Source organism: Typha angustifolia, chromosome 5 (assembly GCF_048772165.1).
Source record: "Typha angustifolia cultivar Huaian chromosome 5, ASM4877216v1, whole genome shotgun sequence".
Taxonomy (NCBI): Eukaryota; Viridiplantae; Streptophyta; class Magnoliopsida; order Poales; family Typhaceae; genus Typha; species Typha angustifolia.
The window spans coordinates 4,503,942-4,648,120 of NC_133243.1; the positions used below are offsets into that span (position 1 = coordinate 4,503,942).

A 144,179-nucleotide genomic window follows, 5' to 3' on the forward strand; every position below is an offset into this window, starting at 1 on the left:
TAAGAAGGTAAAGTGATTTTGGATAGAAGTACATAATGATAAAATATATTTATCCCAAATTTAAAATTATGTAGATGGGAGCATTATATGCCCTTAAGATGTATTTGTATATTTCTGCATATTTCAATAGTTATTTATATATTACCATATATTTCATTTAATAGTTATTTTTCGAATGATTTGTTTTAAAATTTTAAAATTTAATAGCTATATGTTATGCATTATGCAAAATAAAGTTTGTTGCATAAATTGATTAAAAAAAAGTTAAAATTAGGTGTTATCATTTAAATGGCTATTCAACGATTATTCGTATACAAATTAGTATTTAGTTATTTGAGAGATTAGAATTTATGAATACTATGGATGCGATATTTTTTTGAGTCGGTTTATTAAAGACTTAACATTCCTGAATCTAAATTTATAAAGATAATTTTCTATTTTATTTATTTATTTATTTATCAAATTTTGATTTGTATATTTAGATTACAAGGAAATATCCTAGAGGAGTCCTTGCTAAAGTTTTATGATTCCATTGATAAAATATCTAAGTTTAATGATACCAAATTATCTATCAACAAAAGAACCCATAGATCACATACTAAATCATAAAAAAAGCATGCCTATTAGATTAGAAAATGAAAACAAACCTGAATCCATTGTTTAATCTTATAGAAATATGATTCTTCTAAGATAATAGGAAGATTTGGGTACTTTATTAACTTCCTCTATGTCCTAGGGACCATGCCCATTGGGTTATTGGGTCACATATGACTTAGGTCTATCATATAACACATATGACTTGGTCTCTACACATAAGGTGGTCCATACTTAATAGGTATAATTTATTAATGACTAATTCATCAAATCAAATAATTAAAAAAATATAATTAGATAGCTTAAGTCCATAATTATTTTAACATCCACTACTATTTTCTCATCATATCATATAAATTTCTAAAATATTAACTAATAATGTTATTTATATATGCTTACTATGCTTGTAAGTCAGTAATTTAAAAGCTTTTTATTGATAAAATAAATATTTTTAAATTTTATCATTAAAGTCAAGATCTATTTTCCTTCAAAACCAATATTTTTTTTTAATTTTTCATATTATATCAAAAATAATAATTATATCTTAGCTAGTTCAAGATCAAACACCTCATTTTCTTATAGCTTTTAACGTTTGAGATATCTAATCTATGACTAAGAAATAATCCCAAGATTTAGACTTAAATCAAACAAAATATTATACTCATGACAGAGAAAATTTGAAAGGGTTAATAATTTCGAAATATTTATATTGAAATAATATTAAATAATTTAAAAATAAAACAGTAAACCTGATCGTGATTTAATCCAACGGCTCCAGTCTCGCTGGATCCCGCATCATGCCACTCTCCTCAGCGGTTCGTCCGATGCCGATCCGACGGTTCTAAAGATGGCCAAATCGCATCATATCAATCCTCTGAGACGGCTACAGCGAGAACGCAAGCGAAACGCGAAGACGCCGAAGAAGGGCGCAGACTGAGATCCCCAGGCTTCCAATCCATGGCGTTGGCTTCTCGCCTCCTGTCCCGATCGCGACAGGTATCTCTCTTGATATCGTAGGCGAAACCCTAGTTTAGTTGTTTAGATCGTCTCTTAGATCTGTTGAGATGAGCAGATCTGCGAGGGCTTCTTTTCACAGGCACTTTACTAGAGAAATGTCGATGGAGTCGGGATTGAAATTTCCGATCTTTATTCCACTTTGATTGAGGAAGCCGATTTTGGAAACCGTCATTTTTTTTTTTCTTTTGGTATTGCTATATATTTGTAGAAAACGGTGAAGTCTGTTGCTTTAGTTTGGAGTTCTTTGTTACGGTTCTGTCGGCCTTCTTATTTGTACTAAAGTTTCATTTTTGGAGTGTAGATTTTTGAGTTTTGTCTAGTTCATAAGCCTTTTCATATGAATCCAATGTAAGGCGTGGGAATGGACTAGTTTTAGAATCACGTCGTATATTTTTGTGACTTCGTGGTTTTTTTTTTAAAAACTTCATGTTACCAGATGTTTGTAGTGATGAAACAATATTACTTGAAGTGATTGGATTGTTCATGGATCAGTCACGTAGCTGTTCGGAATTTTCTTATAAGCTGGTCTTTTTTGTTTTTCGTGCCAAGAGCAGTGTTTAAGTACATTCTTGATGTGGTTTGTGCTTCTCCATCTATTCTGTAGATTTTATTGGAAATCTGCCTTGGCATTTGTGATGTTCTAAGATGGATAATTAATAATTTAGGGACTTTTTGCATAATTGCCACTTAAGATTTTCAAAATATCACAATTCCAACTACATTGTTCAAAGTATCATAATTGCCACCGAAATCATTGTGCTTTTTCAAAAATACCATTTTGTTAGTTAAATCTAACTAATCATGAGTAAAACAAAACTTAGATAATAAAGAACTATTTTGCCATTGTAAAAATTATGAAAAATTTAAACTTTATCTAATATTATACCCAATACCATAGTACCACGAAATATATCTTGTTTTATGTGAGGCAAAAATTGTCGATAAATATCTTACACTTTAAACTTAAAAAAAGGGAGGTGTTTTAGTCATTTATATGTATTTATTAACTTTATTAATAATAAATTGTTAGGAATATTCTATTAAAAATTAACCATAATGACAATTTGTAAAGAGTCAAAAATATTTTAGTGTCAGTTTTGATATTTTAAAGAACGTAGTGGTAATTATGGTATTTTAAAAGTTTTCATGGCAATTATGTGAAATTCCCAATAATCTATAATCGGAAGTTATATTTATCTTTGCTTTGCGTTAATTATATAGAACTTAATGGACTTGAGAAGTGAATGGTTTGCGAACTGTCATTTTCCAGTATTGCCTGTTGGTTCTATTTGTTGTTCAGTTTTGTTTGCTTCATTATCTCAGTTTCTACCATATAACCATATTTTGACTGTGTGCAACCTCCTTTTACTTCTCTCTTATATTTGAACTATTGCAGCTATATGCTGGTCAAGCCATTTTGCAACATGGCCATGCTACTTCAGTTCGCTCCTATGCGAAAGAAGCTGCTCCAACTAATCTACCCCCCCTTAAGGGAGATGGTACATCCTTTTATATACAGCAAAAGTTTTAAATGAATTTTTTCTTGTGGTTTTGACTCTTCTTGATATACATTTAGCAGCAATAATGCTTAGTTCATTTCAATTGTCATTTAAGTTCTTTATGGACTTTAACGCAATTGTGCGGATGATTTTTTATGATCTTCAATATATTGCACTGGAATATGACCATGAGATTAGTTAGAAGGACGCTTAGTTGTTGAATGATGTTGACTCTGTTAACTTCAAAAGAACCATGTGAAACCTGTGGCTGCTTACAATAATTTATTTATTTAGTGATAGTTTTCATCTCCTTTTACTGCTTTTAAAGACTCATGTTATTTCTAGCTTATTTGTTTTCAACTTTTCTTGTGACCTCTCCTCATTTTTTCCCTGTTTATATCAAGTAAAAGCATTAGGAGTTTATCTTGATTCTTTATTTTGTGTCATGATTATGAAGCTTTGCAGACAGAAACCTCAACTCATCTTTTAGTCCATCTACAGGAAATATAATTAATGAAGCAATACCAACTCAAGTCATTTCCAGTTGTAGGCACTTTTTTTGTCTTACCCGTGATTTTGCAGAAAATACAATTTTTAATGCTTATCAAAGATTATTACTGATATGATATTCATGTTTCTGTGAAGATTTTTATCTACTAATAGTAGTCAACGTACAAATTGGGTGATCAATCAAAGATGTTATCCTGTATTTAGTCAGTGTACCATTGGACTACATTTCGATATGTCCTTTTAGTTTTTAATCATAAGTTATCCTTCATGTCTTCACCTTGTATATTCTAGTTCTGACAAACACAATTGTTTTTCTACTGGAAGAGATGTTGAAGAGCATATTCTATGAAGTAAAGAACAAATTTGAGATTGCCCTTGGGGTGCTTAAGAAGGAAAAGATCACAATTGATCCTGATGATCCTGCAGCAATTTCTCAATATGCGAAGGTTATGAAGACTATAAGAGAAAAGTGAGATAATTTTGCTTTTACATTTTAAATTACATACCCTGGAGCCATTAATCTGTTCCTTTTCATGATATCTACTTATCTCTTCTTTGTTCTTTTCAAAATGTCAAAGTATGGACATACTTTTATTCCTGATTATCTATCTGGTGAATCATTGTAGGTAACTAGGTATAGTGATGGTTCCTACTTTCCTTTATGAATTTAATGATCTAATCAGGTGCAATGACAATAAATCACCGGTGTTTCTTTTAGCTACCATTTCTTGAACTCCGTCAACATCTTTTAAAAGCTATTATTTTAATTTAAGCTTTCGGTCTAGTTGTGATTTCTCAATACCTGATAAATGAGGCTTGATCTTGAGCTCATGTGCAAAGCCAAAGGACTGAAAGAGAAAAAGAAATTATATACTTATAAATTATAATAGCTTTTTTGCTTCATCCTATGATGGCTCGGTTTCAAAGTGTTTATTAGCTTGACAAGGTATTTTCTGCAATGTCAAACTCATAACACCCTGTTGGTTGTTTGGTGCCCAATTACCTAGGGGTACTATAGAATGCCCTAGCCAGTTACTCTCTTTTAGAAGAAAAATAGAGGAGTGAAAAAGAAAGTGAAAATTGAAAGGGAAGAAAGAAACATGACCATAAACAGGAGAAATGGAAATTCGGAAGGAGAAATAAGATCCTTTTAACTGGCAAATGTATATGTTATTACTTATGCAGAGGTGCCCACCAAAATCATCTTAATTGTGGAATAACTTAGAATTATTAAGATACTATATTACAAAATATAAATAGGTCATTAATTAGGGGTAGCAATTGGGTATTTGGGTTAGGTTAGCTGAGTTTGGGTCGTGTCATGGTAATGCAAATATGAACATGACCCGTCTATTAAGCGGGTAAAATTTCTAAATACGAATATGACTTATTTATTAAACGGATTACATGGGTCATAAACAAATTATCAAATGATAAATGGGCTTATTTGGGTTATAAATGGGTTTATTTGTGTCATAAATAGATTTTTTATTTGGTGTTATAAATTTGGATGGTAAATTGGTTATGCATATCACAATTGGTTTGTCATGTCATAAATGGGTTGGCAGGTCAGATTATAAATGGGTTAAACATGTTAAAATGGTTAAATTAAATTGGTTGAGGTAATAAACACAAACATGAATTCTTTAATAATTGGTTAGACGGGTCAACCATTTATTATTCAAACCCGATTATATTAAATCTAAACCCATTTAAAACCTTCGGTTTCGTGTCAGGTTAATAGTCGGGTCCAAAATTGCCACCTTATCATTAATGAATTCCTATGAAAAGTGCACGTAGATGCACCTATGTTGCTTTTTCTTAGTATGTTAAGAAGTTGCCCAAGTAGTTGGGCTATGTGCCTTAATGATGGATCAATAGAAAGTTTGATCGAGGAAGCTATGACATGAATAGGTGCATGTCAAATTTCTAGTTATCACCAAGTCACTGTGACTATAGATTTCAATCTGCTTCATTAGTAGAGTGGTTTGGATGGATCTATTGTAGTTCAACTAGAAGGTGAGGTTCATGAAGATGTCACACGTATAATAAGAACATAGTGGTAAAAATTCTAAAATGGTGAAGTTCCTTTAGTGTGTTGCTTAATCATATTAACTTAAGCAAATTGAGAAACTTGTAGAAGGCATATAAGGCCATTCAAGCTTTATGGATTGAGATGCTGAGCAAATAGGAAATGACATATGCAAAAGTTTGATGTCATTGAAATGAAGGTATTCAGATGGATGTTGGGTTATAATCTCATAGAAATATAGGACTGATTGTACCCTGCACTAGTTATATGTAGAAACTGTTGAGGATAAGTTATTTATGAAAAGATTGGGACGGTTGAGAACTTGAGAACTGTCTAGCAAAGATCATAGAAATGCACCAATATAGAGGAATGATTTTATTTGTAAAAGGTTCCTTGAGAGGAGGGCAACATTAGAACTAATCTGGGAGCTATAAAACTCGAATACCTTATATGAGGTGTGCCTTATGCGTTATCTAATGATGGACACTTGGTTAGTGAGCTTTTTAATGAACCTTTGGCACTATGGATTGCTTTTTTGTTGATAGAATGATATGCATTTTTTATCATATATTGTATTGATTGATAATAGATAGCAAATATAATTTTTTATAATTTATTTATTGCCACATATTCTTGCCATATCCATATCCATATCTTTTTTTTTATTTTTTATTTTTTATAAGGATTTACCATATCCCCCCTAATCCTAACATATCCGTATCCCATAGCCATATTTGTGCTTCATTGTGTGGGAGGAAGTAGTGAGAAAGGAAAATAATATCACCTGATTTGCCAGAGAATAAATTGAGCTAACTGGAAGAGAGGATGTGATCAGTGATTAGAAATAGTTGGAACTAGAGGTTTGCTGTTATTGTTCTGTTAGGTCAGAATATCAATTGTATCAGTTCTTAGTTGACCACTATGTCTTTGTAAAAGAGAAATTATATAGGAACTTGGGAATTAGGACATGCTCTTTACTTTAAAGCTACTTTGCTTATGGTGGTGTAGCATGTAGATTGATCATTTTCAAGATATTCATTTTGCTTACTTTACATTGGTCCTGTTATACTGAAAGTGTTTTTGATTTTATGGATTTTATCAGTGTTCAATTATGAGAAATTTAAAATTTTCATGTCTGAGAGATGAAGTTTTAATATGATAATTTGATCTTCATGCAGAGCGGATCTATTTTCAGAGTCTCAGCGAATTAAATATAACATTGAGCAGAGGACTCAAGGCATTCCTGATGCTCGAACATATTTGTTGACACTTCAGGAGATCAGAATCAAGTACCCATGTTTCTTTCTCTCTACTTTGTCTGTTCTAAATATTCTTTATTTCGTTTGTTTTAATTTTTAATCAGTAACTTACTATGGGTGTCGCCTTGTGCTTATATTATCTTGCTTCTGTCCAGTCACATCTGAATTGTCATTTTCGTTGTCATGCTTTTCTTCCTGATAATCTTGTTATATTCCAGTTTGATGAAGCCAGTTAGATATGGTTTTCCTTTCCTGTGATATTGAAAAAGCCTTGTATATGAAATGACTGACTCTTAGCTTATAATGACAAATTTGAGACTTCTTTGTTATGAGAAATTTGAGAGATTGTAGTGTGGTGTAGGCTTATGAGGTGAGGGCTTGCATGAATTAGAAAATAGGCTTCAAGAGGTATCTATCTCTTGTACTAACATTACAGATGTAAGTTACAACTTTTCTTGTGCACTGCTCAGTCAACATGGGATCTAATCAATATTCTCTAGTTGGGATTTAAATGAAAAAATATATATATATATTTTTTTTTGGGAGTAGAAGTCAAATATACGCAAGTGCTGGATGACCCTATGCACAGATAGCAGGAGCATGATCTGTACAAAGTCTGAATCTGTCTTTAGGTTTGGTCCCCATGAATGAGTGTGTTTAGTTGTTTTTCTTGTTTCTTTCTTATTGTGGCAGCTAATAAGGAGGGGCGAAAGTGATTGAATTGGTAAGTATTAAAATATACATTTTTTTAATGTACTGTATAAAGACTTGAATGATGACAAGGTTTATCAAGTATTGAAGTTTTGATGTATCTCATGTAATTTTCAAAATTTTAAAGCTAGATTTGTGGAACACCATTTATTGTTGAGATTAGGAATTGATGCTTATTTTCATAGATGTGGTATTCTACGACATGTGTGTCAGAATATCTCACATATTTGCACATGTCTGAAATAGTTTTCAGTCTAGTTATGGTACTAATCGGTCTTTAGAAGTTGATGCAAAAAGAAAGGATGTCCCAGTACACAGTATTCCTTGGAAGGGTTTAGCATTGATCGATTTTAGTTCTAGGGTGAGTCAGTATATGGCTGAGGTTATGATAGGCATCACCAGTTGTTAGAAGAGTTGCTAGCCACTGTACAGAAGTTAGAAATTTGGTTCCTGGTTTAGATGCTTGAAGCCTTTTGTCAGGAGACTATGATGTTGTATACAATATCCATCACAAACTTTCAGCTAGGTTCTTGGATTCTGATGATATTGTACTTTGGGCCTGTGATAATACAATGGCAGTCATTAGGCAGCATATTATCAGCTATTTGATGCATCTGCATTTTTAGTCCATGATGACCTACTTGAGTTTGCAATGTATGAAAAGCTCAGTCATGGAACTTCCTTATGGGATATGCCTACAAGGCACACTAAGTGAGCACGTTATGCTAAAATGATGCATATACTATAACCTTCTGTCAGACTATCAGTGGTACACAGTCATACTGATATATACATACAGTGGGTAGTCAGTAACTCAGTATTTTAACCTGCAATATAATTAGTTATTAATTCTTCCTTTCTTCCTTTCTAGTATAATTGGGTAATTGCTTTTCTTTCCCAAAAACATAATTAGTTATCAGAATAATTTAGGAGCATAATATTGGTAAGCAGATATTAAGATCATAAGAACTTTTCTTTTATCAGAACCAAGGTTCGTAAGAATTGTTATGCTTCTAGAGTCAAAATCAGAAGATCCTTGAGTTATTTGTTTAGCATTGTTTCCATGTTTTTAGCTTTGTTTCATTTAATTAATGTATTATGGAGTTTGTCCCGTATTATTATGCTTGCTGTATGCTTATTCTGCGACACCAATATTGGAGAGAGAAAGGGAGCAAATCATCATATAATCATTACACCACACTATGGCTCTTAGTAAGAAATTGTTCGTCAAGATTAATTTTTGCTTGAGCCTTCTCTTGTACATCTCTTTTTTTTTCCTCTTCTAGTGTTTGCTTTCTGGTTCATAAGGGAGAAGGATAGTTACTTATTGATGTCACTAACCATAGCTGCCGTTATTGGGAATTTTTATGTATTTGATGAGGGGAGACAAGGAAATATTTGGTTTTAAAAATTGATGGTCTTATTGGTGTTTTCAAATGAAGCTTCTTGTCAGGTATATATATGCCATCTGATTGGGCCTGACAGCATAACAGCGATAAACCAATTTTTTGAACCAAAAATCTATTGTGATTTAGGGGGATGAGAGTCACTTTATCTGTTCGATGACTCTTCATTAATAAGGAAAAGTTTTTTAATAAAAAAAATTAATAAGGAGGGTTTTCTTCATGAATAAACCCCCTAGAGGCTAGGACCAACAACAGGCCTTAGTCTCTTGGAAGAATATGCTGGTACATGATAACTTCCCATTGTTGTCAAAATGTCTCTTATCTCTCTTGATCACCTTGCAGTTGTATTACTTTTTTTTTCTTTTCAATTTTGGTTTTCCAGGAACGGTCTCAGAGATGACCTTGGTGCTGAGTCTATGATGATGGAAGCGCTAGAAAAAGTTGAGAAGGAGATTAAAAAACCTCTTTTGAGGTCTGACAAGAAGAACATGAGTCTTCTCTTAGCTGAGTTTGACAAGATAAACAAAAAGTATGATACAGTGAATGCATATATTTTGTATTATCTACAATAGCTTTACCATGGTCCTACAGTGCCAACAGTAATTTTCTCTTCACAGGTTATTGATTGCATTTTCTTCTCTGCATAGCTTTGATCACAAGTATAAGATATTTGTGCATGATATTATCAGACTCCTGTATTGTCTACAATAGCTTTACCATGGTTCTGCAGTCCAGCAGTAATTTTTCTCTCCTCAGGTTATTGATTGCATTTTCTTCTCTGCATAGCTTTGATCACAGGTATAATATTTTTGTGCATGATAATAAATGGGATGAAAGTCTTAACAAATTCATTTTATAATTCTGGACCATACAGTAGACATATTGTATATTGGCCTTGTGGGCTTAAAATTAAGAACCTTTATGTAAGATCTGAAGGTTTCATGATATTCTTGTTCTAAAGTTGTTGATCAAGACTAGGACTTGAATTTCTTCTCCTCTTAAAAAAAGGGTAATAAGAGTCTAATATTAATGCACATTGTAGAAATCTGATGTCCAAGAGTAGAGGACTAGAAGCAGAGATACACTTGAGAGTTCTCTGCACTGAACAACATCATAGGTTGCTTTAGGTTTAGGCAGATCAATTACTGATACAGTTCTAACATTAGTTCTGAACAGAAAGCTATGCTCCTAAGCACATTGCAAGTATTTGATTTGATTTTGGGATATAATAATCGACATTTTCTAAATACATGTTGATTATTTATCAATTATGTAAGGTAATCCAAAAGATTGTGATTATAAGCATTGGTAGGTAATTCTTGTCATATCTCTTTTTTGGACTGTTATCAGTGACCTTACTGTTCACAATTACATGGCATGATGTGAGATCACTCATATTGCTTCTGTTTTTTGTTCATGGATATTAAATAGGCTTGGGATTCGGAAAGAAGATCTTCCCAAGTATGAGGAAGAGTTGGAACTGAAACTTGCTAAAGCAGACTTGCAGGAGTTAAAGAAAGATGCTGTGGAAGCCATGGAGACCCAGCTGAAAAGGTATGTAATTCTATTTCAGAGGAATCTTTGTGGTTAGAAGGCGATTGAGAAAGGTGATTGTTTAATTACTTGGGGCGTATTGTGCATATGGGGTACAAGTCTTTTGTTGTTGTGGCTTTAATATTGTTCAGGGTGATGTAGTGGTTTCATTTGAACAGATTCTCATGCAGCATGTTTGTACTAATCAGGATTAAAATTTTCTTTCCTTGAACCTCATTTGGCGACTGCTGAAATTTTGATCCTTGTGATACTATTTAATACATCAATATGTTTTGCTTGAAGTTGGGACTAAATGCTTTGCCGTTGTAATATGTTTTTCTTGAACCAGGCTAATATTATGATCCTCTTTACTATTAGGTAGAAGAACTGCATGACAAATAGATAGTCTGTCCTTGTGTAATATCACCTCAGAGTTTCGATTTTCTCATCAGGTTACCTACAGCTGTTGATGCTACTTATTCCTTTATGACTTGAATGTACAGGGAAGAGTTCAAAGACGAGGAGATGGTTGATGTCAAGTCATTGGATATTCGGAACTTCCTGTAGGACTCAATTGTATGGCTACAATAAGGCTTGGTTTGTTATGCCCTTCTCCAGTTTTGAAGCAGTGTGCTGTTAGAAGCAACACTTTGGTGACAAACATCGACAAGCCTTGTTAATTTGTAATAAGCAACAGGATGTGCCTATGACATTGGACACTGAAGTATTTTCTTCCAACCTTAAGCATTGCTGGAAGTTATTCAACTGTTCATGGATGTTTGATGTTCACCGCATTTTTATGATGGACAGTTTGTTTTTCACACAAATGTCCTTATACAGTGGTATGAGTGATAATGTTGCTGCTTATATTGATGATAATGTGGTTTAAAACCTTTTGCAGAGCACTACGCTTCTGTTCCTAAGCATATGCATTCATAGGCTCTGATTGCCTATAATATTTCATGGCCAAACATTCCATTGTGTCAAGTTGGAACTTCATTTTCTAGAGCTGAATACTAATTATAACAATAGCAAGCATCTGATATTTTGCCATCCTTTTGTAGATGGCACTTTATAGAGTTATTGACTGATTGGTCCTTAATTTGGCCTCATATCAGTGTGTTTTATCATTAAGAGAAGATATGGTCATACGAATTAGAGATACAAAAGACACTTTGGCTTCCCTAGGTTTTAGTCAAAATATTAAGCCGTCAAGCTTAAGTACTAAGTTGTTTGAGCCATAGAACTAAATTGTGTCTAAGTTAAGTCAAACCCTTTATTCACCATAAAACTATGGGTGGTATCATTTTTTTGTCATATGAATTCATATATATATATATATATATATATTAGGATCATATCATCAATTGAGATTCATTTCTAGGGTTTGACTATGGTCCTGAGATCTCCTTTTTCCTGTTCTTTGTTGATGAGGATGCATTATTGTTGATGCATCATGCATGACAACCAAATAGAAACTTCTGGATGAGACAATATATCCATCAAAATGATCAAATAAATCAAGGGCCTATTATAGCCCTATTCCTTTGTCACAAAGCTTACCATTTTTTTTGGGTACATACTGTTTACCAAACTATCTATCACTCAGCTAACAGGAACTGCAAATTAGACCCAATCCAATCTGGCCCACCACCCACCTGGCTGCCCCCCCCCCCCCCCCCCCCCCCCCCCCCCACCCCCCCACCCTCCTTCTCAACAACCCTCCACTTATTGGCACCAGATCCTCTGTATCCCTGGCTGCAGAAAGCTGAACACATTTCCCATTCTCACTTGTAGAATAAGTTCAATACTAGTATAATTATACTAACTTTTAATACTTGCATAAGAGAACCTATTCTAGTATAAGCTTTTCATGTGTTTCTTTTATAAATTAGTGTAATGCATAGAGTTACACTCGATGTGGTATAAAATTGAAATGATAGTTTGGCAAATAACTGAATTACTCTTTACGATGAACGAACGGATGAGAGATAAGAGAGTGATTAAAGTGATATTTTTCTTAATATTAAGTAATACATAGTAAATATGAGAATTTTCGATGAAAATGGAGATGAGACTCTAGGTATTATTATGCTAATATTAAGATATAAGATTTTATACCATCTTCCATTAAATCATCAGAGTGGTTTAAGGTATTAGTATTTCTTTTAAACAAACTCTTGGGCAGAATGTAAAAGGGTTAATCAAAGTAAAATAGTCCCTACAGCATCTAAAATTTATTTAATAAATGATATTTTTCAATAAAAAAATTAAAGAGATAATCAACAAAATGAGGCACTTGAGATGTTTTAAATAGTTTAGAGAGTCAATATATAATTATTCCAATATAAATACATAATAATAATAATAATAATAAATTTCCCAAACATTTTACCAGATTAACAAAATTAGCAGCCAAAATGATAGGCTCCTAAGTTACACTGGATGCAGCAAGTTCCTGCAACCAAGGATGTAGAGAATCCTACTTTCCCTACTTATTTCTACATTGACCACAACCCAGGAGAATTATAACCGTCTCTTCCTCCTTATAACCTCCATCTCTCATCTCCTCTTCCAGTCTCCAAAGCAATGGATTGGTACTCTTGGCTCTCCAACTCCGGCCTCGATCCGTCCCTCGTCTACGAGTACTCCCTCCTCTTCTCCCGCAACGAGCTCGAGGAATGCGACGTAGCCCACTTCAACCACGAGTTCCTCCAAAGCATGGGGATCGCCATTGCCAAGCATCGGATCGAGATACTCAAGCTAGCCAAGAAGGAGAATTCCATGTCCCCACGTCGGCTCCTCGCGGTGATCCACAGAACCAGGAGGTTCTTATCCAGGTACCTTAGCTCCTTGATCCAAAGAGACGGCTCGGCTATCGTCGTGCTTCCCAGACCCACGTATCATGGAGGTGGGCATTGGAAGGGGAGTGCCATGTTGAGGAGGAGCAAGAGGCCAGCGCTACTTTTAAAGCACAACAGGCGCATGATCACCGGCGGCGAGCACCGCGGCGGCGAGGAGGTGGGGTGGGACTCCATGTTCAAGAACTTGAAGCCCACTTGAGCGAGTTCATGGAGGAGGAGTGTGGTTTCTTTTGTGTGAAAGGAGGCAGGACTTTCTTTATGGGGTTGCTTTTATTAGTGAAGAGTGGAGTGTAGAAGAAACCCCACCACCACCTTAGGGCAATTGGGTGCTTGCTTTAGACTTTTGATACAATTAACTTTTTGAGAAATTGATTCAAACCACCATCCATTTTTTTACTTTTATTATTATTATTATTATTATTATTATTATTATTATTATTATTATTATTATTATTATTATTATTATTATTATTATTATTATTATTATTATTTATACTCTATCTTATCAAAATTTATCATTCGACTCTGCATCACGAGTTTAATACTTAAAAAATATTGGGTTAATATTCCGTTAATTTCAAAAATAAAAATTTTAATACCTAAATTACCTCTCGTAGGGTGAGAATAGTTTTGGTCTACACTTAAAAGATTAAGTTAAATTTTCAATTAAAACGTTAATATTGAGATGTTAAACCCAAAATCCGGGGTTGAACAATTAATACACAAGGTAGAGTGTAAATAATAATAAAAATAAAATGCAGAGTGTTTTTGGATGAATTTCTCTAATTTTTATTTTTCTAAATATATATATATATATATTTTTCACTTTTGTCTTTCTACTTAATTTTTCTAAATTTATAAAACAAAGGATGAATAGTAGTAATTGAATTTGTTAGTTTAACTGGTTGATTCAAAAACTAGCTAAAATTAAAAGACTTAGAAGGAAGCAACAATGTTATATCATGCATGAGTCCATGACTATGTTTCAATAGAAAAACAGACCAACAAAGTTAATACTAATAAGAGGTTAGATTTGAACTATGAAGTGTGTGTAATAAATTATAAGAGAGATAAGTTATGACTATGTGTGTTTTATTGCTAACAAATTGAAAACAGGCCAATCTAATCCTAATGCCAGAAAAGTAGACAAGTTTCTAAACTATTAAAGCACAAAAAATACTTTGTAAATATTGAGCTAGAACCAACACTCTTTTTGTGGGAGGTGTGATTCATCTCATGGAAAAGGTGACCAACTTCAACTTGGATTTGTAGGATCTTTTCTCCTGAGGAGTTCTAAGATCCACATATGATTTAAGTTTTTTTTTTTTAATTTTTTTATTTATTCTGAGGACTTCTATTCCTACTCCTAATAGGAAAAATGAAGATTTTGATATAACCCATAAGCATGAAGCTTTGAAGATTTACATTTATTTTGCATTTGTAGGATTGTCATGGCCATTACTACTGTAGTATTGGAGTTCTCTAGTATTGTATGATTGCCATTAACAAAGATCTTTACAATTGATATTAGAACAGCAACTAGTGAGAATCTCATTGGTGGAGGTTGTGAAACATCAGCAATGGCAGAATCCACCAGATTAACAACTCTTACTAAGGCTTCTAAGAACAATAGACTTCAGATACATGAGTTGGCTGATCAACTTTAGTTCCAATCCAGTGACACAAATTTGAGGTTAGAAATAGAGCAAACTGCTACTAGGTCTAAGTTTGGAAGGGTCCACTGAAAGATAGCAAACCCATATGCATCTTGGTGGATCGCAGTGGAAGTACCCACAACTTCTTAACCTTGCTACTATAATGACAAGACATTGTACACTAGAGTGTGCTATTCCTCTTCAAGAAGCTGTGGCAAATGGTCAGAAACTCATCAGCTCTTCCAAGTGCTCACAATTAACATGGACTATGCAACGCTACCTTTTTATTGCTGATATGAGGATTATTTAGTTGGGAGGGTGTGACATGGTCTTTGGGGTAAATTGGATAAAGCAATACAACCCCATCGTCTTTGACTTTGTCACCCTCCAACTTAGATTTCAGCGGCGGCATAGACAAGAAGTCATACTCAAAGGTTGTTATCTCTCAACTAGTGGCAACAATAAAAAGATAATAAGGGACTAAACTTTCCAGCATAGAAAAAGTACAACTGTTAGAATTAATAGCATAATTTGATGATATCTTTGCTGAACCTCATGACCTTCATCGAGCTAGATTGCATGACCATTGCATCCACCTCAAGGCAAGGGTGACTCCTCCAAATTAAAGACTTTATCGAATTTCCTTTGCTTAGAAGTCAGAGGTGGAAAAGATTGTTCAAGAACTACTTCATTCAGGAGTAACACAACCCAACCATAATCCCTTCTTTTTGCCTATCCTATTGGTGAAACAGAAAGAAAGAGGCTGGAGGTTTTGTGTAGATTATGGCAAGCTCAATGATTTGATAATAAAAAATAACTACTCAATTCCAGTTTTTGGAGAACTACTCGATGAGCTGCATGGGTCTAAGGTCTTCTCAGAACTTGATCTTAGATTTAGATATCACCAAATCCAAATGAGTTCCTCAGACATTTCAAAGACTGCCTTCCAAATACATAATGGCCATTACGAATTTAAGGTTATGCCGTTTGGACTTTGCAATGCCCCTGCAAGAGGCTGGAGTTGCATTACAAAAAAGTGAAGCAATATGTTGCTATAGATGCTTTATGCCAAATGTCAACTAACACTAGTTCTTGTGCTGTTTTACCCCTAATTACTCCTTCGTTGGAAGAAGTACATAGATCATATGACGAGAAAGGATTTGCTGCAGTCCTTCCTAAGTTGGCCATTACCTCTTTAGTCAGCAGTTTCATTTTATTGCAGGGGATAATCAAATACAAAGGTCGAATCTATTTGGGCTCTACAACTGACATTAGGCTTAAGGTAAACTATAACACCCTCAACCAAAAAAAAAAGAAAAAAAAAGAAAAAAAAAAACGCACGTGCATTAGTTGCGAGAGGTGAGAGAGAAAGGTGTCGGAGTGGAGCCAGACCCCACTCCCACCCCCTTCCCTTTCGCCCTTGTAAAAGCCTAACTCCCCTCGACTCTTCTCTTTCCCCAACCTCTCTCTTCTCTCTCTCTTCTCTATTTTGTGTTGCCGAAGACCTCGATGAGGGCCGTGGATCATCAGAGCACCGGCAGACCAAATTGAGACCCCAATCTGATCCTCAGGTCACCCTCCATCTCCCCTTAAAATTAATTTAATTTTTGCTTAGTAAATCATAGATAAAATCTTAGTTTTACTATTATTATCTTCATTGGAGAAATTTGTTAGCTGATGACTTCGGGTCGACCACCCATTGGTCAGGGAAGTTTTCCCGCATTAATCCCTTGTCGTGGGTACCAAATTTGGGTACCCACGGGGTGCGTGGGAGGCGATGCCATGTCACCTCCCACCATTAGTTTCTCGAGATGCTGTTGGCCACCACCAATGGTGGTGACTCGCTCGTCAGCCTCAGTTGACTCCTCTCTTCATGTGGAAGAGGTGGATACTCAGGGTTGAGGGCTTCGAGCCCTTTTGCACCAAGGTGGGAACTTCCATGGCCACCGGCCATGGAGTTCCTTACTCCTCACCGTCGACCACTACGCATGATGGTTTAACCTTAGCTTCAACCCAAGTTGACCTCGTCGACTTTGGGGAGTCGATGGAGCTTGGCTGTCGACAACGGTGATTGTTGGCAGCAGCTCCATCTCCCTCTCTCGTCTTCTTCCTCAGAGGAAGACAAAGTTGGGTGGGGGTTGGATCAAACCCCCACTAGCTCATGCGGGCTATGGGGCGGGCTCTAGTTATGGGCGTGGGTAGCCCACGCCCGTAGCTAGCGGTGGATTGGGCTCGTGAGCCCAATCCATTCGGACCTTTGTGGGCTACAAGGTGGGTTGCAGCCAATGCTTGTAGCTAGCGATGGATTGGACTCAGCCTAGTCCAGCCAATCTTTATGGGTTGTAATGGTGGACTGAGCTCTTAAGCCCATCTCAACCAATCTTTGGGCAATCTACAGGGTGGGCTGTGGCCTACACCTGTAGCCAACCTATTATTTTTGGCTTAGTGGGCTGTGGGTAGGCCTGCAGCCATTTCCTCAAATACTGATGCAAGGCTGGGCCTTGAGCCCAGCCAACATATGGACCATAGGCTAGCCACTATTAGTCTTTTATTTGTGTTAGCTATCTTTTTGATTATTTTTCTCAATCATTTTATTAACATAAATTTAGGATAATACATAACTAAATTAGGTAGTTAAATTTATTAATCATTCCAATTTTATTATTAATACGTTTGATATTTGTACCTAAGGATAATTCTAATTTTACCGTCAATGACCAATTTTAATTAAATGCAAAATAATATTTAATAGGGAAAAATAAATGCAAGACCAAGTCAAACTTATTCGGACATAGAGAGTCAAGTTAATTTTATAATAAGGAAGTTAATTCTATAAATTTATCTTTCTTATATATTATTTATTTTATAAATTATTAGACTCATTATTGTGCGAGGAGGATCTTAAGATTCAAAAGGATCCGAGATTCAAGATGGAGATTGGTTGGGGCCAAACATGTTCGACTGACATTTATTTCTAGTACATCATATACAAATCACAATTTGAATTGTTACACTAGATTTATAAGATCCTTTTCCATTGAAAGTCTAAAATTGGTTCTCGTTTTCTTTTTGACAATTCTAGATGTTTTTCAAGATATACATCGATGTTTCTCATGACATTAAATCTCAAACCTTTCATTTTTTTTCGTTAATTCATCTCTTATGTTCAAGCCCAAATGATCACACATTTAAATATGTAAGAGCTAACAATGGGACAAATTTTTCTAAAAATCTTGGTGCATTAAAATACTTCCTGGGCATTGCGGTTGCAATCACTTAGTAACATTTTCCTTTCTCAATAGAAATATGTCTTAGACATTCTCAAGGATTTAGGCTTCCTTGGTGCAGCTCCTACAAGTAGCCTAATTGAACTTAATCACAAAATTTATATCAACTCTGGGCTTCCACTAGCTGATCCCTCCCCTTACAGGTGCCTTTCGGCGACCTGATATTCATTGGGGGAGTTGCACTCCGTGTACTTCATTTCATTAAAACTATTGTTGGCACACACTTTTTTTTTCCTCCTCCAGTTCCTTGTCATTACAAGTTTATGCTAGTGTTGATTGGGCTACGTATCCCACAACTAGATGATATACAATTAGCCACTTGGCTTTTATCATAATCTCATTTTTGGGCAGTCCAAGAAATAATGGATTGTATCCTTATCATCTATTGAGAAAGAATATAGATCCATGGCTAAGACAACTTACAAAATTCAATGGTTCAATTTTTTATTTATTGAACTTGGCATTCTTTCGAGGGATTGCTCACCTCAATCAAACAATAATTTATATTTCTTTGAGTCTGATTTTTCATGAGCACACTAATCATATAGAGATGGATTGCCATTTTCATGAGCACATTTGTCATTAAAATGTTTGTTCGCAGTAGTTGTGGCTAGAGGTGGATCTTCAATCACTAGGGGACTTGGCCCAGTCAGCACTAGACTTCAATTATGAGATGATTATTAGTCTTGTATAAAAAATGCCTTGGATTGCTCTATGTCGCTTTAATTTTATTGCACCGGAAAAAAGACTATGGATACTATGTAGCTAATCGGCGCCATTCAATTTATGATTTATCATTCATGGATGTTGATAAGATCCTTCCATTTACAACACCTTAGGATGACATAGCCTTAACGTTAATGGCGAGGTTGAAACAAGGAAAGGCTTACTGCCTCTATCGAAAATCGATTTTATGGTATAGAAGCTTATGACCTCCCCTAGCAAATATCAATTAAACAATTGATCCTTATCGATTACTCAATCAATTAATAGCATCGCAAAAGCCTTGCTCTTAGATAGAATATTGAGGCCCCCGTCCTCGCTCAAGAACAGACAAGAAAGGTCCTATTAGGAGCTTGAGCTAGTCGGCCCGTGTTTAGGCTCAACTCATTTATATACAAGCCGAGCTTGAGTCGAGCTGCTCGTCTATTTTGACAGTCCTACTAGGAGTCTAGGCATATAATTCATCTAAAAACTTTTTACTTAAAAATGAGCTTCACTTCTATTAAAGTGTGAGGATATTATTTAGTCTCACTGCTTGTCAAACACCACTTCTTTCTCAAAGCACTTGAGAGGAGTTGAAACTTCTACCATGCATATCCATGTTGAGAACAAATCAATAAGAGATAATCAAAAGACAAACTTTGACACTTAAACATTGGCATGTCTAGATAGGTTTTTAAGTGAATCTTATTTCTACGATTTTAATGAAATTAATAGGTCATGTATTATCGAATCTGTGATTTTTTTTCTCTATTTAATGAGGGATTTTTTTTCTCACATTAGAAACTCATGTTTTTTATTTTTATTTATTTCCTTCTTAAGTTTGTTTTTGATTTTTTCATATCTATTTGGATCTATCTAAAATGCCTTTTTTTTCCCCTTTATGCCTCTCCAAAATTAATATTTATATTTATATCTCTCAAAAGATATGCATCTCTCAAAAGATATGCATCCTAAACTCTTGTTTCTTTTTTCTCTTCTTGCATAAATGTCTGTTAAAAGATAAAAGTATCCTTATTCTTTTTGCATAATTTCCTTCAAGTCATATGTACTTTTTCAATTTTTGCCTATAAATGGTTCAAATTTTGACTTATATTTGTCAAAAATAACCTAAAATATAAATGTAAAACCCATGAGTTTTGAAGGTAATACATGCAAAAAGAAATTTAAGAGAGTATACATAAAAATAAGAAAATTTTGAGGGGGTATACATGCAAAAGCCCATTTTCCTTTTCAAACTAGGCCCAATCATGCCCAAGTTTGTTCACAGAAGAATAAGATCCTCATATATATATATATATATATATATATATATAAATCAACAAATTAATATGCAGAAAGTAGACATATTCTATATATATAGACAAAGGATAGTATAACTATATAAGGAAAATTAATTACATTAATATCCTATACTAACTAAAACTAACCTAAACTACATCTAATTCATCTGATGTGTTAGTGACTTCCATATATAAGTCACTGAATGGATCGATTTTTAACCCCTGAACAACAACTTATATAGAAATTTTAAATCCTTTGAAAAAATTCACATGTAAGGGAGAAATTTTTATATAAGTTGATAATTAAATTAGCGATTTATATTTGGAAGTTGCTAATTGAGTTAGCAATTTTGTCAAACACATCTCGTCTCATATTTAAATTTTGACATGTACTAGACTATAGGGATTATAGAAGTCTCAATCTGCTAGTAGAATTAGTGTTTGTGAATTGTTTGTGGGTAATATATTTTTTCCACTTTTTCCAGCCATTCCCAATTCTTTCCATTGATCTCAAACATCCCTATCTAGCACTTTGGTGATGTAATTATCACTCAATGACAATCTAATCACTTCCCTTTCTCCTTTCCTTTTCTAGGGTAAAACTACACTTGTCATATTAATTTCAACCAAAAACTAGTAGATGCTGACCAAAATTACAAAGAAAAGAAAGTATACACAAAACTATCTCATATGTAATAATCAAACAACATCCAACCAACTGGATAAAGAAGCAATTAAATCTCACTGAATATCTGGAAGAGTTTAATCTGGAGAGGTTAACATGATAATGCCACAAGAAGCATCAATAGTATGAGAAAAGGATGGATTGAGACCTTTGGGTAGCTGTGGGAAATTGAATAGATTGCAATTGATGCATTGGGTCTTGTTCTTGTAATGACTACTCATAATCCATAGCCTTACCAGGGTCACTATTCTTGCCGGTTGCCATTTCTAAAGCAGCATTAAATGGAGTTAGTGATTTGCCACTGTCTCTCAGTTGGGGAATTAGGCTTTCTAAAAGAGAGGTTTGCTCTAATTGAGAATACTACTTCATCTATTTCTTTGGTCTCCTTGATGGAGTAGGAAGTAATGAAAACTCTTCTAGCTAAATTAGGAGATAAAAGAGATTTCTAAGTTGACTAGAAGAAGGACATGAATTTTGGATACCTATATAAAGAAAAAATAAACTAGCTTTACAAATTTCTAGCATTTTTCCTAGTTAATTATGTATGAGTTGCGCCACAATGTTCGATTAAAGGAGGATGTAGAAAGAGCTAAATTTATTCAAAGTGTTGAAAGTGATGAATAATGCGATGAATAGTAGCAATGAGTAGTATTTAACGATGCTATGAAGGAATGAATAGTATACCGAGGCATGTTCGAACATACTTTGAACATATTTTTACTAAGAGTGTAGATTTAATTGAGACCGGCATGGAATGCTTGTGTTGTACAAAATGAGCGGATGAGCACCGATGGGTTGTCCTATGAAAAGCTTATAGAAGTTGATATATGATAATAGTAAAATACGATAAGAGAGAATTTTCTAGGCGTGTCATGCATGAGTTTCGGTACTGGTTCATACAAGTAGGTGTGCTTCTCATCTGCGATTATTTAGAGTATGTGTACTCTATATCCTGCATTTGTGGTTGTCTTTTGGTTTTTTTTTTCTTGTGAAAAGGTTTTCTATGTATATTTTCTATGCCTGATGTTTCTATGATTATTTTATTCTCTTTTGGTATTTGGCGAGATATGATTATACACAAAGTGAGAGAATTCTTTTAATATTTAATGTTAATGAAAATCCACCTTCAAATACATATGCCCTTCATACGGGTAGAGCTCACATGACCTATTAGTCAATATTTCTACATAGTGTACAAGATAAAAGCTCAAATTTTCACAAATAACTCAAGCAAAAAAAACTAAAAAAATGCCACATGTCATAACATGCCAAAAATACATATCAATATACCCCATCTAATACTAATGCCCGTGTAGAGCCACAATCCATCTAACTCATTTTTCAATGATAAAATAAATAACTAAATTACAAATAATCTTCAGCAGCTCATCCACGAACTCAAGATCATCTATTAATCTATAAGTATTCAACATGATTTCGTACAATATGTCCATCATATTACTAATTATTGCTCACATATATTAATAATAGAAAATATGTTATGCATCACCCTAAGCCATCGATCTTTTAGCTCAGGTTCACATATAACTACAACCATAAATAACATGTAATGCTTACATTGGGAGACACCAATCAAAGAGGAAAGACATCTAGCAATAATATCGCCTACCCATTACTCGACAAATAGCTGACTAGTTGTCTGCCACCATATACTAAGAAGCTCAGTTGTAGGTTCATCATCATCACATGGATTAGCATCACGTCTCAATACTACCCACACATGCCCCCAACTCATCAACACCATGTGAAGCATTGGTCAATATGGGCCACGGAGCATTGCACTCAACACAAACACCCTCACCCTATGCCCATCGGGTACCACTAAGTCCAACAACTTTAATATGTTCCCTATGCGAGGCTAGGTGTTTATACAAATTTGAGCTTGAGCGAGCCTAGATCTAATTAGGCTCATGTTAATATTAATTTTGACCCAAGTTATCTGATCAGGCTTGGCTTTTAACTTAATTTCTAGCGGAGCTTGTGCCTAGCCTAATTCAAGCTTGTGAGCTCAATTCACTTAATTCAAACTCAAGACTTAAATAAGTCCAATTTAAGTCTAATTTGAGATGGTAAGATTAAGCTTGATTTAAATTTAAACTGAATAGAACTTGACTAAAGCTTGAAATTCAAGATTTAACATTTATCAAAATAATACAACTCTAATGCAAAAAATATTATCAATTTATCAAAATAAAAGTAGACATTTATGCTTAGACATTTAAAATTAGATTAAACTAGAGATAGACATAAACCATTAGATTTTGATCGAACGGTCACAAAACTATACATAGAATAAAATAATATCACTTATATAAAATTTGAGCCTTATTGAGCCGAGCTAGTTTGTGATTAGGCTCAATGCGCTTAATTTCAAGCCGAACCTGAATTGAGCTGAGCTCAAGCTACTCAATTAATTTGATAGCCCTACGTACGTGTGACTTCTAAATACCGACTAATGTGAATAGCCACCACACTAGAATACATAATAGCAATTAGGAGTGAAGTAGAATTAGTCAAGGTTTGAACTCCTGATCTTTTGAAAAACTGGCTTAATGACCAAAGAACTTAAAAGATATTATAGGCATATGCAGTGGAGCAGTTAAGTACATGAGTATATCACACCCTAACAATGAACACAATTAATAGGGTCAGCAAAAGTGGACCAACTGCACCAAATGGACCTTATTATATGATCCTCTTGATGTTCCTATTTAGTTGGCTTAAAACCTAAAAAAGACCAAGCTAGCAATGCTTCCAGTCCTTTGTCTTTCTTGGACCCCATGAGGTACCCTACAAGGTCTCCTTTTTGGTCCTTTGAACCTTCCATGTTGGCACAACTTGCATAAACACAATAATTAGACCAATTAATTACATGTGATATCAATATTAATGGGGCCCATGATAAGATTAACTAACCTAAAATGTTTGGAGATCAACTACCAAAAACTACTACTTAATCCACCACCTACACGACCACATGCAACATACCACATGGCATGATAGATCCTTATTAACTCCATGACAGAGATGCATGTTAATTAGGGTTAATTAAGTACTTAATACACTAAGTAATGCACTACATTCATTCCATCTAGCTCCATTTTAAAGATAGTAACCGTTAGTAAAATACTAAATTTATTAGTATTTTATTTAAAAGAGAAAATGCTAATATGTTCGGTGTTTTCGTCTTACATATAAGACTGTGATCTAATCAACATTTTATATATGACAACTAAATATAAAAGAAGGTAAACTTAGTTGAATCTATCAACATTTCATCTAAATAATTCTAAATAAATCGCTGATAAATTCAACATTATATATATATATATATATATGAATAGATGATAAGATTATCATTTATTTTATTAGTTTACATGTATAAATTCCAAACTTATTCTGAGTATTAGTTAGAATGGCTCACCCCAACATATTAAATTCATGCCAAATTTTAATGCTGAAAGGATTAGGTCAGCCCCAAAGTAAGTGTTAACCATATGAATAGTTGGCTTGTCCTAAAGATTCATGAATTACATGAACATATCCCTACTTGGTCTTTGATTATAATCTTCCTTCCCAAATCCTAACCCCAACCCTAACCACCACATTATGATCATAATATTTTAAATATCTAGCAAGATCACAAGGAATCCTATATGGATTGTGACACCTATATGGGCATAAAATATTAGGTAGAGGAGCAAAAGTGGAAGGGCACCTCTTAGATGAGGCTCAAGATAAGGACGCAAAGATGAGACATATTTTAAGACATGAAACATTAGGTTGACAATTTATCATCAATAGAAAGATAGGTACTTCATAGAAAAGATATATATATATATATATATATATTAAATAGATATTGATATAGGCATTGTACTCAATAAAGATCATGGAGATATTCATCCCACAATATCTCCATTATAAGATAGAAGTGCATATTAATATATCACATGAATGATGAGCTTGTGTGATCTCTATTAAATGCAAAGTCTATGTCAATGAGAAGCAACTAACATCCATCTATCTATCAATCTATCTTAATATCTATGGTAGATATGTATGACTTCAGCAAATGCAATAGCATGGCTTCATACATTTCAAACACAAATCATTATCATACAATGATATTTTTTTCCCTGCATATTACCACCTCTAGATTTGGATAGGGTAATTGATCCAAATGGATCAAGCATTTATGCCCCCATGCCTTCCATGAGAGCACACGAGAATCTCCTCATTGCAAAGTAATATACAGTTGAATACAATCACGGAACCAATTAAATTACATATCTAAATTAGAGCATAAGGAACTACAGCAGAAGCATACCAACCTATGACAGAAGGTCACGAGCGGAGCGTGAGAGAAAACTTCCTTGTGAAAGAAATTAAAATAGACTGTGCTTATTTGCGCCTAATTTTCGCTTATTGTGACTTGTGATTTGACTCATTTATAGATTTTTTTTTAGTTTATTTATTTGGGCAGTGGACTTTCTATTAAACTTTTCTTTTGCATATATATATATATATCCTTTCTTAATTTTATATTTACTTGTATGCCTCTCTAAATTTAATATTTACATATATTTTCTTAAAAAAATATGATTTTTTTACATTTGTACCTTAAAACACTTATTTTGTATGGATATCTTTTGGAGTTAACTAATAAAATGTAAGCAATTTAGATATAAAAAGATAAAATTATTCTTATTCTAGTATTTATAATTTTTTTTAGTTAAAAGTATTTTTTAATTTTTTTTATTAAAACTTGACTTAAAAAGTATATATAACTTTGGAGAGGCATATAAGTAAATAAGTTTTTTTGAAGGGTGTACAAGCAAAAAAGTTCTAAAAAATAAAGCATAAATAATCAAATTAAGAATTAAAATATATATCTTATTTCATTTATATGACTTTGCGTGGAAACCAAGCAAACAATGTTTGCCAAATGTAGTAAATATTATTTTCTTCATTTTTTTAAAGTAAAATTTTCTTTTTCTTTTTTCGCATAATTCGTTCGTACATATGGGGCCGCAAATGTACTCCTAAAGGTGAGGGCGTTCCAGAAATTGAAATGAACACGTGGCTTAATTCTAAAGGCTGAAGACTGTGTAATACGTAAGGCTATCTCAGCCGACCAGCCTCCCCGCCCCAGGTCCTGACCATTTCTAAAAGCCTGCTCTAAGTTTAATCAAATCCACCCCAAGCTTCCCCTTATTTACTACTCAACCATCCTCCCTTTCCAAAGTCATCTATAAATAGCACCCCAGAGTTAACATAGGGTTTGCCAAAATAACCACCAAAATATATACCTTCTCTCTCTCTCTCTCTCCCTCCAATGGCAACGTCTTCGAGGCGATCGAGCGCTCCAGTCCTCCCGATCTCAAGCTCCTTTAACTCATCGATCTCTCCAGCGTCCACCTTCTTCTCCTCGTCGTCCACCTTCTCGTCGTCGTCCACCTTCTCTTCGCCGTCCACTTTCTCCTCTTCCTCCGGCGGCTTCTTCCACCGATCTTCCTCCCCCACCCGCGTCAACCTCGTCGGATCCACCCCTTTCGCCTCCTCCATCCGCTTCTCCTCCTCCCCCTCCCGCTCTCTTGCCTTCGCTCCGCCGTCTTCTTCCGCATCGCGATCTCGCAGGACCTGCATGTGTGCCCCCACGACGCACCCCGGATCGTTCCGATGTAGCCTCCACAAGGGTTTCCAAAGCCACAGCGGCCACCAGTCACGCGCGGTGTCCTCGCCATCGTACAGACTCCACGCGAGGAGATCGGCGATGACGAACTCGCTCGTCCGGATCGGGACGGTCGAGGGCGATCTGGTCAAGCGCGCCCTCGCCGCCCTGATCCGCCCTTCCTCTCACCAGCAAAGGCGGCGCTCCAACTTCCATCCGCGGCTGAGCCGCCTCTCCGTCATGTCCAAATCCGACGATCTATAGATCTCTACCGTCCGATCCATAGATCTCGAAGCAGGTAAACTGAACAGAGGAGAAATTTGAATTTGAATTTGAATTTTTTTTTTTCTTCTCTCCGTCTCTTTTTTTGTACCAAAGAGGACGGGGAGTAAGGAGACGGAATCAGATCCGTCGATTTGTACATATATTCTTGTCACAGCCGTTTGATTGGCCATTGAAGGAGCTTTTGAGGATATGAACACAACTGGAACTGGAACAAAGACTTAAATTAACTCATAATTAAAGTAACTAACTAATCTGCCCATCGTTGTAAAAATTGATCCATTTAATCGTAATTTTGCAAGGTTTTAAATGTTTAATGGCGAGTAACGTCTTCTTCCGTGCCGTTACATTTCTCAGTCCCCTCCCCTGTCGTACAGTTTCCGTCATCAAACGCCGTTACCACCGTGCACGTGTTGCCTTGGAGGTAACCCGTTCCGTTTTCTTTAACTTTTATTCAATTGTGTATTTGTTTTAATTTCTTCTTTAATGGCATTATTGTTGCTTTGGTTGTAGGAATGGAGATGGCTTGGAATCCAAGCAACGGAACGACGAGGTGCGCGTTAAAACGGGTAATAAATTAAACAATTCTACTAATTATAATTGAAAGTATTTAATAAATGAGAAAAGATAAAAATATTCTTGGATTCTAGAAAAGGAATCCAGAGGAATATTGACTCTACCACGGAATATGTGGTTCGGACTTTTGACTTCGTCGAACAAAGATGGGTGTTATTCCCACAGTCCGAAACTTCTGCGGGCTGCTCACAGGCAGTCATGCAGCTGGGCAGAACGATATTTTACGATGGTGGCAATTATTTATAATGAAAGTATTTTTAATTAAAATATAATAATAATAATAATAATTTATCAAAGTAATTCTCGAGAAAAGAAAAGGAGATGAACCATAAATCCCCTTTTTCGTGGGAAAGTGTTGGCGAATTTTTAAATCACAAAACAACATTTGGGACATGGGAAAGGAAGCACAAATCATTTTTATATAAAATGATTTTATACTAAAGAAGAAGAAGCAGCATGTGAATCCTAACTTTCTGGGCGTCCTCTTACTAAACGTGGCTGCTGCTTATAATATCGTATTACTTTGCTCTATAAATATGATTATTTAAATTTGTTGGCCAAACTTTTTTTTTATGCACAAAAAAATGTACCGAACCTATTTAAGAGTTTTTTTTGATTAAATAGATGATACTCAAAATTTTATTGTAATTCTAAGTAAAATGATAAACTGTTAACCGTTTAACTGATTCAAAAGTAAAACGTTTATGGTATCAACTTTTTTCTTAAGTAAGATGTTGATACACATAAAATGTTGAACAATTTTTGTTTAAACTATTTACTTACGTAGTAGATCGTAACTTTGTGACCGGTAGTCTATTTTAGAGATACGATGTCATTACGGAGACGAAGGAAATAAATATAATGACTTTGATCAAAGTTTAAATAAAATATGCATAGGTAAAAATATGAAGAAAAAATTTATGATGTTGTAACTTTGTAGCCAGGTTATTAATTTTAGTCATAAAATATATCGTTTCGTAGATATAAAAAATATTTATAAGTTAGAATATGAGTAATTTTTCATAATTACCTGCTCTCAGAATTATAAAAATAAGCTATACCTTCTCTAAATTTTACTTTTAATTTTTTTTCAATTATTCTGAAAGATCACTCATCTGTTCAGCATTTTAACTAATCTTATTAGCATTTTACTTAGAATTATAGAAAAATATACTTGTTGTAATATTAAGTTTGAGATATTATCTATTTAGATAAATAGATTTAAAAAGACAACTAGTTTGCTCAAAAAACTCCTATTTAGATCCAAACGTTTTTCACATAGTAAGCTACTTTTACTCCATACCGGCGTCAGATGATGGGGTCCATAGAGTTGTTGACGAAATTGACTCTTTCAGGTCATAGTAAGCTGATTGCGTCAGCGGTACTCGTAGTGGTAACTTCTAATCATATATGAAGAAAGCATTCAATCATCTGTTTCACCTCTGACCTTCTAAACCTTGCTAAGTATACCAAACTTTGTAGTTAAAAATAACCTACTCAAAGGAAAAAATTTCATTACATATTTTGGTTAACATGCTTAGTTTGGTCAAAAACTCGATTATTTGTGACAGTATAGGTAATAAAATATATTATACAATAATAAGGAGATGAAACGAGACTTTTGGACTTGAATATATATTTCATACCGTTGTGATGTAAGCAAGCTTTGAAGTCTTGCCCAGGTGAAAGGAAAAATATCAGCGAACATTCCTAGCAGAGATAGTAGATACCATGACTAAAAAAATTATTAGATTAACTCTAATTTAAATAATTATTATGAAAAGATTTTAGTGATTCGGATCAATGGTTTGACTTAGTTAATCGCTCAGTAATTCGATTAGCATAGAGAAGTAGATCGACAATGCGATGACTTAAAGTAAGTTTCGATAGCATTTAGTTCGAAATAATTGTTTGACAATATATATAATTTTAAACTTAGACTAACTAAATTACTATATTAATTAAATCTTGGTCGAGCCTAAATAATTATGGATCTAAAAAGGATGACATTTTGTCGAACAGACTCATGAATTATAAATAAAAATGAAAATAGGAAAAGAAAAGATATCAGATAAATTTGTGGTCTTACTAGTTAGTTGGCACGTCTACGTTAAGTAGGAGGTTCCGTGTACCCGCAACTCTTCTTGCCACATCGAATTCATAACCCCTAAGTACACTAAGGCCGTACAATTTTTTTCGATACATCTTGTTTTCAGTTTTTTTTTTTCCTTTTGTCCGTTTTTAATGTTCAAAGAATCCAGAATATCGGAAAAGAGTTTTTTTCTCTCAAATATTGGAGAAGAGTTGAACCCAAATGATCAAAACGGCACAGTTACATTTGAACGCAAATATTATTCAAACTCACATGCCTGAATAAGTTTCACACACACATGCATATTCAACACAATAAAGGCACCATAACCAAGCCTAAATTATTGTGGAATAAAGTACTCTTATGACCGAGGAGATTACACAGTAATTCTAACTAAAAAGACGACTCTTACTAGACTGGGAACACTACTAATGATACTTTGGCAAGTGAAAGATAAGAATGAAGCATTCACATACAAAACAAATTTAACATGAAAAAAATCCTTGTCAACTAAGGATAGAAAAACCGCGTACCTCTTTCATGAGGTAAATCCAACCATTATGAATATTATGGTTACAAAACACTTATCAATAGATTGCAATTACCGCAATCGTCACGATTATGTTTTGCTTGACTCCCCCTCAATACATCACCTTTTGTACTTGGTTCACAACTGTTGGCGTTAACAATCTGATTCCAAAAATCCAATCAAAATAAATTAAATAAACTTACAGATTACAGAATATAAAATTCTGAATAGTCGAGTCTAGTGTTGGACACTATCTCCTTAAGACCAATTCGCCCTCCACTGATTGCTTCTGGAACAGTGGACGTCGGTTTCCCAGGATACAATGACTGTCTTGCATTGGAAAGGAAGCAGCTTTCTAATACCTTGATTAAACCTGAACCGTGCTGTACTCTCTCTGCAGACTCAAATTTAAAGACTCGACTCTAGAAGTAATGAACCAAGTTTCCCATTTCTGATGTTATATCTAATTATGCAGACTGACAACCTATTTATAGAAGTAAACAAGCTTGACAAAAAGATGCAAAATGTCACCGAATGGATGCACCATTTCGGGTCTAAAACTAATTAATAGTTACATTGTGAAGGGATGCATCATTTCGGGTTGAGTTCAACCAACTAACTGATTAACTGTTTATCGAAGGGACACAACACCACTTCGATCCCGAATCAAACCAGAATTGAAATTGGACTTGACCCGTGCATGCGATCTGAACCGAACCGGGCCGGGCGGCACGCGTGTGTGAGTTAAGTTGCATAGTAACCTTTACCCACAAAATAGGTACCCCTTTTGGGGCCCAAAGCCCATAAGAAGTTTGTTATTTATATACCATACTAACATTTCTCAAATATCCAATATGGTACTAAATTTACTTTTCTTTGTTTTCCATTACCATGATACCCACTTTACAGCCAATTTTCATTCACTTCTCTTCATGAATTTGACTAAGTGAATATTTGACAATAAAGTATACTTTGAGCTAAATTAATTCCACCATTAAACCATCATTAATAATGTGTGGGCCCCACTTAAAACTTAGCTAAAAATTTATAAAAATTCATGTCAAATACATGAAATTACCAACAACTTAGTTGACCCTTAAGGTTGTAACTGAGCCTCGGTGACCCTTAAGGTTGTAACTGAGCCTCGGTGACCCTTGAGGCTATCTCAAACATCTTCTTCAATCTTGAACAAAGTTGGTATGAAATGAACCTAATGCCTTCAAAACTTCAATCACCTCCAAGTGCTCACCACTCTTCCTTTTGGTATCAACCCGCTATCCGACCCGACTCGAATCGGATTCGGATAAAAAATTTCTATCCGATTCGGATACAGATAGAATTATTAAAAAAAATTCGGATACGGATTCGGATACAGGTCGGATATATTTTTCGGATTTGGATACGGATATCGGCTATCCATTTATCCGCATATTTTTTTAAATAATTTACAGTTTTTAGTTTGCTTATTTAAATAGTAAATATTAATATTATTACTAATAATACGTTATATATTATTTATAGAGATTAATTTCTCTAATTTTATATATTTGACATACAAAAAAATTATTTGTTGTAAAACTCTTAATAATTTTGTGTTAATTATATTTAAATAAAACATTATAATTATTTTAAATTCAATCAATATCCGTTTAAGATCCGATCCTTTATCCGAAAATTATCCGTACTCGTTTAGTTAGGATATGGTTTTTAAATTTTGCTATCCGTCCAATATTTGTATCCGAATCCAAATCTGAACTAAAAATACTGATCCGGATATGGGTTAAGCACTATCCAATCCGTATCCGATTCGTTTTCACCCCTAGTGGTGCCCTAACCTTTTTCAAGATTTCCTTTTATATCCCTAGAAAGATTGCTTATAGAAAGGCCTAACCACAACCAATAGGAGCAAACTTAATAAAATCGTTCGAATGAAATCTAGATCGTTCGAACGGTTTGTATTCCAGTCAATAGCGTGCCACAAGTTCTGTTTGAACGGTCTTCCAACGTTTGAAGTCTTCAACTAGTTCATTTGTAACACCCCTGCCCAACTTGGGTAGTGCTCGTCCACGATCCACATAGCACGCACGGCGCATGCGACAAAACTGGCGGGGCCCGTCACGTTCAGATACACCCTTGTGCTCACATACTCAATCACAAAATAAATCATGACATCATCAGGTTAAACCTTTTAACTTATCCATATTTAAATCCATATCAACCATACTAGACAACTACATAATCTAGCAAGTCATATCTGGCAGAGCCCACATATGCCATGACAAATTATCAAGATATAACAATTACAACTAATATAATGTTCGACGTGTATTATACAAATCATATTCTAATACAATACAATATAAAAATATACATCAATACAATTCAATATCCAGATAAACTATATAACATCTCATGTCTATAGCTTACCTCATCTTTGCTCTAAAATATCTTCTCAAGATATCTCAAGGCGCTATCATGTACCATATATCTGAGGAGTTAAAAAAGAGATAAAAATTGTTATAAGTTAAAGAATTAGGGAATAGACCTTACACTAAATTAATAATGCCAAATAGAGAGGAAATTATGTACTAAATAATATGAATCAGAAAAAGCATCATGCCATGAATGAGTATATAAATGTATCCTCAATAATATATGAATGTATGGTAGATATCATGTCATAATTGATCCAGGTATATAATTCTCGACAATGTATAAATAAATCTCCATATCATACCATCATCATAACTCTCTCTCAAATATGATATATACGATGCATGCCAATCATGACTATGCTATGATATCAAATGTAACCACATATGATGTATATTGACTACTTGATAATTAGGTATATCAGATGATAATAAAATCCTATGCATTTCTTAACATCTTAGTCATCAATGTCATATCTGAATATCATCATCATACTATACCACTATGCAAAGTCAACATCCGGTACCCAGTTTCATAATCCAGCTCAAAGACTCAAAGTATAACCTACCAACCATTAAGGGTACCTCAATCATATATCATACCCTGCCAACCAATAAGGGGTATCATTATCATTCAAACATGGCTACCCAACTAGTTGATAGAAACCACATGAGAATAACTCACCACATATGCCCTGGTGAATGCCATATTTCCGAATGTCTATTACGCGTACAGACTATTAATCTTGGACGTAAGATCGCAGGATCACGACTATGTCAAGAAATTAATCATCTCTAGGCACGCCCTAACCCTCTCGCCAACTCGGGTATCCTTATACTTTCTACCAACTATCTTATCAATCAGATTTCATGCTTTCCTTCTAAATGACAGATCATATGTATTTTATCTAGTATTATAACAAGTAATGTATATCAAGAATTTAGGTGGTAGAGAAGTCAAAAGAAATATATGATGTGATAAAATCTCCAATGATATATGTATCACATGCATACTCATGTCTAATCTATCACATGCATACTCATACTAGAGATTATCTCGACATATAGTCATAACATTATAGTCATCTCTAATCATCTCTACATATTACCAATATACTCATGATAAAATATGCTCGACTGAAATCATCTTTAGATAAGATCATATAATAATGTTGGAGGTCAAAACATTTATATATATAATTATATAATATATCATAATTTGAAAAAGGCGTCTAGGGGATAAGACTACTCACTATCTGATCAGAAGACCTATTACACGTATCTCACGTCCATCGATCAACCATCACTCATCGCTAATAAAGTCCATGTGGTCTCAAATAAGGAGTTCGGGATTTGAAAATATTTAAGTAGTATGAAGTTAGTCGTTTATCTAATTAGAATTAATTTAAGTAAAATATAAAAGTTTATTAGATTTAGAATCACTTCTTTTATTTTTGATTACATAACTAGATCTATAATATAGATACGATTTAAATACTATAATTATACTAGTATCATAAAACGCTAGTTATAATATAAGGAGAAGAGGCCTATTTATTTTTATATAAAAATATTATATATATATAATTATAAAATAAAATAAAAGGCTAAATAACTATAAATAAGATATAAGCATAGATAGGATCTATTTATAATTAATTTTAAATTTTTTACTCTATCTTGATTAATCAGAAATTATATAGTCTTTACTTAATTATCCAAAATAATAAATAAATAAATTAATAAGACTAGTATCTTATTCTATACACAATAGTATATAATAAATTATTAAAATGACTTAAAATGTATATATTATGAATATTAATATATATCTATAAGTCTCATGATCATAATTAAGGAAACTATTTGTTAATCTAATAAAACATATATATATATATGTTAAGTAATACCAATATTTATATGCAACAATTTACAACATAATTAATCATTAATTATACTAGTTTATTAAGAATAATCATGTTAACGAATTTATGTATATATTAATTAAAATCATTAATGTCTAAATAATCTAGTTATACTAACTAAAAGTAAATACATAGATTAAAAGGAAATAAATAAATAAAATAAAATAATAAAAAACTCCACTACCACAGTGCTAGGCTCGGCCCAGCACCTCAATGCCTCAGGGTGCTAGGTTGAGCCCAGCACCACAGCCCTACGAGCGCTAGGCTGAGCCTAGCACCCAGGCGTTGTAGGCGCTGAGCCGAGCCCAGCACTTAGGCATAACGGGCGCTGTAGCAGGTTGCCCAGGAGAAGAAGAGGAGAGAAAGAAGAAAGAGAAGAAGAAGATGATGAAGAAGAAGAAGAAAAAAAAGAAGAAGATGAAAGAAAGAAGAAGAAGATAAGGGGGAGGGGAGGAGGAGCCAGGTCGGTGGGGAGGGACTCGGCTGCTGCTGGCTAGCCAGCGGTCGGCCTCTTGCTGACAGCTCAGTTCCGGCGAATCCAAGCCAAGGAGGAAGAAAGAGAGAGAGAAAAGAAGAGACATAAGGAAAGAGAAAGCTCATCGGCGTCGCTGGAGGTGGCGGCGGCAAGCTAGCGAGGTTCCAAGTGTGTCGGCGGCCTAAGAGATAGATAGAGAGATTGATAGGGAGGAGAAAATGATAGAAAGAGAGAGAAGAGAGAAAGAGGCGGTGGGGAGGGAGGCCTGCTGTGGCTAGTTGGCTAGGCCTGCGCTGCGTGGCACCCCCATAGCCTGCCACAGCAGGTGAGAAAATTTTCTCCCCTGCTGGGCTTTGCCTTAGGCATGAGGCCAACCACAATATGGCCGGTTGCGTTGTGCCCAAAATACTTTTTTTTTTGGATAGATTGTTACACCGTTCGAACGCCTTCCCATGTTGGATATAGTGAGCTCTTTGGAAAATATCATTCAAACGCTTTTCCAATGTTCGATACAGTGAGCTCTTTGAAAAATCTCGTTTGAACTATTTTTCAATGTTCGATAGGCACTTGTCTCTTCTCGCATATCTCGTTTGAACAGATTAGCATTCCGGGAATCCGATCAAACGCCTTTCCCACACTTATTGAAATAGCACTGCGTAGGAGAATCCGTTCGAACAAATTGATCCCGTTCGAACGGAAAACCTTCTTTTCCTCTACGATGTGCATTTGGTCATTACAATTCAATCTAATAAGTTACAACTCATATGATCTTTGTTTTGTTACATAATTGCCGATTACAAGTGCTAACAAACTCCCCCTTTGGCAATTTTTGTGACAAAATCAAGAATCCCGTTAAACATATTGATTCTAGAGTTACAAACATCCTATTAGACCAAATGCACATAAACAGCTGCAACCACTAAAACAACTATACCAAATGCACTTAAGTGTGGAAGATTTGATAAATAGCAGAATAAGTGTGGACGCAGGGAAATAAGTATTGAATTACAACAGTACAACATAAACTAAAACGTTTTTCATGATGCCAATCATATGGTATATAAGCATCTATAGATATTTAAACCACAATATCAAGCATACCACATAGTCATTAAGCACCACCAAACACAAAAAAAAACATCACATAGTCATTAAGAACACAAATCACACAATCATCAAGCACAGACCCACACATCACGACACTCCCCCTTTTGTCTGAAATTGACAAGAAAGAAAAAACAAACAAACTAAGCTGGCGGAAAGTGCTGCTGTAACATGGCCACAATATCGTTCAACACGGTCTCTTGACGGGCTTGCTCCTCTGCCTGCCTTGTCTGCTTGGCTGAGATATGCTGAAGAGAAGAGGAGAGTTCAGTCAAAGAACCCTAAATGACCCAAAGCTGAGAATATATGGTTGGACTCTCAGGCTCAAAGGAGGGACCACCTGGAGCTTCCTCCTCTTTACCTTCAAACTCCACGGAAGCCTCAGATCATGGACGACGAACCCCCGAAACATGTGAACGACTACGACTCAGTGTGGTCAGGTCCAGTGGACATGGAGAAGAGATGGACAGTTTAGAAGGATCCACAACAACACCCAGTCGGAGACAGATCAGAGATGAACACACAAACGGTAACCCTTTAACTGTCGAACGAGCAAGAATCATTGACACAATGGAGTTGTACAAGTAAGATGTGAGATCAATAAGAACATCAGTCGCTATTGCATGAATAAGGTATGCTTTGTCTTGATCCAATGGAATGGTCTGAGCTTTGGGCTTTATATTGAAGAAACAAATCAAATTCAAAATCTGATAGAAGTTGTTGAGTGAGGCATGCGGGATCATGCTAGAGCTCCAAACAGCATCTAAACCAACAATAGTATGAACAACCAAAGATATGCTAGGAGGAGGGGAGGCGTCAGTATATGGAAACTTTGGGTATTCCACTCTAGGAAGCTAAAACTAAGAGGAGATCAAGACAGGGCTCACAGAAATATCCACCCTTCTAACTCACGACAACACCCGATCTTCACTCACATCGGCATTTGCATAAAATTCTTTGACCAACTCAACAAAAGCAATCCCCTCCATAGCAGCCAACCCCAACTAGGAACGATGACGGAAGACAGAGTCAACTCCTAACTCAATGAAATCAAGTAATCTGACATTTCGCTCTACCAAGACCGGACGTTTAGAAAACCTTTCCAAATGCTTTTTCTCACCCTCTTTTGAAGCAAACCGATTGACCGGAGGTCGAGAACCACTCGAACCAACACCAACACTAGAGGCCTTGTGTTTAGGAACCGCAAATTTTTGTCGAGGCATGGTTCTTACCAAAACACAAAGGCACAAGAGAACAATATTCATCGGAAAGAACATAAAATAAAAACACGAAGCATAAAGAAAGAGGGGGGAAAACGAGAGAGATCAAGAACGCATACCTTATTTTCAAATTAGATCAATATAAGCAAGGAATCTAGGCAATTTGAAGGCACAAGAAGATGGAGAGGTCGAAGAAGAAGAAGAGTAAAGAGGAATGAAGGGGAAATGAACCATTTCGAACGGTTTAAAATAGTTCAACCTAATGTCGTTTGAATGACATCCATACCGTTCGAACAACATAAGTGAAATTCGAAGAGAAGAAAAACCTTGTTTGAACGACAATAAGCGAGACACAAGAGTGTTCGAACGATAATAAACGAGACACAAGGAGTGTTCGAACGGGATAGAATGGAACAGCAATCATTCAAACTGTAACAACCCGTTTGAATGGGAGTGACAAAATTAAGATAGAAAATAATTTTTCAGCACACTTTCCAATATCCAAAACACTCCCACAAGCCAAACCTTCTACCAAAAGCATGCACAAAACCAAAACGAGACGCATTCTTATTAGGGATCTACGACAAGAAGCTCAAAGAAATTTCTATTCAAACCAAAGATGACAAGTTTTCACTAATATAAAACAAACTTGTGATAATAAAGGTATCAAGAGCAGTGAACACATGAAGATGATGTAGTGGAAGGATAAACTGAACTAATGACCAACGAAAATAGCTAAGATAACGTGCACTCATATCCAAAAATTCTTACAAAGTGTCTAGTGATCTCGACACAAGAATTAATGGGGTACGACAAAGGAATGTCTAATTCACACTCGATTCAAACCAGCATTCACCATACACCAAACACATGCGGAGAATTAACTTTGCAATGATGACTTCACTCTTAATGATAGGTAGCCCTTTCCTTAATAACCAAAAAGGTATGCAACACATAGTTCACTGTCAAACTGGACATGTGAGTAAGGTGTGGCTTTCACACTATCATAAGATAGCCATTTTTATCGATCTTTTGCTCCCTCTATATTCTATATGTATATATACAGTTTTTTTTTTTTTTGGGTGAAACAAAAGCAAGTTGGTGAAATGCTTTGTGGTCATCCAATAAGTGAATATGGACATCCTTGGGAGTAACAAGTTACATAGTTAAAGATCAACAACATGAGACTCATAGGAAAATTTAGGAGGAGAGCACAAATAGAAATGGTCAAGATATATATAAATAGGTAGTAAATATCACTCAGTCATCCTAGCAATATGTCAAGAATGCATGATACATCACCACCACACCATATATCAACAATTAGGTTTACAAGAGCTAAACAAGAATATCAATGTTCAATAGATGGATCTAGTTCTCATCATGATAGAAACAACAATTTTTTTTTGTAACAGAACTAACCTAAAACAAGGAAAACACAAAACACAAGAAATACAACAAAGGAAGAAGAAATAAAAAGAAGAACAAAAAAAATCAATAAAAATAAAATAAAGTAAAAATGAAACAACAAAAAAATAGTCCACAAATCAAGAGATCATTTAGAAACAAAACACACCCCTAAGGACGCCCTAAGATATTCAAATCGTTGGGCATCCAAAGGTTTAGTAAATAAGTCACTCAATTGTAGTTCAATTTGTATGTATTCCAAAACGATAATCTTATCCTCAACTAAATCCCGAATGAAGTGATGGCAAATATCAATATGTTTGGTTCGCGAGTGTTGAACAAGATTCCTAGAGATATTGATAGCACTCATGTTATCACAATATAAAATCATGCTAACCTGATCTATCCCATAATCTTTAAGCATTTGCTTCATCCATAAGAGTTGAGTACAACAACTTCCAGCCGCTATATACTTGGTTTTGGTAGTAGACAAAAATATAGAATTTTGTTTCTTATTGTGCTTAGCCACTAGATTGTTTCCAATATAAAAACACCCACCCGAAGTGCTCTTCCTATCATCACATGACCTAGCCCAATTAGCATCAGAGAAACCCAAAATAATAGCACTAGTGTCAGAGGTATACCAAATCCCATGATCAACTATCCCATTAACATATCTAATACGTTTGATAGCTAAAATGTGTGACTCCTTGGGATCGGATTGATACCTAGCACAAACTCCCACACTAAAGGGAATGTTGGGTCGGTTAGCAGTCAAATACAATGGACTTCCTATCATGTTCCCATAGAGAGTAAAATCAACATTTTTTTCTAGAACTATCCTTACAAAGTTTAGTACTATTGCTCATAAGAGTTCTAGCATATTTAGCAGAAGTCAATCTAAATTTATGTACAAGATTTTTAGCATACCCAAATTGAGAGATAAAAAGACCATTGTCAAATTGCCCAATTTGGAGGCTTAGGAAGAACTTCAGTTCACCCATCAAACACATTTCAAATTGACTTTGCATTAATTGAGCAAACTCCTTAGCACCCTTATCAGAAGTAGCCCTAAACACAATGTCATCAACATATATCTAAGCCACCACAAACCTTCCAGAATCATGACTAACGAGAAGGTTTTGTCCACTCCCCCTTGATTGAATCTCGACTCTAACAGAATGTCAACTTGTCATACCATGCTCTAGGAACATGTTTCAGACCAGATAGGGCTTTTTGCAATCTATACACATGGGAGGGAAAATGAGAGTCCTCAAAACCTTTTGGTTGTTCAACATATACTTCTTTGTTTATGGTTCCATTAAAAAGGCACTTTTCACATCCACTTGAAATAATTTAAAATGCATATGACAAGCAAGAGTAAATAGAATGCATATAGATTTAAGTTTAGCAACATGAGCAAAAGTTTTATCAAAATCTATCGCTTCAACTTGAGTGTACCCCTGAGCTATAAGTCTAGCTTTGTTTCTCATTACTACCCCATGTTCATCGGTCTTATTTTTAAAAATCCGTTTCATTCCTATAACATTTACATCTTTAGGCCTAGGAACAAGAGTCCACACATTATTATGCTCAAACTGTTCTCATTCATTATGCATTGCATTCACTCATTCATCATCTAACAAGGCTTCTTTAACATTTTTAGGCTCTACCAATGAAGTGTAACAAAGAAAAGTTACCTCATTTTGAATCTGTCTCCTAGTTTTTATTGATTTCGCCACATTGCCAATTACTTAGGTCAAGGGGTGATGTAATTTTACTCTGACAGATAGCTCCAACTCCCTCTCACTTGGGGTGGTTTGAGACGTGCTTGCTACCGGGGTGTCCATGCCTTGATTTTCAATCTCCGATTCCTCCAAAAGTGCCTTAGTACATGCATGATCAATATCATTTACCAAGTTAGGCACATCCAATGAATTGTCATCAATAACATCATTTATAGATTCCATAATAGTTGATGAGTGCAAATTATAAACACGGTAAGCTCTACTAGTTTCATAATAGCCCAAGAATATACCTTCGTTGCTTCTGGAGTCGAACTTACCCAAGAGTTCACGGTCACGAAGGATGTAGCATTTACTCCCAAAAATTCTAAAATATTTTAAGTTTGGTTTCTTCTTACCTTTCCAAATCTCATAGTCAATTTGTTCCATACTGGGCCTCAAGTAAACACGGTTAATAACATGCACGATAGTATTCATAGCCTCAACCCAAAACTTATGAGATATTTTCTTGGCATGAAGCATGACACGTGCCATCTCTTGAACCACTTGATTTTTCCTCTTTACTATACCATTCTATTTATCCCTTGAGAATTATAAAAACTCATGTACATGTCATTTTCAAACTCTCCACCATGATCTAAACGAATTCTACCTATTTTCATCTCCTTTTCGTTTTGAATTCTTAAGCAAAGAGTTTTGAAATATTCAAAGGTGTCAGAGTTTTCGTGTAGAAAGCTAACCCAAATGAACCTAAAATAGTCATCGACCATAATTATAATCACAAAAATATGTCTAATCTAAATATCTACTCATAAAATTATTTATTTGAAAATAACACCATATAAATATTAATATTTCTAACATTTATTAGTGACTTACTCTTGTTAGTTACGTGGATGAATGTCTTTAGCAGTGACATGAACTAGACTATGCTTTCTATAGTTTAGGAATGTATTAGGTGGTTGACCCTTTATCTACTTCCCTGAATCTATTAATTATACGAATTTGTAACCTTGTCAAACTTGCTCTACAAAAGAGACGTTGTAAAGTTTGAATTAGCCCATTGTTAGAAGAAGCCTTGTGTAATCTTAAGCTCTACATGAATTTGGTCTATGGACTGTCTTTCAAATACAATAAACATGCAGTGATAGTAAAACATGCATGGCAGAACATCTGGCCTACTTTACCGATTAGCCAAAGGAGAAGGGAGATTGAAGAGCCAATTCATTCCTACTTTCGTGAGAAAGTGATCCTATATATGGAAGATCATTCTCCTACTGTATGATAATTGATCTAGGTTTGGGATTTTCTTTTCTACCTTTATTAGCTGATGTTTTCGCAAGATTATCTTATTATCTCGAATCGATAACAGTTCATGTTACACAGTTATCTTGTTACGTAATCCTTATATGAATTCGGCAATTGACTAAATTGGAAACACTTTGTAATATATTTAAGGGTAAATTATAGGTGTTTACCTATATAGAACTCATAAACTAGAAAAAAAAATTCTTCACATAAATTCCTTCCCGAAGAAAAAAGAAGTGGCTACGTGGTTTAGGGGGGCTAAGTATAACTAACTCTATAAGTACTTAAAGAGTTTCATGATAAAATCGGCGAGATTGCATAAAGAATACTTAAACTCTATAGTTAACATGAAGGGTTTTTTCTAATCCATTCGATAACAGAGTGGGTAACATATATAAAGCTTCCAATCGGTTACTATCATGTGGTTTTTAAATACCCGACCAGAAAGTTACTGATTAAGAATCAATTAGAAGCAGCCAATTGATTTCAACTAGGTTGGTTATATCCCAATCTGATTACTAAGTTATTCTAATCCCTTTGATCAACACCATCCACCCATTCAATTAGGCATAGACCCATTCCCTGATATTTAGTTTAATCTCACTCCTTGGTGTGGAACAGAATATTCAAAGCATAATTAAATATATCAATGTAAATAGATGCAGCTTAATGATAATTCTCATATTATAAGTAGTACCAATTGCTTTGGCAACATGAGAATGGGATAGTTTTCTTGGGTTCTAATTCCTGTGGCATCGATTTAATGGGATGCTATTAAGCTTCCACTTCTTTCTAAAGAAAAGAAAAGAAAAAAAGAAGAAGGAACAAGCACTTGGGGAACATTGTATGAAGTTTGATATCCATCCTTCTGAATTATATACATATATTTTTAACAGTGGAGTATGTACTGCATATTGCTAGAACTACACCTTCAGACATCCCTTCAAATTTCCATTTACTTGCTATGTGGACCAAAAGGAAATTAATGACCAATTAATTGCTTTATAATCCAAAGAAAAGAATTCCAAGCATTTTCTCTGCAAAATTTCAGAAGAAAGAAAGAAAGTACTACAGGAAGCTCCTCCTATAATTAGATACAAGGAGGAAACTTCCTTTTGCAAAGAGTGCCTTTGAAGCCAAAGAAAGCACCAAAGAAGACTTAAATTAAAGAAACATTAATTTGGGGCTTTTCTTTGCCTTCAAGATTAAGCAAATCCCAGACAACAAACAAACAAGATAAAAAAAAAAAAAAAGTAGCAATCAAGACCAAGTCTTCAGACACATGAAATATAGTTAGTAATCTACAATTTCTATTCATCCATCAGTCTACATGAAAGTTTTGTGTTATGATCCAACTTGGTTACAGCAACCTAGCTGCTACTCACACATAATCTTCATGAAAACTTCTCGGTAGCTAGCTAGGCAAATAACAAAGCCTACTACCAAAGTTAGCCACATATGAATATGTACATCTAAAGAAAACTATATACCTATCTTGATCATATCAATCCATGGCTACTCCTTGGCAGTTTATTGATCCATCAAACAGAATCTTGATGGCCTTGGCTGGAAATTCCGTCTACGCCGGAGATCGTGGCTCGAGGGGCTAATGATCTGCATGAGAACAGCCCTCACTGACTTCACCTTCTTCCCAGATCCCCTTGGCTCGGCACGGCACGTAGAATTCAGAAGACTCGACGTCGATCTGCTCAAAGTCTTTCTGGCGTTCCGATGCCGACTGCACCTGAATGATCCTGGATGGTTAGTTGGGGAGCAAAGGCAAGTCCTTGCAGAGATGTGAGATTTGGTAGTAGAGGATATGCCATTAGAACCCATTCCTGTGAACTACTGAGTTGGATGCTTTGCCACAAGCTACCTAAGGGGTGACTTATTTATATATATCTCTCTCTCACTGGACGTACCAATATGCCAAGTTGGACCAAGATACTTAATATTGGGGAATTAGACATGTATACAATGATCTTGGCAAGCCGATCGAGATACTTCTATATGAGGTTGATCAGATAGTGTGTGTGTGTGTGTGTATGAGTCACTAGTTTTGCTTTTGTGTTGGCAAGGAAGTATGTGGGAACCTAACTATTTGTCTTTTTTTGTAAAGGATTATTCAATTGAATCTCAATCATCATGTGAAAAGAGAAAGCAAATAGACCTATGAAATGGAATTGGATGTTTAACTCCAGTTAGCAATATATATATATATATAATATTCTTCTTTGAAATAAGATAAGAGGAGATAAAGTTAGATATGTATGGTTTTCTCCTTCTCTGTGGGGCTAGGCTAGTAGCTGAACTGGATGTTTGTCCTTTGGCAATACTTTTTCCTGGAAGGTGGAGACCGGAAGTTATCGAAAGGCATAGCAGGCATGGCCCACTGACTTGGTGCTGAATCCAATACTGGCTGCAACTCGTTACGTTGGACAGCAAACCACTTGTGAAGTTGTGAGTAGGAAAAGAAAACTTCTTTCTGGGTGGTCACAGGAAACCCTAGAGAAGTTGTCAACATCTCTCACCCACCTCTCATCAATCCAAGATCTGGTATACAAACTGTTTGTGATTCATCCCCTCCTCTCCTGTGGAGATAAGATTTGTGTTGTGATTTAGATAAACCTATGCCTACCACTTGCATCTTAGCACTTGTGGTGACATAGTAAAACAAGTGATAAATACATCCAGTTTGCATATGGAGTGGGAATCCTTGTCACTGAAACATGCTTTCTTGAGTCATTTGTAGGCTCTAATACTTATCTTTCATTCAAAATATATAGAGGAGTATAAGACCAAAGTGAATAGATATGTGTGCATTTTCTGTTGGTTTCTGGCAAAGTAGCTTTGACTTTTGAACATCAAATAATTAATGTAACCGAATTGGTATGTTCAAAAGTTATTTATCCAACTTTTGAACATACCAATTCGGTTACATTAATTATTTATAAAAATAAGTGTTTTTCTTGGACCGATTTATTTATAACATTTTAGAGTAATACTTTATATCTTATATAGTAGATTTATTATTGTTTTGTGATAAGATTTAATTTATCAAGATAATTTTTTTTCTTAATCTAAACATATAGTGAATCTCTATTTGAGATAGTAGAATCGATAACAGCAGTCATTAAATTTACCAAATTCAAACACTAAGTCTAATAATATGGAAGAATCCACTCGTGGCATCTAAAAATCAACTACCCAAGAAATATAAACATAATTTTTGGCATTTATATTTAGTCATAATTCTGATAGTAATTTTGGCATTTATATTTAGTCCAAAATTATCCACAGATATCCATAGCCCTAGTGTACCTTTTTCTCTCTTTACTTCATTTTTTATTTTCATTCAACCACCTTGATATATAAGGCATGGAGGCCCTAAACTTATTTCAGATAATTTGTTGAACATCTGAGCCAACTCGAGCCTGCTCAGTTATTTCGACAATCGTAGAGTCACTATGGTCGGTTGATCAACCACTAAAAACAATTCATTATGGGTGAGCAAAATGAATTTAACTATTCAAGGGATAGTTTGTAAATAGTTCTTGTATTTATATTTGGTCATAGGAATATGATATGTGTGGATTTTCCTCGTAGGTTTACATGGTTTTCAACGTTAAAAAAAGAATACCTTAGAGAGAGATCCTCTATGATATGAATTTTTCTAAAGAAGGGCAATCCATAGTTAGATCAGCATTGCTCAATGAATCAAGTTATCCATACTAGAAAGCGATAACATGAGCATTCCTAAAATTGACGGACGAATGAACCTGTTCGACATCCCATACTATGATCATTCAAAGATAAAAATTAATAAACCAGTAGACAAATAGGATAAAATTGATTACGAAAAATTTCACGGTATTTATATATGTGAAGCTGCTAAGGATGCTCGAAATATTCTTAAGAGTTAGTAATTTATGTCTAACATAGAATATCAATTGGCCTCTTTTCTTCTAAGACAATAAGTCAGTAGGTGACACGACCAACAAAATATCTATTGAGATTCAAGTATTTAAGTTTCTAAGAAGATCTAATTTAATTATTTTAAAGCTAAAAACTACTAAAAACTACTAAGTTAGTGCATGAATCATGCATTAATCCTCTCCATGTTTCCATTAAGCAAAATAATAATATATCATATTGTATGCCCGATTCCCTCTCAAATTAAAATAAAGAACGTATCATGTAGTATAGTTCTTCTTCTCATCTGATTCATGATAGGTTCATTGCCTAATCTAAAGCTTGGAAATCCACGTAGACATGGGCCCATGCATGAAAATAATAATAATAACAATAATAATAATTAGTAACCTTAGCCGCCATGGACGTGACAAGGAAATGACAAGGTTCTACTAGTTTGAGTAGCCTACGTTTAGTATAAAACTTATTAATATTTTTCCTGAGTAAAAAAATATATCACGACAAAAATGTGATTGATGATAAATAACCACAAGGACGGCGACTAATATCTATCGATTTATTTCTTATTTTTAGTTTTTATATTTGAAGAATAATATTAAAATATAGTTCGTCGATGATGGCCATATTATCAGTGGATCGGACCGATTTTTTTCTGATCCTTCGATAAAAAGATTCATTCTCTTCATAAGAAAATAGGAGTTAGAACCAATAAAGATTTCTTTTTCGATTCATCTCTGGAGTTGAATACCTCATTCAAGAATTTTTTTTGATCCAACCCGTAGGAATCAATAGAAAAGAAAAATCCCATATGATACACCAGATCCGGCTCGAATTAGTGAAAAATGAGAGATTATGATATTTTATAGAGTTAAATGTATTTTACCCTCTTGTACTCATGTCCAAAATCATTTTGCTCTTATGTACTTTAAAAAGTTTCAAACTAGTCTCTGTACTTATGACTAAAGTTGCACCGTTAGTATTTTTTGTTAAACTTAACTGAATGACTCAAAATGACCAAAATGCACATATCATGTTTGCTAGAGAAGACATGCACATTTTGATATAATACGAGAAATTACTAAAATAGCTATTGTACTTGGTTAAATTTAACGGAAAAACTAACAGTCTCACTTTAATCGTAAGTACAAGAATTGATTTGAAACTTTTTAAAGTACAAAGAGGTAAAGTGATTTTATGTGTAAATACAGGAGGGTAAAATATATTTAACCCTATTTTATATTATCGGCACCGAAAATCTTTAAACTGTCGTAATAATCAATGAAATCTAATGATTGTTAAAGTTAACAAGTGCTTGTTAATGGCTAAAATATTCTCACTTTTTCTTGAAGTTTAAGAGTGCAAAGTATTTATCAATAAATTGTCAAAAAAAAAAAAGATTTTAGTTTCTTATACTTGATGTCAAGTAAAATGAGATAGTTTTCGAATCATTTTATGTAATTTAAACTAGGGTCAAAGTGATTATTCTTAATCTAAGTTTAAATTTAATAATAATTAGTCAACTTTAAGTGACAGAATGGTATTTTGGAATAACTCAGTGATTTCAGCAATAATTATGATATTAAAAAAATTGTTAGTGACAATTATGTAAAACATTTAATGTCAATATTTGGTCTATATATATATATATATATATATATATATATATATATATATATATATATATATGATGCAATTATGCATTAAATGTGAATAAATTCAACATCAAACCAGCTAGATCCTAATTTTGAATATATCTCAAACAATGGTACCAATTAATGGCATTAAACCTTGGAAGAATCTGAACCAGAGCTGATCTAATTTTGATACATTAGTAAAGATTTGACACAGCCTGAGAGCCCAATAAATACAAGGAGAAGTCCAGTAAAGGACGCTATCAAAGAGTTAACCACAATAAATCTAGTGCAAAATTTTGGTGGAGAAATAATTCTATCAGAAGTTTTCTTTCAATCACCAGTTCATACACCTAACTGCAAGTTGCTTGGAGATATTTGCAATGTTATCAAACTGATAAGGCTCTCAAAAGTCAAAGTGTGTGCTAAAGAGAAAGTCCAACCTTCTTTGATGAAGCAATATGAAATTTCGCAGCAGTTGCGAAGGCAAGTATAAGATCTACGAAGTATGAATATGGATACGAGATACATATACGACAAAGATAAAATAAGCCGAGGATATATATATATATATACACACACACTTGAGCATATATTTAACTTATTCATCGATGAAGCTAATCAAGTGTAGCAAATTATCGACAAAATTACCAAAGAACGTGATCGTTTATTTCTTCAAAATAAGTAAATCTCAATTGTAGCTCAGACAAATGCGGTTCACTAAATTTAGAGCAGTATAGATAATCCGTTGAACCAAAAACTTAACACAAAGGGAAAGCAAATGAGACTAAACAAGATTTGAACCCTACAGCTTCAGAAACTCAAACTCTGATACTCAAAAGTCTAAGCTGTTAGGTAATAAACCAACAATGTATATATTATAGCTTTAACAAACAGCACGAAATTTTTTGCTTTGCAATTATAACTACCAAAATGCAAAAATATGTTTGACCAAAAGCATAAAAGAACTATAGTTCATGTGTTCCACTTGCATAAATCCAATAAAAAAATCACCTTGATCAGAAAATCAACAATGTCTTGTAAGTTTTCTAGCAGCATATATATGCCAACCAGATAATAGCTAACTGACATTGCTAAATGAATAACTTCAGCTCATATAGGTTGTTCTATGCAATTATCATTCTTTGCAATGATCAGCTACTCGTAGTTATTAACATTGTCATTTGACGTCCTACCAGAAAAGAAGAAGAAAAATTATGTCATCAAATAATTAATACATAAGAAAAGCTCTTTCCCTAAGGTTACACTTAGCTGCAAATTGAAGATCTAAAAAGCTCAAGGCAGCATGCTACATTAGGTATCATCAGGTATGCACATCATCACATTGCAAAGTGCACATAGAGATGGCATCAGTATACAAGATATATATATATATATATATTATTGTGGTTCTTCTAACTTGCCTTATCTTGTAGAGGATAAGGTGGTTGACTCGACCGTGCAACAAATTGCTTGTTATACTTGCGATGGCGTCTCTCCCTCGCATAGATCAGCCAGAAGATCAAAGACAGCATCACAGCAGTCGACACCATAACTAGACCAATGTAAATCCATTTGCTGTATTTCTCCAGGCCAGGGCAGTTGTTGCTGTTAATTGCAGTAAATGTATCTCGCACAAAAGTACAGTCTTCTAGCTGAGTGAGGAATGGACCATACTGGTAGAGTCCTTGGCTCACACTAACGGCAGCTATCATTTGGTTGTAGATGCTTGGAGTAACCCGACCTACAGTGGTACATATCTCAGATCCAGAAACAATAGCACTTCGGCATTCATATCCCTTCCAAACCTGCATTCAGATGATGTTACATCTTAATTTAATTAAGTCTGTATGGTCATGAATAGGAGCAATAGAACTAGCTAAGATGCATTGATCAGGAGGTATGGCAAAAAAGGATTTAAATAGCAGCAAGATAGATGACCGTATAATGTAGGAATAGATTCCTTTTTGTATAAACTATTTCTATCTTAATGGCATCCCATCAGGGGAACTTCAGCTGTCTCTCAAAAAGTATTCTAAAATGGAATACAAGATTTTATATTCCTAAAATAAGTAATAGGGCAAAATGGCTCATTGACACCAGCTCCTCTAAATGATTATTTTTGGATTATTAACCATCAGTACTGTCTATATTCAGGTCCACATAAGGAATCAAGGATACCAGTAAGTTTATAAGAATTAGTTTGTTCAAAAAACCTCCAGTAAACTTACCTGTGTAGCGTTGTTCAAGTTGACTTCTCCGGAGATGCAAGTGCGGTTGTTCATGTCAGATGTGTATGGGTTGCAGAGAACAGGCAACAATGGTCCAGATTGGTTGTAGTATAAAGGTGTTAAATTTGGAGGAAAGTTCTGATTCGACACGGTGGTTATAACCTGATTGACAAGATTCACCAGCTGGAAAGTAACTTCTTTGCTTCTATACAGAGACTCATTTGCTGTGGCTACATCAACACAAGGAAGAATATCATCTAAGGCTGTATGTGCATGAGGATGGTTGACCCAGTCATCCATTGCAACACATGTATCTGCAACAACACTGGAAAGATGGAAAAAGAATGTGGATGTCAGCACAATCTGAAATTGACTAACTTCAGAATTTATATCTCAGAATTGCACCCGTAAGCTTGCTCATTAAAAAGAATATGAGTGCATGCATGTCTTTTATAAAGGAAATGAAAGTACTGATAACCATAACAACTAATGAGTGTAATATCTAATAAAAATTGGGAACTAAAGCAATACAGCTAAATATTATTTTTTTAGAGTTCCCATACTTTCGTTTTAAATGACCACTGAGATACCTAGTAATATGTCACTAGATTAATACTATAACATAAGTCAGATAAATTTAGAACATTATAAGGGTGAATCCAATTTTAATCATGAATATGATGGGTAGCTAGGGAAGACTGAACATTTTCATGATATTTCAAGGTGTTGGGTAGGTAGAGGTTATATATGTCAGCAAGTTGAAGCAAAATTATCAATATATATTCTTGGTAGTACAGAGATTATGGCATTGTAGTCATTATCTAAGAAGAAAAATATGAGGAAGAAAAAATAAAAACGGAAGTTGGGAAGCTTGAAATATCTCTTCCTTAAAGAACCTATTGCCAAGTGTGAGATTTTTAGAAATGCTTTAGACGAAATAGGAATCCATCAGTGTTTGAAATGCTTTATTATTTTGTAACTGGTTTGTGAACAAATCACACTTATAAGTATTATCTACCCATAGCAGTAGAGTGTTCGCGACTTGATTAATGCTATTCAATAAGTAATATTCAAGAGTAGGGCGAAATCAATGAATCAATTGATCGCACCAGAAGCTATTCAAACTCAAAAAGCCAAGAGCAACTCTTTTAAGTGCATTTGAAGCTCTTTCAAATGGATGAGGAGAATCATGTGTGTTTGAATGCCCAAAGAGACCGTTTGAACAATCCTATCAAAGAGGATCTGCTTGATAAGCGTTCATACATGTGTTCAAATGATTAACATTGAAAAAAACTTAGACACGCATATATATTTAAACCCTAGGTAATGATTTCAACTATTTTTTCAAGTAAATATGCAGAATAAATATCAAAGAGCAAAGCAAAGATGAATAGTAAAATTTTTACGTAGAAAAACTCAAATGGGAAAAAACCACGAATCCAAACTTAGATCAAAACTAATTACTAAACTTGTAACAGTTACAAGATTGACTTACAAAATAAGCCGTCAATCCTCACAAATTTTTTTCCTTTATCTTGATCGTTAGAGCCTGCGATTCACTGCTTCCCATGATTAATCTCCAATCTCAGTAACCCTCAAGATTAATCCTTCATCTAGATGACCCTTAAGACGAAAGCTTGGTATGTTGAAGAGATAGACCTTATTGGTGGAAGAACGTTGTAACTCTAAGAATTTCTTTTCAAAAGAATTACCAACTCACCTCTACGGTTAGAGCATCCAACCCTTACATATGTTAACAAGATAAAGTCAAATCCAAATCAAAACAGAACTCACAGAAATCCAAATTTATCATATTACAAAGGGACGTTTGAACGCTGTCCACGTGAGTTTGAACGCAATGACTTATTTTTCCAAATGCATTCGAACGTGCAAATACACCCCTCTGTTTGTGCGAACGTGCTGTGAACGCATGCAGGTGCGTTTGAACGATCAATACACCATCTTTGTATGTGCGAACGCACTGTGAACGCATGCAAGGTGCGTTCAAACGGCCAAAACGCGTTTTCTGTATGTGCAAACACCTGAGTCCACGTTTGAACCGCTGAAACACATTTTCTATAAATGCAGATGCCTGATCCTGCGTTCGAACGCAATGCGAATGCATTGACTTGTCTCCTCTAGATCTTGAAAATCTTCGATTCAAATACTTTTAAAACTTATATAAATGCTCATGTATATGCATAAAAACACTTAGATTATTTTGTACACATTTGTCAACACTAAAAACCTAACAATCTACCCCTCGGCAATTTGTGACAAAATATCTAGATTTACAAAAATTAAAAAGAATCCTAAATGAGCCTTCAATAAATTTGAAATATGTAAAACTCAAATCTACAAAAATAACATACCAATCCAAAATCAAGTAAATGTATTATGAAGTAAAAATGAGCATACAAACAATAGGCATCACTTCAATTAGCATACTTGAAAGATTGGCAAATGAGTCCTTATCTCTAAGAGAAGAGCATTCGAACGCACTCTGGGCGCGTTCAAACGCACTCTACAGCCATTCACACAACGTTCGCACATACATAGATCTTGTTTTGGCTGTTTGGACGCAACCTACAGGAGTTCACACATATATAGGTGGCGTTCACACATATATAGATGGTGTTCACAAATACAGAGGTTCATATTTAGCCATTCACAGCGCATTCACACTTTAAGTCACCGTGTTCGAATATAACCGATGTAATTTGCAATTTTTGGAGTTATGTGAGATCTAATTTGACTTAGATTTGGCTTTATCACTAAAAGATATTTATCTTATCTCTAAGAGAACCCGTGGAAAATTTTTGAAAAAAATATTTATCTTACCTCTAAGAGATATTTATCTTATCTCTAAGAGATATTTATCTTATTTCTAAGAATATAGAAGGGTTTAATCTAATCTTAGGATTGATGACCATCAAGTATTAATCTGGAGATCATCTTTTAGAGGCATTAAAGATCACTTCTCTACTTTAGATGGAACGTGCTGAATCGTTCTCATCTCAATGCATCTATATCAAATTTAGAAGAACTACGTCTCGAAGATCACTGATATGGGAGGATCAATCTCGAGAGTTACTGAGGTTTGGAAACCTATCACGAAAAGAAGTGTGTCGCGGGGTCTAGTGAGCAAGTTTGGTACAGACTGAGTCGTGAGAATCGACGGGTGATCTGTAAGCTTCTTGTTAACTGTTACAGATTTAGTTATTGGCTTTGATCTGAGTTTGGATCCATGGTTTTTAATCCGATTTTGGATTTTTGTCACGTAAAAACTTGTGTTTGTGATCATTTTTTTCACTATTTTTCGCATATTTTTATCGATAGCCTTGCATCACAATTTACTCCTCTATTTGTTGAGTAGCACAAGTGAGGGTTTAGTCTCACATTGGAAAAGGAGAAAAAGTAAAATAGTATATAAATTCTTGGGCTTTCACATAATAATTTAAGCTTTTATGTTTAAGTTAAGTTCCAAGGTTTGTGTCAGACCTTGCTTCACTTAGACTAAGACTTTCCTTCCCCTATAATTGGTATCAGAGCTAATGGTTCTGTAATCTTGGACTACTCTCTGAAGCTGTTTAGTGTGAGCAATTCAGTGGCTTTGATGGACTTGTAGGCTCTTATAGATGTGTCATGGTAATGCGATAGTCAATATGGTGTGACTGATGAAGCTAAAAGCCCTATATTGGGATCAAGCAAGTAAGATCGGTGTGCAAGCTTAGTTAGACTTAGTGGAGTAAGAATCCTGGTCTAGGAAATGAATGTGTGGCATTGACCTATGCGCTTGAGCATGTAGGCTCATAGTAAATTGCGAAGAGCAGTTGATAGCATTGCAGAGTTGGACTTTTGAGACCGATTGATCATAAAAGGCTTAGTTAAAAGTAGTAGATTGGATTCAAGAAAGAAAGTCAGTTGATGTTAGGTTCACATGTAAAGAGGGAGATTGTTAAGTATCATATGTGAGGGTTTAGTTCCATATTCGAACGAGAAAAAAAAGAGTGAAAGGTTAATATAGATTTTTGGTCCTAGATTAAATTTTTGGATTGAATTAGATTCTAAGATTTGTGTCAAACCTACTTCATCTTTCAAATGTGGAACTAAACCCTCACATATGATACTCAACAATCTCCCTCTTCACATGTGAACCCAACATCAACCGACTCTCTTTCTCGAGTCCAATCTACTACTTTTAACTAAGCCTTTTGTGATCAATCGGTCTCAAGAGTCTAACTCTTCAATGCTATCAACCGTTCTTCGTAATTTACCATGAGCCCACACGCTCAAGCCCACAAATCAATCCCACATATTCATGTCCTAGATCAGGACACTTGCTCCACTAAGTCTAACCAAGCTTACACATCAATTTTATTTGCTCAAGCCCAATCCAAGGTTTTTAGCTCCACCAGTCACACGACACTATGACTATCGCATTACGATGACACATCTATAAGAGCCTATGAGTCCATCAAAACCACTGAATTGCTCACACTAAATAGCTTCAGAGAGTAGTCCAAGATTACGGAACCATTAGCTCTGATACCAATTATAAGGAAAGGGCAGTCCTAGTCTAAGTGAAGCGAGGTTTGACACAAACTTTGAAACTCAACTTAAACATAAAAAACTTAAGTTATTATGTGAAGGCCCAAGAATTTATATAAACTCTTTTACTTTTTTACTCTCTTTCCAATGTGAGACTAAACTCTCACGTGTGCTACTCAACAAATAGAGGAGTAGATTGTGATCCAAGGCTAGAAAGTAGAAACTAAAAAGACCATAAAAGATCACCAGAAGAATTGATTCAAAGGAACCTTAGCCTTAGCCTTTGCCTACATCTATCTTAAGGGTTACAAAGACAGATTTGCTAGCCTCAAGGGTCATTGTGGCAGAGAATCAAGCATGGAAGGCAGCAAGTCAAGGAGAGATAAGCAAAGTACATATCAAGTTATGAGTGTATCGACGAGTGGTCTATACTTTTTTTTTCTTGTAGCTGCAACTAAACTAGTGTTTGATTTGATACTAGAAGGAAATCTGTGGTTTCTTTACTCTTAACTTATGGGGATTTGTCCACATGAAAACACTTGTTCGTATGTGTGATTGTTTTTCTAGTGCTAACAGTAGAAATTCATTAGATTATCTTAGGAAAATTCACATCCTAGATATTTTTAAATTTTAAGATCCAAACTACAACTGTACATGTTTCTAGTGCTGATAGATGAAACTCATTAGATTAGCTTGGGAAATCCACCTCCTAGACTTTTTAAAATTTTGAGACTGTGAACAATAACTGTCAACCTTTGCAATTAAAGAACTCAAGCTACTAGATTCAAGGAGATTGATACTAACTTCTCTTTAGAAACTTTTCTAAAAGAAGAAATATGTAATCCTACATAGACCAGGGAAAGAAAGCTTTAACTATTTAAGAGCATCTTATAATAACAAATTATTTTTCAAACATTATAGACGTAGATGAGAACAAAAGAAGGCATCCCAAAGAACGAGTCTCCCACCTACATGGGGTCATAGGAGGGAAGAAGTATCTAATTGTATCCTAATTTCTGTAAATATGATTCTGGAGTTGAATCACTAAACTTTTGGATGCAAGGGAAAATTGTTGCTGTTATACCAAATGCTGCCCTCTTAAATAAGAAATTCTAGGGTCAACGGGACTTGATAATGCATCTAGTGGCTTAAATTATGGTTTTGAAAAGCAGATTTGATGGCCGCCATGGCAGGGCGGCACACTCACCAATGGCACCCATGCTAGGCACGCCGGGCGGCCCGATAAGGCAGGCTGGCGGTTCGGTCCCACCAACCCACCTTATTGGGTTGGAAATAGGTCTGATTTATCCACTAAAAATAACTAACCATCAACCATTATATATAAGAAAAAAATTGCTGCTCTCCTCTCCTCTTTCTCTCTTTGCTCTCCTCTCTCTCATTGCTTTCTCTCTTGAAAAAACTCCAAGCCCCTAACCCCTCTTCTATCGTCCTCTCAGGCTCTCCCTTCCATGGCCGATGGTAGTGAGCAACGACGAGACAGGTAAGGTGGCGGCTAGCGACAGGGTGCAGCAACAACAACAAAGCAGACGACGGTCAGCGATAGAGGTATGGTCCTCTTTCCCTCTCTCTCACACTCTCTCCCTCTCTCTCTCACTCCCTCTCTCACAATCTCACTCACACTGAACTGTTTTTTATTTTCAATTTCTGTCTTAATTTGTTAGTTCTTAATTTATTATAACTTAATGTTATACTAGGCAGTTAGAGAAATCAGAAAATAATTAAAGTAATTATCAATTGTGTTTTCACTTTTTACTTTTAATTAATAATCAGTTAATTTGTTGAATTATTTTTACATTTTTTCTTAATCTATTAATTTGTTAATTGCTTAATCTGTTGAATGTTGATTACTAATCTATTATTCAGTTGATTGTTAATTTTCTTAATATGTTGAATGTTGATTGCTAATCTATTATTCTGTTGAATTTTTTTCTAAGGAAAACGTGTTAATCTGTTGATTAACAGTGAAGAATTACTGAATTAGTTTCTTAATCTATTGATTAATAGTGAAGACTTTCTGAAGTGAAGATTAAACTGTTTACCAAAACAAGGAATTAGTTAATTAATTATTAGTTTTTAAAATGTGAATGTTGTTGTAGCAGGTGGTTTATGGGGAAAGCCATCGCTATATGGTTATTCAATGTTAAATAAAACAGATGCCACTGGCAATAAGCTACACATGATTTACCACTAATAAATGGGTCATTTTTGCATCCAATCAGTGAAAAACTACTCTCTGAATGCAAATTTTTCGTAGAAGAATCTATTGATAATAAAATGGAACTAAAATAACTTACTTATGCAGAAGAAGGAAGACACCACACAGGATAAATGTCCCTGCCACCAGAATCCATCCAACAACAACTAAACTGCAGAAATTTGAACCAACAAAATACATGACAATTGACAAAGAGTAGGACAGAATAGCCAATACTCAGCCTACAAAAAAGAAAACAAATAACTAACCACAGAATACAACTTACATTGAGACGAGGAACTGCAACCCAAGTATAGAGAATACTGTAAGGAACCAGAAACCAACATCAACAGGTTTGAGCAACATATGGACCTTATTTAATGCAGGTTTAAATAGCCATCACATGTGTAAAACACTTACAGAATCCAAGAAACACCAAAAAGAGCATCACAGCTGCAACTATGATCAAATCCAACCGCCTGAGCATACAAATAGTTCATATGAGCAATAGAACTCAACAGATCACTCCCTCAAAAACCTCCTTGCAGGCCCCAACATTCATTCAACTTTAATATAAGGGAAACATGTGTGAAATGCAAGAAAGAAAACATACACAGTATTCAGCACAGCCCGAATCTTTTTGGAATTGCTCGATGTGCGGTTAGCAAGGTCATTTGCTGAGGTGTTCAACTTTGTCTCAATGGCATCAATCTTATTCTGGATATCAGAAGGGAGGAAAATCTGATCCACTCCAATTTTTTTAGCAGCAGACAAACTGTCTGAGAAGTTCCTAAGATTGTCAACTGTAAAATTTGATTGACCCACAACATAGTTCAGAGTGGTTGTAGTGCTGGTGTGGAACTTCCCTTGACCCTTATACAAAACAGTGCATCCAATGCTGACAGCATTGGACATAAATTACTAAATTAGTAACAAGTTAATAAGAAGGATCATAAATTAAGGAAAAAACTAATTTACACCAACAGTATTACATTGCAGCGCAAGTAAACAATATGAGCAGAATCAGAGAGAGGGCATATGCCACACGAGAATAAGAGTAATTCCGGCGCCGGCAGCAGCAATAGTAGCAGCAGGCAAGAAGCAAGACCAGCCCAAAGCCCAAGAACCAAACTAGGGCAAAGGCAAACAGGGGAACCGCTGTAAATCCAACAGACTGCAAAAAACAGAACAATTACAAAAACTTGTAGCAAAAGTTACGAAAACAAGCAAGAAGAAAAACCCACAATAGAGATGCAGAAGATCTTACAGCCCAGTAGTGCTGTTCACTAATATTCCAACCACCGGTATACTTTTTGTAACCATCTAAAGGGTCCCTCCTATGAGTTCTATCTGCAGCCAAGGGGAAGGAACTATTGTCTACCGAAAGCTCTACAGATGAAGGCGACTCAGCAACCAACCTCCTCCATACGACCAAGCCATTATTTTCTGATTCACCATGAAGAACCATCTCATGTCACACATAAAAATCCCATCTTTCTAGCAAAAGAAATTCTATTCCTTAAACAGATATTACAACCAGAGAAAAAAAAAACGTCTCAGTAGACAACCAAAAAAACATATCTGAACGAAAAAGCTAACAACTTGTGATCAGCAAAAACAATACCCAGAAGCTAAAAGCAAGCAATAAGATCAAAATATTAAAGAAAGAGCAAGAACCTGATACGGGCGCCCTCTTGATCTCAATAGGGACACAAGAAGCAGACAGTGGAAGGAGGAGGAGTAGGAGGAGGGAGATGCGCAATGCCATGCCTTGTTCTCGCTTCTGGGTCGCCTCCAAAATGGCACCTTTTTAAGCAAGGGTGCCTCTCGAATCCAAGAAAAGTGAGACCCTTCCTGGGACAGAAGAGCTTTGTTTAGATTACTTCCCCTTTTTATATGTACATTGTCCCGAAGCTTTCGATTTTCAGGAAGAGAGTTGTTGGTGTTGGCTTGCCGTGTGGTCGCTCCTCCCCCGTTGCTTCGTTCCGGAATAAGGATGGTCGGAAATTCCAAAAGGGAAGGTGAGAATTCCTTCACCTTCCCTCTATACCCGGAATGGCAGAACAGTAATATACAGTAATATTGCATCCTTACTTTTTCTTTTGTTTTTTTTAATGACCACAATGGCCCTACTCATTTGATGTTGTCCAAGAATAATTACCATACGAAAGTACATTTTTAGCCTTTAACTAAGACTCAATATCAATTTAGGCCTACTGGTGTCAACCTAGTAGGTAACTTGCTTACGACCAAAGAGGTTATGAGTTCAACTCCAATCCCAAATAATATTACGGAGAAATTATTTGGTGATTGGTGATTTGGTAGCTTAGCTCGACTCGGTTGATGGCTCGATAGTGTGGTTAACTTGGAAGAACAGTTTAACAATGCAACGACGATGTTCAGTTTGAAATAATTGTTTGACGATGCACCGATATATTCCAAGTTTTTGAAACTCAGCTTGAGAAATTTTTTTATTTATTAAAAGTCCTTAGACGAGATGGTTGTATATTACATATTGTTGCAGTATTTAGTTTTTGATAGTTAAGAAGTAAATTATATATTTTTATTTTGCAAGGTGTAACGAAAACCTTTGATATAATTGAGGAAAAGATAGATATAATAGCACATAACTTTATACCCTTGCCTCTTTGATTATTATTATTATATATATATATATATATATATATATATATATATATAATAAAATAAACACCCACTATGCACAAATAATAGAAAAATATATTGAATTCATACGTTATCATACGAGATCAAGAGGTCAATTCCATACGGGTGAAGAATATAATTCTTTTCTTATTTTAAATAACAGTTAAACCTTATATCAATCTATTTTATATTAAATCAAAAGATATCCATAATAAATTTATAAAAATAAAAAATATATTTTTTTTATCTTTTCTTTCACTTTATATTATATCAAAGATAATTAGTACATTCTTATTTCAAATATAAATGAACATAAGAATAATTAATTCTCAAAATAAACACATTATATTGTGAATAATAAAAATAAATAAATTTGCGTATAACACTCTATTTTTAATGAAATTACAATCTACACTATATTTTTTTCTATTTACAAATTAAGCTCTATGATTTAGTAAATATATGCAGAAAAAACCTTAGGTAGGTTAGATTTATACTAATATCCTAAAAGAGATATTTTATTTCTAAAATAACTAAAATACCCATATTTTTATAATTTCATTAGTTTAGTTAATTTAACTCAGAGGTTTAATTAAGTTTAACTAACAGATTTAACAGTAAAGTATTTTTTTATATATTCTTCAAATTATAAAATAATAAAAATATAAAATATAAGTTATAATTTTATTAAAAGTCAGGATGTTATATGCAAATTTCTCTTAAAAAAATTAAACTGTGCCGAGACTCTTCACTATTACGAAATGCATTCTTTATTTATTCGTCGGTGACAGTGGATTAGGTGAAACCATAAAAATAAAAATATAGGGTGTTAAACGTAATTTTTTAAGAGAAAAATAAAAAGAAGAACTGGGAACCAAAATCGAGGGAACTCCGCGTGCGCGCAGACAAAGTGCATCTCAAAAGTTGATAGCCGCGTCTCAGGTGGGTCCACGAAAGCAACTCTTGCTCTCTAATCTGTCTCAAAAGGTCGCGGGCCCACATTTAAGCTATGCTGTTCCGAAGGTATAGCCGGATTTAAAGGATCTTTTATTATTATATTACTAAAACATTTGTAGTTATTTCCCGACAATGCGTACGTTCTTCTAGCGAGCTTTCAATTATTTTAAATTTGATTCTAATTTTTTATTTATATCTAATTTATTTTAAAAAAATTTATAAATCACACTCTATATTTTATCTATTTTATAATTCATACCGTAGTATTTTAGAATTTTATAATCTCATATTCTTTTTTACTATAACTCTTATGTACTACTCTCGATAAAGATGATGAATGGTACTAGCAAAAATATATCTCATTATAATATATTAAATATTTGACAAGGAGGTAGAGAAAGATGAGGAAATGTGATGGGGATGACATCAGAAGGTGAAGGTGGTAGTTGGTGGAAGATAAAAAGAGATGATAGAGGGGATAAAGAGGTGAGATATTTTAATAATTTAATTAATGCCAGTAAGTTAAAATAATATTTAAATAAAAATTATATGAAAAAAAAAGATTCACCTTACAAAATTGCCAACAATAGTGTTAGATAAATTAAGATTTCTATATAAAACAAATTTAAATATAAAATCGATTTCCACTTATACCATATGGAAAATTTTACATAGAATTTTTTTACCTATAAATCGTTCATTGGAAAAGCAATTTATATGGAAAAATTTACATATTTTGTAATTCTTTTAAGTAATTTTAAAATTATTTATATAAGTTGCTGAACTAATTAATAATTTATTATTAAAAAATTATTGAGAGCGATTTCAAAATATACATTATTTTAGTCTCGTATATAAGTTTTGGGCAGTAAAAAAAAATTGAGAGGGCTAGTTTGGTCAAAATCTTTCTTCTGTCTCCTTCCCACCAACTTTTTTGAAGGCCATCCGGAACTCCGGATGAGTTTATATGATTTCAAATCTCCTTTTTTTTATGCTATTAATTATATATTACGAATCGGCTTGATCCTATTTTAGTAAATGCGAACAAGCAAAATATGATATATAAAAAAATAGTAAATATTAATAAACGTAAAAGTTAGAAAGACATCACGAGGTAGAGGCAAGATAATTGCACTCCCTCAAAATCTTGCCTCATTAGAATTGGCCAATATTTCTTTCTCTTATTATTGGGTATCTCTTCTTAATTGCTAAGTTAATATCTTTCCTATTACTTATTTGAGTGTTCCTTTGAAGATTGGGGTTTTCTTCATTGCGAGTCGTTAATTGATAAATTTGAAAAGAAACTCCGTAAATGAAATTCTTGCACATTATCTATTGGAGGATTCTTGACCCTTGTCAAAGCTGTGTTGAAGTTTTTTATCCTTTCTATATAGGCCTAATATCCATAGAGATCTTAGTGTTATTTTTGCCTTTGATCAATAAACACATCACTTAGCCATTATTTATCTAAAGCTGAAATGGCGCACTGTTTCACTACACTATAGGAAGTTTGGAAGGCTTCGATGCAAACAAGCTTTCAACAATGATCATGCCAACCTCACCACGGTTGTTGCTAGGGCCGTTACAGGCATCGACCTAGAGGGATTGTAGCACGATGTCTTATATTCACATTTCGTGAGGACATGGATAAGTGGATCTTCAACGAATAGACTGGTCTGCTTTACTGCTTTTTTGGGAGTGCAAGAGACTGATCTCTTTAAATTATTCTATTAGGATAGACTTTACAAGACGATCCAACAACGTGTATGCACATCTTTTAGCCTGCCATGTAATCTGTTGTCGCAAATCAACGGTATGGCTAAGCTCTTTTTTGAATCAAATTTATAACAGCACTAGTTAATGAATCTTTGTGTACAGACATTCCTTCAAAGAAATAAACATATCACTTCTTTTCAAATGGTAGTGAAAATTATTACAGTTATCATTCTCTCTAAAAAAAATATTGTCTTAATTTCTTAAGAATCCTTTTGATGAATCTCTATCTAATAACTTATACATTTTCTAACGTCATGGAGGTTGGAATTATTAAATACCCCAATAAGCAACAATCACTGGACTTTTTATGGCTTAATAAATGGTTTAATGATAGACTTCTTCCTCGACTCTTCCCTTTAGCATTCTCAGCCAGCAATCAAAAGATTGCAACTTGCTGTATTGGCAACTTGTCTTAAGACTTGTTGATGATCAGCAAGCTGTGCAATTGAAATTATTATTATCAACATAATCTATCATTTTTTACATATCTAAACGAGGTTATTTTAGAGATTCAGCCCTAATAAAATCTTTTCCACCAAGTCTCTTTATAAAACTATTATTGATGGTGATAACAGATATACTATATCTATTAGTATTGATGTTTTTAGTGAGTCTTGTAGTTTTCATAAAGAGTTTTTCTACCATATCTACTCTCACTGATCCAAATAATTTTTCAACACTTTGGTAGTAAACTTCATGTCCTCACCAACATTCCTACCTTAAAGGACTATTGGGATAACTGGTAAAAAATTAATGTCACAGCTAAGATTAGAAATGCTTTCAATTTTCTTTATAGAAATTACTTTGTGGATAATTTAAAATGAAAGAAACATCATACTTTTCAATTGCAAGCAAAGATTGATCCCAGTCTAATCTAGCATTCTGATTTCTCTTCTTCTTTTTTTCTTCTTAATATATTATAATTAAGGCTCTACCCTCATTTTCTCTAACAAAAGAATAGTTTACAATAAATATTAGATAATTTGCACCAAAAACTCATTTGATTTTATTCATTTATACAAAGAGCGACAATGTCAATAATGATTAAAGTACTTAGTTAAGTAATTATTTAACATTTTTTCTAATATTAAAGCTTTAAATTTAAGTATTGTGATTATTTATGATTTTTCAGTCTGTTGCTTTAACTTTTAGTTACTAATAAAATGCATTTTAAGATAAATTGATTGAGAAATTAAAATTAAAATATGGTTCGCTGAATTTTAGAATAAAAAAGTAAATATAGCATTATGAACAAACATGTTAGTTATAAATTATTTTTATAACGACTTAATAATTTTACTGCTCCTAAGGTTGTAATACAAGAAAGTGTAATACAAGAAATGTGATGGTTATTTATTATTTAAATTAGATAGTTAATTCTAAATCTGTCACATAAGATATTCTATATATTAACAGCAATTGGGCACTACAAAACATATAACATTCTCTGTTTATTATACTACATATACCCTTGAAACTGTACATATTTACATACAACCCTTGTTTATTTGTGTAAATGATTTACACCCTATTTTTTACTATTTATAAATTGAGCCATATGATTTAGCGAATATGTGTAGAATATAGATTCAGATACGGATATTGGACGGATAACAAAATTTAAAACTATATCCTAACTAAATGAATGTGGATATGGATTGGATAATTTTAAAATAGATGATTGAAGTTTAAACGTATGTGAATTGAATTATAAATAATTTTTTGAAGAATTAACATAAAATATAGGCATTTCAAAAATAAGTAAATTTTTTGCATGTCAAATACATACAAATTAGTAAAATTAATCTCTAGAATAAATATAGAGCACATTACTAGTAGCAGTATAAAAATTTTTAGATAGAGGATCAAATTTTAAATGAATTATGATATTTCTTTTAGAGAATGAGTACAAAATATTAAGAGTTTCAAAAATAAATAAATTTTTTACATGTCAAATATACATAAATTAGTAAAATCAATCTCTAGGAAGAATATAGAGCACATTATTAGTAACAATATTAATATTTAACATTTAAATAAGCAAACTAAAAATTATAAATTATTTAAAAAATATGTGGTTATACGGATATCCGATATCTATATTCGAGAAATTATCGTACCTATATTTGTATTTATATCCGTATCTGAATGCATATCTTTTTTTTTTCAAAAATCTTATCCTTATTCGAGAGTCAGGTAAAATTTTTTAATCCGAATCTATTCTAAATTGAGTCAGATAGCAGTCGAGTCGAAGTTAATCCGATCTATTTTCACTCCTAGCTATCTCATTGGAAATTACATAACGCAAAGTTTTAATCACAATAAATTATAATAATTATGTAAGTACCGAAGAAAAGAATAAAAGATAGTTGGAAAAAATATAATCACATGCAAAGTTTTTGTTCTGATAGTAGTATCTCTGTGCCTTGTTTTCTGCTAGTATTTTTCTCATGGGTCAAGATAAAAACCTTATAATATGTAGGGCAAAAGGAATGTTGGTGGTTGACAGTTAAACAAAGTAAAACATAGGATTAAAATAATATAAAATTAAGAAAAAATTATAAGTTACACCCATCATTTTAGCTATATTATAAATAAAGCTCCCTCTTTTTATTATTAAATACTAAACAAATGATACTCAAATGATAGACGAAGTTAATATTGTATGAGAGTTCGAGGACTCTACCAGAGGCAAAATCGCTTTAATTGAGGAGACTCTTTAAGGTTCCACTTTTCTCTTAAAAAAACCATGAGTTAATTTTATTTAACAATTAATAAAATATATAGTAGAATATTTTATCTATTTTAAATGACTAAATTAACTTTATTCACTCCCCTAGTATGATATTTGAGATTAAACAATAGTAGTTTTGGGTTTTTTAATTAATCTTATGTGGGGTTCGGTATTACAACGCTTAATTTAGCCTTATTTATATATAATATAAAATGAGGGATTATTTATAATATAATCAAATTCTACAGTTTTATTTGTAATTTTCTCTAAAAAATTAAACTTTGTTCTAAATAAAAGAGGGAGGGCCCAATAACAAAAATTTATAAGTTAATGAATAGTTTATAATGAGAAAAATGTTGTATAATGAGGAGCCTACATACTTAAGCACAAGAATATAGTCAAAGAACACAAGAGAGTAAAAAAGGTTGTTATTTTCTTCTCACCTCTAGGTCTCGTAATATAAATTAGAAAGGGTAAATGTATGTTTTCACTATTAAATCGTGTTTGGATATAATATAAAATTTTTCTATGGAGTTTTAGTACCATGGTAAAAAAAAGATACATATTTTATTACTATGGAGTCAAAAACTTTAGAGTTTTAAAACTATATGGTGTTTGGATGAGCAGGCTTTTAAAAAACTAGCCATTGGCGAACTTGCCGTTGCAAAAAAAAAATTTCAATTTTACCCTCACTAGTTGTTATAAGTACGACAATGAACTCTATAAATATGACCAATCTTTTCTTAAATAAGAGCATCCACTTATTTCTTAATTTTTTTTTCATTTCTACTCTACATATTCATGGATTTGGATTATTGGAGGCGAATAAATCAAGAGGATAATAATATGATATTCGTTATTTTTTCAAATTTATTTGATAATCAATCAGATAGACAGTTTTGTTATATATCGATTCTAACAAATGCAGCATATATTCAAAAAATTCTTGAAGGACATGAAAGTCGTCATAAAAGTCATTTTCGAATGGATGCTCAAATCTTTCGTGCCCTTGTGAATTTTTTAAAAGAGAAAAATCTTCTACATAATACTAAAGGAGTTGCAGTTGAAGAGCAAGTTGCAATGTTTTTATATACATTATCTGGAAATACAAGTAATTGTGCTGTTCAAGAAACATTTTAACATTAGCGATGAAACAGTATCTCAAAATTTCAAACAAGTATGATAGACAATTACTGAAATGGTATAAAATTATATACGAAAAGACTAACAACTATTATACTACCAGAAATAACATGGTATCAATGACTAGATAAAAGTTTTGACTCTTCTCTTCTTTACACGAACCATGTGCATCCTACATAGAGCCGCCACCATCTTCCATAGAACCCGACTCCATTTTCCATAAAAGCCCCACCTTTTTCCTCTCCTTCTATCATTTTCATTGCACTTTCTACTCCCCTTATCCATTACTCTCCTGGTTTTTTTTATGTGTTGGCCTATAAGGAAAACTTAGCAATGGCCTAGTTGTCGTCTTTGGCAAACTAAGGTAGTTACTTTAGCCTCTCCCCTCCCCTCATTCTTGTCCGGAGTTTTTGGAAAATTTTTTTTTTGGGTGTAAAACTAGGGTTTTCTAGAATAAAAGAAAGGCATGAGAGAGAAGGAGAAGAAGAGAAGGAGAAGAAGAGAAGGTTGACCTTTATTGCTAAATCTTAGCTGTAAATTAATATTCACTGCTAAAATTATAATTTACAGCACCAATTTCTTAAATGTTGTACTAGTGTCATGATAATTCTGCTAAATTATCACTTGAACATATCTTCTGAATATTAATATGATGGCTCTCTTAGATAGCTATATCTAGAAAATTTTGGTGAAATATATGTACTGCTATCACCTCTGATATAGCCTCCTTTAATTTGTATTATACATGATATATTGTCTTCATATAGAATATATGAGTATCTCTGATTGAATATAACCTATATTTTTCCTAAATGCATTCTGCACTTACTTCATAAATTGCAAGTATTTTCGCATGATTTGAGGATGTTGCCATTAAATTTTTTTTTATTAGTTGCCAAGATATAGCGGTATTGTCATAAGTAAAAATATATATTATTTAGGATTATGATGATTACAAAGATATCCTACATCTGCATACCCATATCAATTGTTCTACAAAGATATCACAGATTATGTTTAATTCAATTCCAATACCTTCATGTTGAAGAAGAACTATATCTTACTGATAAATTGATTGAAAAGGCTGCATTTGATATTGTAGTATTTGTAAGTAGTGTTTGTAAGGTGCATAAGTGCATCAAATTGACTAAGATATGGTAATTTACACTAGATCAACCCTCGATGGGTTGGGTGAAGGTAAACGTTGATGGTGCCTACTCACTCTAGGAGCGTCGATGCAGAGCAAGTGCAGTGCTAAGGGCATTGGGTGGCTCACTTCTGCCAGCTACTTGGGACCCTATCCCAGGAGAGTTAGTTATGCTCGTGGAAGGGTTGGCCCTTCATCTTGGTCTCAAACTAGCATAGAATACACCAGCATCGAGGTCAAATCTGACTTTAGGTAGCGGGGGCTAGTTAGAATTTTGAAGGCAAAAGTTGGTTGCCCCTAGAGACTAAAGGGGTTAGTTATCGAGTGTATATTTTTGCTCAGCTCTTTTGAAAATTCTCGAGTCACTCATGTTCTAAAATAATGTAACCGGGTGGCCAACTGAGTGGCTAAACGGGAAAAGACAAATTCATGCTCGGTCTTGGTAGGGTCCGATGACCCTTTACCTAGTTTTTTGTAACATTCTAACAATTGATGCCTCCTTTAGGAGATAGGCACAGCTGAATCAAGCTTTTTATTTAGGACCAATGAATTGTTTTCCATCTTCTTGAGGTCAAAAACGATGTATTTTATATAAAGTGAGCCTATTAGTGAACTCAAAGGGTAAATTTTGATCATATAAAACCATCTCAGACCTTTTTCTGTGCATGATGTTTGAGAAATAGTCGTGTTGAGACAAATTTTATTTTCCCAAAATCTTTCATCTCAAATAATTTGCAGCATCTCTGAGCTCTTTACGAGTCTCTATAAGATTTAAAATCATCAACATAATACTACAATAATAGCAAATCCAAAATTAGATATCTTTTATAAAAATGCGATGTTACAAACCAAATTATTTATATATTCCTCTCTTAGTAGATATTCCCTGAACCGGTTATTCCACATGCATCCTAATTATTATTTTAACCCATGTAAAGATCTTTGAAGCTTAATACAATACAAGTTTCTAGGTTTTGATTCAGGCATTTTGAACCTTCAAGGATGTTTCATGTATATGTCATTATCTAATGACCAATATAAGTATCAAAGATTGATAAATCGTTGGAAAAAAAAAACAAATCAAAATGTAATCTACCGATTATTAATCCATTCTGGGTCTATGTTGAAAAATCTTGCACTATAAGTCAGACAGAGCCTTGGATCATATTTTTCTCATTGCGTTTTTGTTCGACATCTTCATATGTTTGAACTACTAGTCCAAATATTTTTAATGTTTTGCCAATGAATGTAACTTTGGCATTCTTCAATACTTTCTGCACCTTTCCAGGAGGTATTTACCCTATGAGATTGGATTTATCAGTAGGTATTATAGCTTCTTTCAAAACTACTATCCTTTGTGAATAATATCATTTTGCTTCATGGGTATAAGTATGACAAATAGATTTCTTCTTTAGTCTTAGTATACTTTCCAAGAGAATCTATTTATAATATAGACTTCTTCAGGAGTCTCAATTTGCTCTTTAAGAGCATCTATTTAGAGCATGCCTTTTTAATTAGTCTGAATTATGGTTTGAAAAGTTGGCCAAAATTCATTTAAATCCTTCCAAATTCCTATCATCCCCCCTCTCACATGAATTAAAGAGAGCTTTATTTCTCAACTCCAAACTATAGCTCTCTTCCATCTGTAGTGACTATTGGTTCATTTTTTGTGACATGTCTTAATTTATGTAATTTTTAAGATTTTATGATATTTTTTTTCTTAAATTTTCTGTTAATTTTTAGAATTTTTTATTATTTTAAAAATATAAACTTTGAAACCGAAATGGAATCCAGAACTTGGAACCATGGTCTGAATATGCTCTTAAAGAGAATTATTTGAAGCATAACTCTTCATTATCACAAAGATGCTCTCCAGGAGCATCTATTTAAAGTATAGACCTCTTTATGAATCTTAATATGCTCTTCAAGAGCATCTATTTGAATCATACACTTCTTCTTAATTCTTAATATGCACTTCCGGAGTATCTATTGGAACCACGGACTTATTCATGAGTCTTAATATGCTCTAGAGATACATCTATTTGAAGCAGAGACTCTTCAAGAGTTTTAAGAGATTTTATAAATATTTGCTCTTGAGAAACATTTCTTTGAGGTGTAAACTTTTTTAGAGCAACAGAACATTTAAGTTTATATTCAATCCAGTCAGCGATGTACACGCCCATTTACTGAAGTGATGCATACATAGAATCAACTATAGTATTTTAGTGAATAATTTAAAAAAGAATAGTAAAATAGTAATACTTTTAGCTAGAAACCTCAAAATTGTAGGATCTAAATCTTAAATTGAAATGTTGAATCAAACTAGGACTTTTTCTTAAAGAAAAGTAGAAACTTCATAGTGACTATAGTAGACCTCCTGATAAACTTTATTTGCCCAAGTAATCTACCACTTCTTCTCCCTAAAATTTTCATATAACAACATTCATTTAATAAACCCAACTACTTTTAAATAAAAGGATATCAACTAAGAAATATTATGTTAGAATACCACAGGGAAGTTCTTAATAGGACAAGTGTCCTAATTAAACTGATCAAACTAGACCTCCTTATAAACTTTTGAATGGCAGTGGGAAGAAACCTTATCCTTCCAATAGATTGGCAAATCAACAACTGCACTGACCAGTATCAATAGTGAGCAAGACTTAGATTGATGAAAAGGAAAGCTTCATTTAGTACCTGGAGAACCGAAGACGAGAGACTGCCACTCCCAACTGAGCTATGAAATTTTCAACAAACAGGGCAAAGAAATTATATGCAGGTAGTGCAAGACCAAATATCCACTGATCAGTTCAAAGGGTGGTAACATGCACAAGTGCTCTTAAGTTCGTACCAAATATTTCAGTAGGAAAACTACACAGGTAGATAAAAGAATTTTGATGCATTAAAATCTGCAGTCCTGTGATTATGTAAGGCCACAAGTTCAAAGGCCCACTAGAGCAAAAAGGCATGACTTCCTGACTTTCTTAATGGAAATAACCTAGAACCTGGCCACCCACATTTTGCTTAATTGCTTCCTCGTGATCCAAAACACCGTTAGGAGTTGTGATTACAACATATCCCCACTGCAAAAGGTAAATGAAGTCAAACTTATTTCTTTCCCTAGTGCTTTGTAGGAAACATAAATGCCATCCATTCAGAAATATATATATATATATCAACGTCAATTGGGAGTGATTACAACATGAGAATACTGAGAAATAATCTGTAGTAAAGTTGTCAATTTCTAGATTTCTAAATAAAATTAGTACTATGCCTACAAAATTTACCTAATTAAGAAACTTGCGTACAATGAACTGGAGGGGTTGTGCGAAGGTAATCAGTTGAAAACCTATTGATTACTCAATAACCTAAAGCAATCCCTTACATGACAAATACAAATAGCAAAACTGGTTGATTCTTACTTTAGAGACCAGAAGCACTATACATAGTATAGGTGATAAAATTACATACAACTTTTAATCCTTCTCCATTGCTAGTACTGCAGTATAGGTGGCCATTGGAGACAAGAACTTACACAGGCAGCCATAACTTGAAACAACTAAAATGCTGTAGGATGATGTTGGAGCTCTTCTAGCTATGCAGCAAGAGTTTCAAGAGAAGCATGTATAGATTTATTAGTCTGAACTGGCAAAAGTTATAATGCCACAAATTACAATACATTTCAGATGCTATATAGAATTAAGAAGCATATAGATCTTTCAATTTTTTATATAGATATGTTAACCTCAATATATTTGTTATACCTTTTAGATGTACAGTTGTCTTTATTAAGGACCTAGGAGATTGCAAAGGAACTTCTAATCAAAAATTGTCATGCATGTGGAGAAGACCAGAGGGAAAAGAGAGAAAGATGGGGCAAGAAGAGAGAAAAAGGAGAGAGAAACATGTTGGAAGTCCTCACCACCGCTTCTCCATCTTAGTCATTGCCGTCGTTGCAACCACTAGGGTTTTTGAGTCGCAAAGGAGAGGGCGAAAAAGATGATGGGTTTATGACTTATGATAGTGGATCATAAAATATAGTAATGGATCCTAAGTTGAGTGATAGTGGATCTGACTATATTAACAGATCCAAATTTAAGTGATAATGGAAAGTAACTTACAATAATGGATTGCATCCATTATCCTTTAAACTTTCCCACCTTCATTATACGATTAGAAGGAAAAAAAACTAAATGGCCACTAAGGCATCCCCCTTCTCCATGCAGCGACAAAAATTTATACGAGACCTTCTCACTCATAAGAAGTTTTCTTAAGTACTTTAGGTGGTGCCATTGCCCATCAGCACACCATATGCCACAAGTTGACACTACATTGACATGATAAATATCGGCCGGTACGGCAATCTTCAAATTAACTATCTAATTTATTGACCAAGATTCTTTATGCAAGCTACTTGATGTATAAAAACTAAAATACTTTTAAGTAGACAAGCATAGATCAAAAGTAGCAAAACATCAACTAGTAGGCATAGATCAAAAGTAGCAAGACATCAACTAGCATAGCAATTTATATTAATAAACCAACAATCTGATTGATGAACAATGGTTGAACTATTTACCTGATGATCTGACCCTAGGAATGTTAAATATTTGGCCTTGCTTTGATAACTAAGCCTTAAAGCCCCAACAAAGACTAGGGAGCTTATGCACTTCACTTATTGCACAATATCTATGATATGATCATGATTCTTCCAATAAAAAATTTGCCTTAGATTGTTCTGCCTAGTGTGCCTTTTCATGAACCAAGTTCTCTTAAACAAACTAAACTTTTTAACAAATGCTGCAAGTACATTTAACATTAAATAGTTAAGACCAATGGTCATCATGCCAGTGGCATACGGAAGCTGCTTAGCTATCAACAATAGGCATGAACCTCAAACGGTGCCCAGCTTAGTGTCAAGGCACACATCTGCAAGCAGAACCGATAGCATTCTCACAGTCTGCAGACCTTGCAGGTGCTACCATCCAGCCAGCAAGAAAATCCAAGATCAAGATAGAATCTTGAGCTGAATATTCAAGATAAGAAGCACCAAACATGACAACAACTTATATGCTACAGCATCTTCTTGACCTATAAAGAATGGTGGAAATATCCAAAATAATAATAATAATCATGATAAGTGACAGAAGGTCTTAGACTTCAAGCACTTTCTAAAATGGCCAACATACTCATGGAAGGTAATTGGCAGATTGAAGCTCAACAGAACCATGAACATTGCACATTGAAGTTCCAAGCAATGCCTTCTTGTGATGGAAATTACTTATAAGTTCCAGGACTGAAATAACAATCTTCCTGAGTGCTACTTCAGCTCATTTTTGCTGCTTCTCGGGTTTGTTTGCTCGAAAACAGTCAGATGGTTGTAGAAGAGACCTTGAATTTAAAATGGAACATAAAGAATGAAAAACAATATACATGCTCAAGATTAAGATTTATGGTTTGTGTAGTTCCATAAAATACTCGTTAAAAAGAAATCCTCCCCCTTTAGAAAATAGTCTCTTCAAAACCTGATTCCCACTTAGCTTGTCTTTGTTAAGGTACTGGAATGCATGTGAAAATAACTACTAAAAGCATAAAGTTGATCATTTGCCAAGAAGAATTATTAGTATCTATAATATTACTTTGTTGGCAATTAAGTGAACAAAACCTTATATTAATTGTGTTGATAGAATGTGTAAAGAGCATGATATAAAGTTGATTTCAAGTCGGCGTTTGAACGCACCAAACCGAGGATAGAACCAGCTTAAGGTGTTTGAACAGCCTCCATGGGCGTTTGAACGCATATGACCGAGAATATTTGTGCATTTTGGGAGTTCGAACGTGGTGAGCCTAAGAACAATTGGTCTTTTTAGGCGTTCAAACGACCCGTCCAAACCAAGGTTCCAAAAATCGGTATCGGGATCGGGATCGGCCGTCCGAAAAAACGATACGTATCGGCTGTATCGGCCGTATTGGCCGCCTGTATCGGATCGGACTATTTTAATTAAATAAAATTCTAAATATTATTAAAAATATTAAAGAAATTTCTAAAAATTTAGAAAAAATTATAAAAAAATAAGAAATAATAATTACTCACATATAAAGCCTAAAAAGTAAAAATCTCTTTTTCTCCCTCTCTTCTTTTCTATCCCTCTAATTGTTAGTCTAAAGTATTTATTTTCTCCCATATTCTTTTTTTTATCTTTTTCTCTCTCTCTTTCTCAACTTTTTTTTAATCTTTCCCTCTCCCTCACTCTCTCTTCCTTTTTTCCTCTCTCTCATACCCTTTTTTTTAATCTTTCCTTCTCCCTCACTCTCTCTTCCATTTTCTCTCTCTCTCTCTCACTCTCTCTTGCTTTTTCCCTCTCTCTCACTCTCTCTTCCTTTTTTCCTCTCTCTCATACCCTTTTTTTTAATCTTTCCTTCTCCCTCACTCTCTCTTTCATTTTCTCTCTCTCTCTCACTCTCTCTTGCTTTTTCCCTCTCTCTCTCTCTCTCCTTTTCTCTCCCTCACTCTCCCTTCCTCTCTCTCCCTCTCTCTCTCTAGCTGCTGCTGACAGCAGTAGTTGTCAGCTGCTGCTGTCAGCAACAGCTGATGCTGACAGCTACTGCTGTAAGCAGACAGCTGCCTGCTGCTGCAGCCTGCAGCAGGCCGAAACCGAGTATCGGGATCGACTATAGCCGATCCCGATCCGTTTCGGCCGATCCCGAATCCTTGGTCCAAACGCATTTGCCTGAGAACAGTCATGGGCTTTAGGCGTTCGAATGGCTCCCATAGGCATTCAAACGTGTATACCCAAGCGCAGAAAAGTCCTTATGGTGTTTGCACGGACCTTGCGGGAGTTCGAAAGGCCAAGGTTGAAGAGCCCAAGTTAATCAAGGGTGTTTGAATGCCCCAACGGAAAAGACTTATTTGGACTGACTTGAATTAGGTTTCTTGTCTGTTTTGCAAACCAATATAAGTCCTTGAACCCTAGAAGTGGGTGATTGAATTGAAGAATGAAAACTGAAGCTTTAGCAGAGAGTTATTGATAGTTCTTCATTGATCAAAAAAGATAAAAAATTTAAGCGCTTCAGGATACTTCTTGATCATTTCATCATTGTTCGTTGATGCAATTTATTCTCTCGAGGATCACTGAGACAAGTTCGTCCGATCTCAAAGATCAAAGAAATCGATACAATCAACCATGTGAAGTAATTCATCGTGCAATCTAACGAAAAAGAGATTTTTAGATATAGTTGTGGGATTCAGTAGGTATTTTGTAAGTACTTCTTGTAATTGCTATTTTATTAGTGGTTGATTTGATCCCAGTAAAAATGATCCATAGTTTTTACCCTAGTTTGGGTTTTTCACATAAATCTCATGCATTTGCATTGCTTACTATTTACCGATCATTATTTACTGGTAAATCTTCTCATAAGAGGTCGCATAGTTCATATTAGGGTTTGCCCTAGATTTTTCAGTATCCATCATAGAGCTCTTGCTAGACATTGGATGTGATTTCCTAGTTGTCCCGAACCTCAATAACACAGTTCAGAACATGCACAAACTCACAGAGCAGCAACATGCATGCATAACCTACTTTGCAAAGAATGCAACCTAATGTAACAAACGAATGTTTATAACAATGAATAAACCATACACACCTGACGTGTCGGAAGCATTCGCAGTCTGTACTGTTCAATGTCCTTAGCCCTAATGTCCTGTCTATAAGTAAGAGCACGGCAATCCTTTATCCTACCTTGCAACTCTACAGTAATTTTTCCCACTCTATGTGGATCAAAGACCTGAAAATCTTTAATATATCCTGTAAAATAATGTATCATAAGTTAAAAACATGATTTACAATTGAGAAAAGTAGCAATGCTCAAAACAACCACTAGTAAAAACAATGTTATTATTATTTACATCAAGCACAATGAACTGCAGCTAAATATTAGATTCAAAATCTATAAATGAGTTTCCTGCACTCTAGAAGCTTGTCGCTGTACTTCTACTCTAAGCTGTTTTTTCTTTTCTCCTATCTCATAATGCCTGTCTCTTTAAGCAATTTACATGCCAACCCAATTAAAGAAAAACAATGAAATTTCTAGCATAAGGATAAATCTTAAGACGTCTACAGAGTTTACTTCCATATAACCATCTCATCAAACAATTAACTTGTAATTCTTTCAGCCTACTCTAGAAACAAACATCAACCGTGGCAGTAAAATATCCTGATCTCTTTTAAATGTCACATCTACTCATGATCAAATCCTACAAGGAGAAACAGACATCAAACAGAGCAAAACGTAGGGCCAAGGAAGGATATGCAAACCTCGATCTTTCATGATTCTGAGGAAGGAGGTCATGACGGTGGAGACGGGTTGCAGGTTGGCGGTGGCCTTTCCCCTCCTCTCCGCGTTCACCATCGTCCTTAGAGCGTCATTTAGTATTCTTCGCCCCATCTAACCGCTTGGATAGATCTGCTAGTGTTTGGGTTTAGGGATCGGCTGTCGAACTTGGGTTTAGGGTTTCAACTGCGAAGTCGGCAGTTGCCGTGGAAGAAGCAAATGTCGGAGTCGACAGGAATAAGAACAAAATGTCTCGTCTACAGGAAGAAGCCTCCGTCGGAGTGGAGGAACTCGACGGCGGAGGAGAGGAGGTGGTGGTAGAGAGCGGCGCCGAGGGGAGGGGGAAGGACGATGGAGTGGTGAGGGATGATAGGGAGGGGCCGCTATGTTGCAGAGGAGAAGATGTCCTAGTTCTTTTACTAAACTACCCTTCTTTTCAATTTTATTTACGCAAATGGACCTCACCCCAAATTTAATACTAAAAACTTATTTCAGTGTAACTCTAAATAAAATAATTGTTAAGCATTTTGCTAAGTAAAGTACTAATCTTAACAGCATTTTTGTTAAAAATATTTAAAAATTTAAAGCTTTAATAGGGACTAAGTATTAATAATACTAAATTATTCATCAGCTTGTTATGATGCTGAATTACTTAGTTTTTAGGTAATAACTTTCTAATGGATAATTTACTTTTAACATATGAAATGTCATTATGAAGATGAAAAAAATATATAATAATTTTGATCGAAGCTTAATCAGACTTAAAATGAGAAAAATAGATAAATAAAAAGTATTAAAAAAAAAGCTTATAGAATCATAACTTTGTAATATATTTTAATCATAAATATGTCATTACGAAGATTATGAAAAATATCTATAAATTAACATAGCGCTGTTATTCTCCATAGCCAATTGTACTTAGAATTGCAAAACAAAAAATATATGATAGCTCCATCGAATTTTACTTTTTATTTTTATTTTATTTTATTTAATAAAATACTAAACTTTAGAGTGTTTTTTAAAATGCTGTTTTATTAGAAAAAAATTCAGTATTAAATTTAGAGTGTGGTCTATTTAGGTAAATAAAAAACTTTAAAATAGGGCTAGTTTGATTTTATTTTTTTTAAAAACCCATGATCTTTAGTGTAAATGTTGGTTCATATTTTATTCTAGTGTGCACCTCATATATAAATTGTGTGCTCTTCATTATAATAAAAGATGCATAAAAAAAATATGTACTTAATTTTATATGCTAAATCAAAAACCAAGTGCAATTTAAATTAAAAAAGTCTTTATTTAAAACCAAAAGACTTGAATTGAACACATTTTATCTCTTCCGTGCTATAAGACAATCTCATTAAGTTTTAGCCAACATACTAAGTCATTTTATTATAGACATCAAATCATTGTGCTAATGAGTTATTGTTACAACTTAAATACCATCGAGTCATCACCCCAAACTACTATGTTGCTCTTCAAAGTTACCATACCACCAAACTATCAAAAAAAAACCAAGTCATCACGTCAAACAACCGAGCAATTTTATTCACAACAATTACTCCGAGTTGAAGCCGACCCTACAAACTCTTTGGTCATAGTGTAAGTTTAGACTCAATGGGTGTATTTTGGTAATATCTTTTGTGCAAGCAATTAAACCTAAAAATTTAGTTAAGTTTAGGTAATAATCTAACATAAGTATCTGTCATATAAATATTTAATAAAATATATTGTGTAATTTATTAATATAAAAATTATAGGTATAAACCATAAATATATAAAAATGTAAGGTGTTAAATTGCTCTAATTGTACAAACAATGAGTTGAGTCGTGTTTGGGTCATGTTCGGTTTCAAACCCTATTATTTTGAATGGATTCATGCTTAATGTGACCTAATATAATTTTAATTACTTCGAACCCAAAACACAGCTCACTAGATTTTAAGCTTTACAAAACTCTATTGTAAAGGAATAAATAACATATAATTAGATTTTAATATATATATATATATATATATATATATTAAAATGTTATCAAACTCAAGCCCGACCTAAAGTTCAATAAAACTGAAAACTATTAGGCCCGGCCCAACCCAACCCATTGGGTCAAAAAAAACTTTGATCCCTTCTTAGGTTTGGGTTAAATGAGAGGGATAATTATATTTAAAATTTCTAAACTATTGTCCATTTTTATATGCAACACTCATGTCTTATTTTTGTGATACATTATTAATGCTCTAGACTATGGAAAACTTCCCTTTCTACTAGTGTTGTAGAAGAAAAAAAATAAAAGGACAAATACTTTAATACCCCTCTTAAATTTATAATTCTAATCTAATAACTATAATAACTAGTTTTCATATCCGGTATTGATTTTCGGTTCTAAAATCACATTACGTAAAAAAAAGAGTATATTAGTTAAGAAGATTAGTGTGCATAACTTCCGAGTTACACATTTTTTTTTGTTAAAATTTCTTTAGATATGGTTATGCCTTAATTATAGAAGATATTATTTAATACTAGACAATTTAGATTTGATTTTTTACCTTTACCGGAGATGGGCTTCAATTTAAATTTGATTCTCTGTCACTATTACTTACCAAATTTTAGTTTAAATCAATCTTAAAATAACGAGAGATATATGTAAATAATTAAAAAAATAATTAAAGAGATAGAATTTAATTGAACTTTCAAGTTAATTATAAAAAGATACTAATACCCTTATTATGATATTGATACGACTCGGTTAGATTGGATCTACTCGTAACATTAGGTTCATTAGGATGAGCATATTTATCTAGTTTGATTTTGTTTGAGAAAATAATGCCTTTTACTTGTGGGGGGCAAGGACCCGTGTTCGAACGGGTCATGCAAACGCCTGTATGCGTTTACAGAAATAGAAAATGAGAATTGTGTATTCACAAAGACAGAGAACGGTATTTGCAATGAGAACTGTTGGTTTTTTAGGATTTTAATTTAATTGTTTGGGTCAAAAAGATGAGCCTCTATAAATATGTGGATAAAATCCTAATTGGAGTTTATCTAATAATTGGCCTCCTCTAACCCTTAATTCCTTCTTCTATAGTAACTTTTCCTTTTTCACTTCAAAAGAGTTCTCCTAGCACCTATCTAGCCATTGAATGGTTATCAAGCTTGGGTCCACTCGATCTTTAATCACTATTAGGCCAATATCTCAAGATCTAGCCATCCAAATTTCAAAATCTTAAATTCATTGGAAAGCTCTATTCAAGGGCGACAATATATCTAAATCTTAGTAAGATCCAACAGCTAAATCCTTTGAAATTCCCTTCGAAAGTCACATTCTCAAATCTGTTCAAAAGTATTACGAATTGAATTAAGCCGATTCCCATATGGGTTTTATCGTAATAATAATAACAGTTTGTGTATGATGATTTATATCAAAATAGATAATGGTTTTTTTTGCAAGTATAATTAATCTATATATATAAACTCTTATTATTTTAGCCTCGTTCAAGAATAAGTTTATTCTAGAATAAGCCTCCTTATTTTGGTGTATTAACTAACAACATTTTAGCTTATTCTGTATAATAAAGCATCATTCTTTCTCATATTATTTTACTTGATTATATGTCACCTTAACCTTAGCTATAGTTGAGATTCCTTCTCTCTCCTCTCTTTTTTCTATTTAAGAAATAGTTATGTCACATAAATATTCATACTACTATGCACTACAACAGATTGTCACACACTATTAACGCACCGTCACGTGCTCTAACACACTAACACACATTGCATGGGCATTGTATTGTCATACATTACAACAGATTATCACACACTATTAATGCATTGTCACGCGCTCTAACACTAACACACATTGCATGATCACTACGTTGTCATACACTACAACATATTATCATGCACTACAATAGACTATCACGCATTGCCATGTACTACCACGCACTGCTATGAATTTGTAAGTCCGCATTAATTTTTAATGCAGATATATAAAACATTTTAAGCTCGTATTTATAACAAAAAATAATATTTTTTTAGAAAAATACTATTTACTATTACTAATTTAACATATACTCAAGGGTATTTTTATTGTTTGATTTAAAACATCACTAATTTTCAATACAATTTTATTATTCTTCAATACTTTAAAATCAGCTTTATATTACATCAAATATAATTATTACTTCTTATACTAATATTAACCCTCTTATTTTATTATTAAAATTAAAATATTTATGTCCATTTCACCCTTAGTTCAAAGTAACAGGAATTAGAATGTTTGATTTATTGGCAATCTTTTCTCTCAAACTCCCACACTTGTCTGTGTAATCTTTAGATATATTTTTTAATCTATCTTATATATATATATATATATATATATATATTTCTTAAATATATGATAACAAACAGCCAGCTTCTCAGATTGACACTTATCACTTATAAGAGTAATTATGTTGTCATGAACAAGTCTGAATTGTTGATCAAAATCACTTAAAATCACTTAAAATATTTTAGAGGCTTGATTTAATCTTAATTTGTTAGAAATTAAAGTTTTAGTTTATCGCCAAGCTATTTTGAAGGCTTAATTCGGTTATATAGTTAAACTAACATAATGTCAAATTAAAATATATTTATTCATCAAACGGGTTGTCTTAGGTTATTTTTATATAATGAAATGAGAATGCTTTATTTTTAATATAATAAATAAGGTTTCTTTTTTGTTGTAATTTTCTAACAACTTAAATATTATCCTTGTTGGTTTCCATGCATATATGAAAGCAAACTTTGGAGCTATTTAGAGAAGCCTTATGCTATGTGCATGGAGGTAGAGTTTTTTTTACTAGATTTTGTGTAAAATTTTCTTTTATTATTTTTTATTTGTTCTTTTTAAAACGAACTCTAATGCTATATTAATTAAATGAGTTATCTAAATAGCTATAACTTGGTGGTTGAGTCTTATTAGCTAGCCCATAATGGAGGGAAATTTTTTACTAACTTAAATGCTAACTAACAATAAGAAAATAAAAATGAATTCATTAAAAGCACACTATGTTTTGTTATTAAAATTAAAATATAAATGTCGAATAATGAATACTCATATGATAGAGTGTTAATGACAAACTATATTTCAAAGTAATATATAAGCTATCTTTTTGTCTCAAAGCCTAGTTTATAGTTCAAGTTGAAACATTAACAAATAATATATCTTCATGAAAGCTTTTACAATAGACAAAAGAACACGCCCATTATTAGCTACCAAGTTATGGTATCATAATATCATTTAATTTTAGGATTGGTTTGTTTGCTTATATCTTTCTACGTATAACATGAAGTTTAATTCCATTTGTTCCTATGTTTTTGAGTCAAAGTAGTTGTTTTTGAATCCACATTGAAACGTTTTATTTATGAAAATTTAAATCTTTATATCAGATGAGGGATTTTGATTTCCCTGTTAGCCTATAAATTGTCATGTAAGCCTTTGCCCAAAGTAATTTCAGTTTATTATCAGGAAATTTCTAGATTTCTTCTTAAATTTTTCATTTTGAGTTTTCTAAAATGTAATGCATATGATATAGTGTAGTAAGAATAAATATATTACCGAAGGGTTCATCTAGCATTCATTCATGAATTAATAGATTGAGATTTATACTTATGTCTAAAATTATTTTATCTACAGTACTTCAAAAAGTCTTAAACCAGTTCTAATCGTCAATTTTCTTTTTTTATCTAAACTAATGGAGCACACTCAAATGACCAAAAGCTCTTCGTGTTTATTAGGCAGATAGATGTGTTTTTTGTTCGATTTTTTAATCCATATTTATCTTATTTTTATATTTGATATAATTATTAAACTTCATAAAAGCCTAGGTTTAATAAAATTTACTATATATTTTGCACAATCTAGAAAACGAAAGAAGAAAATATGTGGGTATTTTTCAAAGTGAAAGAAATATTTATATGAGAAAAAAAGACATATTTATCTATAAAAAGTTAAAAAAATAGAGTAAATTCAGTCCTTCATTCAATTTTTGAAATATCTTGGGTGTGCTCAGTTAATTTTGATGGAAAAATTAACAGTCTCTCTTTAACTGTAAGTATAAAGACTAGTTTGAGACTTTTTAAAGTACATAAGCGTAAAGTGATTTTAGACATAAAAACAAGAAGGTAAAATATATTTAACTGTTTTATTTTAACTTCTTCTACCCTTATAAGTTATGACATGCATTCTTAGCTTGTCATCAACTAATATACAATTCATGTAAAGTAATATTCTAACATGATATAGAGTTATTTTTCCTAAATATTGTAATCCAAACCTCATTATTAGTCTACCCATGTGTAGAGTATAAGGACACATATATATTAGCACATATATATATATACTATTTATCAGTTATTTATAAGCTTAAGTTCTTGGTTTGATTGGTTATCAAGCAGGATATATACTTATCCAATATTATATTAATTTAACATCATTTATAAAGATAAAAGAATTTTTATTCATCATGTGGAATCTAGGAGGATTCTAAACCATAGCATTAATGTGTTATGTGCCAACCTAGCAGAGAAAGAAACAAGAAAGAAGAGAGAAGAAAACTATCTCCAGGATAAGATACAGGGTGTCAGCTAACCTCTTATCCTGTAATGCCATGCCACATGAAGATGACTCACAGACCATGCAAGTGGCAGTAGATTATAAAAGAAAAGGCCACTAGCTTCTTTTAATGTTAGATGAGAATATCTAATTAATCCAGCAAAAGAGAAAAGCAAGATGGATTATTTTACACCTTGTTTTAATGTTAGAAGTGAATGAAGAAGAGATGGAGAAAAGGCTGGGAGAGAAAGGAATAGAAAAAATAAATTTTCTCCCTCTTCAATTAATACATCTTTAATTAGAGGGACATAATAATTCTACAACTTAGAAAAGATTGAAGAGATTTTTAATTTTGTACTAAATATTAGCCTCAATATCTGCATCGAGTTTGAACTTATTACCTCTGTCATGAGCTAGCGAAACTTGAGCAATCTCTATGACAATGCATAATAATTAAGCATAAGCACACACAAACAATGAGCAGCCTATTGTAATAAACAAGTCATGCATTTCCATAACATTTATTAGTATATGGTTTATATGTGAACTTAGAAAGAAGAAGAAGAAGAAGAAAAGAAGAAAAAGTTTCTGTCAACTGATGCCAACTGCACAACTATTATTATAAAGGACTAAGAAAGGCAAACTTTGTGGCAGTTCTTTTCTATCCTTAATGGTGGTCCTTCCAAATGATGTTGTTCTTTCTTCATCACTAGATCCAAGGCTAAAATACTGAGCATTCTTTATATTGTATTTCCTCTAAGGCAAGCAGAATAGGACTTGATTAGTACATATAAATAAAGAAGTGCACAAATTGAAGTGTAGAAGATTAAATATCACCATCCATTATCAGCTCAACTTTTTTAGAGTGTTGAGAGATGAAAATGAACCTGAGTTTGAAACTTAACTCATAATCTATCCATCAAAATCAAGTGTATATAAGGTTTTCTTATATAGTACAAATTCACATTAATCTCTTCAATCAGAAACTCTTTTTCTATATTACAACATGTAAATAATTAATTGACCCACAAATCAAACCATCACCCCCACTAGCTTAATATTACAATCAATTGACCAACAATGAACAAAAGAGACAAATAAGTCACACAATTTGTACTTGTAATAGCACAAGAATCTACTGCGTTCCAACATTTACAGCACCAAACCAGCGAGAACAAGTGTAGACTGAGCAGAAGGCCTGCAAGGTAGTCAGCAGCAGCAGCAAAATTGCAGCTAAAAATGTCAAGAACTGCCAGGATCCAAACACATACTGCTTCATGAACTTCTTAGTCTTAACTCGCCACCTGCTACTGTGATACTTGTTGATATCCTCTATCACTTTATCCAAGAATGGCACCCTTGTGAGCCTAACTGATTTGCTCATCCCATTCCATAGATTCGCAACCTCGCGGTCGCTCTTCATTCGATTCAAGATGATCCCTCTCTGCCTTAACAGCATGACATCCTCCTCGGTGTCGATAATTCCGTTCATGAGCTCCGTGTACCGCGTTAGAACGAGAGGGCCAGATGCCACTGAAGCCTCATAGGCTACTAAGTTCCTCAGTACTACTTCAGTGTTCATGTCCAAGCTGATGGTTGGGAGGTAGAACGTTATGGTCTTTACGTCGAACATGATAGTTGTCAAGTCTCCATTAGTCGGCTGGAATATTACGCCGGCGTCCACGAGCTCCGACACCGATGGAATCATGATCTCTTCGATCAACGGTGGCTTGTTGATGTTGTGAGAAGCAGTTGGGTCCTCTGCTCTTGGATTCTCCTCCCCTTGGGCGAAGAACAAGTACTCTACTGGCTGCTTTAAGATTGACAATCCTGGCAAACTGCTCAGGATCTTCCAAGGAACCTTCACCAGAAACTTTAGGGGCTTAGAGATGATCACTTTCTTGACGTATTGAACCGGGGCGGCATTAAGACTCGATCCAATGTTATAGATAGAGCTAAAGAGTTGCTGAACGTAGCCAGAATTCTCGTTAGTCTCATCCTTGGAGTCCACTGCATCATTCTGCTCCTCGATCTCGATGGCGGTATCGCCGGCATATTCGTCGAACTTGGGAACGATGATGTAGTAAAGGAGCTCGAGCAGGTGCGCGTGCTTCGCCGGGTCGATGCTCGGGAAATTCTCCATCATTTTGAACGGGCAGAGCTCCTTCATGAATCCAGTGAGCATCCTGGTCAGCGTACCTTCAGCTTCTTCAGAAGACGAGCATTGCAGGTCGATGATCTTTCTCAGCAAGAAGTGGGGGATCTGGTTCTCCATCATCATGATGTCGCGAAGGATCGAATTATGGGCGGATTTAGTCCCCGCGAAGTCCATCAAATGCGACATCCTCGAAGACAACCTCTTCAGAGGCTTGCTGCCGGCCCCTCCGTCTTCTTCGACGGCGTAGATGTGTAAGAATTCACGCAAGAACGACGCGTCCACGACCATCATCCACGCGAGCGTCTCGCCATTGAAATCGAGATGCCTAAAAAGTACATTAAAGAAAAAAAAAAACTCTATCGCATCATTCTTTCTTTCCTTTTCTTTTAAAAATAATAATAATAATTATTATTATAGACAGCAGTACGTACCTATGGTAATGCGCGCGGATCTTATGTTCGAGCTTAACGAATTGCTCTACGAGGCTGCTCAGCTTGAGGCTGTGGAACTGCCTCTGGGTCCGCTTGGCGGCGGCGAGCTTGTAGCGCTCCATCTCGTAGAGCTCGGCGCGCCAATGGTGGTAAGGGCCGAGGGCGATGAACTGAGGGACGTAGGCGTCGGGCTTGGTCGCCTGCAGCGCCTTCGGGACGTTGAAGACGGACACCGGGATGCCGTTGTCGTCTTCGACCTCCTCTTCCAAAGAATGGCGGATTTGGATCACCCACCGGAGCTCGTCGAAGAGAGGGTTGTGACGAGAAGGAGGCGTGGATTGGGATTGAGAGGAAGCCATCTTCTTCCTCAAGATCGAACCAACCTCCTCCTCTTGCTCTCTTGGTGGTGGTGGGTTGTTTTCATGTAGAGTGTTTTGGTATGCTTCTTATATTAATAATGAATTCAGCATCTGGGGAGTGGAACAATCGGTTGACTGGTTCCATACTAATATGCAATGTGAAGCACAAGGGTTAAAAACTGAATTTTAGAAGCTAGAGCTATCAGATAGTAGTTGTTCATTTAATCAAATGCGTTATTAAAACGCCAAAAACCTAACTCTTTTTACACTATAACAAGAGATGAGATCCGAATCAGATTAACTCAATGATGTATATTGTGTGATTCTTCTCCACCATCCTTTCCCATCCATCTGGAAAGCATCTTTTAGTTGTTTTCTTTGATGAAAAATGGGTAGTGGGCCTCAGGGCTGAGACTTGGAGAGTAATCTATGTTCAAAAAGTAACCAGGGAGGCAGGGACAGAGAGACTTTTATTAAGGCACGTGAATGTTTAAAAAAGAAATTTACATAATTGCAATTGATTCTTTTATTTGATTTGTATTGAAATTTTTGAGCTTATCCTGACCTAATTACACTTAAAGCTGCTCAAATGCCTAACTGCTTGAAGTCTGCCTGAACTCGAACTGGATTTCTCCGACCGAAGCAGATTTAGGCTAGACCTGATCACCACTCGAAGACCATTCTGTTGGGATTATGTCTACCTATTCTTGGCAGGAACTCAACTCATTTAACAAAAACCCTAATAATCTTTCTCCTCATCTTCCCTTCTAGTCGTCGCCTCCTTCTCTTCTCTTCATTCTCCTCTCCGCCACTTCCCTCCTTTGCATGTCTCCTTCTCCGGCTCATCCTTGAGGAATTGAATTTTGAAAACTATTTTCTTATATAAGAAAAGCAAATTGGTGAGATATTTAATGTTTTAAACTATGAAGGGCATTTTGGTTATCTGGATACAACTTTTACAACCATCTATTAAGATAATATCTTTTTGAAAATTGACCATAATGACAATTCTAAAAGAAGCAATTTTTATGGGAGGCTATTATCAATACGATATGATCCATCCAGGTACATCCAAGCATGCACTCATTTGTTGATTGTGTGATCTAAAAGTCCTAATTGCACTAGAAAATTGAATACAAGGGACTATAGAATTTAAGTTACAATTAGTATTATAAATGCCGCAATCGATATGTTGGAGCACATCAAAAATGCATTCAAATTAACCTATATGAAATCGGCCAGCACTATATTGTTGTAGTATCAATTATGATATTAACATTTTTCCAAAGACAAGTATGTAAAATTCTTTAAAAATATTATACCTTAATTAAGAAAATCAAGTTAGTTTCAATACAAATATATATGAAAATATGACATGCACGCACCTCAACTTTCGTAATTATCATAGATAAGACATTGCCTTTGTGACTCGCTAATTTAACGGTACTCATCAAATATCCATCATTTATTAACGTCATCACTAAGAAAAATAGCGTCACACATGATTCAATTATAATATTTGTAACAACCCAACCAAAAAAAAAAAAATTTAATTTTGCATGGGCACGACGTGGCCGGCCACAGTGTGACCGGCCTCGTGCCCATGCAGTGGGGCTGCGTGGGGGAGGTGCCACGCACCCCCCCCCCCCTCGCGTCGCCGCAGCCAACCGGCTGCGGCCATCTGGCAGCGGCGGGCCCCAGCGCCGCCGCAGCCACCGCCAACCTCCCACCGCCTTCCCTCTCTCTCTTTAAATCTCTCTCTCTCTCTCTCTCTCTGGATGCTCTCTCTCTATCTCTCTCTCTCTCTCCGAGGCCGGTCGTCGCCGTCGCCACCTCCTCGAGCGCCGGTGAGCTCCTCTCTCTCTCACTCCCTCTCTCTCTCTCTCTCTCTCTCTCTCTCTTTCTTGCCCGAGGGTGGGCTCGTCGGAGCCGAGCCACCGGCGAGAGGCCGGCCGCTGGCTGGCCAGCAGCGGCCGGTGCCCTCCCCGCCGGCCCGGGTCCGCAACCTCCTCCCTCACCTCCTCTCTTTCTTCTCTTCCTCTTCTCTTCTTCTTCTTCTTCTTCTTCTTCTTTCTTCTTTCTTTCTTTCTTTCTTTCTTTTTCTCCTTCTTCCTCAGCTCCTCTTTTCTCTTTCTGCACAGTGTTGGGCTCGGCCCAGCACTGATGGCAGTTGTAATTAAATTATTAATTAATTAGTTTATTTATGTTATTTATTTAAGTATTTTGCTTCTTAATTAATGCAAATAGATTATTTAGACATTAACTATTTTAATAATATTATATATCCTTCAATGTAATTTTATTAATGATAATTTTTATAATTAATGATTAATTAGGCATAAATATAGGTAATACTTATATTTATTTATTTACTTACTTATATGTATATTAGATTAATAGATAAATTTGTAAATTATAATTATTAGATTTATATTCTAATATTCTTATGATATACATTTTTTTAAGTAATTCTATTAATTTATTATACATTATTATTTTGTAACAAAGAAGATAATGACTACATAGTCCCTAATTAATCAAGATATAATTTAATTATAATTAGATTTTTATCTATATTTTATTTATAATTAAAATCTAGCCAATCATAAAAACAAGTAGAAATTCTAAAATCTAATAAATCATCATATTTTACTCGAACGGATTATAATGGGATAAACAACTAACTTTATGTTACTTAAACATTTTCAGACGATCCCGAACCCCTTATTTGAGACCCCGTGGACCTTGCTAGCGATGAGTGTCACTCGGTTACCTGACGGACGTGAGAGATGCGTGGTTTGTATCTTCTGATCAGACGGTGAGTAGTCTTATCCCCTAGATCCCTTTCTCAAATTAGGATATATTGTATATTATGTACATGCATGTTTTGGCCTCCAGCATGATTATATGACTTTATATAGAGATGATTTCAGTCGAGCATATTTTATCATGCACTGGATTAGACTGATCTGGGATATGAGTACATTGGTGATATATAGAGATGATTGGAGATAATTATGCTGTTATGGTTTTATGTCGGGATGATTTCTATCATGAGTATGCATGTGGTAGATTAGCATGAGTATGCATGTGTTAGATACATGGTTGGAGTTTGCATTACATCATTTTGCTCTTGATTCCTATTCCACCTAAATTCCGGTTATGCATTGACTTGTTATTGTACTGGATATATGCATATGATCTATCATTTAGAAGGAAAGCATGAAATGTGATTGATAGGATAGTTGATAGAAAGCGTGAGGATACCCGAGTGGGCGCGAGGGTTAGGACGCACTTGGTGGATGATTGATCGCTCGACATGGTCGCGATCCTATTGGCCTTACGTTCGAGGTCGTTAGTCTGTGTACGCAGCAGACATTCGGACACATGCCGTTCGCCAGGGCATATGTGGCGAGTTATCCTCACGAGATTTCTATCAGCTAGAAGGGTGCCCGGTCTGGATGGATGTTAATACCCTTAGCGGATGGCAGGGTATGATTATATTTGAGATACTCCTTGCGGATGGCAGAGTATGCTCTGAGCCTTCGGGCATGATGTTGAGATCGGGTACCGGGTGTTGACTGTGCACAGTGGTCTAGTATGATGATGACATATAGAGATGACATTGATGATTGAGATGTTGAGAAATGCATATAATTTCATTATCATCTGATTACCTGATTATCGAGTAGTCAATATACATCACATATGATTGCATTTGATATCATAACATGGTCATGGTCGGCATGCATCATGTGTCATATTTGATAGAGAGTTATGATGATTATATGACATGGAGATTTATTTATTCATTGTCGAGGATTGTATATTTTTATCAGTATGACATGTTATCTACTTTTTATTTATGTATTATTGAGGATACATTCATATACTCATTCATGACATGATGGTGTTTTCTGATTCATATTATCCAGTACATGATTTACTCTCTGTTTGGCATCACTGATTCGGGGTAAGGTCTATTCACTGAGCCTTTTGCTCATGACTCTCTTTATTTCTTTTCTAACCCCTCAGATATGTGGTACGTGATAGCGACTTGAGAAGATATTTTAGAGTGATGATGAGGTGAGCTATAGATGCGAGATGGCATAGATGATAGTTTATATAGAAATTGAGTTGTACCAGTATTTGATATTTGTACTCTTTTGTATTAGACGATGATTTGTATAATACAGGTCGAATCATAGTGTACTCTTGTATCAGTTGTTTAGTTGTATCTTGATGGTTTGTTGTGGCCTGTGTGGGTCCTGCCAGATTATGTAGCGGTCTAGTGTGTATTATTGTGTATTTTGATATTCATATGTTAACAGGTTTATTTGGTTAAGAGTATGATTTATTTGGTGATGGATTATGTGATCATGGATATGTTAGCAGGTGTTATTTGATGATGTCATGAACGTATGTGCACAGGAGTGTATCTGTGCGTGACGGGCCCCGCCCGACCTGTCGCGTGCGCCGCGCGTGCCGTGTGGGCGCGTGGGCGTGCACGTGTCCGTGCCGGGCGGGGGCGTTACAATATTTTCCTTATTATTTCAATTGAATCACGAAGATGACTTAATATTAAAACCAAAATTTATAGGTCAAGAAGATACAAAGCCAAGCTGCACTCTAGTGACTTGTTTGATTTGATGCTAAATTTTAAATTTGATTAGTTTATTTTATTTTTTAGTCTTAGTATTTTAAAAAATAAACTTGGTTAGATATAAAAAAGATAAAAGAATGTTTGGTTATTGAACCAAATTAGGAGTCCCTAAACCAGTTCAGAGGGGGTACTTGAACTCAAAGCAAAGAAGGCCTAGTTACGGTAGATAAAGATTGATGATGGATAAAGGTAAATGTGCACAGTTTTTTACAAACCCAAATGAGATTAGAGATATAAGCTTCATTGATCGATATATTAATGGATCCCTATCCTTGTCACAAATAGATGTCGAAATTCAGGGCTACAATAGATTATAGTGGAAGTTTGAGGTGAACTTAATTTCAAATTTTTTTTCTCTCATATTGGAGAGTTTTCTATATAAATTTCATGTCTTTAATTATTGCTTGTTTGGTTACTTTTGATTGTGATTAACTCATTCTATTTGCACAAAGTTGATATCTTAATTTTTAGGCTTTTTTCCTTAATAGAACAATACTTTGCAAATCAACCAAACAACAGCTAGTGGGCTTATAAAGTTCTTCTTTAGGCAAAACTAGAAAATTGCTAACATCAAGGATCGATTTTTACTACTTCTTTGGACCATAACCAAAGAGAAACAACTAATATTCTAACAAAAGCTGATAAATTACTACTTGCTCGTTTACACCCCCTAGTTGAAGCCCTATTTTATATTTCACCCTTTTTGATAATTTGATATCAATCAACTACAAATATTGGCGAACTTCCGTCTACCTTCAAATATACTCAATATTCAATAGCTATCCATTCTTATCTCGCTTCTTCTCTGCCTTTGTCTGCTTGACCTTCTCCCTCGCCCCTCGAATCCTTCCAAGGATGCCACTCCCCCACTAGCTCTAGTTTCCTAGATCTCCGCAATCCTCTCTTTTGACCTCTTGATCTCAATTATTCAAAAGTGATTAACCAAACGAGGCACTTAAGGTACTTAGCTTTCTTCTGATTCCTTCTCCATTGTGCGCCTTGAGCCATTTTAGTTCATTCCCTCTCTTTCTCTATCTCCCATGTCTACCATAAGGCCGATCAAAGTACATATTGCCTAGCAAATTCCAATTACCTAATGAGTTTTGGTTGTACTTGGGAATGTAACAGTTTCAACTTCTACAAATTTTAGCCTTAAATACTTCTGGGCATTTTAAAATCATGGTGAGTAATTAATACACCTTTTCTTTTAAAAAAAAACTCAATGTCACTAGCTTGCCAATCACTCTACCGGTATGCCCATTCTCTTGGCATCTCCTTTAATATAGACCAAAACTGGCTCCTCTAATCCTCTGTGATTGGTCCCACGTCGGAGGAGATCAAAACAAATTTCGAGCTGTGATAGCAATCACAATATGGCTAATCTAGAAAGCTAGAAATACCCTCTATTTTGAGGGGAAGAAAGCTCGAGAGGATCATACAACTTGGAGAGCTATTCACATGGCTCGGGACTATTTTGAAAGGCGAACTATGGATACTTCAACTATCACTAAAAAAAGCTTTTAACTTGCACAACACCTCTGCTGGGATCAAAATTATTCTCAAAAATAGTTGGGGCTAACCCTCGCTTGTCCTCACAAAAACCGTGAATTGCTCCTTGGCCCTTCAGCCAAAAGGGGAGGTTTGCTCATGGCCCTTTCCTTTGCGACGGATAGGAAGCTGACCAATATCATAGTTGTAGGTAACTCTAACACCATAATCAAAGCTATCTCAAGTAGTCAGGAATGCCCAGGACCATTAGAGCCTTAAAATTGCAATGCAAAGCTCTAATCTCCACTTTTGAAACATGTATCTTCTGCCATACCTATAGAGAATGTAATCGAGCAACGGATTGGGTTGCCCAAAAAGGAAAGGTTATGATTTGTTATTTACAGGGCCTGAGTTACTTAAACTCTCCTTTGACTTGAACTATGTCTTGGATTTTGACTCTTCGAGAACTAGTACTCCCAGAAGAGTTTTTATTAATTAGCAGCACCTTTTTTATAAAAAAGAAATCACTCTACCAATATATTTTCTATTTAAACAAGGAAGTATTATGAGATACTTAGGAAATGGGTTTTTGGTAGTACTTCTTTTTGTAGATTATCATTTAGGGTGAAGCTAGGAATCTTGATTGGGATTTATTAATCTTATATGCTATGGAAATTTAATATTATATGACTTATTTTTATCTAAGGTTTCCTTAATTAATAAGTTTTGAATTTTATAGTACATGATTTATTTTTTGATACCAAAGTATATTTTATTGGAAACAAAAGAGTATATGAAAGTCTATTCTGAGGTAGTTTGGACAAAAAATCCATTATGTAGGTTTTTTTCCTTCTTCTGTTTAAGAATGGATTCTTGGAGGGAAACTCATATTCATAATTCATATTTCATCACAACTAGGGGTGACAAATATTGATCTGACCCAATAACTCAACACAATAACTCGGCTCTTAATTAGGTTTAAGTTTGGTTTAATCGGATTCAAATCATAAATGAGTCAACCTATCTAACTTGATTAATAATCAAATCATATTCGGGTTTATACCAATGGCCTGTTTTAACTCATTTAACCCATTTAGGTATATTGGTTAGGTCAAGTGGGTTGGGTCAATCTGCTAACCTGTTAGTATATATAAACTAAAATTTTAAGTTTTTAACCTAACCTAACCTATCAGCCGAAAGGCCACTGTTGACAGCCCTCTAGACAATAGCAAAATTGTAGCCCGTGGTTGAGGGTCCAGCGTTCTAACGGCCATTGGTTGGTAGGCTAGCCTCCCCAACTTTCCCTAACTTGACTGTCATTCAGTAATGGTCAAGCAGGTGCTAGCACTAGTTGCATGGTTGACCTCGACGGCCACACTTGGAGTGATATCACCCAAGCTAAGCCACGTCGGGGTCGCTTTCGATGGTCTCTTTGCCACTATAGCTCCACTACAATGGGTCCATGGCCACCCACTATAGCTACCAGGCATCAGTGGACTCGCCAGCAATGCGGCATGTCCACCACTACAGTAGTCTTAACCTATACTCGATTTTTAGCTTCCATTGCAGCTCATCGTTGCTTCGCTGTAGTGAGGACCCATCGAACGTCGGCTTCCACTGACCAGCAACCTTGCCCAGCCGCTTCCGGCACCCATGCAGTTTGTAGTTGCTCCTCTAGGTCGAAATTTTTTTTCAGCGCTAGGGTTAGGGTTTGGACTATTGAATGTGAGAGATAAAATTGATGCATCTTGAGGTGTGCTGAATTTTCATAATTTGGCTCAACCACCTCACATGAACCAGTTGGGAACTCATGAGCATAACTTGGGGTCCAATTATGAGCCTGAGGATAATGGCTTAGTGGCTTCTTGAGTGCACTAGTATTATTATAGCATAATGGCTTATCCACATCAATAGGTTCGGCAAAGGACTATGAAATAACACGACCGAATTTGCACTTGAGTTCCACTCTAGCTTAAAATACCTTGAGTTCTTACTATCTTCCCGAGTTGATCTTCTTGTGGGTTGCTCTTTCATATGTTGGGTTGGACTAGAGCTTTCAACGGAGAAACCTATGCTCTCCCTTCCACTTATCTCCCTTGTTGGTGAAGAAGTTGATGAAGTAGGTGTATCGGAAGGCAATTGTTTAGATGATGGCTTTTCTACACGTCTCAATATTAGAACTTGATGGAGCTTCATTTGACACAACAATCTATCGATCATAATATGAAGACATTTTATCAAACAAAACCATCCCTAGAAATGATATATTTGTGCGTCTTCGAATCCATGCATTTCAACCCTTCCTTTTGAGTATCATAGCTAAGAAAAATATATTTTATCTTATTTAGCATCAAATTTGGTCCGCTATGCATTGGGTACATGCATATAACAAATAGAACCAAACACCTAGAAATGTGCGATAGAAGACTTCATTCTATAATAACTCAAAAGAAGATTTCATACAACAAGAGCTTAATGGTATTCGATTAATGGCATAAGGTGCACACATTATTGCCTCCGCCTATAATTTATTTGGAAAATTCTTTGAATATAACTAATATTGAAATGTTTCCGAAAGATGCCGCAACTTGCACTTCGGCACACCATTTTGCTACAAAATATTAGCACAAGTCAATTGCCTTTGGATTTTGTGCTCTCTACAAAAATGATCAAACTCCTTTGAGATATATTAGCCATCACCATCGCTTCTCAAGCATCTCATCATTCTTTTAATATTCACATTCTACCATTGATTTGAAGAGCTTGAACTTGAAAAAAACTTGACTTCTCTTTAAGAAAATATACCCAAGAAAATTTTGAATAGTCATCTACAAAGAGAAGCATGTATTTAAACTTAGAATAACTTGGTGTACTATTTGATACTAAGATATCTATGTGGATAAGATCAAGCGGTTTCTTACATCTTGACTTGGAGTCTTCAAATGGTAAACAATGGAGCTTTCCAAGTTGGCACTCGTCACATACACCACCAATTTTGACATCATTTAAGTAATATATTCCATGTATTAACTTCTTTGAGAGTTTATTTTATCCATTCTAATTTTGTATGCCACAAACTAGCACTAACATTCTTACTAGTTTTCTCGATATATGAAATCCCTGTCGAAAGAACATAAAGAGATTTTACCATCTTTCCACAATAGATGACATCCACATCAATATTTCAAATATTCCGCATAATTTGCACATTATTAAATCCAAAGAAAATATAATGATCGGAATCCACAACTTGAGAAACAAAATAAGATTTTTAGTTTTACTAGGAACATGGGAGATGCTCTTTAAAGTGACTCCATTCATCTTTACAATACTTTCATTAACTACCGGATGAACCGATGAATCATGTTGTCCAACATGATAATAGCATCATTCCCTTTATAGTGCATGAAATCATTAAATTTGGATTTGTCACCGATCAAATGTAGAGAGCACCTCAAGTCAACTATTCAATCATTATGATAATTAACATTTATTAATGCTTGAACATATTTAGAGCGACCTTCCAAAGCATCCCTGAATATAAAATAATAGTCTTGATCATGCCATTGCTTTCTTTGAGATTCTCTAGAGTCAATATTTGCATATTGGAGCTTGACTCTACATTCTCTTATGATATGTCTTATCTTACCACATCGATAGCATTTCATATTCTTTCTCCTTGGAGCTTCATTTCTAAAGCTTAAGCTTTTACCTTTATGTGCCTTTGTATTTATCTTGTCACTACTTAGATCACCCTTTTTTATTTTAGTGAACAAAGCCTTTTCTTTATCATCTCTATCGAAGATCGAACACTCTACTATTTGATTTGCCAATTTTCTTAGTTGCTAAGCCCAACCTTATAGTGATGAGATATAAAGATGATATTCCTTTCAAAGCCTTGGAAAAAAGTATTACATCATCTTTGCTTTACTATTCAGTTCATCCAAATCCAAACTAAAGATCTCCACATATAGTTCTTTACATTCAAAAAGTATTATCCAATACTTATGTTCCCTTAAATTGTATTTGACAACTCATTCTCTATAAATTACAACCGGGCCTCATTTTTCTTTGTCAACAACTTCTCAAAAGTATCCCAACCATCTTTTGGTGTCTTGGCCTCCCCGATATGATCAAACATATCTCTATATATAGATGTCTTCAAAATAAACGTAGTCTTACCACTTTTAGCAAGTCATCTCTTTTTTCTCTCTTTATTTCTTGATGCATCATCAGATATTTAGATGTCACTCCCACAAACGGTTTCCTATAACTCTTGGCTTTGAAGGTATGCATCCATGCATGACTTTCATATTGGATAATTTAAATTTATGATTTTTTTCATTTTGAAGCTTCTCATTGAATCTATTATACAAATAATTTAACAAGCACTTTATGTGCATAACTTAAAGTACATCTCTCTTGCTTCCTAAGGCTGTAAGATTTTCAACTCACTACAAGAACCCTTACAGCTTTGATACCATGAAGAGAAAACCAATGCCATCTAATTCGAGAACCTCCGTTCCTCTAAATGTAGGAACTCAATGTTTCCTATATGCCCAAAATCGTACAACTCATAATAACACATATAAATAATCACAATGAATATAGAATATAATTTTCATCTCAAGAAATAATAACCAAGATATAAACCCAACAATGCCAAGTCTTTATAAATGAAAAAAAAAATACCAAACTTACAAGACAAGCTTACAAGAGAGGTATGAGGTAAAAATAGAAGATCATCCACTTTCTATTTAGCAGAACTCTAAGATGTATCTTTTTTTCCTTCTCTTACTCTCAAAAATGACACCAAATCATCTTTTTGATATACAATGACTTGTTTACATATGATTGAATAAGACTCATATATATAACGAGATAAAAACTATTCCCAAAATGCTCTTAATAAGTATAAGGACTATCAAAATTATGTTGATAGTGACACACTAATTAGCCAAATAAAATAGCACGATAAAATGATAAATAAGTTTAGCACTAATGTTTAACAAAAACGAGGTACTGAATTTTAGCAAGTTAACACTTTTCGCTGGTGATACATTTAAAGGAACTTACTCCACTACTTTCATTCAATCCTTATTCTCCTCAATTAAAAGTGTGATATAAAGTTTCCTTGTTATTATCGTTATTGGAATTGACAAGGTATAAGTTCTATTAGGATTATGTAGGACTATCAGAGAACATATGAGCCCACAACCCGGAGTAGTTGTCCAACACTTAGCAACAATCATAGAGACATGGTAGTAGTTACTACTCCATTATATGTCACATAATGCTTGGTAACTACTACAATACACTCCCTTAAGTATTTAATCCCGTTCCCTAATGAAAGCACACAAATGCATGAGACAAAGTGCTAGCTTATCTGTGTCTCTCCCACCATCTATAGGCTTTAAATTTTAAGAACAGTAGATGGGTCCCTACTCAATCATGAAGTATATAATTTATGAGTGATGGAGAACTTTTGGTTGTATGTGAACAAGAAGTGGCATTGGCCATGAAAACTGCAGCATTTCCTGTAGTGCTGTTTAAATCCTCTTCTGTCATATTATTCTTCTTAGCTGTTTGTTTTTGTTTGTGCATTTTAGCAATTCAGTTGTGGATTAGATGTTTTTCTCTTTGCAAGAAAATAATCTATTTTAGTTATATCGGGGAACCTTCGGTGAGGTTATCGGAATCAAGAAGTGAATTTAATTTAAATAATTAATTTTATTTTTTCTTTAATTGATAAGACTGGTCCGATAAGATTTATATTTAAGAGTGTCTACTTTGATACCATATTAATTCACTTACTACTGTATCACGAATACACTGAGAAAAAGAATAGAAGACAAGTTGTTCTTGTAACTTGATATTGTGTTAATTAACAAGTTAGGTCATCAGCAAATCTTGTGGCTACATTCTAAAAGGGAAAAAAAAAAGAAGAAGAAGAAGAAGACATTCTTCTTTGTCAAAAGAAGTAATTCAAAAATTTGTAAACATGAACTAAAGATTTCAATCTGATCAATGGTGCTTAGGCTTATGATTCCTAGGACCATAGTAATCTTCATGGAAACTTGGTAGCTTCTGGTGGACTTCTCTAACCTTCCTAATGCTACTCCTCTTCTTCACTATACCTGAACAATGCCTATCAGATCCACACAAAACTGCATCTCTAACTACATTCCCTTCAGATCCTTTCATGTCCTTCTTCTGGTGCATATCAAGCATATATCCAAATATTTGTTTGCTGAAAGTTGCTTTGCTCTCTTCTTCCAATCTAATACCTGCAGGAGCAAACAACAAGAAGACCAGTTAAGCTTCAGCTATGCTTGCTTGCATGCTACACAAAACCATGCAAAGTTTATAATGGAGGAGGCTGAGGATCTTGGACTACCATGAGCTGTGATCACTAGGAAGAGAAAGAGAAGAGCCCTGGCAAGCCTCATTTGTTCTTCTACTTGAAGTGAAAGGAGAAGGAAGAATTGAAGTATATGAATGAAGGTGAGGTGAGTCTTCTCCTTTGGTGTCCAGGAGGTAGAGAATATTTTGTCCCTAAACCATCTGAGCCCACTTATTTATATGGCATTAGTTCTCCTCCTGACCTATTATTTCATTGATAAGTGTGTCCAACTCCAAAAGCCACATCTTTTTCAAACCATTAAAAAAGTAATTTGTTAATAGCATCTTATAATTTAATTTTATTAATTTGATCACATACTATAAGTTAATTGTCACCCTTTAAGGAAGGATATGTCCCTGAAATTTGGACCTTGTTCAGGTTTCAGGTTAAGTATTTGCCACTTAATTATTAAAACCCAGTACTCCCTACTTCCTACTAAGTAAACTAGAACTCATGTTTAATTATGCTAGCATAAGATGCAGCAAAGGAATGTTAGATTTGCAGATAAGCCATTAGAGGGGCTACAGCCACTAATAATTTAGTCTATAATTGAACTTCTAGCTAATTCGAGTTATTGACTCTTGCTTTAGAATTAATATTATAATCCCTCGTAACTCGTGTGTAAGTCCCCCCCCCCCCCCCCCCACATCCACGTGTCCGTCCACGTCAGACGCCGGCCACGTGGCGACCCGGCTGTCAGGGAAGGCTTGTCTGGACTTTTGGATGGCAGCTGCTCACACTGTGGTGGCTGCCCTGCCGGCTGCCGGTGCTGGAGACTGGCAAAAGGAGCAGCTACTCTTGGGCTTAACAAAAGAACAAGTCTTTGGTCTCCCACCCTTAATGATAAACCCTAATTAAACCCCCTATGGAATTTAAGAATATATATTTGCATCTGTACTGTTAAGGATACTACCCAAGAAAAGGAGGTATTATTCTCCATGATATGAACTAAATTAAGCCTTGACCCAAAGTAGTACAGTGATCCAGAATCCAAACTAAAGAGATCTCCATGTACAACCACTCAATGCACTCTGAATTTGGGATGCCAACATGGATGCATAGGCCTTTGGGACTTTGACCAGTTCTTGATCTTCTATCCATATGACCATATGTCTCCTAATGTGCCCTCTCTTCTTTGATGATTTTGGTCAAAGCTCCTCTTGCTCCAATGCTTAAGCGAAGTACAAAAAAGCTCCACCTTATTTAGTTCGAGACTAAACCCTGAACTCAATTAGTTAGTCTTATGTTTTTAGTCTTGATTTTTTTAAGAATAAGCTCAGTTAAACATAAAAAAGTAAAAAATATTTGATTACTGAACTAGTTCAGAAGGGATTTCTACACTCAAAGCAAACAAGGCTCCTATTTCTAACTTTTACCTCTACTTGGTCGTTTTCCTAACATACAATTGACATAATTTTGTACGACAATAGGGGTTTTTACCAAACTAGCCCTCTCAATAAATATTTTTTTTTTCTTCCAATTGAAAGACTTATATTGGAAGGTCAAGTTATGCATTTAGAAATCATACTTGACCTTTTAAAATTTTTGTGTTGTTGTCCTCACCAGTTCTATGCAGCTGCTTATTTACTTTTATCTCATATGTCCAAGTTTGCATTAATTTCAGATTGGTTCATGATCTAAGTAATTTCAGTATCCAAGTCTTTTTGAGAGCCATTTGGTGCTGAATTAGTTTCACATATGTACTGATTTTGGATCTGGATTTATTCCAGTTTAAATCAGATCTGAAACAATCCCAGCTTAGGGCAGATCAGAAAGAGCTTCAATTTAGTTCATATCTATATTAAGTTCATACTTGGATTAATTCTTAAGTAATTCAAATAAGAATTAATTTTCAGATCTGGATTAAGTCATTATGAATTTTGGTCTATGTTAACCTTGCATATACATATATATATATATATATATATATATATAAGTACATTATATATGATACATATATAATTAAGGATTTTCATGCTATTGTAGATATTTAGTGAAGTTAAAGGAATAATTGTGTTGGTCATTTGCTTTTAAGTTTATGAGCTTAGGATAGTTATTGGTAATTTAGATTTTAGATACACTGATATACCTATTTTTTATAAATTTTTTTTGTTATACATATGTTTGTTTAAATCAAAATATTTTGAAACTGAATGGAATCTGATCTTAATTAGATTTTGATCTGTATAAGAACCGCCTCTCCGGGGAGAGCGACTCATTAATCGCTTTATTAAAAGCATTATATATATAAAAGAATAATATTTTAATATATTGGTATACATAAGTCACCTCAGTCTTAGGGGTATAAACGAGCTGAGTTTGATCGAGCCTGACTTTGATGAAGCTTGGATTGAAATTAATCTCAAGCCTTGCTCTGTGATCTAGTTTGAATTGAAATAATTTCTATTCGAGCCAATTTTGAACTTATTTCAAACTTGAGCTGAGCTCGAGCTTAAACGAGCTGCTCAATTAGCAATTTCAAGCTTTATCAATTCAAGTCATTTTTTAGCCCGAACAAGCTAGAAATAAAACCTAATTCAATCATAAAGATATAGATATTAGTAAAGTATAAATTACAAGTAATAAAGATAATTATGTTCGAAAACTATAAGCAACCAATACATACATATATATATCCGAGCCTTATCGAGCCGGCTTAGGATCAAGCTTGGCTCAACCTATTTTCGAGCTGAGCTTGATTGAGCCTTATCAAAAGAGCTCAAGCCGGCTGGATTATTTTGACAGCCCTAGACTCAGCCTTTCTTTGCCCAGGCGCTACCTCCACAAACCAGACCCGTTTCCATGCCTGAAAGCCCGACCCGCATTCTAGCCCGAATCCACAAACCCGACCCGTTTCTATGCCCGAAAGCCCGACCCGCATTCTAGCCCGAATCCTCGGCTCGAGTCTGAAACCCTATGGGCTAGTCTATTTCAGCCCGGCCCGAAGCCAGCCTGGCCCGTGATATGATCATCTCTTCCCAGGGTCCAGCTGGACTCAGCGTTCTTCCCCTTCCATCGTGACATCGTCCTCCTGCACCTATTCAAATCTCCGGCTTCCCCGAGTCTCCCCCAAAGGGTTGAAGAACAAAATCCCCCGTCCGATCTCGATACCTCCAATCCAAACCCAGCTATTCCCGTCGATGAGCTCGCTGGTCCTCGAATAGATCCGGAGGTCCTCCTAACCCCTGAATTCTCCAACTCCGTTCTCGTTTCCTCGGATCCAGTCCTCGGGATCTCGATCTCCGTCTCAGATCTCTAATTTTTGTCTCAGATTGGATGCCACGATGAGCTCCGGAAGGAACAGAGGGATCTTTGACGGGCTGCCGATTCCTGCGGATAAGTCTGTAAGTTCTTGGATCTTTCTTTTCGTTTGCCGAGGTAGCGATGAGCTCAGTAAAGTTCGAGTCAAAATCTCGATTTTGAGGTGGTATATAATAATATCATCGTGGAAGATATGGAAGTGCGAAAGAAATAATAGCCATTATTTGATTAATTTGAGGTCTTGACTCATATGTGCTACTAGGTCTTTCGTGCAATTCCTGCAGTGGATATCATTAACTGCTATGTATTAGGAAATATAGAAGTCTGTTATCCCTCGAACATGATCTCTGACCCATCACTTGAGCTTTGCTTCCCTAGTCATTTTTAGAATTGTTTCTAATTGTTGATATACATATATCTTTTCAAAACCATTGTTTGGTGTGGTTAACGTGCTGGAATTTATACGTTGAACTTTAACTGGTTGAGATAAAAACTTAATGTGCTACAGGCATTCTTGAGTAATTTGAACAGGGAGTAGGAGTTTGATGTGGTCTAGTTAGTTCCTTTGGTAAATGCGATCGCTCATGTGCTACCCAGATGACATATATGATGTAGTGTATTCCAATGATATGCTAGCATTCTGAATAAATAATTACAGAGACACCAATAATACTGTGTTAGTTTGATTTGTAGTGCTGTTACATGAAATGTGACATAATTAGGAACTTTATTCATGGTGAACATTATTCCTTGAGGTTAATGTTGCTTAACAATAGCTATGCTACATGCCTGACTGAATGCATTTACTGCTTTATGTGGCTTGTGGCTCATCTCCAAATTGGTTAAATTCTGGAGAATATGTAATGCTTTATGATCTTGTATTGGATCTCTTTGTAACCCAATGAATGCTATACCCTTTTATTCTGCTAGTTCAATCAATGATGCAACAAACTCACTGTGTATGTTTATATATCTATAGGCACATCTTGAGTATATTTTGTCTGTTATAATAAACAAAGGACATACAACTACATATTCTTCACCTAGAATGAAAATATAGGATAAAGCCTATTAAATTCAAGATTGTATATATTGGTCTTGGTCCTCAAAAAAAGGAAAAGAAAAAGAAAAAGAAAAAGAAACTATATGTATCATCTTTATTGACTGTATCTCAGTTGTTTCAACTTTAAATTAAATATTAAATTGTCTCACTTCTAAAAATGATATGAAATAGATAGTTTAGAAATATAAATATAGCAGAAAAAAAAACAAGAAATTTAGATTATTCACATAAATTAGTAGCAACATAGTATGAAGAGTGAAAATACTAAGAACAATGTCGAACTTGGGTGGGTCTAGTAAGTAACTGTTCTCCTCAATGTTGCTTGAGGACAAAAGAGGTTAGAAGCCACTTTGTAAGAGGAAGCTAGCAATTACCTTTGAGAAAGAGATGGTTGGAAACCACCTCTACATGCGAATGTCCTGCAACCTTTGATGAAGCTTTGAATAGAGCGCTCTCCTGCAGATCTATGAGAACGTAGGTGATTGAAAGAGTTGGTAAAAGGAAAAGGAAAAGGGAAAGACTAAGGAGAGAAAAAGAAGCAACAAAAAGGAAATTTCATTGGCAACCACCTCCGTAGAGCTACACCATGCTAGATGTGACTTAGATTGGCTGAATCTATCACCGGAGAAAGAGAAGCACATAAAGAGAAGAAAAAAGAAGGAGAGAGCATGTAAAACAGGGGGCTTAGGACATTGATAATTAATATCCCAAATTAGATTTAGGTTGGGTCCAAACTTATGATCTAATTCACATCTAGCCCATACAGAGAAAAAAAAAGAATTCAGAATTTTGTTTGTATGTATCAGCTCCAACATTGGTCAATATGATGATACGACCTATATTGGGCCGAAAAGTAAAGGGACATCTTGGTCTTAACCCCCATTTTGGATCGTTTATGGCTGATACCAAGCCATGCCAAAAATTAATGATGCTTCAAAGCATTGCTGTGAATTCAAATATACCTATTAGTTGCAAATCCACAAGGTTTAATAGTATTAGTTTATTAGACATGAAAATTATAAATTTTCTACTTATTTCTTATGATTTAAATTTTTTCAGATTACTTATGAAGAACTATATATTTGGAGTGCCTTTATATTGAAAGAAATGGATTCAAAAGCTTTAATTTCTATATTGAGCATTATTATCTATCTTATACCGTCAAATTTGAGAAATTCCCTTTTGAGTTCTCCCTTATAGGGTGTTTGAAATGAGTGATTTACACTAAAAATTCTACATAATATGTTAATAATCCTTCACCAAGAAAAGATTCTTTAATGAATCACATTGGATCATTCTTATTCATCATCTTTTTTGACAAGTGAATGTATGATAAATTAGCATAGATTAAATGAAGCCCTGGGAGATACCAATCTCTACTTGCCATTGATACCCTTTTCGTTTCTTCTTTATCTTTATTTCTTTCATAAGATGCTATAACCATAATGAGTTCAAATAGTTGCAATCTTATGTTGGGTAATCTTCTTGATTCTAGGAATTATTTCTCTAGCTTACACACCTTTGTTTGATGAGACATTATCAATTTGTTCTTTTATGTCTAGAATATTGGAGATCATAGATCCTTGATGTTAAGCTTTTAACCAAGGTTTCGAAAATCGGTATCGAGATCGGATTGGCTGTTTAGCAAAACGATACGTATTGGCCATTTGTATCGGATTAAACTATTTTGATTAAATAAAGTTCTAAATATTATTTAAAAATATTGAGAAATTTCTAAAAATTTAGAAAAAATTATAAGAAAATAATAATTACTCATAAATAAAGCTTAAAAATCTCTTTTCCTCCTTATCCGTCTAATCGTTAGTCTGCTATATCCCCCTCTCTCTCTCAGCAGCTATCTTTCTCTCTCTCTCTCTCTCTCTTTTTGCAGCAGCGCCGAAATCAGCCAACCGGCTGGTTTCGGCCCAAATCAGGATTGGCTGAAACTGAGATCTATGCTTTTAACAAATTTATGTTAAGATAACTCTAAAGAATTAGCTTCTATGTGTTTTAAGATCTTATTACCTATTGGTTTTTCTTTTATGATCATTCTTTCGATAACTTCATAGGTTTCTAGTTGCATGAAAATTGTTTCTTATAATTTATTTGATCGTAACTCGTATAGACTGAGAAGGCATGAAGATAGAAGTGTTTCTATGGCAAGTAAAACGCTAAACCCTAAACAGAAAAGACTTTAGCTCCCGTTTAGTTTGAGACTAAACAATTTCCTTGAGCTTGATTAGGGACCACTAATCATGTTTGGTAAACCAAGACCAACTTTTTCCTAACCAAGTTCAAAAGGTGAGAAGGAGAGAAAAATAAAAAGAGTCTAATCTCAACTTACAAATATACCCTTGAAATGACTAGCATTTACATTTTAGAAATTTAATAACAATATTTTGATACTATTTATATGACAAATCCTCAATATTTCCTAAAAAAATGATTTTTCACTTTTGCATGTCATATCAAAATAATAATGACAATCCTATTTGAAATCCTCTCTCATATATTCTCAATTTTCCTCTAAAATAAACATATTCCTCTCCAAAAAAAATTTAAAACTTAATAAGTTCGTGATATCTTATAAGGTGGTTGCTGGCTTTAGTGCGCAAGCAATTGTAAGCCCACAAGACCAAAAAAGAAAAGAAAAGAAAAGAAAAGCCGTACTTGCTGGCTTGTAGCTATGCAAGCTTGCAAAAAAGGGGTCCTTAGTGATTGCGGTTGCAGACGTAAGTATGTAAGTCCTCAAGCCTGTACTTGAAAAAAACAATTTTAATAGTTGCGGGCTTATAAGCCTTAAGCTTGTAACATGTTGCAGGCTTACCATCAAAAATAATTCATATGGAGTTAATCTAATATATTATACCAATTTTGACCTAATTTGAATATATTTGATATATTAATTTTGGATTTTTAAAATTTGGAGCAAAATTTGGGGAAAATGAAAAATTTTCTTTGATTCTTATATTTTATTTTTCATAAATCTAGTAACAAAATGCTAGATCTATTATTTGTATATCCCAAATTAACTTTTAAAGGGTAAAACAAAAGAAATACTTAAGAGAATACAATAAAAATTTACCTTTTGATGAGATTTGAAGAAGGAATCTTAAATTCCTCCTTAATCTCTTCTACTTCTCCTTTCTTTCTTCTTTGCTTAGTTCAACTTTCTTCTCTCTTTAACTAGCCCTTAACGAGTTTGGGACCTGACACCCAACTTATGTCGCATTACGATTTTAAAAGACTGTAGGTGGTAGATGGGCTAATAGGTTATTATGTTGTGCCTAGGCGCTAAGCGGGTGCCTAGACGAGCGCTAAGAATTCAAGATGGTTAAAAAAGAAGAAGTAATTGTTAGCGAAGAAGTTAAAATTAATACCTACAATCTAAACTGTATACTAATGCATTCTTCATAAGAACTATAGCAAGCTAAAATAATCCACTAAATCATCAACATATACAAAAATTTTGAATTTTAGAGTCAATCTACATGTTAAAATATAATATAAGATGCTAAGGTGGGTCACCTAGGCGGGACCTAAATGGAGGCTAGTTATATTTTATCTAAGGTGGTAGCATAGGCATTAAAGCGGGAGTTTTTTAAACAATATTTGTGTGGCACAGGTTGACACGACCCTGTGCTAGTGGCACATCCTGTGCCAGGTGCCATTTTCTCATCAGCATGGCTATCCTTGACTAGAATGATAGCACAAAAGGCAAAAAAGAGGACCTAATATAGAAAATCTAGGATTCCATTGCAGGTTATTAAAGTCATTAGTATACCTTTCTATGCAGTTCAATATGGAGTTCGGTATACCTAGTTTATGATGCAGTTTCTATGTTTCCACTTCCATCTATTACCAAAGATTTGTTTTGCAACTTCCGTCGTGGCTAGTTCAAAATTTTGTTTTAGAGCTTCTGCATTGGCAATATTTATAGATCACTATCATTTGCACCTTTTCTGGTTATCGTATTTTTCCTGATTTTGGAATATTCTTTTCATATGTTTTCTGCAGTACTTAAGAGAAGGGCTCTCTAGAATAGATGATAGTTGGGCAGCTGCACGCTTTGATTCTTTACCTCATGTTGTCCACATATTGACGTCAAAAGACCGTGAAGGCGAAATCCAGTTCTTGAAGGAACAGAGTGATCTCATTGAGGATGTTGTTGATGAAGTTGTACATGCATATCATCATGGTTTCAACAAAGCAATTCAAAACTACTCTCAAGTTAGTGTTTACCTTTTGACTATCTTATAGTGGACTGGTGGATACTAAAGATAGCAGTTAACATGACTTTGCTTCTCTTTTCCCCTCTTCAGATCCTGCGATTATTTAGTGAATCAGCTGAAAGCATATCTGTGTTAAAGGTTGACATGGCGGAAGCAAAGAAACTTCTCGGCTCCCGTAATAAGCAGTTGCGTCAATTGTGGTATCGATCTCTTACACTAAGACATATACTCTCTCTGCTGGATCAAATTGAAGGCATAGCCAAGGTGTGTATATTTTATTTCATCATGTTGTGGACAATTCCGATGCTTCAAAAACAGAAGCTCACAAAAGTTTTTAATAAGTTGCTGTTCTCAGTTCATGACCCGAGCATTTTCTCTTACTGTAGTCTGATGTGAAATTTTGTTTTGTTTATGTTGTGTGCCCCTTGCACTTTCTAGACAACAGGAAAATGCTAATATGTTTCAGAATTGTAATTATTAATTAGGATCTTTTATCCAAGGGACCATGCTTCTGATTCCTACTTCCTTTACCACATTAAATTTTTAATTCCCGTCTCCAATCTAGTACCAGTAGGCCAATATTGTTAAGTTGTTGAACTTTTTGTCAGCTTCCATAACCCCTAAAATATTCTTATATACATGTAAAGACAAATGCATGGTCATGTGCCAAACAGGAAGCCAACTAGAGGATCAATAGATTAGGCCTAATGACTGTTTGTTGACTTGATCTCAACCCTCTAGAGAGGTGCCAAGCACCTTACAGGAACAAAGGTCAACTTCAGAAATCTTTAAGCCACTTGTCTATTTCTTTTGTATATATATCCTTCAAAAATCCTTTATTTGTTTGTATGCCTCTTTGAAAGTGATTATTTATATATTTCTCTTAACACATTGTTTTTGCATGTATACCTTGTAAAACCCTTAATTTTTATATAGATACCTCTTAGAGTTAACTAACCATTAAAATTTGAACAATTTAAATATAAAAAGGCAAAAATATACTTATTATACTTTTCACATATTTCTCTTAACTTTGTCTATTTTCTATTAAATCATTGAGAGTTAACTTGAAAAGTATCCGGGAGGATATCTTAGTGTATTGAAAGGCGGCCACGGGTTGTAGGTGATCAGCCCACCACCTAGCACCTAGGGGGATTTTAATATATAGAAAATAATTATTTTTTCTAAATTATATATATATATATATATTATACTAATATAGCATTTATAAAGTTTTAATAGTGCAATTCATAAGCATAAAAATAATAGATTACAAATTTATAACTCGCAAGTATGTATACATATTTCATTAATATCTTAATAATAAATTATCACAATCTAAAATAATATTGAAATGCATTAATAGTTGGTGGTTTCCAATGTTAACGTGAGAGCAACTGGGCTCTTTACCACCAGAAAGCACAGAGAAAGAAGACAGAGAAAAGAAGTTGGTGGGTCCAATGTTAGAGAGAGAAAAGAAGAAGAAAAAGAAGAAGAGGAGGAGATGAGGCAATCCATGAATTCAACAAAATCATTGTTCGTCGCTCGACGCATTCGCTTGCCACCGTCGCTCGTTGCGTTCGCTTGTAGCCGCCTCTTGTTGCCTTCGAGCCTTACTTGCTGGCATTGTTCGACACCTTCGCTTAATACTGTCGCTTGCCGCCTCCGCTAGCGAGAGAGAGAGAGAGAGAGAGAGAGAGAGAGAGAGAGAGAGAGAGAGAGAGAGAGAGAGAGGGACTGGCTTATGTCGGCGCAAGGCGGCCAGAGCGTTGCCCTGCCACGGGCTGCCAAAACCAATTTTCGGAATACTGGGATGTATATGCAAATTACATATGTTCTGAGGGGTTATACATATAAATATTAATTTTAGAGGGCCATACAAGCAAATAAGAGATTTTTTAAGGGTATGCATGCAAAAGAATCCTTAATAGTTATGTGCTTCAGATTTGTTAATTTTAGTCAATCAATCTTTCTTACTAGTTGAGCTACTAATCATATTGAAACCTGGCCAATAATCCGTGCCTACTAATTTCCATGTCCATAGTGTGTCTGAAGTTTATTTTTAAATTATCATATACCTCTATCGAGCATCATACACATCTCCCAAGAGTGTTTGATGAGGGCTGGTGTCAAACATTTGTCAGTCACAGAAACGACATGGTAATTCAGCTCTTCATTCTTCCGGGTTGCACATTTTCTCTCACGGTTTGCTATAATAGCAGATGTAGCTCTACATGGAGGTCATACCTAATAAAACAGAATGAATAAATTATGTTCCTATTATTCAAGAAAAACATTTTAATGTTCCTCTATTAGTTCCAAAAACATGTCCGTTATCCATGCTATCATGTAGCACTTGGGACATTTCATACATGTTTTTCATTAATTCAAAATTTCAAACTGAATACAATAATGTGATATTACATGTAGGATTGTCTCTAACTTCACATTTCCTAACAGGTGCCTGCTCGCATTGAGAAGCTGATTGCAGAAAAACAATTGTATGCCGCAGTTCAATTGCATGTTCAGTCAATGTTGATGTTAGAGCGAGAAGGCCTTCAAGCGGTTGGTCCTGAACAATCAATTTCTTGGCATCAAGATTTCAAAATGTGTTAGTCTAAGACTTAAGTTAGGCTTGCTTCTTTATATTTCTTTTAAGACGCTGCCGAAATTATTAAACAGATGACATAAAAAATTATGCCAAAACTATGTCTCGGTTCAATATCTTAAAACACAAATAGGAATTTATTTTTCTAATTGACTTTGTACAAATTTATGGAGATTACCTTGAGATATGTTCGCACATCTTACAAGTTTATAGTGTTTGCTGTAATTTGAAGCGTATGCCACAGATCTGGTAACTTGAAGGTTGCAATTGTCACCTCATGAAGTAAAATATTAGTTTAAAATTATTTCTTTTCATGCTTTGGAAACAAATCACACTACAGTTAAACAGTTAACACTATAGATCTGTCATCAGTAAACTTTTGGTCCATTTTTTAAACACTTTGTTTCTAGTAAACATATGCAGAAAATTTAACAGACAGCAAAGCAGAGTTGGTATGCCACGTAAACTATAAAAAGCAGAGTAGGAAGTATGCCTACCCAGATTGTGTTAGAACTTAGGTTTACAACACATGATCCTATTCTTAAAAAAAGAACTAAGAAAGAAGAATTATAGGTAAAAGGATTGCTAATATGGTACTTTATTATGCTGTTAGAACTTCTGTAAGACATTTCTGAAGAATTCTCGTGTGCTTGGTCTAATGTTAATAGTATAATACTTAAATAATAACAGGAAATTCTTTGTTAACTTTAGTCTATTCTCTATTCTCTAGATCTCTGGAAAATCAAAATTTACATGGGATGACACAAACTTATGTAGCACTATTTAGGATTGTTTGATATACATTTGCAAAAGGTTTTCAATGCATGTCCTGATGATGAATTATGAAATACATCAAATAAATATATGTTTCGTAAAACAAAAATATAGATTCATATTATTGCTTTTTTTTTTCTTTTTCTTTCTATATACCTATCATCCAATGATGAACTATTAAACGGATATCTGCAGCTCTTCAGTAGTCACCAATTTTACTTGAATGTCTTGGTTTGGATTTTTTTTCCGTATTTTGGTTAAGAATTTCTTTTTTATCTTTTGTAATTTGATCAGAAATTTCACTTCAATTAGAGGACATTGAAAAATGATCAATTTAAGGGATGGAGCAACACTATCTTCAATAAAATTGTTTCACTTCGTTAAGCCTAGCACCTTTTGATTTCGAAAGGTTTGGCTGAAAAGTTAGCGAAAGTTTAATTTCCTTATCTTACCTGAAATTTTAGTTCAAAATTTCTCAAATTTCTGTGTAGTACATGAAAGATACATTTATTAGTTTCTATTCTTCTAGTCAAAAGAATGAAAACACTTGTGATCTGTGGCAACTTATTTCTGGTTTTTGTATTGATTAAAACTCATCCTAAGCTCCTCTTCAAAAATCTTGTAGACCTAGCCTTTTTCTTCTCTTTCACACTTTATCTGAGTAATTTGTGAGCTTGGAAAGTGTTTCCGAAGTGAATAAGTTATTGTTGGCTTAATACAGTTAGAACCCTAAACCCTAAACCCTAAACCCTAAACCCTAAACCCTAAACCCTACCAATCAATGTGTGAGGGTGGAAGGAGATAGTCGGTTGATAGTCCAGCTATCCTGGTATAAGGTCATCATGGCAAGTTCGCTGCATGCGGGAAGCACAAGACCTGTTTGTCTAAAGATGTGGACAAATAGATACATTTAGAGTTTAGACAAATGTAGAAACATGAAAAATGAAATTTCACAGCTGGTTTGTATTATCTTTGTTATTTCTCTGTAGGCTTATTAACTTCCTGTTTTGGTCTAATTGAATTGCTGAATGCTTAGATTATGATGATAATGCTGTTGTTAATGCTCTTGATGATTAATCATGAGTCTACAGTAACACTCAGTCTCATACTAGATCAAAATTGAACAAAATCAAAATAAAATGAAACTGGGTTGACACAAAGCGACTCAATTGAACCAATGTCGAATCCAATTGAGCTAATTGCATCACCAGTTCGATTGAATTGAATATGAAGAACCCAAATTGCATTCAATAGAGCATTAATTCCTACATCACAATCTTGATTACTTCTTTGGTGCCTCAATTACTAAAACTGCATTCTAAATTATCATTTTTAAGCTAACTTATTTGGAAACTTTAGATATTAATTTTCTTCTCTGTAAATCTAACGTAGATTGATTGAAACAATATTATCATATCCTGATGGAAACCATTTTTAATATCTGTTAGTTAAGTCATCTATAACCAATAAAAACAAAGGCTTAATGCTGAACCTTGCGGCGGCATATTTGTTTCTTTCATCATTTGATAATTTTGTATTTCTTTTGTATGCTATTTTTGTAAATTCTATTATATTTTGCTCTGGAATCAGATAATTGTCATTCACATGCTAGTATAATTTTAAGGTTGGTGCTCTTCAAGATGTTCGATCGGAGCTAACAAAGTTGCGTGGGATACTGTTCTATAAGATTTTGGAAGAGCTACATAGTCATCTTTATAATAAGGGTGAATACAGGTATGGTTTCTTAAATTGTAATAGGATATTGTTTGCCTTGATTTAAACCTATATTTCATGTTCTTTAAATATTTGAGCACAACATATCACAAAAAAGATACATGCTTACAGATTACAATGATATGCATGCATTCTGAGTTACTCTTTTGTGTTTAACTGCTGCTAACTGCCTAGTGTCTTTGTTTCCTCAATAAGCTTTGTTAAATGATCACTGTAGATCTCTTGTCACTCTTCTATATGTGAATTATAGTTACTATCATTGGTGATATTGCCCCAAGCTTATGACTCTCTACAGCTCAACTACCTTTGCCATGCTAGAGGGGGATGATGTACCAATTGCTGCTGCCCCTGGATACTCTGTAAGCAGTACACAACCTCTATCTAGGAGGACTAGATCATTGAGAGTTGATAATCGCTTTGGTGGGCCTGCATCATCAGATGGATATTATAGGACTGGTTCTCTTGACGATGGGTATGGCTTGTAACTACTTTGCTCGGTCTCTGCATATAATTGGTGTTATTTTATTTCTTGGTACAATAAAATCTAAAAGATGTGCTTCCAGAACAACTTTCTATACCTCGAAGTAACATATCATCATGATAATAGTATGTGTACTTGGGTGTGCAGTTACTACTGCAAATTTTAAGGGGTTCAAAAGATCTGATAGTCAACACAAACATGGATTGCTGTGCCCATCATGATAATAGTATGTATACTTGGGGCATGCAGTTATATTGCAAATTTTAAGGGGTTCAAAGATTTGATGGTCAACACAAATATAAATTGCTATGCCTATCGGCGTTGAATGATACATATCATGCTAGTTATTGACACTGATACCAGGGGGGTATTTTGATACTCTCTCGTATACTTTTAATGGACATGGGCATGGCTATAGGGATAAGAGATGAAATTTTAGGGAAGATATGATTTCTAGTTTGACTAGGTTTAAATTAAGATTCCAAAACTTGATATTGGGATCAAGATTGGCTATTAAAAAAAATGATACGTATCGGTTGTATCGGTTGCCCGTATCGGATCAGACTATTTTTTAATCATATAAATTCTAAATATTATTTAAAAATATGAGAAAATTTCTACAAATTTAGAAAATGATAAGAAAATAAAATTTATTTACATATGAAGTCTAAAAACTAAAAATATATTAACTTATTCAAAACTTTGATAAATACCAAATTCTCTCTTTTTTCCTCCCTTTCTATATTATTGTCAAGGCAGATTTTTTTTCTAATTTTCTTTCTTTTCTTCTCTCTACCTTCTCTCTCTCTCTTTTATTGCCACAAGGCAAATTTTATTTTTTTAATTTCTTTTCTCTCCCTCCTCTTTCTCTCTCTCTTTCCCTCTCAATCTCTCTCTTCCTCCCTCTCTCTTACTATTGCAAGGTAGTTCTTTTTTCTCCAATTTTTTTTTCATTTCTTTTCTTTCCCTCTCAATCTCTTCCTCTCTCTCTCTCTCTCTCACACACACACACACACACACTCTCCACTCTCTCTCTCATTTCTTTATCTCACTCTCTGTTACTGCAGCAAAGATTGAAGGAGAGAGAGACAGATAGAGAAAGAGATTGAAGAAAAGAAAGAGAGGAAGAAGAAGAGAGAGGGAGACACTAGAGGAAAAGTAGAGAGAAATGAGAGAGATGGGGCACCTGTGAGAGAAGAAATGGAAAAAATTAGAGAGAGAAGAGAGATGGAGTGAAAGAAGAGAGAGGGAGAGCCTGTATCGGGCCGGATTGGCCGATCCGGTCGATACCTGCCCGAAACCAATCACTGGACTGGTTTAGGCCATGGATCGGGATCGGCTATGATTTAAATAGATATGCAAAGTCAAAATTAAAACCAAGTTGGAAATCGAAAGTGAAAATCGAATACTCGAACTAGAAAACGCTAGTCCTAGTAGGACTAGGAAAACCAAATACAAGTAGGAAAAGGAAAACAAGACAAATAGTATGATTAGAAAAAAACTACAAATCCACCCGGACCAGATCAATTTTTTCATTAAGATAGAATCAAGATTTACGTACATCCCATCCCAACACATTGATGCTTGAGTGTTTAAGTAAACCTCTTTCACATTTCCTATACGAAGAACTATTCCTGTGTCCATTTGGTTCACAGCCGAGATGTGGATCAATCTCTTAGAACAAGTGTTGTACTAGGTTGATGATGCAACGATTCAGCTCCTAGTTTTTCAGTTCAATTAGGTTGATGATGCAACGATTCAGCTCCTAGTTTTTCAGTTCAACTAGGTTGATAATGCAATGATTCAGCTGCTTCGTCTAGAGCCACTTTCTCCGTCTTGACCACGAATCGTGACCCCAACAAACATGGTTTGACTCCATGTGCGAAGGCAATGCATGAGAGTACTCCTCCAATGGCATAGTCTGAGGCATGAATGCTGGGCCTCCTGCGCCTTTAGCTCACCTTTCGGTTGTCGCTGGTGGTGGTTAGCTTAACGTCAGGAGGCATGATGGGCTAGAAGGAGGCAAGCAAATGAAGGGAGACATGAAGGGCTTACTACAAGAAGCAAAGCTTTGTAAACTCGACAAGTTGCTTGTAGAATGCCGACTACTTTTTGATATAAGGGGAAATACTGAGCTTAACCAAAAGTTAATGAAAGACCTCTTTTATCATGAATTCCAAGCACTCTGCTAATTGTAGTAACTCTTCTCATACTTTGGTAGAAAGTATGCTCCATGAGGGTATCAAAAACTCGTAGATGATAAATTTGAAGCTTCTTGAATTGTCTCTTGTATGCCTCCAATTCCTTTTTATAGGTGTGGAGAACCATCTCCTATTAGGAATAGGAGAAACTCCTATTAGGACTAGGAAACTTAGAAAAGGAAAGCTCAAAATCCTAGTTTCACTTTCTCTAGTTTTTTTTCTACTCTGGTTCAGTCTAGGTAAATTAGAATAGGAAAATCCAAGTACTAAACCACTTCTGAAATTCACTATTCTCAGATTGGCGGAGTAGTACTGTTCATCTGTACTATTCATCAGTAATGTTCATCGACATTATTCATCGTACTATTCATCCTTTTAAACACTTTGACATATTTAGCTTATCTTTAAATTGATATTCAATTGCTTTGCACAATTGATCTTCTATAAATAGTGTCTTGACTATATACGTGTATCTAGATTGTACAACTCGAATATAAGTGATTTTATCAATGAATTAGCCATTACATGTAGTTGCACTCACAAAGCATATCTTACTTTAAACAAACTTAATTTAGGTTCTCTTTCATCCATTTTTATACCTATTTGTATTGTGCTGTTAATCTATATAGATTATACTTCAAGTTTTAGAAGTTGGACAGAAATTTTATTTTTCCTCAAGTTATTTGTACCCTACTTGGAAGATCCAAGAAAAAATGGGAAAAATGATGAGATTAGAATCTAATTGCATAATGTTACACTAACATCTACTGTTGAAGGACTTTATATTAGCCCTTAAAACCTATTTTAAGGCTCTAGAAAGGTTTAAAGACTAGTTTTTCAACTTTTTTGACATGTCAAGATTATTCAGAGTGCCAATGACACACCTGCTTGACATGACACGTGTCGGCAATATGTTCTATGTCGAACCAAGATCAATATATCTGGTACTATTGGCACTACAATCATTGAACACAAATAGAATCTCCATAATGATATCCAACTACTGGTTGTTGAGAGTTGTTGCAAACCGAACTTTACCTCCAAATTCAATGAAGAACTAACTTACTAAGAGTAAATCTTTTGACCATCCTTATCGAAGAGATGATAATATGAAATGTAAGTTCTTTTAATCACATGGACAATGTCAACATTCTTAGCATCTATTGCTAGCTTGCTATCATCTTTCATAACTTTCAGTACCACCAAGAAACTGTTAAGTTATCATATTGTCCAGAAGAGATTTGATGAGTTGCAGGATCTGAGGCTTTTCCCTTATCAATAAAGTATAAGTGCTGTTAATTAACATATGTCTCTTTCTCTTAGTTCCTTATAGAGAATTTTCTGAAAACATGGTTATTTTTTCCCTGAGTGGTCTGTCATGTGGAACTTACTTGCTTCCTTTGTTCAAGGTGCAAGAAGCACCTTTAATTGTAGTTGTTAAAGCAAAGAGAAGGTATTATTTAATCTTCAAAATATTTGCAGTGTTTTAAATTATCTTGATAATATTGAACATCAAGAGGAAAAGTATTTTTTGACTAACTGAGGAAAATCTAAATTGCTTCTATAGTTCCTTTCCTGATCTTGCACTGGTATTATCTTATTTCTTACCGATTCATCCAAGACCATCAGTGCTCGCGTTATTCTGAATTTCTTTCCAGTTCTTCATTTGATGGTCATGATGACGAGAGTAGCTCAGAGATGCATGAAGGTGGTACCTTTGATGGTGCACGAAGCCCTGCTGGTGAGGGGCATATAAAGGATCTTAAAAGTGTTTCTCGTGAAATTCCTTCTTGGCTTTCATATGCTACACCTGATGAATTCCTTGTAAGTTCAATAACCGACTTTTGAACTAATCTAATTCTTTTATGAAATTATCCGACTTTCTTTTGTTATGCATTTCTGTAGGAATCAATGAAGAAGACTGATGCTCCACTTAGTGCTAAGTACTTGCGAACATTAGTAGAATGCTTATGCATGCTTGGTAAAGTTGCTGCTGCTGGTGCTATAATATGGTATTCTTTCTTCTTAATTTGTGTTTTATCACTTTATGTTTCTTATATCATAATAGGGTTGTAATGCTTCTTTCTTGGTCACCTGTTAAATAAATTCTGTAAATGAGTTCCAATCTTTCCAAAACTTTTGTTGCGGATAATATGTTCATGAATCACGAGAAGAAAGAGCAAGGACGTAGGTATGCGGGACAGGCTGGTCATTGTCATTTGTAAAAACTCTGAAAAAAACTATTTTCAGAAAGGACTAAAAAGAGATTAGAGAATAAGGTATATGAAGCTCTAGTAGTCTTAACTAAATTTATGTCTTAAATCATCTTTTGAACTTGAAGTACTTCCAATTTGAAGAATAGAGAACTTATATTCATATGAATGAATTTAGTAGGTAACTTTCATGTTAATTAGAGTCAAGGATTATAATGCCTCTAGCATTTGCCACCCAACACAAGCCCCATATAAATGAAGATCGTGATGTGGTCCATGTGGAGAGTGGTAAAAAGAGAGGAGAAAGAGAGGGAGGAGAAACTTTTAACCTGTCACCTCTATTGGCATTACTTGTTGCTGCTGTCATTGCCCTTGCCTGTGGCTGGTGCCCTGACTGAAATTGTTTAGAAATGTATGGGAATTATCTGACCGTCTCTTTGAGTGACAATCTTTTAAGTGGATTGTCACTTAAACGATGATATGATTAAACTATCAAGTCTCCGCTAGGCTTGGGGTAGCGGAGGCTGTTACAAGTGGTTGAAACAATTTTGGCTGCCAGTAGAGAAAGCGGCTAGTGGAGGTATCAACAGTTTCAGTGAGACGAGGGTGTTAAAACAGGTTATATTCTTTTGTTTCTCTTTCTTTCTCCGATGTTCCATTTCCATTTTGAAATCTCATGCAGGTGGGATGTGCTGCCCCTTTGCCCAACATGCACTTTTCTGGGTGGTACTTAAAACTTTTGTTGGATCATCTGGATTTTGAGTAGTAGTTTAATATAAAGACTTTGCTTTATCAACCTTTCATTTGGAATCAGATAAACTCTAAAAGAGGTAATCCAAGTGCATAAAGCTTTTGCCTTTTGGGACCTTTTTCCTGATTTAATAGCGGTTTCATGAATATATCAACGATGGCTGTGCCACAGGGATGGCCTGTGCCGACTATTGACTGGCATGAAACGTGCCGTGGTACTTATTGGCTGCGTTGCAAGAGAGGAAAGAAAAAGATGAGGGAGACTACCTACCTTCACCTTTCGTCGCCCATCGTCGACCTCATCATTCCTACTCGTCGTCGACCTCATCGTCGCAGCTTGTTGTTGTCCTTGTCACTCCCTGAACTCGAGGCATTGCTTGCACTTGTTGGATGCCCTAGCTTGAGGAGGAAGAAAATATTAGTGGGTTGGGTTGGATTGAATAAAAACTTAAGTTGCAGATCTAAGTTTTTATTCAACCTGACCTGGCTTGACTCGCTGACCCTTTCTTCCTCCTCAGGCTAGGGCACCCGATGGGTGCGAGCGGTGCCTCAAGCTTAGTGAGTGATGAAGATGACAGCAAATAGCGATGAAGAGGTCGACAGCAAACAAGGATGGTAAGCTCGAAGACTAGGTTACTGTGAGGTTGATGGCAAGCAATGAAGTTGCTAAGAGGGGTGCCGTGCGCGTGCCAAGTGCCGGTATGTCGTCGGCATGGCCATGATTAAAATATATACTAATATAATGTTAGAATCAAAGTATTTATTAATGTAGGTATTTCTATTAGCATCTCATCAACACTTGCCATGTCATTATGCTAACTTATCATCTTATTCCCCTTATCCATCTTTCCCTCCACCCTCTCCTCTCTCTTTTTGCCTCAACCTTCTCTCCTACCTCAAAACCCTCTCCTTCCCCCTCCCTTGAGCGATGACACTGCCTCCACTTTCACTATCTCATTAGTGCTCTTCAATTATCATGAGCTGGGAGAGGAGGGAGGAGACGTTTTTGAGAGAGGAGAGAGAAGGGGTGAGGGTAAGAAGATGGATTGGTTGGGAATAATATGGCAAATTGATGAGGTCTTATCCCAATGGAGACACCTAATGAATAAATACTTTGATTTTAGTAGTATATTAGTATATATTTTTATTTAAATTGCTTTAAAAAAAAGAAGGCCCTATTTGGCGTCTCCGGAGGAGATGTAAGTAGTCTTACCCTATTATTGTAGAGGCTTGATACACCTTTGTTAAGGTGAGGTGTTCCATTCTTGTGGTAGGCTGACAACACAAGGAGGAGGAGGGGCATTCCAGGGTTTAGCCACACACACACACACACACACACAGAGGGAGGGAGGGAGGGAGGGAGAGAGAGAATATTATTCACTGCCCATATCTGCTTCTCTACAGCTGTATATAAAGAGAGCTAAAGATAGGAAGAGCTACAAGGCTAAACAAGCAACTAGGACTCAACCCAACGTAGCGAAGCAACACAATAACTAGGTCCATTGACCTGACTAGGCTAAGCCCAAACTAACAAAGTGACAAATAACTAGGCATCAACTAAGCAACTCCGAAAGTGGTGCATCAAGGTTGTTTCTATTCCAGAATCTCAACTTATTTTCGCACTGAGAGAAACTCACAATTATGAATTAAGAAGTGTAAAAGTCTTAAAAAAGACGAATAATTTTGTTGGATGTTTGCAAAAATTGTGCTGTCCGAGTCTTCTGGAATAGTTGTGCTTCTCTTTCATGCGAAAAATAGAATATTTAGAAAGTCGGATTTTTACTATTATCATATAATTGATTCAGATTTTGAGTTTTGTTATCTGAATGTCTAAAATAATCTCCTCAAAAAATTGTTCAGCTAGATGATTGGAATATGAATTTATTGACTCTGTTTCCAGATACTTGTGATTTTTCTGTCCATAATATAACTATTCTCATGTTGACAGCCAACGACTGCGTCCTACTGTCCATGAAATTATTACTTCAAAGATAAAATCATATGCAGAACGGAGCATATCAAGATCACGCCTTGGTCAAGCTCCCAAAACAGCTATTTCAGAAATATATTCGTTGAAAGGGCTCCCAGAGAGCTACCAATTGTTGAAACAGAAAACTAAGAACGGGTCATCCTTTACGGGAATTCAGCTAGCTGTTAGTCCCATCTCACCGGCGATGACACCCATGGGAAAAGCACAATGTGCAGCTAGCGAACTTCTTAGCTCAGTATTAGATTCTATTGTCCATATTCTTGGTGAGTAATCTTTTTCCTATGTGTTATTTGCCTTGGTTTTCTAGGAAAAGGTGATATGCTAGCTCAGCTTGATTTACCTGGTTACTCCGATATGGCCAGAAAATCATATTATTGTTGGGGAGCTCCTGGAATCAAAGTCAGCCTCACAAAGCGACAGTATAAACACACCAAAGTCCACAACAGGTGACTTAAGCTGGAACCCAGATTCTGAATCTTCTCAAGTTAATGGAGGCTTCGGTATGGCCTTCTCTCTGACTGTTATACAGGTAAACTGCAGATCAGTTATCCTAAATGCCATTCTAGAGGTTATTTATTTGTCTTGTCTTCACTACATACTGAATCGCTGAATACTATTACATATCTGAAATTTGTTTAAAGGAGATATTCCATAATTCATCTTCATTTTCTTTGCTTTCTCCATGTGAACAGAGTGAGTGCCAACAACTCATATGTGAAATCTTACGAGCAACTCCAGAAGCTGCTACTGCAGATGCAGCTGTCCAGACAGCTAGACTTGCAAACAAGGCCCCTGTGAAGGAAAAGAGGTTAATATCTCATCAAACATATAGTACATGTCTATTGTCTCTCATCCCTTATGTTCAATATATATTGTGTCATATTCTTAATCCTCAAGTTGTGTAAGTTATTTAAACCGTTTGATGCACTTTCTTTTTAATTATTGACCTGTAAATCTCAGGCACAATGAAATTTAAGGAAGAAAATCAAGGTAATATTATGTGAAGGAACAATTATTTTGTAGGTGCTGTGGATAACTGGACTGTATTGCGTTTTAGAAATAATCTGCTGGCATACAAGAGTAATAAGCTTGACGCACTACTTTATTCTTATAGTTGTTCCAAACAACTTAATTTTTTGAAAGGAATAGCCAATGAGGATTGTTTGTTTCTTTATACTAGGATGAATTATTTAGACTAAGAAAGTGGAGTTATTTCATCATTTCTCTTATTTAGAGTTATCTTGGAACCAGTCAAGGTTATAAGCTGGTGGTAAAAGACCCGTAGCATTTCCATTACCTAATGTAACTAAGTGGTCTTTTTTTCCCCTTTTTCTAAGAAGTATATGATAAATGTGTATTTAATGCTACGTTGGCATTAATCACATTTATAACTTTGTTGTTCTTAGATGAACTTAGTCATAGGATATTAATGTTGACAATGATATCATTCATTGTTATCTAGCTCAATGACGGTCGTGTCGAAGGCACGCCCATGCCACATGACTATCAGCACGCTCTGACGTGTCGCCAGCACACCTTTAATATATTTAAAAAAAAAATCAAGATATTTAGAAAGTTTTTGGGTCTTCGACACGTCATTCTTTAGTTTCTAGTTTGAATTTATATATTAAAACCTACATTAGAGTCTTTATTTTAGATTATTATTATAGATGACCTATTTTATTAAAAATATAGCATAATCAAATAGAAATTCAACACACATTTATTAAAAAACTAGTATTAATGATTAAACATTCCATAATGTAATTAAACACTCCATATAATATGATTGAACACGTATTATCATTCAACACATAATATTAAGTGATAATAGTTTAATAATTAAACTTAATATCTAGTTGATCGTAGAATGACGAAAAGGATCAAAGACTTTATTTGTCAGCACAAGAATTATACGAGAATGTTGCGTTAAATATTATTGATAATTTTAAAATCTCATCCATTGATAGTATTGCTCATTGTAACGTCTCACATAGTCTTCATACAAATATGAATTTTACAATTCTTCTATTATATGATATGGATATTAAACATCCACAGGAACGATCGGCACTCGTACAAGCACACCATAAGCATATGCAAATTATAAACATAGATTATAATATGGGTGTTGTGGCAGTGGTTGTGATTGATACGATAGTAATGATTATAATGCATTTATATCATTTTGTGAGTGCATCTCATGACACCTAAAGTTAATTAATGACGATTGATAAAAATAGAAAAAAGTTAAAAAGAATGGACTCCACATGACATGCTATGTTTGTTAAGAAAATGACTAAAGTTGATTGATGATAATTGATAAAAATAGGAAGTTAAAAAAAATAGACTCCACGGATATATCATGTTTGTCACATGATAAATAAAAGCATCACTGAATATTTTAGGTTTACTATTCTAAGGAATCCATTTCGGATCACTACTATCCATTTTACCTCACGCTACTCCTGGCAGGTGTTGTGCCACCATAGCATGGCCATCGTTAATCTAGGTATTACATTTCCTTTAAATGTGATTCAAAATTTTACGTGGTCATTTTACACATCCATCAAGTAAGAAACATTACTTCTCCTATTTGTAAATCAGAGTAGAGTAAGTGTTTTTGATATATGTATAGAATTATGAAAATGGTAGTATACTCTTTCCTCTTTGCCCTAAAAGTAATTCAAAGTGGGACACAAACTACATAAACAAGTTATGTTGTGGGAACTGAGAACCTTAGACATATCAGAGAGGACACTAAAGACTCGTAAGAAAATCCAACTTAAGATATTAATATGGTCATTTGATTGAAGCATAATTTATTTTTAGTGACTCTCCTCTCCTACCTTGAAATTCGGCTCTCTGAATGGATGTGGTAACAACTTCCTTTCACTTGGTTCTCTCTAATTTCTCATATGTTCTGAGAGGGGATCCAATACAGTATTTGGCAGTGTCTCTACCATCCTTCTGTCACTATCAGTGCCTCTCTTGCTTTGGTCGGCAATGTCTTTTCTCCTTCTCTTGCTCTTCTCTCACGGATGCTTGCTCCTCTCACCCTTGCTTTGTTTGATGATGCTCCACTCTGGATCCCTCTCTCTTTGATTGGTGATGATGACTTATGTCTGTCCTTCTCCCTCTTCCTCTTTCTCTCTTCAAGACTTTGAAGTTTGAACCATGCCAATGGCTGTGTTGCTGCTGTGGCATGAGCATGGTCTTCTGTGGCAACACCTAACATGGTAACTTCCATGGCATGCAGATTACTTGCCAACATTGGCTGTGGCATGACAATTGTTGATTCATTTTTTTTTAAATCAATTAAGTTTTGTTATTTTTTCCTTTTGAATTAAAATTCTGATTTGTTTTAGTTTCGCTTGGTAGGTGAGGAAATGAAATGGTGGAAAAACACTTTGATGAAGATGAATAGGATTAAAAAGGTTGCATTAAGCTTAAATTGTAAGATAATGGGATCAAATAGCTGGATTCTGGAGTGTGTTAGTTTCTAAGCATTAGTAATTTTGTCCTTATATGTTTGTCCATTGCCAACTTGTAGTTGTAAATCTTTAGTCAAAACTGTTTCCAGATTTCAAAAAGAGAGGTCTTCATTTGCAATAGAAGTTCCTATTTCTCTTTCATATGATGTTTTGACAAACGCCTCTTATGGTGGTAGTATTGCACATTTGCAACTATGTCTTGACACCCCAGGATTCCATTGTTATACATCTGCTTTCTAATCAAGTTTATTCTTTAGCATTTCCTTGCAAATTATTTTTCTAGTGTTGATTATTGTTTTGTTACAGGGATGGATCTGAAGGCCTTTCTTTTGCTTTTCGCTTTACAGATGCAGCTGTTTCTATGCCAAATGAAGGTATGATTTATGAATCATGAGTTACAAGCCTGAAAAACTATACATAGATCTATAATAATCCGAGTTTGAAGGGCTATAGCATTTGTTTGTCATTGTTCTAATGCACTAGAGGCCTTTATCTTATTGAATTTGTTTGTTGCCTGAATAGATGGCAAGACCCAGCTCTCTTATAGTATCGTTCTTTTTTTCTCTCTACCTCAGCTATGCTTAATTGGGTTTCAGTCATTATACGCTTCTGAACCTCTTAAGGAAGTATATGAAGAGACTTACGAGTGCCTAGTCTGTGTCAATTTAGTAAAAAGTAACAGTATGTTGAATTTGAATAGACTTGAGCCCTCCCAATCCCTATCCTTTCAAACTTAACTTACCACTGTGACCATGGCCAATAACTAATGTTATTCGACAGATGTATAGGTGACTAGAAATATCTGGAAGTCGAAAGATGGAGCTAGGTCATTCTACCTGACAGGAATTCTTAATCACTACCTGGAGTCTATGCAAGCTCACTTGCTCTTTAATAGTGAGTGATTTTAGTTGGTTAGTTGTCAGCAAATGATAAGAAGCTTTAGTCTTACTGAATTGAAGCCTTTGTTCCCTTTGTTGTGTACTAAAGCATGTAGGCTTTTTTCGAGGCTTACTAACATCATATTGAAAAGAAAAAAAAAAGTAGTGGAATATGGTCTGGCTAGTGAAAACTAGCCTGGGACAGCTTGTGAAAGATCTGCATTGTTCGCTTGCAGCAATTATCTCACAGTACTTAAAAAGCCTTTTAGCAAGAAATATGTTAGCTGCTTCCATCTTCAATACAGATTCATGCTGGCTTAAGAAAATAAAGGAACTTCCATATTGGTGGTGACTTTTCTATAATTAAGACTGATGGTTGGTAAACTGTCAGATCAAGTTGAAAGCAAAATGTTGCTAGTTGCTACACATGATTTTCAATAGTGCAGCTGAGTTATTTTTGAGGATCAGGAATTTGATTCACTTTATAATGCAAAACCTTGTAAAGTCAAAGATGATGATTGTTGTTCTATACCAGAAACTAGAGGGAACTGATGGATCTTTAATCATTGAGGAAGTTTTCATCTAAGAAAGACTGATGCTGAATATTGGTTGAACCTTTGGAAGAAAAAGTTTATGCAACATGCCAACTCTTTTCCATTGAAGATCAGAGATTTGCATGTGCAATGATGTCTTTTTGTGGTAACTTTTTTAATGAAAGGAGGTTTCTCTTCTCTATGAGATACAGTGGTTATTAAGACCTTGCTTTCTTGATACTCTTTTCTGATTGAAAGTGGGCTAGGCCTAGTTAAGTTTTATACTTTTATTAATTGGAAAGAAGTACAATGAGGGGGAGTGAGGGAGAGAGGGAGGAGAAACACAAGAGGGGAAGTTAAAGGAAGAAATAGGGAGAGGACAAGGAGAAAACATGAAGGGTAGTTGGGAGGCAGAAGGCCAGTGGGGTGTTTCAACTGGTTCCAAATCTCAGAGAAAGATATTTAGAAACCATTCGTGACATCCAAAATAGAATGTGCCTGGTGGAACAGAAAATGGCCTTCTTGGAGATTCCTTACCTATGCATAAATTGGATGTAAAGTGGATGGCACCAATTGTATTAGCTTTGTAATGTGAGTGATAGGACATCTGAAGAGATCCTATCTGTCAATCATTACTAAGAGATGTGAAAACTTACTGATTATAACATAGATTCTCTGTTAATCAGCATCAAGAGATGCAAAAACATACCAATGAACTTGATAATTAAGGTTATTTGGGATCTAATTCATACAAAAGAAATGTGTTATATTATAGAATATAAAGTAAATTTTATCGAATGATGCATTGATTGGAGGCATTTGAAAGATATCTTTGAAGTAGTCTGATTTAATGCCTTGTTCAGCTTTTCCTATCTCTTCCTGAGAGATTAATTTGCATTGACATGCTCAGCATCTAAATCTTTCACAGGCTTCTCTCTTTTTCTTTGTGTCTAAGCAAGGGGTTGTTTACTAAGTTCCTTACTTTAATTGATCAATCAGAAATTTGTTTCTAATGGATCTTTATCTCAAAAGAGAAGATTACCACTGTCACCCAATTGACCCCATCTACTGGAAACTTTTGAGTCTTCTCTGAGGTCCTAAAACCAAAATTCAAACTACAGTCAGAGGTACTGCACTTTTGATGGCATACATATTATTGATCCACATAAGAGTCAACCTATAGTACGCCAAAATCTTGAGTGGTATCACAGTATTCACCTTGTTGGAGCTCATCTTACACTGCCGTTTCACTTTCTAATTCTAAGTTACTCCCTCAAACAATGTTATGAGTTATGACTTCCATTAACTTGAATGCTTCTTGTAATGCTAAAAAGAGAGAATAAACTTATAAATAGTTCAGAAGAATGGTTAGTCATTCCAAAGGGCAACTAGTGGACCTTCTTGCAATACATATATTTTGCATGTTTCAACTGGATAAATCTTAATATCTTTTACCAAATTTTCAGAATGGCTTTTTCATAAATAGGAACGGCTTTAACCAGATTGTCTGAACATTATATGTAGCTCAGTAAAAAGTTGTTTACTCCAGTTAACAGTTGCTTTTTTTTGCTCTATTGTCAGCATCTTTAAGACCTTCTTGCATTAGCTGTTGGTTCTGTCACTTCTGTCATAATCTTCACATTTCTGAAATTTAATTGCATGACCTTTTTTTGCCTTTAAGCTGCTGGCCAAGGATGGCGAAGGGGTCCAAATGTACAACAGGAAGGGTATGGAACTACAGCTGTACTACCAGATCAAGGGATTTATCTTGCGGCATCAGTTTATCGCCCTGTTCTTCAGGTTAGATGTGCAAAACATTTAGTTTCCTTTACATATTAAATGGTGCAGCAAATTACTTTAGCTGCTCACAGAATTGGTTGGTCTTTGTAGTTCACTGATAAAATTGGATCGATGCTGCCTCAGAAATACTCACAACTTGGGTATGCTAGATATTTCTGCCCCCATTCCCGTTACGATTTTTCAGACATAATTTGTTTGCATGTTGTGGAAGTGCTTGTGTTGGTTTATCTTTATATCTTCATTTGACAATACTTGTGCTTATCCCTAGAGAGTTGCTTTTAAATTTTATGTGTTTGACATGCTTTTGACTTTTGAAAATTATATTATTTAGAATATTGATATAGATTTGTGACAAATGATTTGTCCTTCTGGAGCCTTCCCTACTTTCATTCTTTCTGTAATGCATAGCAATTGTCTAGGTATAGAGGATGGTTACTTCATAAGATATCTTAGAATACTCATTTGTGTGACTCCATCATAACTAGTAGGACACTGTTCTCCGAGCATTAGCAGCTTATTGGTTAAATTCCAGCACACAGCTGGATAATGGAAGGTGCCACCAAGATTTCTTTTTGTGAACTGCCTGTGAGAGAAGATGTCCAACAGTCACTTTGTGCGCACTAATAGAGTTCTTCAAGACTTTTGCAGTCAAAGAGGATCATATTAAGTGAGGTGATATCTAATGTTGATTAATTGTTGGACTGGAGCTCTACCATGTTGAAATAAAGAAAGTGAAGGGGGATAACTTGTGCTTTGCAAGGGCTTAGAAGGAAAAGGTTTATCCTATAACAACAGATCATAGACATCAAATCTATCTAGAAATTCTACAAACTTGTCCTACTGAGTGTGATGGCTTATGGAATGACAAAAATGAGTTATTTAGCTAATCCTTGTTTTAAAGTATCGATTTAAGTGCTGTATGACAGGTGGTACATGATGACAGGCATGGTATTAAGATGTTAAAATGCACATCAGGTTATGCGACATGCAGTGTGTTGGAATGATTATCTGCCGATAGGGCATGGACACTCCCCCAAAACCTTTTCCCGCAGATACTTTTGCAGCTTCTGTAGTCAATAAGGCTTTGATTTCAAATGCTTATACAAGACATTAATGTGATATAAATGTTTTAAGGCTGTATGCATGATATATCTCATATCCTACAGGAGATTGCAGCTTCTGTAGTTAATTAGTCTTTGATTTCAAATGCTTATACAAGACATTAATTGTCATACAAATGTTTTAACGCTGTATGCATGATATATCTCATATCCTACAGGAGATTCAACTGCAGTAGTGGTCACAGTAAACATGTTTTTAAAGTCTGTCAAAGTTAACTTGTTGATTAGTCTGTCAACTAGTAAGGCCACAAGCTGTAATAAAGGAGTCTTCTTACTCATATATATTTAGATTAATTGTATTTTGTGGAAAGGGATATTGAACAGGATTGGTTTGAGGTATCATGATTTTCATTCACAAATAGACACATTTATAGTATGATGATATGGTCTCCTATTCTAGTAACATAAATGATGAAATGAAGAATTTCAAGAGAACAGATTTGGCGATATCACAGTCACCACATATGAATTACTTATCCAACTTGAAAAAGCTTTCATTTTCCTTTACATATCTTGTTCTCTACAAATGACATGCATTGGAATAGTGTCTGAGCACTGTAGAATTCCTGCTCGTTTAACTGCTCCATAGATCCTGTAACTTGTTATTATTTAACCTTTTGTATTATTTAACCTTTTGTACTAGTGAACCATTTGAGTCTGCCTATTGTGTACTGTAAATCCTGATAGTTCTATTCAACCCCTTAGAGCCAAAAGGACTATTTTGCATTCACTTCATCGCAGGCAGGATGTGCATCTCTACCAAACCTATAGCTAGATTGCAACTCATAGAGTCGACATGGTTCCATCTCCAAGTAGTGAGCAAAGAAGAGCTATGTGGTCATGTGGTGTAGACTTGTCCAAATGGCTGCAACATCATGGCTTTGAGATGATGCTGATACAGAATTACAAATCCTCCTTAGAGGTGCATGCCCTTCAAGCATTGGAACCCTAACTCTTTTGGAAAGAAAATAATCTGTCAAAGAATTTGGAGCAACTCACTGCTTAGCAGCAAGGTGTACACTGTACAGCATAACAGTATTTACAGATTTCTATCAGCCGTACCTTTCTTGTAAGGCCAATGCAATCCAGAAGCTATAGGAGTTCTTGCTTGGGTTGGGGCCAAAGACACCATAATTTTTGAAAGTGACACTTATAGATGAAAACATGAGGGCAATTTTCTATTACCAGTAATTGGTTGAAAAAACTTGTGGAAAATGCTTCTAATCTTGTATAGTATCCTTGTGAATGCAACTAATATGTACAATAACTTATGAGGCAATTTTTAACTACATCCTAAAAAATATAATTGTGGCTACATGAACCCTGGAGAAGAGCCAGGGAGAGAGCCTCTCACCCCAGTAAGGGGGGAGGATGTTTTACTACGTAGAGCGTGGGCGTCTGAACCAGCTAGACTAAAGCTGCCTGTGACCACCCGCTCTTGGGCATGAGTAGCTCCTAGCCCTAAGCGCTCAAGGGAGACACCGAGGCATATTCTAGTGGAGATACTAGCCAAGCTAAAGAAGCAAGTGGAGGACTGTGTGATTGTTGAGCCAAAGGTGCTCGAGAAGTGCAGAGCGAAATGGAAGCAAATGCTCTTTGGTCATTTCCTTGACAAGGGAATACCTCTAGAGAGATTCAAGAACCATCTGGTGAGGATGTGGAATGGCATTAAGGGCTTCTCAGTGTCGGATATGGATGAAGGCTATTATGCCTTTAGATTCGAAAAGATGGAGGAAATGGAGTACGTGTTAAACAACGAGCCGTGGACTATACTAGGAAAGGTGCTGAAGTTGATCCTATGGAAGAACAACTTCTAGCCATTGGTGGCGGCTTTTGCCTCAGCGCCTGTCTGGATACAGTTACATAACCTCCGAAAGGAATACTGCGAATTAGAAGCTCTTATTCCAGTAGCGACTTACTTTGGAATCCCTTCATGGTGGATGAGACCACGCTAGACCAACCACACAAAGAGCAGATTTGCATGTGTGTGTGTAGAGATAGACTTAACCAAACCCCTCAAAATAATGGTTTGGCTAAGGCTCGAAGGAGGAAGAATTAGAGCAGATGATGGTGCATGAAAGTATTCCAGCTATGTGCTACCAATGTGGTTATGATAGGCCACAAGGCGAGGTGATGAAGGACGTGCTAGATAGATGTAGGAACTTGAATAGAGAGCGCAAGATTGACCTCATGGTCTTGTTGGAGACCCATGTTAACTGGGTGAAGGCCGGAACATCAGCAAAAGCTCTTGGCCGGTGTTGGTCGTGGTTCGCAATTCTAGCTAAGGGGATCTTAGGTGGTATTATTCTACTTTGGAAGACCAAGATAGGGTGGGTGGATGTTGTTGCGACTTCTAAATATGCTACACACCTCGCCATCACCTCCCCAGCAAGCAAGATGTGGATGATGCTAGTGGTATGCGAGTAACTAATTGGGGAGCAACGTATGCAATGAGACGAGCTTCTTCAAATCTCTCCCATCAATATGCCTTGGGTGGTGGTTGGCGATTTCAATGCTTTCTCAGTGTCAATTAGAAAAGAGTTCTAGCACGGTGGAGCTGGGGCCGAAGGTGAAAGCCTTTGCTAGCTTTGTGAAGGAAGTGGGGCTATGTGATGTAGGTTATGTGGGTCTGCCTTACACGTGGTGTAATTATCAATGTGCACCTCGCCGTATATGGGTGCGCCTAGATTAGGTCTTAGCAAATACTAAGTGGCTCGGGTTGCACCGTCAGTGCTTAGTCCGCCATCTTGATCCCTCAGCTTCAAATAATGCTCCTCTCCTACTGGCGGTTCATGTGAATGAAGATGTTGCGGCTAGTCCGTTTTGGTATGAACTTCTCTGGCTGGAATACAAGGAAAGTGAGCATATCTATAGGGAGACATGGGCCAGCAGGGCTTGGGGGAATCCAATACATGCCCTCATGCACAAAATCTATGCCCTCATGCACAAAATCTATGCCCTCTATAAACAAATGAGAAGGTGGAGCAGGTTGAAAATGGGCAATATCGAGAGCCATCTCGTAGAGGTTCATCAAAAAGTTGGCAGACTACAAAAAACTTGACACCTTCGGCGGCCTAGATGAGGTCGGGCTCCAAGCTTTGTGATTGCAAAATCGGCCCTTAGTAGGCATATCAACATAAAGTGGCTGCAAAGATCTCAGCTCAAGTGGGTGCAGGAGGGAGACAGAAACACTACTTTTTCACCTCACTGCATTTATTCATTGCAACCGCAATAAGCTCTCTGGCATCTTCCAAGCGGATGGGAGGTGGGTGCAAAGCCTGGAGGAGGTAGGTAAAGTCTTTCTAGAATTTTACAATGGGTTATGGGGCCCAGAGGAGGCCAATAGTGCAATTGACCAAAGCTAGCCGTGCTTTCCAAGGATCTCATCGGAGGAGGTTGAGAAGTTGATCACCCTAGTTTCCCGTGAGATCAAAGCAACACCCTAGTCTCTTCCACACGGCAAGGCACTAGGCCCTGAAGGGATCCAATTTGAGGTTTATATCAAATTTTGGCCGATCGTGGGGGAGGATATATGTAAGGCGGTGAGCCATTTTTTCTCCCATGCCTCTTTTCTGCATTTGTGGGTTAAGACTTACATCATGCTTGTCCCCCAAGAACCACACAAGTAAAAGATTACAGACCAATATTCTTATGCAATGTATTGTATAAAATTATTGCCGAAATCCTTGTGGGAAGATTGAAGCATATCCTTTCTTAGCTTGTCGGCCCAAAGAAAGTAGCATTCGTAGCTGGTCACTGCATCTCGAACAATATGCTGGTAGCGCAAGAAGTGTCACATTCAATGATCACTAGCAAGCGCAGCCCACCGGTGATGATGTTGAAGCTAGATATGGAGGTGTATGATCGGGTTAGTTGCGGTGCGGTCATACGCACCTTAGCTAGAATGGGTTTCGTGGTGTGGTGGCGAGAGTGGATCAAAGCATGCATTTTGTCCCCACGGTTTGCTCTCCTCATCAACGGCTCCCCAACGGAGTGGTTCTTGCCTCAGCGTGGCCTTCGGCAAGGCAACCTGCTCTTCCCCTACCTCTTTATCTTGGTGGCCTAGAATCTTTCTAGCATCTTGAACCATAGAGTGGACCATGGCCTGCTTACAGGCTTCCAAATCAAACGGTTTCAGATATCCCACCTCCTCCATGTCGACTACATGCTCTTTACGGTGCAAGCGACGGACGCCAACACGGGATGCGTCCTTGATTGTTTAGCAATGTACTCTAGTTTTATTAACCATAAGGTAAATTTGGAAAAATTTGAGCTCTTCCTAAGTGGATGAGACATGACCAAATGACCACGATGTGCAGCAGGGTTGACATGCAACGTGCATCGATGCCGTTCACGTACCTGGGGGTGCTCATCTCTAGCCACCAAATTAAAGTCAAGAAGCACCATCTGTTGATCGAGCGGGTGGGCAAGAAGCTCGCCAGGTGGAAGCGTGGCCTTTTCTCACTGGTCGGGAGGTCGATGCTAATCAACTCCATATTAAATAAGGTGCTTGTGGTTATTAGATGATGTGTTGGAAGCCATCACAAAGTAGACTCGACTATTTTTATGGGGGAAGGGAGGTGGCCAAGAATCCATCTTATCAATTGGGACTCAGTAACAAGCCTGAAAGAAGATTGGGAGAACAACTTTATTAGAAAAACTAGTGTTCAAAGTGTTGAATGAGGAACCTTGGTTAAGACTCCTAAGGGCCAAGTATGGCGAGCTAAACCCATGGGAGCCTCGGGTGCCGACGAACTCCTCGTGGGTCTAGAGAGCTATATGCAACATGGTAGCAATTGTCAGGGAAGGCTGTCACAAGCTTGTGGGAAATGGGAGGTCGATGAGGGCAACGATGGATCCTTGGGTATCGCTGGTGCCATGGAATCGTCAACCCTGTGTCCTACACCCAAACCTCTTAAACGAGAACCTTATTGTTAGTGAACTAGCTGATGGTATCAGTTGGCAGTCGGCCAGGCTTATAAAGGAGGTTGGACTCGCACTAGCCTTCGACATCAACAGGATCACACTTAGCAATGCTGAGAGTCGAGATAGTTGGATTTGGTGGCCTCATCTTTGTGGGGGTGCTAAGGGCGAAGTCATCTATGACTACCTCTTGCCGCATAAACGGGCAAGATGGGCTGGGTGGAAAGAGTTGTGAAGGCTTTCGGTAGCGCCGAGAGTGCGACTCTTTTGCTGAAGCTTCTTTGGGGCAGACTGTCGACGAGGGCTCTTCTCTATGGATAGGGCCTGAGGAAAGCTGCCCTCTTTGTGGTTTACATAGAGAGAACGTGGAACATTTGTTCTTCTCATACAGATACGTGAAAATGGAGTCAGAATGCTTGGCAATTGAACAAGTATGGTGTGATGATTAGCCTAGCAAGATAAGCCATGAGTGGAGCACCATTTGGTTAATGGACCACCACCAAAACATTGAGTGCAAAGCCATAATTGCATTCACTCGCTAGCAAGTGTGGAAGCAAAGAAACGCAAAAGCGTTTTGAGGTGACGAGGATCATCCAAGAGTGGTTGTATGGAGAGTGGTGCAACTAGCGGGTGACTATGCCTAGTTGGTTAAAAAAACAGCAAAACAAACCAAGGTGGTGGGAATCAAGTGGAAAGCTCCTGACATAGGGTGGGTTAAGTTGAACGTGGATGGAGCTTATACCGAGAGGGACTATCAAGGTGGAGCTAAAGCGGTGCTTTGGTCAACCAAAGGTGATATGCTTGCAGCTGCATGGGAGCCGATCCTGTGTGAGTCCGCTCTTCTTGCTGAGGGTTGGGCCTTCCATATGGGTTTGGAACTAGCCAAAAATCACAAGGTAGAGGTGGAATCAGACTCCCTCAAGGTGGTGAAGCTGATAAAAAATGGAGGATGTCCGTGGAGACTTAGGTTTTGCTAAGTGTAAATCAAGTGTGGGTCCTTGGGATCTAGTTCCCCCTAAACTATGTAATATCCTTTATTTTGACGCCTCTCTTCCTGATCGAGAGAGGCACTAGCTGAATACAACTCTGGTTTCCAAAAAGAAAAGTTTGTAACTAACATATGATTTATCTGATAACCACCATCTTCCTATGTATTACATTTTTGCCCCGACTTACTACTCATTAGCAGCATTTATAGGGTGTCTAAGAAGAAACCCATAGCACTCAAAAGTTTTTATAGTACAGTTGGGCTGTCCTAGCAAATCATTCCATCAATTAAGTGAGCTCCATCGTTTCAAATAACTGTAGATCTAGACATAGGACATGCTACTCATCAGTAGCATTTTTTGGGTGTCTAAGAACCCCGTAGCACTACTAAAAAGTTTTTGTAATTCTGTTGGCCTGTCCTAACAAATTTTTCCATCAATTAAGTGAGCTCCAACATTTCACGTTACTGTAGATCTAGACAAGACATTCTGATGATGGCTTTTTGGAATTGGTTAGATGCCAAACTCCATTGGTTTTTTCAGCACTATAAACAAGTGTCTTATACTCGTTGCTTATGACTGCATATCAGGATATGTATTTGTTGGTTTTTCTATTATTCCCAACACTGTTATTATCCAGTAGAAACATTTGTACGATTGTATCTTCAAAGAGAAAAGATATTATTTTAAAGTTCATCTTATATTCCTCTGGTATCTAGGCTTTCTGCTGAACGTTCAATGTGTAATCATCTGTTAATATTCGGTCTGAAATGGCTTATAAACATGTGCAGGAATGACGTCTTACTAGGATTCGTAGAGAATTTTCTGAAGGATCACTTTTTGCCAGCAATGTTCGTAGATTACCGAAAATGTGTTCAACAGGCTATTTCTAGTAAGTTACCAACTTCATTCTGTAAGTTTGTTAAGAACTTTTATTATCTGATATTACCCCCATCCAGAGAAACATATTAGTAAAACAAATTTGTAGTTTAGTTATTTTTGAGAGTGATGTTGGTTGGTATCATGCTATTTCTATACATGTACTAATCTTTGAAATAACATTATCTATGCTATGTTTTCACAAGATAATTTACAAGGATTTTGTTTGTACTTGTCCATTCCTGAAATAGATTTGATGTGATGAGAGACATGTTACGACCTCCTACTCTTTGATTAAGACAGGTGAGGATATGGTTTTTAAATTACAAAACTATCTTGCCCTGTCTTCAGAGAGAGGTAGAGTGTTAACTGTTAAAAGATGAAAAGTTCAATTAATCTTGTGGCACAACGTTTAGGGTTTTACATAAATAAACCTCTAATAAATTTAGCATTTTTTATTAACTTATATATATAAATGCTGAACTTGTTGACATTTTGATCTAAAAGCAAAACGTGAATCTTTGCAGTGTTTTACTGCCAGCTACGGTGAAACAAATCCCTTTTGATTTTAAATTTAGGGTGTGGTTCATTTTGCTAGAAAAAGTTTCGGAATAGGGTTAGTTTGGTCAAAGACTCATTACACAAATACCCAATAATTTTAATAATGAAAATTTTGGACTTTGTTTAGAAGTTTACTGCCCTCTTTTAAGCCTCTTGTTATTGGAGAAACAAAATGATAGATTGTGCTCCAAGGCTCCAAACAACTGTTTTTGTTGAAACATTTGACTCATATGCTTTATATATAGAAACTTCATATGCAAATCTTCTGAAGCAGAATAACAGTAGATGAAAAAGAAACAAAGGACAAACCCATGGAATCCACCAGCGAGGAGTTGAAATCCACCAACAAAAAGGGTAGATAATCTCAAAATCGTAAAATATTCATTAGCCTCAAATGATAAGATAACAAACCTTTATATAGGCAAACCCTAAAAATACCAGACCAAAATACTCATAATGGGAAAATAAAATAAAATACCCTAAAAATCAAAGTCTCTCCCTTGTGACTTGTCGCCCACCCAAAGTATCATTAGGTGGGTTGCCCTTCAACGTCTGCATGAGTACGCGTGTTTGAAAGTGGTGTCCATACCAATTCTCTTCGGGTGGAAGAAACTCGACTCTGTCAAGTTAGGCTAAAGGTGGCTCTAATAGAACTCTTAAGGTTTGAAATTGTAAAAGGTAGATCCATGGATTTGAGTTTCGGCCGATCCCGAGTGGGATCGGCCGAAACGGATCGGGATCGGCTATAGCCGATCCCGATCCAGGCCGAAACCACTCGGTTGAGTGGTTTCGGCCTGGTCTGCTGACAGCAGCAGCTGACAACTGCTGCTGTCAGCAGCAGTAGAGAGAGAGAGAGAGAGAGAGTGAGGGAGAGAGAGGAAGGGAGAGAAAAGGAGAGAGAGAGGGAAAGAGCAAGAGAGAGAGTGAGAGAGAGGAAAGATTAAAAAAAATGGGGCATGAGAGAGAGAGAAAATGGAAGAGAGAGTGTGGGAGAGGGAAAGATTAAAAAAAAGGTGAGAAAGAAAGAGAAAAAAATTAAAAAAAAATGTGGGGGAGAATGAATACTTTAGACTAACAGTTAGAGTGATAGAAAAGAAGAGAAGGAGAAAAAGATATTTTTACTTTTTAGGCTTTATATGTGAGTAATTATTATTTCTTATTTTCTTATAATTTTTTCTAAATTTTTAGAAATTTCTCTAACATTTTTAATAATATTTAAAATTTTATTTAATTAAAATAGTCCGATCCGATACAGGCGGCCGATACGGCCGATACAGCCGATACGTATCGTTTTTTCGGACGGCCGATCCCGATCCCGATACCGATTTTTGGAACCTTGGGTAGATCCTCCTGCACTTGTAGGAAAATTGGTATACTCTGCACATATAATTCTTCTTTCCTCTCCATTTTGAAAAGAATCTTTTCAAGCATTTGTTCTCCTGTGGGAAATTTCTAACTCTATATGTGGAGCTAAACAATTTGGATCCTTTTCAATCTATGAGAAGCTATAATATCTATTAAGATGATTGATGACAGGACCGAATAACTCAAAATCTCAATATCACCTTGGTTTAAATAATGTGCTAAATAATAGAGTGGCGTATTACTTTCATCCTATTGATTATGATCTTATGCATCACTAAATAATAGGTAGATTCCTTGCCTTCCATCTTCTTTTCATTCCTATAAATGACTATATTAACTTTCTCTATCATTGTATCCACATCTCATATATTAAATGCTAATAAGGGATGTCAATGTTTGCAAACCTCCTTACCATTTTATAAATAGGCTTTGTAAAAGCAAATATGTAGTCAATTTTATTCTACCAACGGTTATTAAGGACCTTATGTTTGACAAATTGTGCCTTGCCCACATTATCCTCTTTGTAGCAGCTCTATTTGTTAGTGATCATCATTCGAGGACTAACTAAATATAGGAATATCTTTCTAATGGAAGAGTGATTGGACTGTATTGGTTTGATTTGAATTTTGATATTTGGGTTTTAGTGTTTGGATTTTAGTTTAGTAGTTGTTGGTTATGGGAATAACCTATGATGTGTCCCACTAGCATGTTTGAATTATGAAATAAATTTTTATTCTATTTTTAATATTAGATACTTTTTGTTTATTTGAAACATGTCGGAGATGTGTTCACGGCATGTCGGACATGAACATGGCCACAACAACCATTTTTGTGTGTTTGTGCTTCCCGGCATGCTGAACCCTAACTGACACGGCACGACACGGCACGACACCTGTCAACTGTGTCGCAAGAATAGAGGATTCATCGCCAGCCCCATGCAAGAGAGGAAAGAAAATGAGAGGAGAGACTAAGAGGGATGCTACTTTATTGTTGCCCTATATGTCACTATCCTCTCTTTTCATCGACTATTGTGGTGCCCTAGCCGTAGTCTAGTGGATAATAGGAGGGAATAGTGGTGGATTGTAAAATATAAAGTAGTGGATCCTATTCTATCTGTGGATTGTCTTCCTCTTCAAGCTCGACACTATCATCACCATTACCATCTTCTCGATCCTCTTTGCTTTCGTCGGTTAGAAACACCTCCTTTGGTCATCCTCCATGATTAATGCCTCTAAGAGACCTTTGCAGCCATGGACCGCTACTAGGAGGCAAGAGGAGAGGTGCCATGCGACACCCCTTGTGCCACATGCCGATAGTGCTTTGGTACGACAATTCTTAGTTAGGATTGTATATGAGTGTCATTTTGTATTGAACTTATGTCATCAAAATGCTAGGGAACCATTATTGAACAATGGGACCATGTGATTGGGTGTCTAGATGGCCACTTAACCACAATTGCACATGGAGCCTCCCATGTAATATATCTAGGTGACTAGCCATGATATTGGAGTAATTTTGTCAATTTATGGTATTATCAAATAACAATATTGCACTATGCATCCCAATTGTTTTAGATGTAACTAGATAGGAAAAGAAAGTTCTACAGTTCACTTTTGTAAAATTTACATTCCATAAAAATTTAAATTGAATTGCTTCATTGGAAGTCTTTTAGAAAAGTAACACTAATATCTTAGAATTCATCAAAATAAGTAATTTCCTAGTTACATTTATCAGATTGCTTCATCCAATGAACATTAGAGTCAAAGGTGTTGAAATCAACGATGGCCATGCCACCATCGATACGCCCTGGCATGCCACCAGCACATATATGTAATATTTCTAATAAAAGTTTTAGGATATTTAGAAATGTTTTAGGTCTTCGGCATATTAATCGTTGGTTTTTGGTTTAAATATATGTATTAAAACCTACATTATAATATTTTGTCTTTAGATTATTTTTGTAAATGACTTATTTTATTAAAGATAAAGCAACATTTAAATAGAAATATTATTCAACACATAATATAATTGAATACATTTATTAAAACTAATATTAATGATTAAACACTCCATAGTATAACCGAATACATAATAACATTTCAACACATAATATTAGTTTGTAATAGTTCAATTATTAAAAACTAATATCTAGTTGAACGTAGCATGGGGAAGATGATCAAAGACTTTATTTGCCGGCACAAGAATAACATGAGAATGTTGCACTAAATACTGTTGATAATCTTCAAAACTCATCCACTGATAGTATTGCTTGTTGTAACGTCTTAGTTTTCATACAAATATGAATTTTATAATTTTCTATGATATAATATATGAACATGTACGAAGATTAAAATTGATTTGATGAAGATTGATGAAAATAGAAAAAAATTATAAAAAAAGGCTCCACATGTTGTGCCAGATGGCACACGTAGCTATGCCGGACCAACACAACTCAGCACAAGGGATGTGCCACTGCACATCCCGTGCCAAGTGCCATGCCACTACTAGTACATCCTTAGTTGAAATTAACTTTCAATTTTTGCACGTATCTGTAGGATTTTGTAGGAAGACTGAACCTCTTCTCTTCTCATATAATTGCAAATAGTCCTTAACTTAGCCTTCTTTTTTCGTGAATTTGTCATTTCTTTAAACTAACCAAGTTGCAAAGATATCATCTTGTAGGGCTAAAATTTGACGTGGAAACTTGAGGCATATTCAATGTTCATTTTAGATCCTATAATCTGTTTATGGTTATTAAATAAGGATATTATGATGCATATTTACCTTTTGATATCTATTTCCTTGAATAAATTTTTTAAAGAAATTGTAAAAATATACCTACTTGAATTTCATCATATATTTATCAAGTGATTGTTATGCATTTCTCATTGCTTGTATTACATATTTATTTTCTAAATATATATCAACATTATTTTTTCTTATACAAAAAGAGACATGAAATTTGAACTTAAGAAGCAAACTCAAATTCACAGCAACTGTGGGATTTTGGATTTTATTAATTATTATACCTTGTTTGTTCTTCACAAAAGTAAGGAATCAACTCATGCCTTTCCTTCATCTTCCTTTGTGCAATTTTCCTTTTTCCAGGCCCAGCAGCATTCCGGCCACGTGCACATGCTACAACAGTATACAGTCCACTAGTTGGGAAGGGACGCCCTGTATTACAGGGACTTTTAGCCATTGATTTTCTAGCAAAAGAGGTAGTTTATTATCCACTTGTGTTTTTCTTTATGGCAAGTTCAAGTTATTCTAAATTGTTTTTCCATAGGTACTTGGCTGGGCTCAGCTAATGCCAAAATATGCAAGTGAACTCGTTGACTATGTACACACATTCTTGGAACGTGCATATGAAAGATGTCGAACGTCATATATGGAGGTAATGCATATCCCCATTTACCGTACTGTGGAATTTAAATTATACAACCATAATATTCTGCAAACATATACTGCATAAGAAAATACTACTGCCAAGAGATTTGTTTCATCTCAAGAAAATCAGTTGTGTTCAGTTGCTGAAAAGCAGTGCCCATTCAGTTCTTTTACTCAAAAAGCCAAGAGAATTCTTGCTACTTGCAGCCCTAACCTGCAAATGAGAAACAGATACTATGTTCAAGGTTTCCTCACTGCATACTAATATAATGGCATTCCTATTATTTGCATCTTATTACATTTCTATAGATTATGTGTTCTTTTATGGACTTTAGAGATTAACTTCAACTGTATTTATGTTTACCTTTTCCAAGCTTCTAGTCGGATAAAAAGAAAGAATAATTCTATTTAGATCTCATAAACTATTGCCTATTTCCACATATACTCTCCAAATATTTTTGGTATATGTAGATTGCCTAAATTATTGGAAACCTTTGACCCCCAGATTTCGTTAATGAAAAAGGTGAAAACGCAAATATGCCCTTCTACTTATAAAAGGTGAAAAGACTCCCTAAACTGTTGGTATTTTTCTTCCCTCAAAAGATAAGGGTATATAGGTCACAAATTTAGTCATGTTGAGTTATGTTAACTTATGGACAGAAAAAGTAATGAGAAACTATCTGAAGGGAGATTTGAGAGATTTTTAGTAATTTAGGGGTCTGTGCATACCAAACAATGTTTAGGGAGTGTATATAAACTATAGTTTATGTGATCTTATAAGTGGCAACTTGAAGCAGTTTTGCTCATATTGTACTAATGTATCATTTAGTCAGATCAGATATTTCATCAATTTTGTTGCCCAGCTATCTTAGGAAACCCAATGCTGTTCCCAGATAGTGGAATGACTGGATTTGATTTCTTTCTCTTACATCCTTCCACTGCTCTTCCATGTGTGCTCATCACTTATTCTTCTCACAGTAAAGGGTTGACATTATGATTAATTATTCAAGTTGTTCTATCATTACCTTTACTGCCATATTTTCTACTATCTGCCCCCAAACGGTCTAAAAAGAGAATAATGGCACTTCCTATTGCAATATTTTGGATTTTGGTAATAACATCATTATTCTGTTATATTACTACTGCGGGACTAGTACCATAAGAAAGAAACCTTTTTCAAATATCTGTGGCTTTCTTTATTTTAGTAATCTCAGCAGTCAGCTCATAATATCTATTTATCCCAGTTTCTAGCAAACAGTCTGGCTTTCAGATTTTCACTGTTGTAGTGTACAAACATGATCTTTATCCACATACTTAACTACCAGCATCTCTTTCTACTCGGTGCAATACTTCTATTGTTTTTACCTCTCTGTCAAATATTTTCCTTGTATGCAATCAAGCTGCTAGGTCGTGCTGCCCTGTAATGTCCTTATTATTGTCCTTTTACAAAATCTTGTACAATATACTGTGTTTGGGATTAGCTGTGTCTATACAATTAAGATACTTGTGTTAAAGTACTTACTATTTAATAAAATAAGTATTTATTTTACCTTGTCAAGTTGAATGCTAGTGAACAGGTTTTTTTTTTCCAGAAGATCTTCTTGATCTGTTTTCTTCCAGAAGATCTACTTTCTCAAACTGAGAATGGGAGGAAGAGAAAAAGAGGAGAAAGGGAGCAGAAAGGGAGAAGAAGGGAGATCTAGGAGGGGATTTGTAATGTATATATAAAATGTCATTGCTTAGAAAACAGACCTATTGTGCATAATAGGAAAGCACTTCTCATTTGAAGTATGAACAAAAAATTGCGTATAAAAAGTGCACATTGCTCACATAAAAATGCATTGCACATAAAATATGTGCACTACAAAGCTAAATTAGCGTTTGTTTGCACATAGCATGTGTTTTGAGCCTGACTTATGGTTGCTAATTTGATTATAAAGTGAAACTATCTTGCAAATTAGTTTTTAGTGCTAAATACCAGGGCTCTATCATCACTTACTACTAAAATATTTGGTTCTTCTATAAGGACAATTGAGAAATATTTTGCATATCTTGAGATGCAAGATATTTTATAGACGATGGTATCTCTCTCGTGTGTATATGTATGTATTAACACATTTTTGTATCTATACTTACATAGAAACATTTACAAAGCTAAATTAGCCCTTGTTTGCAAGTAGCAAGTGTTTGACTTATGCTTGCTAATGTGATTATAAAGTGAAATCATCTTGCAAATCAATTTTCTAATGCTGTTTACTACTAAAACATTTTTGATTCTTCTCTAAGAACATTTGAGAAATGTTTTGTAAAATGGTTTATATAAATGATGGTATTAAGCCCTAATTTGCACTATATACCTATATATAAGAATGTGTTTGTGTGTAAATGTGTGCGCGTGATGCTGATTAATAAAGACTTCAGTGCGAGCAGATCTAATTTGGATCCATCCAAGCGCTCCATTGAATCTATGTTAGTGTATTTTTTTCATGCATATTACTATCACAGTTACGCCCAAGATGAAATATAAGGGCACATTAGGATAAAGACTCATGAAATCATGGCTGTCTGATCGATGTGTTGGCACGCATCAGGTAATGCTCTAATGAAATGGATGAGAATATGCCTGAGGCCTTTCATTTCTATACGATAGTTGAATCTGATTCACAATTTCCAGTGTTATTTGGTTCCACGCCAAACTAGATAAGAAACTGGGAGATCATAGATCCAAGGAAATCTTCACCCGAATGGCTTTGGCTTTTAAATTAAGCGGAAATTAACTCTACACATTAGTTGTACTCAAGAACTTTTGTATTGACTGCTGGATTTTGTGCTTGACCTGTGATTAGGTTCTGCCCTTTCATGAATGAACACAAATTTAGCAAAGAGATGAGGATATTACTTTGCATATGGTACTTGATGTATCCTTTTTGATCAAATTCAGTGTGATACTTTTCCATATTATCAGCAAGTTCAATGAAACAAATTGTGAGATTCAAATGCAAGTAAACTCTTATTACACAAGATATGGTGTACTTAGGAAACACAGATACTTCCATACTCTCGCCATATCCGTTATGATACTCATAGATACTTCTGCATACATATTGGATACTTCCTTAAATTATCTAATTTTAAAGAAATTAATATTGTGGATACTTCTCAGATTCTTTTTAAATACTTCCGAGATTCCTATCTATATGAGTCAAATTGAAGGCAAAATTATTACTTCTCATTTCTTTTCAGAAGGTTTCTCTTTGTAAAAACATTTGGCGTTGGTTATTTATTTTATGACCCATATTAAGGAATCGTGTTACACGTTAATTTCTTTTGATTTATAAATTGAATTTGCTTGTTTATCTTACCTCTCAGTAACACACTACATAATATAGGAGACCTTTGCTATGAATGGTAGTTCTTTTAATTGAGTCTTCTTATATAAACTATCGGATGCAACAATAATATATAATTCCTCAATGTAGACATAAATATATACATATTTGAGCTACTTATCTAGAATGTATTGTATCCTTATTTTTTGAGATTTGTCGTATCGGCATATCCCTATCTATGCTTCATATGCTGCATTTTATGATATTTCAGTTTGATTATATTAAGTTGAGATGATACTGGACTACATATATTAGAACAGGATATGTGTGTTTGTTCTTAAACCTTCTTGCAACTAGTTAGAATTTTATTTATCTTCAATCAGGGTATTCCAGTGTAAGTACTGCTGTGCTGCTATAACTGTAGGTGTTTTTTTTCCTTTATCTCTCTTTTGAATATTGCACTACAAGTATTGACATGTTTTTGTTTGTCACGAGCTTGAACTTCTTCTGTTTTTATTTTTATCTTGACCTTAAAAAAATGTGATTGTGATACATACTTTCTGAACAAATGCAGGCTGTTCTAGAAAAGCAAAGTTACATGCTGCTTGGGAGGAGTGATGTGGAGAGTTTGATGCGTCTTGATCCTGCAAATGCTTGTTTACGGAATTCTTCTGGAGAATCCTTTACAGAAAACAAACTTTCAGATGTTGAAACAGTTGAAGTGGAGACAGAAATGAGTGATTTATTATTGAGTTTGCGACCAATTAAGCAGGTACCTTCTTTAAACTATTGCAATTTAACCAAGGTTCAAAAAATCAGGATCGAGATCACTTTTTAAAAAATGATATGTATCGGCTGTATCGATCGTCTGGATCGGATCGCACATTTTAATTACGTAAAATTCTAAATATTATTTAAAAAATACAAAAAGACTTCTAAAAGTTTAAAAAGAATTATCAAAAATAATAAAATAAAGAAAGAAAAACTATGGGCAATAAAAATTGAAAAGAAGAGATTAAAAAGAGAGTGAGTGGAAGAAAATCAAACAAAAGAAAGAAAAACTATGGTGCAGTGAAGAAGAAGAATTAGAGAGAAGAAAAAGGGAGAGTGGAAGAAATAAAAAAAACTGAAAAAGAAATAAAGAAATAAATTTAAAAATTATATACAGGAGTTTGTCGAAGTTTGCCAGAGTTAAATCTGCGACGTTGGAGTTTGCTGGAACTAGATTTCTTTGTAAGAGAAACAAATACAAGACTTAACATACCCCTCTTAAGGAGGGAAACCTATCAGGAGGGTTGGAGGCTATTGACAATGAAGGCAGCGACCAGACATGAGCACAACTCTTGTCAGCCGGAGATTACCTGGCATAGCCTCCCCTAAGGACTTCTAGGACCCATAACATTAGGTCATCGACACGAAGCTTCTTGAACCAAAGCAGTAATGACCTGAAGTCGGTGACTAGCGAATTTCATCGACAAAGCTGAAGATACAAAAAGTAGGTACATAACTATTTATTCTATTAAATTCAAATTAATTATGAGAGATGGAAGTGGATTCATGGGTGAGTCGATAGATGATCTCCATTTGCTCCAAGGATACTCTGATGGCCAGATCCGACCTCTCAACTTTGCCAAGGGAGGAAGGAGAAGAAGACAGTAAGAGGAGAGAGAGGTTACAATGGCATGAGGAGGAGAGCTAGGGTTCATATAGGAAAATTTCTAGGGTTAGCTCTTTAGCAAATCTGACAATCTCAGCCAAGGAATCCACGTCCACCTCCCTCATATAATTGGCGAGTGAGAGGGAAGGAAAGCACGTGCATTGCACATGACCTTCATTTTTTTTTAAATTCTGGTTATTACATAAAATGTTTGATCCTAGAAATTAAAGCGTTAGAATAGATTGAAACTATGGTTATCTAACAACCTATGCTTTTGTCGAGAAGGTGAGAGTTAATAGTCACTAAATGCAACAAATTATAGTTTTGTACTTTTCTTCACGTTCATTTGTTGTTAAGATTATTGGTCAGGATTTGAAATCAACTTTTTAGTTTACAAAATTAGATGTATTCCCATTCCTTGACCCATTTATTCTAATTATTAATATGAACATTATTCCCCTCCTGCCAAGATGTGGCATCATCAACAAAGAATTGATCTCTCTAAAGACACATGGAAGATTTAACCAAGGTTCCAAAAATCGGTATCGGGATCGGGATCGGCCGTCCGAAAAAACGATACGTATCGGCTGTATCGGCCGTATCGGCTGCCTGTATCGGATCAGATTATTTTAATTAAATAAAATTCTAAATATTATTAAAAATGTTAGAGAAATTTCTAAAAATTTAGAAAAAATTATAAGAAAA

The 144,179-nt window shown here is 35.1% G+C and overlaps 7 protein-coding genes across 8 annotated transcripts in view; 4 read left to right on the plus strand and 3 right to left on the minus strand.

Moving 5' to 3' along the window:
* The first annotated feature begins 1,433 nt into the window (after positions 1 to 1,433).
* LOC140760031 (probable ATP synthase 24 kDa subunit, mitochondrial) lies at positions 1,434 to 11,440 on the plus strand. The gene is made up of 7 exons (XM_073096802.1): positions 1,434 to 1,590; positions 3,008 to 3,110; positions 3,945 to 4,089; positions 6,831 to 6,941; positions 9,411 to 9,557; positions 10,460 to 10,582; positions 11,065 to 11,440. Exons 1-7 carry the CDS (start codon positions 1,552 to 1,554, stop codon positions 11,126 to 11,128), a joined length of 732 nt encoding a protein of 243 aa, XP_072952903.1. The 5' UTR covers positions 1,434 to 1,551; the 3' UTR covers positions 11,129 to 11,440.
* Positions 11,441 to 13,150: 1,710 nt separating this feature from the next.
* On the plus strand, positions 13,151 to 13,624 carry LOC140760418 (uncharacterized). Its single transcript, XM_073097351.1, has one exon. The coding sequence runs from the start codon at positions 13,151 to 13,153 to the stop codon at positions 13,622 to 13,624; it is 474 nt and encodes a 157-aa protein (XP_072953452.1).
* Positions 13,625 to 26,365: 12,741 nt separating this feature from the next.
* Positions 26,366 to 28,221, plus strand: LOC140760185 (uncharacterized). 2 transcript variants are annotated; one of them, XR_012104340.1, is made up of 3 exons: positions 26,366 to 27,051; positions 27,338 to 27,459; positions 27,549 to 28,218. XR_012104340.1 is itself a non-coding variant. In XM_073097031.1 (2 exons), exon 1 carries the CDS (start codon positions 26,418 to 26,420, stop codon positions 27,015 to 27,017), a length of 600 nt encoding a protein of 199 aa, XP_072953132.1. In that variant the 5' UTR covers positions 26,366 to 26,417; the 3' UTR covers positions 27,018 to 27,051; positions 27,338 to 28,221. The 2 variants fall into 2 exon arrangements, 1 of the variants encoding a protein (XP_072953132.1); XM_073097031.1 differs by having other exon boundaries at positions 27,338 to 28,221.
* Positions 28,222 to 48,488: 20,267 nt separating this feature from the next.
* On the minus strand, positions 48,489 to 58,447 carry LOC140760102 (uncharacterized). Its single transcript, XM_073096915.1, has 9 exons — positions 58,087 to 58,447; positions 57,677 to 57,855; positions 57,402 to 57,583; positions 57,023 to 57,307; positions 56,830 to 56,888; positions 56,696 to 56,732; positions 56,510 to 56,581; positions 49,644 to 49,968; positions 48,489 to 49,220 (listed from the first exon to the last, which is right to left on the minus strand). The coding sequence occupies exons 1-9, from the start codon at positions 58,175 to 58,177 to the stop codon at positions 48,828 to 48,830; spliced, it is 1,623 nt and encodes a 540-aa protein (XP_072953016.1). The 5' UTR covers positions 58,178 to 58,447; the 3' UTR covers positions 48,489 to 48,827.
* An 11,263-nt stretch (positions 58,448 to 69,710) lies between these two features.
* LOC140759857 (small ribosomal subunit protein uS8my-like) lies at positions 69,711 to 75,540 on the minus strand. The gene is made up of 3 exons (XM_073096522.1): positions 75,146 to 75,540; positions 74,475 to 74,635; positions 69,711 to 69,913 (listed from the first exon to the last, which is right to left on the minus strand). Exons 1-3 carry the CDS (start codon positions 75,273 to 75,275, stop codon positions 69,815 to 69,817), a joined length of 390 nt encoding a protein of 129 aa, XP_072952623.1. The 5' UTR covers positions 75,276 to 75,540; the 3' UTR covers positions 69,711 to 69,814.
* Positions 75,541 to 82,698: 7,158 nt separating this feature from the next.
* Positions 82,699 to 84,813, minus strand: LOC140760573 (putative UPF0481 protein At3g02645). The gene is made up of 2 exons (XM_073097583.1): positions 84,339 to 84,813; positions 82,699 to 84,232 (listed from the first exon to the last, which is right to left on the minus strand). The coding sequence occupies exons 1-2, from the start codon at positions 84,695 to 84,697 to the stop codon at positions 82,885 to 82,887; spliced, it is 1,707 nt and encodes a 568-aa protein (XP_072953684.1). The 5' UTR covers positions 84,698 to 84,813; the 3' UTR covers positions 82,699 to 82,884.
* Positions 84,814 to 100,247: 15,434 nt separating this feature from the next.
* Positions 100,248 to 144,179, plus strand: part of LOC140759987 (exocyst complex component SEC8) — a 51,649-nt gene continuing 7,717 nt past the window's right edge. The window contains exons 1-19 of the mRNA XM_073096739.1: positions 100,248 to 100,423; positions 100,523 to 100,595; positions 105,593 to 105,805; positions 105,898 to 106,071; positions 108,268 to 108,372; positions 110,814 to 110,923; positions 111,219 to 111,395; positions 115,264 to 115,429; positions 115,511 to 115,617; positions 118,517 to 118,821; positions 118,921 to 119,087; positions 119,251 to 119,366; positions 122,359 to 122,426; positions 125,145 to 125,263; positions 125,354 to 125,403; positions 133,085 to 133,185; positions 138,207 to 138,319; positions 138,388 to 138,495; positions 142,392 to 142,589. Of these exons, the coding sequence (XP_072952840.1) occupies positions 100,536 to 100,595; positions 105,593 to 105,805; positions 105,898 to 106,071; positions 108,268 to 108,372; positions 110,814 to 110,923; positions 111,219 to 111,395; positions 115,264 to 115,429; positions 115,511 to 115,617; positions 118,517 to 118,821; positions 118,921 to 119,087; positions 119,251 to 119,366; positions 122,359 to 122,426; positions 125,145 to 125,263; positions 125,354 to 125,403; positions 133,085 to 133,185; positions 138,207 to 138,319; positions 138,388 to 138,495; positions 142,392 to 142,589 (2,457 nt within the window). The 5' untranslated portion in view covers positions 100,248 to 100,423; positions 100,523 to 100,535. The remainder of the gene's footprint in view (positions 100,424 to 100,522; positions 100,596 to 105,592; positions 105,806 to 105,897; positions 106,072 to 108,267; positions 108,373 to 110,813; positions 110,924 to 111,218; positions 111,396 to 115,263; positions 115,430 to 115,510; positions 115,618 to 118,516; positions 118,822 to 118,920; positions 119,088 to 119,250; positions 119,367 to 122,358; positions 122,427 to 125,144; positions 125,264 to 125,353; positions 125,404 to 133,084; positions 133,186 to 138,206; positions 138,320 to 138,387; positions 138,496 to 142,391; positions 142,590 to 144,179) is intronic.

Bases quoted from the DNA above. Each gene is read 5' to 3' on its own strand.
- LOC140760031 (XM_073096802.1), top strand. From the start codon at position 1,552: ATGGCGTTGGCTTCTCGCCTCCTGTCCCGATCGCGACAG. The intron at 9,558-10,459 runs GTATGATACAGT...GATATTAAATAG, and splicing joins TTTGACAAGATAAACAAAAA to GCTTGGGATTCGGAAAGAAG. The intron at 10,583-11,064 runs GTATGTAATTCT...TTGAATGTACAG, and splicing joins ATGGAGACCCAGCTGAAAAG to GGAAGAGTTCAAAGACGAGG.
- LOC140760573 (XM_073097583.1), bottom strand. From the start codon at position 84,697: ATGGCTTCCTCTCAATCCCAATCCACGCCTCCTTCTCGTCACAACCCT. The intron at 84,233-84,338 runs GTACGTACTGCT...TGTACTTTTTAG, and splicing joins ATCCGCGCGCATTACCATAG to GCATCTCGATTTCAATGGCG.
- LOC140760102 (XM_073096915.1), bottom strand. From the start codon at position 58,177: ATGGCATTGCGCATCTCCCTCCTCCTACTCCTCCTCCTTCCACTGTCT. The intron at 57,308-57,401 runs GTAATACTGTTG...CAATGCTGTCAG, and splicing joins TTGTTTACTTGCGCTGCAAT to CATTGGATGCACTGTTTTGT. The intron at 56,889-57,022 runs GTATGTTTTCTT...TTGTATGCTCAG, and splicing joins CGGGCTGTGCTGAATACTGT to GCGGTTGGATTTGATCATAG.
- LOC140759857 (XM_073096522.1), bottom strand. From the start codon at position 75,275: ATGGGGCGAAGAATACTAAATGACGCTCTAAGGACGATGGTGAACGCG. The intron at 74,636-75,145 runs GTTTGCATATCC...ATTATTTTACAG, and splicing joins CAGAATCATGAAAGATCGAG to GATATATTAAAGATTTTCAG. The intron at 69,914-74,474 runs GTGTGTATGGTT...TACCTTTTGCAG, and splicing joins GAATGCTTCCGACACGTCAG to TGGGGATATGTTGTAATCAC.
- LOC140760185 (XM_073097031.1), top strand. From the start codon at position 26,418: ATGGCAACGTCTTCGAGGCGATCGAGCGCTCCAGTCCTCCCGATCTCA.
- LOC140760418 (XM_073097351.1), top strand. From the start codon at position 13,151: ATGGATTGGTACTCTTGGCTCTCCAACTCCGGCCTCGATCCGTCCCTC.